Genomic DNA, 138945 nt, shown 5'->3' with positions numbered 1-138945 from the left:
GGCCAGCGGGCTTCCGTAGTTGCAGCACGCGGGCTCAGTAGTTGTGGTGCACAGTCTTAGATGCTCTGCAGCATGTGGGATCTTCCCAGACCAGGGCTTGAACCCATGTCCCCTGCATTGACAGGTGGATTCTTAACCACTGCACCACCATGGAAGTCCCTGCCCATTTTTGAAACTGACTTATTTGTTTTCTTATTATTGAGCTGTGCAAGTTCTTCATAAATTCTGGATTTAAGTCCCTTATCAAATATGTGTTTGGCATGTATTTTCTCTGCATTGTGGCTTGCCTTCTCATAATCTTAACAGTCTTTCAAAGAACAGAAACTTTTCATTTTGAGGAAGTCAAATTGACCAATTTTTCTTGTAAGGTTCAGGATTTTTGTGTCCCCTTTAAGAAATCTTGGGCTAACTGTTAGGTCAGAAAGATTTTACATTAACTCTATGATTCATTTTGAATTAATTTTTGTACATGGTGCAAGTTTAAGCTAAAGGTCCTTTTTTTTTTTTTTTTGAAAAGATGATGTAGAAACCATTGAATTACCTTAGCAATTTTGTTGAAGAATAATTGACTATATATGAATCAGTGTGTTTCTCAGCTCTGTTTTGTTGCATTGATCTATATGTCTATGTGATCTATATGTGCGCCAGTTCCACACTGTCTGGATCATTGTAGCTTTATAGAAAGTTAGGAAACCAGGTAATGCGAGTTCGTTAACTTATTCTTCCTTTTCAGATGGGTTAGCTATGACAGATTCATTGTTTTTCCATATGCATTTTAGAATCAGCTTGTCAATTTAAAAAAGCCTCCTGGATTATTGATTGGGATTGTACTAAGACTATACATCAATTTGAGGGAATTGAATCTTAGTAATGAGTCTTCTAATTTATGAACATGGCATATCTTTCTGTTTATTTAAGTCCTCTTTAATCTCTCTCATACAAAGCTTGCACATACTTTAAACACTTTATCCCTATGTATTTTATGATTTTTATGCTCTTATAAATGGCACCATTTAAAAATTTTCAATGTATAATTAATCATTAATAGTATGTAAAAATACAATTGATTTTTATATTATGACTGTGTTTTCTGATTTCACTTATCTCAGTTAATAGTCTTAATAGATTTTTTGTTGATTCTTTGGAATTTTTTTACCTAGATGATCATGTCGTTGGCAAATAAAGACAGTTTTGTTTCTTTCTTTCCTATTTAAATGCCTTTCGCTTTTGTTTCTTGCCTTATTGCTCTTGCTAGGATTTCCAGTATGATGTTGGTAGGAGTGATGAGAGTGAACATTCTTTATTTTTTTTTTTCCCAGCCCAAAGTAACAAATTTATTCTTTATTTTTTATTGAGAGTGAACATTCTTGTTCCCATTCTTGGGGGAAAGCCTTCAATCTTTACCAAGGGGTATGAGTTTAGCTGTAGGTTTTTAATAGATACTCTTTCTCAGGTTGAGAAATTTCCCTTTGTCCTCTTCTAATTCTTAATTTGCTGAGAGTTTTTATCCTAAATGAAAAGCAAATTTTCAAATGCTTTTTTTGCATCTATTAAGATGATCACATAGTTTTCTTTTTAGCCTGTTGACATTATGAATTATATTGATTGACTTTTGAATGTTCAGCCAATCTTGCATTCCTGGGATAAACCACATTTGGTCATGATGTAGTCTCTTCTTTAATAGACTGTTGGATTAAATTTGCTAAAATTTTAAAGGAATGTTTATATCTATGTTCCTATTGGTCTGTGGTTTTCTTTTCTTGCCATGTCTTGAGCTTTGGTATCAGGGTGATGCTGGCCTCATAGAATAAGTTGGGAAGTGTTCTCTTCTATTTCCTGGAAGAGTTCATGTAGAATTATAGTATAGAGTTATAATAGCTGCTTTAAAATCCTTACATGCTCATTTGAACATCTGAGTTATCTCAAGGTGGTCTTTTTTAATTTTCTTTTTTTCTTCATGATGGGCTAAATTTTCCTGATCTTCGTATTTCAAATAAATTTGAATTGTATCCCCAACATTGTGCATCTTATTTTGTAGAAACTCAAGATTCTGGTTTGTATATTTATTCATTCGTTTCTTAGCAGGCGATTACCTTTGTTGGCTTCCGACTGCAAATTCTCTTTAGTAGCAGCTCAAATCTCACTTCATTTCTTTTCTCTTAATGAGGCTGTTCACAGTCTGCCCTGGGCATGCACGGGTCAGTGGTTCCGGCGATGTGAGTGGAGCTTTTGCGCTGAATTTGGGACTTCCTCTCTCTGGCTCTCTCCTTTACAGGATCCGCCTTCACTTTTCAGTGGCTACAGTTGCCCTGAACTCTGTCTTCTTTTTTAGGCCAAAAAGTGCAGGTTTTCTAGCAGAGGTTTACCGACCTTGTGTGGAGCTAACTTAGGCTTACTTTAAGTCTAAAACCCATAAATATGAGTAACTCACCCTGTGCCATTCATTTTTTTCCAAGTATAGACTCGTCCCCAGACTCTGCCTGCTTTGGTTCATTCTTCAATGTCTTCAGATTTTTTTTTTTTTCTTTTTGGTACATTTATCCAAAGTTTTCATTGTTTTCTCTGGGAGGATCAGGTCCTTCGGCCATATTGGCAGTGGAAATATCCTTTACCTTTGTTTTGTCTATATCATGTTCCTTTTAAATTTATTTTAAGCTTTTTAAACATATGTCTGACAAAATATTGTCCAATATAAAATGGACTTTCATTTTGCCAAATTCTAACAGCCATGACGTCAACAAAAACGTAAGATTATTAAAAGGAAGCCTGTTGACAACCCTTCAAGCTCTCCACAAGAAAGTGTTCATTCTTGTGTGTTCTAACAGCACTGGGGGAAGCCCTTTGAGGATGCTTTTCTGTGATGAAGGCAAAGTCCTTAGCTCATACTATGGGGGTAGGAAGGGCAGGAGAGGGGCCGTGCTGGATAAACAATGCCACACTTCCACAAGGGGAGATACCCCCCAGCTCTGTAGGTGATTCATTTACTCATTAAATATTTACAGAGCACCTACTATGTGTCAGATAAGGTGCCGGATGACAGGAATATGATTATCAGCGATTTACTAAGGGAGCCAGGCACGAAACGACCCACAGGTATAGCATTTGAAACTGTGACTCATGCCCTGCATTAAAAGCATAGATGTTACAAGAGTGAATAACGGGGAGCTTGGTCCAGCCTGAGAGGTCAGGGAAGGCCTCCTTAGGAGTGAGAAATCATGGGAAAGAGGAGTAAAAGTTAAGTGTGTGTGCTAGTGGGGGTAATTCCAGGCAGAAGGAAAAGCATGTGTAAAGACTCAGAGATGGGGCTTCCCTGGTGGCGCAGTGGTTGAGAATCTGCCTGCCAATGCAGGGGACATGGGTTCGAGCCCTGGTCTGGGAAGATCCCACATGCCGCGGAGCAACTAGGCCCGTGAGCCACAACTACTGAGCCTGCGCGTCTGCAGCCTGTGCTCCACAATAAGAGAGGCCATGATAGTGAGAGGCCCGTGCACCGCGATGAAGAGTGGCCCCCACTTGCCGCAACTAGAGAAAGCCCTCGCACAGAAACGAAGACCCAACACAGCCATAAATAAATAAATAAATAAAATTTTTAAAAGAAAAGAAAAGAAAAGAAAATTGTCCTTTAAAAAAAAAAAAAAGACTCAGAGATGGGAGGGGGGATTGGAAATGTGCAGAAGGGAGAGACACAGGCGAGCCAGAGTGTGGAGGACCGGGAGGGCCCAGAGCACAATATGAAGCCTTTCAGCATCACAAAAGTGCCTGATCACTCGAACTTTGTGGTCCAGTTTAGGAGTTTGTTTTTCCTTCTCCTCCCCTTCTCCACCCTCCTTCCGCTCTTATCCCTTTGTTAAATTGTTATGAAAATGACTCTGGGTTATAGTCAAAGAAAATTCAGTGCCCTCCCCATCCCTGCCCCATGCTATAGAGATAACCATTGTCAAGTTTTCTCATATGTGCTTTCAGAGTGATTTCACACACACACACACACACACACACACGTAATATATAGCTTTTTCTAAGAAACAGCTGGTGTGTGAGGGGAAGGGGGATGGAGTTCTACTTGCAGTGTTTCATACCTTCATTTGTTCCTCTTGACAACACACGCAGAGACTTTTCCACATTAGCGCTGTTGGATATACATCAGTTTTTTCCAAGGGCTGCACGGTACCCCAATGCACGGATGTGCCATTATGTATTTACTCAATCTCTGATTGATGGATACTTTAAGTTCTTACTATTTTTTATTGTTACAAACAATGTGGCCAGGAACACTCTTATAAAGACATTTTTGGGCACATGTGTGAATATACGTGTAGGATAAATTCACTTCAGTGGAATTTCTTGGTGAAAAGTGTGCACCTTTATAATTTTGAGAGGCATTACCTAATTGTCCTCTGAAGATGTTTGTCCAGGGCCCTTTTACCATTAAAATGTTCTATAGGCATAGTTTAGCATCAGGGGCCTAGGAAAACGTCTGGGCACTGAACAGTATGGATTAGCTTCCTGACACAAAGGGAAACTGCAAATTCGAGATCAATAAATATTTAATTAAATATCTCTACAACGTATTACTTGTAATGCTGTTATTCATACAAAGTTCATTATATCTGAAAACAATTTGTAGGTTATATATTTTGTTGATTTTGCAAGAATTCACAAGTATGTATAATGACTGTTGAGAAATAGGCTGTTATAAATTCAATAGCTCATCATAAGAATTACTTACAGCCAAGTAACTTCAGAAGCAAAATTATTAGAACCCTTTCAATATCAGCAAAAATTGTACTTAATATCGGATATACATGTATTGTAGTGTATGATGTAGGGCATGGCTTCTGACAGTAAGAGTGCCTGAAATCTGTAAAGGTCTTAAAATGGCCTTGATTATACAAACCATGTAGGGAATTGCCTGAACCCTTATACCTTCATCAACATTTTGTATTTTCAAAACTTTCAATCTATGCCAAGCTGATAGGCAACTTTTTTGTTTGTTTCTTAGTTTCATATTTATTTAGCTATGAGGGCAGTTGGGCACATTTTTTCTGTATTTCTATGCTATTTTTCTCTTTATTGTGAACTAAATTGTTGTGTTCTAGATCCATCTGGCTATTAGAAGTTGATCCTTTTCTTGTTGATTCGTGAGGTCTTTTATATAAAGGAGGAATATAGCTCTTTGTTACTCAAATATTTGTTGCAAATATTTCCCTCCAATTTATTTGTTTTTAGCCTGCTTTATGATAATTTATATGTATTCTTTTTTGCCTCAGAGAGTTTGATACACTTTTCCTAGTTAAATTTAAAGTTTTCCTTTATGGCTTCCTGCAGGAAGTCCAAGAACAAAAGGAAGCCTCGAATTGTTTTTCAGCGGGAAAGTTGATACGATCTTATTTGTGTTCTAAACGTGGCTGCTGCCCAAGGAACTGGAGACCGACTCTCAGGAGGGAGAGATGAAATCCAAAGAGAGTGGTTAGAAGGTGAGAGGTGATGGTGGCTTGGCTTGAAGGGGACAAATGGGAGAGCGATCAGGAGGCAAAACCAATGCAAATTATGATGGAGAATCTCCCAGATTTCTCGTTCTGATACTGAAATGCAACAGGGCAGCCACTCTCCGATATAGCAAACACTAAAGGAGGGCTAGGGATAATAGATATATTTATTGTTTGTTTATTTCGGTGGGGGGCTGGGGCTCAGGTTGGTGAGAACGTGAATCAGGATTAGGACATGTTGAGCTGAAGTACCACTGAGATATCCAGGGGGGAAGTAGAAGAAGCAGTTGCATCCATGGCGATGGAGTGTAGAGGTGAGACATTTAGCAGGTGTGTTTCCAATTTATGAGTCTTGGTTTCCACATTGAGCATCAAAGTTCAACAAACACCTTTGTGGGTTTTTTAAATTTAATTAAATTTAATTTATTTATTTTTGGCTGCGTTGGGTCTTCATTGCTGTGCACGGGCTTTCTCTAGTTGCGGCGAGCAGGGGCTACTCTGCGTTGCGGTGCGCGGGCTTCTCATTGCAGTGGCTTCTCTTGTTGTGGAACATAGGCTCTAGGTGCGCAGGCTTCGTAGTTGTGGCACGTGGGCTCTAGAGCGCAGGCTCAGTAGGTGTGGCGCACGGGGTTAGTTGCTCCACGGCATGTGGGATCTTCCCGGACCAGGGCTCGAACCCGTGTCTCCTGAATTGGCAGGTGGATTCTCAACCACTGCACCACCAGGGAAGTCCCCCCTTTGTGGTATTGACTCACCAGGTTTCACTCAAAAAGTTCAACTTGGGTCTAGAGGTTGGCATAGATTTAAGGAATTGCTAAATGTTTTTCCTGCTGAAAAAAAAAGAGCTTTTGGTTTAAGCAAAAATACACACACATTTTAACCATGAATTGATGGCCCTAATTTTTTTTTACATTTAAAATTAATATCAAACATACAGAAAAGCTGCAAGAACAGCACAAAGAATGCCCTTGTAAAAAATCAATCTACCTAGTGCTAGTTATCTATTTTTGTGTAAAAAAAAAGTCCCCAAACGTAATGGCTTAAAACAACAACCATTATAGGATGTATCATGATTTTGAGTCCAGAATTTGGGCAGAGCTCAGGTGAGTGATCTCTGTTCCATGTGGTGTTGACAAAGGTCATGGAATGCTCTTCAGCTAGGGGATAGAATGATCTGGAGAATCCAGGAGAGCTTCACTCGCAAGTCCGGCACCTTGGTGAAGATGGCTGCAACGCTGAGCTAAGCTGGGAGTGTCGACAGGAGCACCTATGCAGGGCCTCTTCAGTACGGTGGTCTCAGGGAGCTGGATGTCTTATAGCAGCTCAAGGCCCCTGGAGAAAGCTTTCGAAGTAGCCCAGATCGAAAGGTCAAAGCTTCTCATGACGTAATCAAGGAAGTCCCAGAGCATCACTTCCCCCACAATCTAGTGGTCTAACAAGTCACTAAGACCAGCTCAGATTTAAAGACAGGAATTAGTCTGTCTCCCAATCAGAAGAGTCACAATAAGTTTGTGACCATCTCTACCGTACCACAATTCACCAATTGTTATCTTGCCATATTTGTGTCATCATTCTTCTCTCTGAACTAGTTGAGAGTAAGTTGCATACATCACGCTCCTTTACCCCTAAATATTTCTTTATATATTTCCTAAAAACAAAGAATTCTTTGACATATCCACAGTACAGTAGGGATTTTAACATTGAAAACCTCTATTATCTAATCTATAGTCCATATTGTAATAGTCCAAATAGTATAATTTTTTTAAAAAATATTAATTAATTAATTTATTTATTTTGGCTGTATTGGGTCTTCGTTTCTGTGCGAGGGCTTTCTCTAGTTGCGGCAAGTGGGGGCCACTCTTCATCGCGGTGCGCGGGCCTCTCACTATCGCGGCCTCTCGTTGCGGAGCACAGGCTCCAGACACGCAGGCTCAGTAATTGTGGCTCATGGGCCTAGTTGCTCCGCGGCATGTGGGATCTTCCCAGACCAGGGCTCGAACCCGTGTCGCCTGCATTGGCAGGCAGATTCTCAACCACTGCGCCACCAGGGAAGCCCCAAATAATATAATTTATAGCAAATTTTTTTTTCTGGTCCAGGATCCAATCCAGGGTCATATATTACATTTAGTTATCAGGTCTCTTTAGCCTTCTTTAATCTGGAAGGATTCCTCATCCTTTTTTTTTCTTTTATAACTTTGACATTTTTAAGAGTCATGCCAATTGTTTTGTAGAATGTCCCTTAATTTAGGTTTGTCTGATATTTCCTTGTTATTAGTTTTAGGTTATGTATTATACTTTGGGCCCAGAACACCACAGAAGTGATGTAGTGTTCTTCTCAGTGCAACATATCAGGAGGCAGTGATGTTGATTTGTCCCATTATTGGTGGTATTAACTTTTTAAAAAATTTTATAAATTTATTTATTTATTTATTTTTGACTGTGTTGGGTCTTTGTTGCTGTGCGTGGGCTTTCTTTTGTTTTTTGGTTGTGGCGAGCAGGGGCTACACTGCGTTGTGGTGCGCAGGCCTCTCATTAAGGTGGCTTCTCTTGTTGCAGAGCACGGGCTCTAGGTGTGCGGGCTTCAGTAGTTGTGGCTCATGGGCTCAGTAGTTGTGGCTCGAGGGCTCAGTAGTTGTGGCTCGAGGGCTCTAGAGCACAGGCTCAGTAGCTGTGGCTCACGGGCTTAGTTGCTCTGCGGCATGTGGGATCTTCCCGGACCAGGGCTTGAACCCGTGTCCCCTGCATTGGCAGGCGGACTCTCAACCATTGCGCCACCAGGGAAGCCCGGTGGTATTAACTTTGATCATTTTGTTAAAATGGTGCCTTCCAAGTTCCTATTTTTCCTTTTCTAATTAATAATTACTTTTGTGGAGAGATTCGTTGAGACTGTAAATATCTTGTTCTTCAGTAGACTTTCAACCACATGTTTTAGCATCCCTTGATGATTTTTACCTGTCTCTTTTACTAGGATGGTAGCAAAATGGTGGTTTTCTAATACCGTCGTTTCTTCTGCATTTATTAGTTGGCATTCTACAGTAAGGAAGAGCTGTCCTTTAGGTATGTGTGTACAGACTTGGATGAACTTATGGATTCTTATTATATTCAATTGGTTATAACCCATAACTGTCATATATTCGGATGTTTACTGCCTTTGGGTGTCTCCTTGTACTTTTGATCTATTCCTATTATTTCTTATTTTCTGTCACAGTCTGATGTTCCAGACTCATCTTGTACTTGCCCTGCCCCAGTCCTTGAATCAGCCATTTCTTCAGGGATCTCTGGTTCCTTTTAACAAAGAATGCTTTTTAGAAACAAAAAACTGTGTGCTGTACTGTGCTCAGTGCCAGTCATGTCAACGCTTCTAGGCCCTTTCACTGGACAAAGCTAGAAATACTGATATCTCTAATTCCCATCGAACTATGTAGGGATTTGCTTGCTTTGCCCTGTTTCAGGGTTGTGTCACCTTTCTTGCACAGTGAGAACTCTGATTCCCGACAACATTAGTATATTCATTTATTTGTTCAGATCTCAAAATATAGAAAATAGTTTCAGAATTCTTGTACTCATACTACTACAGAAAACCAAATCTATTAAGTAAAATACAAGACTTATTTATTTATGTATGTAGTTGCCAAGAATGGCTGAAACCCATCGAGATTCATCCCTGAGGCTGGATATATTGCTACTGGATTAAAACTATTGTTCTGGTAATGTAAAAGGTATAGGGGAGCCTTTTCAGTGGCAACCAATAATAATTGCCACAATCACTCTGGGTGTTATTTGGAGACCACTAGGAAGTGAGATGGGAGAGAGGAGTCTAAACTGCCAAGATCCAGGGGAGAGATGATAAAGGCCTGAACCAGGGAAGTCTACCAGGGGCACACTGCCCGTGAAATCAGCTGAGCCCTTCTGGAATCTTCACACTCTAGTCTGTACCAAGTCCCTGGATAATACATTTCAAATGTGCATCCTCCAGTGTCAGGAGAATACTAGCTGTGTGACCTTGGACGAGTTATTAACCTCTCTGAGCCTCACACCGGTCACGTCACGCTGGCTCTACCAGAAAGGGTGTGGGCTTGTCCATGATGTTGCACCGAGAATTTTTCCAAATTTACTTCTAATCAATGGTTTGGGCCAATAGCACACTTTTCTTTAATCGGCAATTACATATTCCTTTTAACGCTGCAGGAATCCCAGGTCCTTTTAATAGATGGCGCTGTAATTGCAGTTTTCATCTTAAACCACTTTATTTTCAGAGGGAATGAGAGACTATGTCAAGAACATAATGAGATAATTCAGTGAAAACAATGAAATGCTTGACTACCACACAGGTAATAGCTGATAAAAAAAAGTCTCCAGTGACAATAGATCAGGTAGCGTGGAGCGGGTAACTTTCAGTTGTGTGGGTGGAATGTATTCTGAGTTATTAATTCCCCATTTGCTCAAGACCGGCCATCCTCAGTGATGGCTTGACCAGGCTTCCTCTCAACAGAGGGTGTGCTATCCGTGTCAGTAGTGGGGTGTAGAGGCAGCAGTCGGGGCTTTGGAGTCAGCCAGACCTGTATTCAGATTCCAGCTCTGTTATTTATTGCTGTCTGATACTGGGGTGTTAAATGGGGTTAAGAAACATGACCCTATAAGATATTATGTGCCTTTGCTGAGATAATAAATGATGAAAGCCCAGTAGAGAGACACATTGTAAGTGTGAGTTCTCTTCTACTGTACCTCTGCAACTTCATGGATTTACTTCTGTACCCTGACAGAGCCCTCTTATCTATACATCCTCTCAGCCACACAATGGCCTCAGCCAGCTCTGAGGATTAGACCACCAAGGAATGCGAGCAGACAGGAGCAATACTTCCTGCTACACCACACCCGGTATTTCTTCCAGGACTCAAGGAGCATTAAGTCACCTGCTTCTCTCTTTATAAAGACATTTAATAACGTTTTTAAATACTTAACCAGTGCTCAGTCTCTGTATTGGATTTTTGCGGATGATACGAAGAAGTATAAGAAGTAGTCCTTCTTTTCCAGGAACATAAAATCCCACTAAGGACCCAAAATAATTACAATGCAAAGCACACAGACCTGGGTTCAAATCCCAGCTCTGCCACTTACTAGCTATGTGACCTTGAACAGTCACTTAACCTCTCTGTACCTCTATTTCCTCACCTGTGAAACAGAGCCACCAATACCTACCTGGTCAGGTCATCACGAGGTTTAGAATAGCTGCTACGTGTAAGGGACCTGGCACAAAGTAGGCCCTGAGAAAATCCGAGTTCCTTTGTCTTCAAACCATGTGGTGGTTAAATAATGTAACAGGAGACCTGTTACAAAATTGCCTGTAAGTAACTGGCAAGTGAGATGCCCTGAAATAAAGGCTCTTGGAGTTCGGTGGAGGAGAGAACCATTCAGGCGGAGGTGGGTGGAGTAGATTCTTACTCTAGAAGAATCTAGAAGAAGAAGGGAAATGACTGGCATCCTCCACGGATGGGCTGATTTTCTCAGGTGCATCATGGGAGCCTTGTTTCCTGCACCAATGATAATGAATAAAGACTTGGATGCCTAAGATAGGAGTGGCACACTGAAGACTGAGGAAAGCCATTAAGTTATCCACCCAATGCCCAGACCACTGATACTGTTTGTCCTTGAATTGCCAGTTCTCACCATCCATCTGTCTCAGTGGCCTTTGGGCCCACTGTGAATGAATCGTTCCAACTCCTGCAGTCATCAGAGTCCTCTGGGCAATAACAAACCAAGTGGAGGACAGATATATACCCCAGATAAAGGAAATGCTAATGGACAGAGATGTGTTCACCCCAATACTCTTTACAAAGTATAGCTTTGAACAAAAACATACAGGGAAACTTACTTGCAGAAGATGTTAATAACAATCACCAGCTGTTGTAAATTATGTTTTGTTCCCAATTATCAGCTCCCTCTTCTGTAAGAGAATCATACAACCTTTCTCTGCCAGGACTCTCTGAGGATGGAGTATAGGGGTCTCCCATTGATTTTCAGGATGGCCGATGGAATATGAGAGCATGCAACAGGCACCACATCAAAGCAAAAACATTAAATGCATTTCAGTGATTTATTTGGCCTCATTCTCTTGTCTTCTCAGATGATCCTACTGTCAATCTGGGTCCCAGAATGAGAAAGCCTGGTGCTCAAGGTGAGCTAAGCACAGCTGAGTCATGACAGATAAAGACCAATAAACCAGAACACCCATGAGCTAGAGGTGTTTGTTATTGTAAGTCACTGAGGTGTGGAGGTTGTTTGTTGCCACAGCAAAGGCTAACAAGTACATCAACATTAACTGAACACTTGTTCCGTGCTGGCGTTGTCCTGAGCAATTATATGTGTTCTCTCATTTAATCTTCACATTAATCTTGCAAGGTAGAGTTTCACCCAGTGTTCTCCATTGTAAACATCAGAAAATTACTCTGCCTGTGTACAAAGGGAAGTACAAAAGGAAGGCTTCTGCTTCCAGCCAAGATAGAAAAACACAGGCTGGATGTGCCCTCCCACCTGAAAGAACTAAAAAGTCAGTGAAATATATAAAACAATGTTGTTGTTGTTTTTTTTAAACAATCGTTTTTAAGATGTTGTATAATGGGCAGTGAAGGACAGTAAGCTCTGAGATATGGGAGTTTGCAAAAAATGGGGAAGACTGGCAGAGCTTGGTATTCTCCTTGGTTTGGGAATATGGAGCTGAGAGCAAGGAGGCCAAGGCAACTAAAATTTGCAGGGCAGAATGCTGGAAAGGAGAAAGCTACACAGAGAGAGGACCATGGAGATTTGCAAAGGTTCGCCCTAGAAGATTCAGCTGAGCACAGATCAGGGCATGCACAAGAGGAAACTATCCAAGGCATGGAAAGTAACTACCAGTAAAACTAGAGGGAACAATCTCTGGAGCTCACCTAGGACTAGCAATAGCATCTCTCCCTACCAGCCAGAGTGGACATCAGGCAAAATAAGAAAAGGGTCTTGCTCCACAGTGGGAAAAAATTACCAGGCATGCAAAAAAGCAGGTACATGCAACCCAATGTGAGGAGAAAAATCAATCCATTGAAACTAACCCAGATAATAGAATTAGTGGACAATGACATTTTATTTTTTTAAAAATTATTTATTTATTTTTGGTTGCATTGGGTCTTCACTGCTGCACGCAGGCTTTCTCTAGTTGCATTGAGTAGGGGCTACTCTTCATTGTGGTGTGCAGTCTTCTCATCGCGGTGACTTCTCTTGTTGTGGAGCACAGGCTCTAGGCACGCAGGCTTCAGTAGTTGTGGCACACGGGCTTAGTTGCTCCGTGGCATGTGGGATCTTCCCAGACCAGGGAATCGAACCCATGTCCCCTGCATTGGCAGGCAGATTCTTAACCACTGCACCACCAAGGAAGTCCCAAGGACATTTTAAAAAGTACTATGACTGTATCCCATACATTTGAGATACTATTTGAGATACCAAATCTGTTAAATAAAGACATGGGAGATATAGAAAAAAAAGGCCCAAGTTGAATTTCTAGAAACAAGTCTACAGTGTTTGAGATGAAATCCCACTGGGTGGGATTAATCACAGATTAGACATGGTAGAAGGAACAGTGAAATTGAGGACATAAAAATATAGAAACTGTTGAAAATGAAACACACAGAGGAAACAGATGAAAAACATGAACAGAATAACAGCAAGCTGTGTGACAACTTCAGGCAGCCTGGGCATGTGGAGTAGGGGTCCTTGAAGGAAATGGAGCAGAAAAATATTTGAAGAAATAATAGCACCCAAATTTCCCAATATGAAGAAAACTCTAAACCCACAGATCCAAAACGCTTAAAGAAACTCAAACACAAGACACATAAAGAAAATGACACTGAGGCACATCATAATTGAATTGATTAAAACCACTCATAAAGAAAAAATGTTGAAAGTAGCTAGAGGAAAGGAGGAAACACATTACATACAGAGGAACAAAGAGGATGACAGCAAATTTTTTGTCAGAAACAATTTAAGCTAAAAGACCATGAAGCAATATCTTTAAAGCAATGAAAGAAAAACAATCCATCAACCTAGAATTCTTTACCAAGAGGAAAAGCTTTCAAAAGTGAGAGCCAACAAGGCTTTTTCAGATATACAAAAGCTTCAAGAACTCATTACCATCAGACCTGCTCTATAAGACCCACATAGTTTAAAAGTAAAAGGATGGAAAAGATGCATTGTGCTAATACTAATTTTAAAAAGAAGTGAGAGCAGATATAGCAATATCAAACAAAACAGATTTCAGGGCAGTGAGTATTAGCAGGCACAAAGAGAGTCATTTCATAAAGGGATATAACAACCCAAAGGTATATGCACCTAAAACAAAGCTTCAAAACACATGAAACAAAAAGTGATAGAACTGCAAGAAGCAGATAGATCCACAGGTATAGTCATACATCCTTCTCTTAACGACTGACAGAACAGATAGGTAGAAAATCAGTAGGAATAGAGAAGACTTGAATAACACAACCAACCTGACCTCATTGGTATTTCCAGAACACTCCACCCAACAACAGCAGAATACACGTTCTTTTCAAGTGCACCCAAAACATTTAGAAAGTTCAACTATATTCTGAGCCATGAAATGTTTCAGTAAATTTAAAACTATTTAAGTTATACAAAGAATGTTCTCTGACCACAATAGAAATAAATTAGAAATCAATACTGGAATGATGTCTGGAAAATCTTCAAATATTTGGAAACAAAATAACACAATTCTAAGTAAGCTACGCATCAAAAAGAAAACAAAATTACGTTACAAAGTATTTTGAACTGAATGTAAGTGAAAATGCTACGTTGCAAAATTTGTGAGATGTGGTACTTGGAAAACAATTTATGGCACTAAAGGCCTATATTAGCCAAGAAAAATGGTCTAAAATCAATGATCTCAGCTTCCACCTTAAGAAACTAGTGAAAGAGCAAATGGATGCCAAAAGTAAGCAGAAGAAAGGAAATAGAGCCAAAAAATAAACAAACAAAAACAAACAAAAAAAATAGAGAAAATAAATGAAACCAAAAGCTGATTATTTGAGACCATCAATAAAACTGATAAACTGCTAGCCAGACTGAACAGGCAAAAAAAAGGAGAGAAAAGACCCAGGTTACCAGTATCAGAAACAAGAGAGGTGATATCACTACAGATTTTTCATGTAATAAAAGGACGATAAGGAAAAATTATTAACAACTTAATGTCAATATATACAATAATTAGATGAAATGACAAATGTCTTGAAAGATATAAACTACTATAGTTCATTCAAAAAGAAACAGATAAACAGAATGGCTCTATATCTATTTTAAAGTAATTGAATTTCTATTTAAAACTCTCCCCATAAAGAAAACTCCGGGAATTTCCCTGGTGGTCCAGTGGTAGAGAATCTGCCTTCTAATGCCGGGGACAGGGGTTCGATCCCTGGTCAGGGAACTAAGATCCCACAGGCTGCAGGGCAACTAAGCCCGTGCACCACAACTACTGAGCCCATGCACCTTGGAGCCCACGCGCCACAACTAGAGAGAGAACCTGCACGCCACAACTAGAGAGAAGCCCGGGCACCACAACAAAGACTCAATGCAGGCAAAAAAATAATAATAATAAAAGAAAAAAGAAAAAAAGAAAAGGAACACTCCAGGGCCAGATTACTTCACTGGTGAATTCTATGAAACATTTAAGGAGGAAATAATACAAATTCTATATAAACTCTTCTTTTTTCTTAGAAGAAAAAGGAACATTGTTAACTCATTCTTGAAAGCCAGCATTAGTTTGGTGCCAAAGCCAGGCAAAATATATTACAAGCAAAGAAAAGCACAGACTGTATTCCTCATGAACATATATGCTAATGGGATCCAACAATGTATTAAAAGGATAATATACCGTGGCCAAGTGGGATTTATTCCAGGAATGCAAAGCTAGTTCCACATTCAAAACTCAATCACTGTAATTCACTGTATGACTAGATTTAAAAAGAAAGGAAATTGGGAAATCACAGAATGCCTGGGAAGGCTGGAGAGAAAGATCCAGAAAAAAAACAGGCAGGAGAAACAACAACAACAATAAAATCAACAACAAATGCAGGGCAGGAGAAATACAGCTGGAATCACGCCCCAAACCCAAACTACCGAGCTTCCATTCTCAGCACTGATCACTGGACACGGGAGTGGGTACCACTGCTAATGGCATCCCTGGGATCTGGATGTTGCTGCTACCAATGCCTCCATCAGAATGAATTCTCCACCATTTTTGCTTTTTTGGAATAGCTGATTCCAGCTTTGAAAACCCAGGAGGGAGGTTCTGATTGGCCAAGCTGTCAGGAAGACTGGAAAAGGGAGGGCAACAGAAGGGGTTCTTAGTTGCCAACAATAGAATCCACTCCACCTACTTCATGCAGGTGGGACTTAGTAAAACAGATTAAATAGCTTATGGAATCATTCAGATTGCTGAAAATTAGGCTCTGGACCGAGCTTTCTGGAAAATACTTCTGTCTACACTGCAGAACAGGCCTGGTAAGGGAGATTCTGCCACAACTGAGATGAGGAAGCTGCCACTCTTACCCTGATCCCAGAAAAGAGCTGCCTCTACTTCCCCAGAAGTACCAGCCAGAACTAACGCCGTAGTCCTAGAGAATTTCCTGAAGTAGCGAACTTCTGAATCTGACTGGTGTATTTGTCTGGTAGAATCCAGATCACACCCCCATCCAGGGAAAGGGAGGCTAGGACATGAAGGGGTTTTTGTTTTTATAAATTTATTTATTTATTTTTGGCTGCGTTGGGTCTTTGCTGCCGTGTGCGTGCTTTCTCTAGTTGTGGCGAGCGGGGGCTACTCTTCATTGCGATGCATGGGCTCTAGGCTCACAGGCTTCAGTAGTTGTGGCACGTGGGCTCATTAGTTATGTCTTGCAGGCTCTAGAGCACAGGCTCAGTAGCTGTGGCGCACGGGCTTAGTTGCTTCGCGGCATGTGGGATCTTCCCGGACCAGGGCTCGAACCCGTGTCCCCTGCATTGGCAGGAGGATTTCTAACCACTGCCCCACCAGGGAAGTCCCATGAAGGGGGTTTATTTGTTTGATTTTACCAAAAATAAAATGCAAAGAGGGTTTGCAAGAGATTTGAGAGCCATGACTGGGCGCTGGGCTTTTTGTCCATCAGCAGGAAGCGACTCTGCTTCCTACCTGGATGCATGCGGAGGGGAACTCCCCAGGCTTAGAAAGGTGGTTCAGCCACTCAGTGTCCCAATGTGACAAATGCCACTAGAGAAAGGTACATTTATTAGTTCACAGATTGGAAACTGAGCTTCCCAGACATTTGGTAACTTGTGCAAGATCACAATTTGAAGAACAAACATTGGCCAAGCCCTTATAGACATCACCTCCTCTAATCCCTACAACTCTATGTGGTAGATAGTATCTCTCCCATTTTATATAAGAGAAAAATGAGGACTATAGAAATCCATTAAAGGCTAAATATTCTGTGGTGTGACCCTGCCGTGTTCTGCCCTCCATCCCGCCACCTCATCCCACTGTACCAAGGTGTTTTATGACCACAGAACTCCCCAGGACTCTGGGTGTAGGCGTGTGTGTGTGTATCCTTAATATCTTGTCCTGCATCAAGTTCAGTGTTCACTGGATGAATTTGGGGGTCTCTGTCACTGAGTCTCACCTGTCTTCTTTCTTACTACAGGCTAACTCGGGTGTATTCCAGAGTCCTCCTGGGGTGCTCAGAACTCAGGGCCCCAGTAGCTCTGCTCATCTAGGAAGTAAAGGGCAACAGGAAGGGGAATGGAATAACCTGGGATCTGTAGCTATGTTGGTATGTAAATCATTTGTATGCAAATGATTCCAAGGAAATAGTGTTGGGGATCCCTGGGTCAATCATTTTTGTGTCCTGTGAATGATGCAAATTATTTTTGGTGCCTTTAACCCTCCATGTTTCGTAGCTGGACTGAAACAGTTTTTTAAAAAAAAAAAATAGACTTCATTTTTAGAGTAGTTTTAGGGACACAGCAAAACTGAGTGGAAGGTACAGAGAGTTCCCATACACCCACTGCTCTGACACATGCACAGCCTCCCCCATAATCAGCATCCCCCACCAGAGTGATACATTTGTTACAATTGATGAACCTGCACTGACACATCATTAGCACTCAAAGTCCATAGTTTGTCTTAGGGTCGCTCTTGGTGTACATGCTGCGGGTTTCGACAAATGTCTAATGACCTGTATCCACCATTATAGCATCACACAGAGTAGTTTCACTGCTCTAAAAATCTGCGCTCCACCTATTCATCCCTTCCTCCCTCCTAACCCTTGGCAACCAATGATCTTCTTACTGTCTCCATACTTTTTCGCCTTTTCCAGAGTGTCATATAGTTGGAATCATACTATAAGTAGCCTTTTTAGATTGGCTTCTTTCACTTAGTAAGAAACATACATTTAAGTTTCCTCCGTGTCTTCTCATGGCTTGAGAGTTCATTTCTTTTTAGTCCTGAATAATATTGTATGGATGTACACAGTTTATTTATCCATTCACCTACAAAGGACATCTTGGTTGCTTCCAAATTTGGGCAGTTATGAATAAAGCTGCTATAAACATCCATGTGCAGGTTTTTGTGTAAACATAGGTTTTCAACTCCTCTAGGAGTCTGCCAAACTGTCTTCCAAAGTGGCTGCACAATTTTGCATTCCCACCAGCAATGTATGAGAGTTCCTGTTGCTCCACATCCTCGTCAGTGTCTGATGCTGTCAGTATTCTGGATTTTGCCCATTCTAACAGGTGCGTAGTGGTATCTCATTGTTTTGATTTGCATTTCCCTGATGACATTTGATGTGGAGGATCGAAACAGTTTTTAGCATATCTTTGGATAGGCTGACCCATGCTAGACAGTGAATCAACAAGTCCACTCCTACGAATAGGCACAAGAAAACATTAGCACAGATACAGTAGGGAACCTGTTCAAGAATGTTCATAGCAGCACTGTTCATAATAGCCCCAAACTAGAATCAATCCCAACACTCCTTGAAAGGACCATGGAAAAATAAATTGCTGGCAAAGACTCTTTCTTTTGACCAAACTTTAATGTTTCCTCTGCTCATCCAGGCCTGACCTTGGGCTTCCCTCTCTGTTCCCCTAGAATCCAGTTTGAGCAGGAATCCTGCTAAGTCAGTTTAGCAAAACTCTCCCACCCTTTGGTATCTGACCACCCTCTAACATCTGATCGAATCTCTCATCCCTCATGCTGGCCTGCCTTCAGCAAGGACCCTGATGAGTCAGTCTAGCAAGAACCCTCCTTACCCCTGTGTTTGCTCTTAGTAATTTTCCATCCCTTGACCCCCAACCTTGCTCCTTGGCTATAAATCCCCACTTGTCTTTGTTGTATTCAGAGTTGAACCTGATCGCTCTCCCCTGCACCTCCCCGCCCCGCCCCCATGGAAGAGTTTTCCTTACCATCTTTAACAAATGTCAGGAATAATTTTTTATCATTGTGTTTGTTCACCCAATAAGCTATTATAGCCATGAAAACGAATGAGCTACAGTTGCATGCGTTAATATGGATGAATCTTGTTGAGTCCAGAGAGCAAGTCCTAGAAAACTACATACAGTATAACATCTTTTAATAAAGTTCAAAAAACAAGTAAAACTAAATAAAATAATGTTTAAGCATATACATTATATATATATGTGTGTGTGTATATATATACACACATGCAAAAACACACACACACATACACACACAGTTGACCCTTGGGTTTGAGCCACACAAGTCTACTTACACATGGATGGTTTTCAATAAATATGTCCTACAGTTCTACACAATCTGTGGTTGGTTGAATCCCTGGATGTAGAACCTCAGATACAGAGGGTCAGAGGGCCAACTCTAAAGTTATACAAGGATTTTAAACTGCGTGGGGATTGGCACCCCTAATTCCTGGGGTTGTTCAAGGGTCAACTGTATAAATATTTGAAAAAAATAATCTAAGGAAATGATAAATCTTAACAATCAGGAGAGTGGTTTTATGTGATGGGGAGGCAAAAAGATGGGCTAGAAAAGGAGCACATGGGAGATGTAGGTGCCTTGGGTTGGATGGTCGACTCATAGGTATTTACTATATTATGAATAAATACATAACTATATAAGGGCCATACATAGGTTAATGATGACAGTGTGTCATGAACCAAGTACTATGATTAATCCAATTCTCAGCATTGATGTCAGAAGGAAGGGAGGGAGGGAGGGAGGGGGTAATGGAGATAGATTTTCTTCCTCCCAACCTTTGTCTTTCCTTCCTTCTGCCCTGCCTTCAATCATTTATTCCGTGACCTTTTATTGGCTGTCTACTGCGTACCTGGCCCTAGGCTGGGTGCCAGGAGCACTGAGGTGAAACAGACACAGTCGTGCCCTTAAGAGAGCTGCTGTCTGCTGTGGGTGTCTGAGAGTTCCCAAACGGTTTGCGAAGTGCTGTGACAGAGGTAAGACAACAAGCTGCTGTTGGGCTCCCTAACCCACCTGGGGCTGCTGGGGAGGGCTGTGGAGCTTAGAGAAATTAGTGAGTTGGAAATGGAGGTGGGAGTGCAAAAGCTGTAAAGAAGAAAAAGACAGCTCAGCCCTGGAAGTGCTCACATCTTGTGGGAGGGGAGGATGGCAAGAAAAGAGGCAGCAGCAACAGTGGAATTGGGGCCCTGAGAGAGGGCACAGGCCAGAGGGCACACACAGGAGGGGGTACACCGAGACTAGGCTTTCAGGAAGGCTTCCTGGAGGAGAGGGCATGCATACAGGCAGAGAATTGGAGTTACCTGGGCAAAGTCTGTGCCGGGGGAAAGGTCACTGTGTGTGAAAGCTGATGTCAGGGAGGAAGCTTGGTTCCCTGGAGTTGCTCAGAGGTGGCCTGGCCCAGAGCAAGGGTGCAGGAAAGTGAGACTAGCACGCAGGAGCCAGATTCAGCTAAGAAGTGGGAAAACCACCCTGTGGGCCATCCTCTGAAGGGGGCGGCAGGGGTGACTTTCACTTTGAGAAGCCAGCTCTAGCTGTGGAGCAGAAGTAAGGAGGTGCTGCAGCAGTTGGGGATAGAGATGCTGGTGAGTGAGCTGTAGAGAGGACCAGAGAGGAGGGCCCCTTATGGGCAACCCCACACTGTAGGCTGGGCTCAAATGGGGTTTCCTCTGAGGGAGGGCAGAAGATGTGCCGACAGCACACACCACCCTTCTCCTCCCTGGCATGCATCTCCTCGGAGCAAGCCTCAAGCGCCAGAATTTCTCAGTACTGACGGTTTTTCCTCACCTTCTATTAAACTACAGTTGATACTTTTGGAAGACTGAGAAGGAGACCAAGGTTGCTGAAACCTGGTAAGTAGATTCTAAGCCGCTTGGGAGAAGAGGCAAGCAAATGGTGGGTTTCACAGCTTTGCATTACAAACAGAGGTTCTGGACCCCTGACTGTAGCAGCCCCCCAGTGGACCTTCTGCTCTAGGCATGACTTTGCCTTAGCCCAAGAACTTCAAGAATGCTGCAGGTCTTCGCCTACTGCTCAGAAGTAGAAGAAAAAGACTTACTGAGCAGCTACTATGTATGTAACGTACTACAACACATAATCATACTCAGGAAATCCTTCTGTCCCCATTTTACAATGAGAAAGCTAAGACCCAAAGAGTCTGAATTGAAATTAAACCCAAAGGCTGCCTGGCCATACCCATGAAATATTGTGTTTTCTTTGGAGTGAGACTGGCTAGTTCTTTGAGGGTTTATTTTTTGAATCAACCTTGGACAGTTAAGAACATCTTGCATGAGTTATCTATTGCTGCACAAGAAATTACCCCCCAAATGAGCAGCTTAATACAATAAACATTTATTCTTTTACAGTTTCTGTGGTCAGGAATCTGGGCACAGTGTAGCTGAATGTCTCTGATTCAAGGTTTCTCATGAACTTGCAGTCAAGGTGTCAGACAAGGGCTGCAGTCTCATATGAAGGCTCAGCTGGGACTGGGGGGTGAGATCTGCTCCTAAGTTCGCTCACTTAGAAGTTGAAGTGAGTTGTTGGCAGGCCTCTGTCCCCACCACATGGGCCTCTCCACAAGGCTGCTTCAGCATATAGCAGCTGGCTTCTCCCAGAGAGCTAATTCAAAAGCAAGTGAGAGAGAGAGAGAGAGAGACAGAGAGAGACAGAGAGAGAGAGAATGCTCAAAGTAGAAGCCACAGTCTTTTTATAACCTAATCTTGGATGGGTCATCCATCACTTCCACATTATTCTCTTGGTGAGAAGCAAGTCCATGAGGCCAGCCCACACCTAAGAGGAGGGGTCACACAAGGGTGTGAAACCAAGAGGCAGAGACTGCTGGAGACATCTTAGAGGCTGCTTACCTCAATGTGAAGAGTTTTAATAGCCAGGTTATTCTGGCTTCTCCCAAAATGACAAATTGCTTCACCTGGTATCCAGGGGCTGGAGTATTTTAGGGCCTGCAGGGACACTTGGAGTGCTCTTGTGGCCACTCCTTTGGGCCTAAGGCATATTTGGAAGGGTCAGTACGGTGAACCTATCTGGAGCCCCCAAGGGAGCGGGAAGTTAGTTTCTCAAATTGTGGCTATTTCTCCTTCCGCGTCTTGTCCTTGAAGCTGTTGTCATGTTTCCAGCAAAGAGGGCAAGTGATGGGCATCCCCCTCCCCGACCCCGTCAGCCAGATTAGGTTCAGGTGGAGAAACCACTGAAAGTCTTCTTTCAATTCCCCTTTGCTTCTGTATCTTTTTTCCCCAGATTTTCTTTTCTTGTCCCTCACCTGTGTCCATAGCCCCCTCAGTAACTTGCAGAGTAGGTGCTCCAAGAGTTTCCTGATGGGGGTTAGAAAGGCCTGCTGTGGAGACCCCCCAAAATACAGTAAGTGTGAATGTACATCAGAACTGCCACTCGGGTCAGTTCAAATCACATTTACTCAATGTCTGTTCTGTGCTGGGTACAGGGAATCCAGAGATGTATAAAATGTATTCTTGCCCTTTGAGGGGGTTCACAGCCTTAGGAGGGAGACAGACATACAAACAGGCAATGACAAAACAATAGGATAAGTGCAACAAATACTTGATCAATACACCCTTTGGCCATCCCACCACGGCTACCCTGGTTTATGAGGCATCATCTTTTGCTTGGACTATTTCAGTAGCTTCCAAGCTGATTTCCTCCATCCACCCACTCTGCTACTGAGAGATCTTTATAGAATGCAAATCTGACAAAATATTACCCTGGTTAAAGGCCTCAACTAATCTTGGGGGAACGGTCAAACTCTTTGGATGGCTCCCAAGACCCTAGCCACTGTCCATCCCTCCAGCTACATCTTACCTTATTGTTTACATTCCAGTCATACCATAGGCTCTGTGCTGTGATAGGAACCTAGCCAGGTGACCATCCCGTCCCTCTGCCTCCAGGAGCTAATTGCAGACTGCCCTTCCCAGTCTGGGAAAGGAGCCCCAGAGCCGCCATCAAAACATTTCTCGCACTAGGTTGAATTGCCTTTACTTGCCTGTGTCCCAGATGAATGGGCGCTCTGCATCGAGGCTCTTTGGTACCTGGCACAGAGAGGGCTGGGGTCAGACCAAATGACTGTGGAATGAACTGAGGTCAACTCTGGGAGCAGAGATGAAGGCACCCAGACCAGTAACTTTCAATATCCCCAAGGAAGGACTGATGCTACAAGCACTCGCTTGGCCTCCGCTCTGGCCACGCCCTCTTCCTTATCTCTCTGCGCCTGCTGGCAAAGAGGCTGCCCACCTTCAGCGCTGGTAGCAGGCAGAGTAGAGAGACCCACCTACTTGCTCCTCGGGTGGGCGGGGAAGGCTCCGTGAAGCAGGTGCGGTATGAAATTGGACTTTAGAAGATGAGTTGGATCCTGATCTTAAAAAATAAAGTGTGGACACGTGTCTGAGGAAGAGGTTATTAAACCACGACCTTTCCCTGGCTGCAATTTCCCACATGCATTGGGTAAAGACAGCAAAGCTGCCGAGTGACTGTGTGTGTCCCCTCCAGCTCAGGGGTACCCACCCCGGCGCTCCCGGAGCTCTTGAATGAATAGGGAGGGGCGCGCATGAATGAGTGCGTGAGTGAGGGAGTGCGCGGGCTAGCGGGCTGGTGAATGGCGACCGCGCCGACTCCGCACGGGGACGCGGGCGCGGGCTCCACTTCCCTCTCCCGCCAGCTGGTGGCCTCGGGAAGGTGGCGGCGCCGGCAGCGGCCCGAGCTGGGACGGGCCGGGGCGCGGGATGGTGGGGGAAGGGGCGTTCCCGGCGGCCGCGCCTTCCGCGGCTATTGGATTAGTGGCCTTCAGGGATGAGCTCAGCCGGATCGGCTTTCAGCTGCAGCCTCCGGGCCGGCCGGGAAGGCGGGGAGCGGGCGGCGGCGGAGGAAGAGGGGGAGGCGGCGGCGGCTGCAGCATCCAGAGCTGGCCGCGGCGGCCGACGCGCCCCGCGCACAAAGGCGCCCAGCCCCTGGGGAGGGCGATGAGCGCACCGTAGCCCGGTCCCGGGCCCCAGCTCCAACCACCAATGCGTGCGCCCAGGGCGCGGGGGAAGTCGCAGGGCGCGCCAGGGGCCGGAGGCCGAGGCGCGGCCCGTGCGCCCTGAGCTCAGGACTCGCCGCCCTCCGGGGCTGGCGCGGAGCTTAGAAACCGCTGGAGCGCGGGCCTTGGCGCGCCCCCGGGATCCGCGCAGAAAGGCGCTTCCCCACTCCCACCCAGCCTCCTGCGCCCTCCCGCCGCGCCGGAGCGCCAACTTCCCAAGAAAGCTCCAACTCCAGGCCACCCTGCTGGGCAGAGGGGGCGCTGCTCCTGGGCACGGGCCGTGAGGACGCGCCCCTGGCCCGGGGGAGCCAGCCGGCATCTTCGGGGTCGCTCGGGCGCCCCTGAGTGGGCGGCAGCGGCTGCAGACGCCTCCCCCGGCAGTCCAGGACCTGCCAGCGCTGGCGATTCCTCCAGGGCAGGCGCTTGCCCTCTCTTTTATGGTGAGTATTCTCCATCTTCTGGTGAGGGGCGCGCGGGAGCCGAGATCTGGCCGCGCGTACCTCGTGCGGGCCGGCACTCGCCACAGCCGGCGCTCCTGGCGTGGGTCCCGTCCAGGTCCCCGGGAATTCCTCTCTGCGGGCTGTGGCAGGCCGACCTGGTTGGTTTGCGCACAGCCTTGGGGCGTTGAGGGCCGGCCCCTGGTGCCATAGGTTCGAAGCCCGCTGCTTTTCTGCGTAATGGAGACAGCACAAAAAACTACCCCCTCCCCCCAGTCACCCTGCCTGGGTTTGGGTCCATGATCTGTCATTCACTGGCTGGGTGACCTTGGGCAAGGCGCCAAACCTCGATTTCCTCATCCATAGGATGGGGATGATAATGGTACCCTTTTAATAGGGCTATTGGTAGGATCTGTGGGGTGGTCCTCGTAATGTACGTGGACCTGTGCCTGGCACATAGGAAATACTCGATCAAATGTTAGCCAGCATTATTATTAGCTGTGTGAGCCCAAGCGTGTTATCCAACTTTCCAGAGCTGCAGCAGCTCTCTCGTGTATGTATTGGGGACAGTAATTTCCAGGGGTCTGTTCATCTGGGTTGGTGGGGGGGGGGGTTCGGAGCGGTGGAAATCAAGCGCCCGGCACGCAGTGGGCGCTGGTGAAGTGGTGGCTGTTATCGTTTACTCTTGACGCTGGATAGTGAGGCTTGTCGCCCGGTCCGGTCGCTGCTTGGGGCCAGTTCCTGGCCTCGCTTGGAGACAAACTTGGCGATGCTTAGGAAGGGAGGGGGTCGCGTGCTGCGTGAGTCACGGGCAGGGGGTGGGGGTGGGGTCTGGGAAGGAGGGAGGAGGCCAGAGCTTGGAGCGCGGTAAATGTGTCCGCCCGGGTAGCGCAAGACGCGCCACGGGCTCGGAGCCAGGAGGGGACGCGAGCCCAGGACCTCTCCCTGGCGGGAGAAGCGGGGGGGAGTGGCTGCTCCCGCCTCCCGGATGGCGGAGCGTGGGCTGTTGCGGACTGGAAAGGAGAGGAGGGCACTTCTGGGCCGCCAGCGCTAGGAGGTGGGGAGCTCTCGGCTCTGGAGTAAGGCTTGAGTTCGAATTCCGCCTCCACCACCAGCCCACGGTGTGACCTTGGGCAAGTACTGTCATCTCTCCCAGCTCAGTTTCCTCGTCTGCCCCATCCTCCTCCTGGGGGAGTTTGGGGGGTGAAGGTAGGAGTTCTCTCCTCTCTAGGAATCTGAGCCTCCCTCCTCCATGCACCTTCTGTCCCCCTGCAATCGATGAGCATAAATCAGGAAGGCGTGCCTGAGCCTCAGAAAAACGCTATTAAAAGGAGAATCCAGGAGCTGCCCCTCCCCCCTTCCAGGAGGTCATCGCACCGAGGGAAGAAGCATCAGTGCACTACGTCTCTCCCCTCTCCCGTCTCTCCCTCTGTTTTCCCACCTTGGTGCCTCTATCCTCCAACAAAATCCTGCAGCCTCTGTCACTGAGGCTGATGGGGGAATCCCTCCTCATCTCCCACACCTTCATTTTTCAAAAAGTGCTACTGATTAATGGAGTTTGTAGAAAGACAGTGTCAGTAGCATGATATGAACATGCTTGACACAAGGGCATAATCCTCTTGAGATATATACCCTCTGATTCCATTTTTTAAACTTCCTTTAAAAGTACTAATAAAAGGAATTTAAGCCACTTTTGGCAAACAGGAAACAAAATTCAACTTGCTGGCCATTCCACTCAAATATCTCTCCAGTCTGTATTTCTATTTTATTTCAGAGACTGATAAACTCAATTATATAAAAAGAAAATCTACAGAGACATCACCAGAAACAGTTAAAGGACATATGACAAAAGACATATGACAAACTGGGGAGAGAATCGTCACTCCTGTCACAAAGGGCTCATCTCTTTAATGTGTAAAAATGTTCTCAAGTCAAGAAGAAAAAGAGCAAAAACAGACAAAGACCATTAACAGTTCACATGCACAAAATAAAATTGAAATAACAAACATAAGACAAGCTGCTCTACCTCACTCAGTAAGAAAAATGTAAGTTAAAACTGCAATAAGATACAATTTTTCACATATCAGATTAGCAAATAATAATAATTTATCAGAAACATCTTTTAAAAATATAAAATAGATCAAATCCCTCCCAGTCTTAGAAAGTCCTTGAGGTTGCCAGGGTGTAAAATCTAGGTGCCCCCAGGGCCCTCCGGGTCTGGTTACTGCTCCCTTCACCCCTTTCTCACTGTTTGCCTCTCTCATTACCCTCCACCCCCTGGCCTTTGTGGTTTTGCTCCAACACTCCAACGACTTTTTCCCATGGCTTTTTTAAGACTGGCTCCTTCTCCTCATTTAGACAGGCCTGTCCTTGGGAGGCTTTGCTTCTACTCCAGAAAGTGGCCAAACCTGGGCCAGTGCAGAGTTCCCCATCCCTCTGGGAAAAGACCTAGTACCATTCACCATATGGGGGCTCATTGATTCTCCCCGAGTTGCCTGACCTGTTGTAACATAGCCAGGTTCTTGAAAGGCCCCTTCTCTATTGCGACAGGAATGAAGGGTCCCAGGCAGCCCGGCAGGTAGAACAGACCACTCGGTGCAGAAGATCAGGGGGTGTGAAGGTACCTGGAGCAAAGCTACCAGAAGTCTCAGCCTGAGTCATTTAAAAAAATAAGTACATAAATACATGCACTTAACTTATGTGAACATAACCAAACATACTTGGCAAGAAAGATCAACAACAAAAAAATTAAATAAAACAGCAACACATTTTATTTTGTTTCTTGTTTTTTTTTTGGCCGTGTCGCGCGGCATGCGGGATCCCACGCCCCCTGCAGTGGAAGCACAGAGTCTTAACCACTGGACCATCAGGGAAGTCCCCATTTTAAATAAAATATTTTAAATAAAACGTGGTCCGTAAATAAGTCTCACTGGCTGTATCCGTTCTGAAGCTGGAGGAAAAAGAGTTGTCTGTGCTGAACCCTTTGGGAAAGAGGATGGCAGACCCAAATTGGGTATCATGAACCTACTTCAGAAGAACTTTCCAGGGCAGTGTTGATTGCATGTGATTTTTTGCTACACATATTGAGTTAACCCGCATTTAAAATGTTATGAAAGAAAAATGAAAGAAAAGTTACGAAAGAAAAATGTTTGTTGTTAAAAATGCAAACTATACAAGAGGTGTGGAGTGGAAGTTTCTTCTTCAGTCTGAGAAGTGCTTTCTAATGCAGACAGAGGTAGCAGGTGCCGGTACGGTGCTGGTAGGAGATAGAGGCTGGCTGGGTGCTGGCCTCGCCAGCAAGAAATGTAGCACGGGGTGCAGAAGACAGCTGTGGATGCAGGACGAGGCCGAAGGGGGATGGAGGGACGCCACAGAGGGTGCCCGGCCCCGCATGCGGGTGGGAGGAGAATGAATGACTGTCAGCCAGGCAAGGGAAGGTGGGAAGGCCCCCGGAGGCCAAGGTATGGGCAGGATGTGGTCTCTCAGGGCAGTCTGCTATGACTGGTCTGATGGGGGCCGTGCTGGGAGACTAGGCGTGGGAGAAGTAAGCAAGAATAGGTCTTAAGGACTCTTATATGCCAAGCTAAGGGGTGCGGCTTCTCCCTGGAGAAGCCACCTGGAGAGCTGAACAAAAGGTGTGTGTGTGCCTTGGTCAGATTTACCCTGTGGCAGCATGGAGGGTGGTTTGGGGGCCACAGACTGGAGTCAGGGAGCCCCACTGGGAGACCATTGTAGTAATCCAGGCAAGATCTGAATTGAGGGAGAGCTGAAAGCATTGAGGGAGACTGAGAGACAGGGGGATCCATGGCAGAAATGGGGACAAGAGAGGAACCTGGTTTGCCGGAGAGGGAAGAGGCTGCTTTCAGTCCTGGGTGTGTAGATTCTGAGGTGCCAGTGGCCCCCGAAACCCCATGTCTGATATCTAGAGTGGGTGGGCGTGTCCAAGGGGAAAGAGACCAGCTGGCTTTACAAGGTCGTTTGAAGGAGCCCCTCGTCTGGTGTGGCCAGAGGCCTTGGGATAGGTGGGTCTGGTGCTGAGGAGAGAAAGCGGGGCTGGAGACTCAGTTTGCGAGGATCCACAGAGGGCTGGAAGTGCCGGTCGTAAGAGAAGATGCATGCAGGGAGGGAGCAGCAGGCACTGAAGATGCGGCAGTGGGTGTGCCCCGTTTATGAGGCCAGCCAGGTGGACCTCAGAGCCGAGAGGTGGCAGGAGACTGCCCCGAGCTCTACACCTCCATGTGCTGGTGTGTGCAGAGGGAGAGGCCCAGAGCAGTTCCCAAGTACCCCACCTGGCTTTCAGTGCTGTGAAAAGTCACTTATGAGTGAGCCTGGAGCTCTGACTTCTCCAGAAACTAGTGGGGCTGAGTCCGCAGAGACCTCTCACCTGTCAGCCACATTCTGTGAGATGCGCAAGTCACACAGATTCCCGCAGGTCACACAGATTCCCGGGGCCAGAGTGGCTCTCTGCTCCCTGGGGCTCCCTCCCTCTCCTCTCTCTCTCTGGGTCTCCCTGTTTCCCCACTTCCTCTCCATCGCCTCTTCCTCTCCAACAACGCCCCCCCCGCCCCTCCCCCACCCCGGTATCTCAAAAATGCTCCCAGAGACAGCTGAAGCTTAACAGAGGGACCTTCAGAAATCCCAGCAGGTTCCTACTATGATCTCCTAGACCAAGCCTGAGTTTCCCTTTTCATTCAGGCATCCGGAGTTTTCAGGCAACCAGTTATACTAAGTGGGCAAAGTTCGGCTCATGAGATAAATGATGGGCCAGACATGAAGATCATTGTGTTTTCTTCAAAGAAGTTGATCCAAGAGGATCCCGTCATGCAGCACCCACCCTGGCCCCTTTCTCCTAGCTCTGCTCCAGCCTGAGCCATGCTGGGTCTCACAGAGGCCAGCTGTCCTGCAGAACTACCCACGTGTGCTTGGGGCACAGGGCACAGGGGCAGCTGGAGTGATGACCAGACCCGCCAGGAATGCACGTGGAAACAGGGCCTCTGGCCTTCCTGCCTTGGAGGTGTGCCTCTTTCAAATGACCTGGCAGAGCACGCTGGCTTGGTCACCGTCCGGCACACCTCCTTCATCCCATCCCCTGCGTTCCTTGCTGGCTGACAGCCTGAGCTTCCGCCCTGGGGGCTCCTGGCTCAGTCACGCGTGGGAAGATTCCCATGGAAACCCCACAAGAAGAAGAGGCACGGGGAAGCCTCATTGATTCACACTCCAGGAAGATGGGCGTGAGATGGTTCCACCTGGAGCTGGACAGATGGCTCTCCGGGGAAGAAAGGGCCTGCCCAGCCCAGTGTCGTGCGAGCTCCATGCATGTGTACAGAGAGAAAAGTTAATGGACGCCTGTGAATAAAAGCTTGGAGGTTCTTTAGCTCATTCACCATTGACAGGTTCATTCTGAATCAGCATCTTTTAGTAGAATAGCCTCTCTACTTAATATTTGCACTAAGAAAATCTTAGAAACATCCCAGCCGAACCAGGTCCAAGTGGGTACCGTTGGCACCATTGCACAGAGGTGAAAATTGAGGGCTGAAAATGTAAATGACTTGCCGGAGCTCAGGGAGCTCTGCTCTCCCAGTCATGCCTCGGTGGAGGTTCTTTCTAAAGTGGCAGGTTGCTTTTATTTCTTTGCTCGTGCTTGTGCATCCACCACTTTCTCTGAGCCAGAGCCCTGCAGAGTCCTGGGGACTCCGGTGAGGAGACCCAGCCCCTGATCTTGCATTGTCCCCCATCTGGTGGGAGGGAGGCAGCTGAGGAGACGTTAGGGCCCCTCATGATAAGTCTGTGATGGAGACAGGTGCAGGGGCTCTGAGGGCACGGGATGGGGAGCTCCCCAGGGGCACTGATACCCGAGTAGAATGAATTCCCCAGGTGTGTGTATGTGGAGGGGTGTGCAAGGGAGGGGGAAGGGGTGAAGGCAGCAGAGGGTCAGGACACGCAGGTTAGTGGGGATGCCGTGAAGGGCTTCACAGAGGGAGATGGGCCAGGGAAGCATCAGGGAGCATTTGGAGAGGGTTAGGGCTAGGAGTTTGTACTTTATCCTGAAAGCTGTGGAGAGCCTGTGGAGGATTTTAAGCAGGGAGCGTCATTAGATCAGCTTTGCATTTTTACAAGTGGTGTCGTATATATTTGAAACCAATATGCAGTCTATTATAGGAATTCAAGTGGTATCAAAGTGCACTGCTTTTTACAGTCCTTGTCATTATTCAGACCTGTCGCTGGGTCTGACCCCTTTGGCGTGAGCTCTCCCAGGAGGGAAGCGATCGGGTCTTACACTTTCCTGTAGCCTCAGATCCCCAGGGAGGCATCGTTACTGCTGGTTAAATGAAGGAATGAAATCCGCCCCCAACCCCTACCCCAGCAAGTCCAAAGCCACAGGCCGCATTGAGCGGAGGGCATTTCACCCAGTCATTATCAATCCTGCGGCAGTCCTGTCTCCTGGCAGACCCCGTGCCTGGCTGAGTCCAGCAGACAAGACTTCGAGAATGGGATTTTGGGTCCTGGGCCTCTGAAGACTGAGTGTCACACCTTGCAAACCGTTGAGGCTCCTTAAGAAGTGCGACATCCACGCTTCGTGTCTCCTCATTTCCCCTGTCAGGTTGCAATACCCACCAGCGTCCTGGGAAGGGCAATTGGCAATCTGAGCTTTTGTTTTCTTGCTCAGCCATCACTGAAGCCCTGGGGCGGATCCTTCCGGATAATGTCATTAAGCATCCCCATCCAAGCATGGCCTAAGAAATTAAGTTTGGTTTGAGGAAATGTGATGGAGGCATTGTTCAGTATGCTCTCTGCTTGCTGGGTTGAGAGACAATGTTATTCCTACCAGGAAGTTAGACTCTGTGGTATCTCCTCTGTGCCTGGCCCAGCACCACGAGCTATGGTGGAGACAGGAGGAGAAAGGTGACCAGTACCCGCTCCCTCTGTCTGGAGAGAGAGGGCAGGGTCTGAGCCTGACTTGGCCACGGCTGCGTGTCCCTAGCTCTCAGCCTCACAGAGCCTGGCACATGACAGCCATCCACCAAGTGTTTGTTGAAAGAATAAATGAGGCTGGGAGCAGGAAGGGTGCACAGCAGTGTATAACAAGGGGCAGACTGGATACAGCCCAGGGTCAGCGGCTCAGAGGCAGTGACTGTGTTAGTGGAGAACTGGGACCCGCTCTCATCTCCTGACTCCAGCCCCGGCCCTTTCCCTGCTGAATCCTCTAGAGAGAGCAGAACGTGAGAACTTGCTGAAGCCCAGAATCTCCTCTTCACACCCATACATGTATTCTGCCCTGTCTTCCAAAGCACCGTGCTTGTTTGTATATGTGCTAGGTGGGGTTGGGTGGGGGGTGGTGAAGAAGCCCAGGGGAGAGCTTCCTGTCTCCAGAGGAATGCCCCTCAAGGTAGAAAAACGCAGATCAGTGGACCAGAAAGTTGTGGCTGGCTCAGGGGTGACAGAAGTGTGGGGCAGGCACCTAGAGGCCCTGGGGGATCGGGGCGGGCTTCCTGGAGGAGGTGGGGCTCTCAGGCTGGATTGGGGAGGTGAGGAAGGAAGGACTGGGGGTCCCAACTGCCTGGACAAAGACATGAAGATTGACCTGTGACCCCGGTTTAGGGGCTGGGAATCTGCATTAGTAACTCCCTGTCTCCCAGCTCTGGCTTCTGATCCTGACCACTGCCTTTGACAGGTTCCATGGGGAGTAAAACCAAGTTGCTTAGCCCATCTTTTATTCACTTGTTAGTTCAGTCACAGTTGCAGGAGACCGGAGGAGCTGGAACGTCTCTGGGGCGAGGACTGCAGAGGCAACGTTCCAGCTGGGGGCAGGCAGAGTAGATCTGGCTGGAAGCTGGGGACCCCATGAAAAAGTTATAGCCTCCTATTGTGAGCATTTACATTGATCTCCACCTTTCGGTTCTATGAACCACGCTGCCCTTTGCTTCTGTAGCTGAATCCTAGTGCACGCCCTGGTGTTTCTTTAGGATGCATTCAGGTGCTGAAATGGCAATGTCGGAGGACATACACAGTTTAAAGGAGCACTTAACATTGACTTGGTGCCTCCCAGGTGCCCTGTGCCATTTCAGACTTTACAGATATCTCCCCTGATCCTTGCAAAGACAGGCAAGCTCTAACATAGTTAGAGCACTTTTCAGATGAGTCTCAGAGAGCGTAAGCCCTTGCCAGGGCCCAATGGACAGGAAGGGATTCAAACCCTGCCCTTCGTTATATTGTGCTGTCACTAATTTTCCTTAGTGGATGGCCATTAATGGACATGAGCACTCCACTCTGGGTCCTGTCTTGGGGGAGCAGCAAAGGGCTGCTGTGTGTCCACTCCACCATCGCCAGGGTGGGCAGCTTTTGAGGCCCCCGCCTGCCACTGATGGGGCAGAGGCCTCGAGGCCAGAAGGGAAAGCACCGTGCCCTCCACGACCCAGCATGGTCTCCTCTGGGGCTGCTGCTTGGCCGCTGCTTTCAAATATGTTACAGGTGTCTTTCAACAGCTCCAAAGTTGGCATGGTGTGCACAAGGATAAAGCAATTTCCCTAAGAAATGTCCCGTGTGGGCCACAGAGCTGCTTGCAGTCGGCACCGTGAGAGGCCCTGTTCTGTTTTTTGATTAGATCTTGTTTTTTGTTTTGAAGTCTATTAATTTATTGAGTAAAAAAATCATTGTCAGACATATTAAATTCAGTTTGGTTCAAATTTGGCTGATGTCCATTTGCAGCAGAGATGAATGGAGGAGAAGAGAAGACACAGTGATGCTGGTAAGGGGACACTGAAACAAAACCATCTTCTGTTAATTATAAAAGCGGGCATCACACAGCCAGCGTGAGTCAGTTAGCTAACGAGCAGGGATAAAACCAGAGTAAGCGAGAACTTTCAAGGAAAGAGAGGCCAGAGCTTTCAGAGGACAAGATGCAGCAGGGGCTCGCTGGAGAGCAGTGTTGGGTGCAGAGCTGCCGGCTCACTTAGGGAACACGGTGATCACATCGTAGCCCTCGGGTGGAGTGACCCGCAGAGATGCCGGCTCACTTAGGGAACACGGTGATCACATCGTAGCCCTCGGGTGGAGTGACCCGCTCCCGGGCGTGCTTTTCACAGTAGATCTGATCCTCCACAAAGAAATGGCCCTTTTGTTTCAGGTTGTTGCCACACTCGGTGCACACATAACACTCAGGGTGGCGGTGACGGTCCCGCCGCTTCACAAACATGCCGACAATGCCGGTACCACATTTGTCACACATGGGCAGCTTCTGGGCATTTCCAATCTATGCAGCCACTTTGGTGACTGGAGCCTTAACTCTTCTGAATCCTGAGGGCTTGTTGGGATCCCCTTTCTCCTCAGACTCCAGGATTTCCTGCAAAACCAGGAATGAAGTGGACTGTTTCGGAGGCTCATTTAACTCTTGTTTCTCCTGAGGCATCTTGTAAACGTCAGATTTTTATCAATGACGAGTCCGCTTGGAAGCTGAGAATGGTCTAATGCTCTGCCATTCGTCTCCTGCCCACTGGCTGCCGTCGTTGACTCCAAGGCACTGTTGAAGTTGGAGATGTTTTCAGAGGAGTAGAGGCCAGCTGGGTTGTTGTACTGGTTTGTGGTGACCCTGGGGGCAGAAGTGGAGGCAGGTGAGGCGGTAAGAGGCAGGGCGCTCTGGTTGTGGGCGCTTCCTATGTGTAGGACCTCTTGTGGTTCAGAGGCTAAATTCATCTTGTATGGATGATGTTTCCCTTCCTCTGTCACCAGAGGAGACCAGATTTTCTGTTCCGATCTGGTTACTGTGAGAGTCATGTTGTCTGTGCAGCCCTTGATTTTGTCCTGAGCTTCCAGGTGCGTCATGTTGCTGGTATTTTCCCCATCGATGGCTGTGATTACATCTCCAACACATAAATTAGCTATAGCAGCCTTGCTTCCGGGAGTGACCCGGGAGATGGTGAGAGGCTGCTCGAAGTCCTTCCCCCCCACAAGGCAGAAGCCCCACGGTCCCCGGCCCTGGAGGACTATTTGCTGGGTGGTCATGGCGCAGTCACGGCAGGCGGCGACTCCAGGGGACAGATGGGGCAGGACGCGGAGTGGCGTATTGGGCTCCCCGGCAGCTGTGCTGATTAGATCTTTCATTTTTCTATTTTATTATGCTTAATTTGTATATTTTCACTCTTTTTCATTTACTAATATAAGTACACCAGCCATGACTTCCTCTGAGCTCTACTTTAACGGGATCCCACAGGTTCCAATATATGGAATGTTTTTTGATATTCTTGTTTTCTAGATACTCTACAATTTCTATATAGGTCTCTTTTTTGATCCGAGTTGTTTAAAAAAGAGTTTTCAAAAATGTCCAAGTGATAGGATTTTGTGATCCATAATTTTGTGATTAATTTCTAGTTTTTCTTCTGTGTTACCAGGTTCTGTATTATGTCTGCTTTTTTGGTGAGGTTTTATTTGTGGCCTAATATATGGGCAATTTTTAGAAATACATATACATCAATTAAATGTCATTACTTATGCAATTTTGGTTTTTCTATGTCTTTACTTAATTCGGTCCATTGATCTGTCATGAGCTGAAAGAGGTGAATTAAAATCATCTGCCTCTACTGTGTATCTGTCTGACCTTTCCTGTATTTCCTGTAGCTTTTGCTTTGAATTTTGGTGCTGTTATTTGGTGTGTTCGATCTTCAATTGTGGATTATATTCTTTATTGTTATAAAGTGTTCTTTGTCTCACTTAATGTCGTTTGCCCTGAATTCAACCTTACTTGCCTCATATTAAGGTTACTGTACTGCTTAGTTTGATGTAGCCCTTACTTGATATGTATTTACCTTTCTTATTTTTTCAACATTGTTGAATTACTTTGCTTTGGGGATATCTCTTAAATATGCCATACGGTGGGAGTTTTGTCTTGTTCCCCAACCTTACAATCTTTTCTTTTTAGTAGTTCGCTATGGCCATTCATTAACATAGCTAGTATTTTGGTCATAGTTTTACTATCATACTTTATGTCTCTGTGTTTTTGTTTCTATTGCTTCTTTTTTTTTAATTTTTGAATTTTATTTTATCTATTTTTTTATACAACAGGTTCTTATTAGTCATCAATTTTATACACATCAGTGTATACATGTCAATCCCAATCGCCCAATTCATCACACCACCATCCCCACCCCTCCGCGGCTTTCCCCCCTTGGTGTCCATACGTTTGTTCTCTACATCTGTGTCTCAACTTCTGCCCTGCAAACCAGTTCATCTGTACCATTTTTCTAGGTTCCACATACATGCGTTAATATACGATATTTGTTTTTCTCTTTCTGACTTACTTCACTCTGTATGACAGTCTCTAGATCCATCCACGTCTCAACAAATGACCCAATTTCGTTCCTTTTTATGGCTGAGTTATATTCCACTGTATATATGTACCACATCTTCTTTATCCATTCACCTGTCAATGGGCATTTAGGTTGCTTCCATGACCTGGCTATTGTAAATAGAGCTGCTATGAACATTGGGATGCATGTGTCTTTTTTTTTTTTTTTTTTTTTGCAAGGGCTTTCTCTAGTTGTGGCAAGTGGGGGCCACTCTTCATCACGGTGCGCGGGCCTCTCACTATCGCAGCCTCTCTTGTTGCGGAGCACAGGCTCCAGACGCGCAGGCTCAGTAGTTGTGGCTCACAGGCCTAGTCGCTCCGCGGCATGTGGGATCTTCCCAGACCAGGGCTCGAACCCGTGTCCCCTGCATTGGCAGGCAGATTCTCAACCACTGCGCCACCAGGGAAGCCCTGCATGTGTCTTTTTGAATTATGGTTTTCTCTGGGTATATGCCCAGTAGTGGGATTGCTGGATCATATGGTAATTCTATTTTTAGATTTTTAAGGAACCTCCATACTGTTCTCCATAGTGGCTGTATCCATTTACATTCCCACCAACAGTGCAAGAGGGTTCCCTTTTCTCCACACCCTCTCCAGCATTTGTTGTTTGTAGATTTTCTGATGATGGCCATTCTGACCGGTGTGAGGTGATACCTCATTGTAGTTTTGATTTGCATTTCTCTAATAATTAGTGATGTTGAGCAGCTTTTCATGTGCTTCTTGGCCATCTGTATGTCTTCGTTGGAGAAATGTCTATTTAGGTCTTCTGCCCATTTTTGGATTGGGTTGTCTGTTTCTTTAATATTGAGCTGCATGAGCTGTTTATATATTTTGGAGATTAATCCTTTGTCCGTTGACTCGTTTGCAAATATTTTTTCCCATTCTGAGGGTTGTCTTTTCGTCTTGTTTACGGTCTCCTTTGCTATGCAAAAGCTTTGAAGTTTCATTAGGTCCCATTTGTTTATTTTTGTTTTTATTTCCATTCCTCTAGGAGGTGGATCAAAAAAGATCTTGCTGTGATTTATGTCAAAGAGGGTTCTTCCTAGGTTTTCCTCTAAGAGTTTTATAGTGTCTGGTCTTAAATTTAGGTCTTGAATCCATTTTGAGTTTATTTTTGTGTATGGTGTTAGGGAGTGTTCTAATTTCATTCTTTTACATATAGCTGTCCCGTTTTCCCAGCACCACTTATTGAAGAGACTGTCTTTTCTCCATTGTATATCCTTGCCTCCTTTGTCATAGATTAGTTGACCATAGGTGCTTGGGTTTATCTCTGGGCTTTCTATCTTGTTCCATTGATCTATGTTTCTGTTTTTGTGCCAGTACCATATTGTCTTGATTACTGCAGCTTTGTAGTGTAGTCTGAAGTCAGGGAGTCTGATTCCTCCCACTCTGTTTTTTTCCCTCAGGACTGCTTTGGCTATTCTGGATCTTTTGTGTCTCCATACAAATTTTAAGATTTTTTGTTCTAGTTCTGTAAAAAATGCCATTGGTAATTTGATAGGGATTGCACTGAATCTGTAGATTGCTTTGGGTAGTATAGTCATTTTCACAATATTGATTCTTCCAATCCAAGAACATGGTATATCTCTCCATCTGTTGGTATCATCTTTAATTTCTTTCATCAGTGTCTTATAGTTTTCTGCATACAGGTCTTTTGTCTCCCTAGGTAGGTTTATTCCTAGGTATTTTATTCTTTTCGTTGCAATGGTAAATGGGAGAGTTTCCTTAATTTCTCTTTCAGATTTTCATCATTAGTGTATAGGAATGTGAGAGATTTCTGTGCATTAATATTGTATCCTGCAACTTTACCAAATTCATTGATTAGCTCTAGTAGTTTTCTGATGGCATTTTTAGGATTCTCTATGTATAGTATCATGTCATCTGCAAACAGTGACAGTTTTACTTCTTCTTTTCTGATTTGGATTCCTTTTATTTCTTTTTCTTCTCTGATTGCCATGGCTAGGACTTCCAAAACTATGTTGAATAATAGTGGTGAGAGTGGACATCCTTGTCTTGTTCCTGATCTTAGAGGAAATGCTTTCCGTTTTTCACCATTGCGAATGATGTTTGCTGTGGGTTTGTCGTATATGGCCTTTATTATGTTGAGGTAGGTTCCCTCTATGCCCACTTTCGGAGAGTTTTTATCATAAATGGTGTTGAATTTTGTCCAAAGCCTTTTCTGCATCTATTGAGATGATCATATGGTTTGTACATGGTTTGTATTCTTCAATTTGTTAATATGGTGTATCACATTGATTGATTTGCATATAGTGAAGAATCCTTGCATCCCTGGGATAAATCCCACTTGATCATGGTGTATGATCCTTCTAATGTCTTGTTGCATTCTGTTTGCTAGTGTTTTGTTGAGGATTTTTTTTTTTTTCTTTTTCTTTTTTCACACACACTGTATTTTATTTTTACAAGAGATAAATAGACTGACACCGAGCATTGTACATGGATGACCACAACAAAAGCAACAATGATTGCAATTACCAAACATGAAACACACTCATACTATGTCATAATATTGACATTCAGTCCAGTAATCCTCCACTGCAACAGCTCCTTTACTTTGCAGTGAAAATTGATTTGTATATTCTTTGCCTCTGAGTTCTTGTGGGATTTTTTCTTTTTTTAAATTCAACCAGAAAGTCACAAAAATTATACTCATCCTCATCAGTTCACTCAGTCCCATGTAATTAATTTTTTTTTTTCATCTTGATCTTTTGTTAGCACTTTTATGAGCTCATCAGTTTTTCATTAGAGTTCTGAAAATGCTTATTCATTCAGTTCAGCAGTACAGTCAGGTACCAGAAACCTGTACTTGTCAGAGCCTTTTCCATGAATTTCCTGAAGATGAAACCCTTTTATAGGAACGTATTTACAAAAGCATCAGAGTACACCCAGAACTGTCTGTAAATGACAAAAGACTTAAAAATGACCACGGTTAAAGATTTGATGAAAGTTCATAATAATGCAGTTGACAAGAAAATTAGTTATTTCTGAGATATACATTTTAAAGTAATAACTAGGATTATGACTTATAACATTATACCAGAACATATAAGATTTTTAGAAATTTCATGTAATGTCTGAAACATTTATATTAACATATTTCCATACAAATAACCCAATGAAAGTTTAGTATTAGTTGTTTTGTTTGTTTGTTTATACTGCAGGTTCTTATTAGTCATCAATTTTATACACATCAGTGTATACATGTCAATCCCAATCGCCCAATTCAGCACACCACTATCCCCACCCCACCGCAGTTTTCCCCCCTTGGTGTCCATATGTCTGTTCTCTACATCTGTGTCTCAACTTCTGCCCTGCAAACCGGCTCATCTGTACCATTTTTCTAGGTTCCACATACATGCGTTAATATACAATATTTGTTTTTCTCTTTCTGACTTACTTCACTCTGTATGACAGTCTCTAGATTCATCCACGTCTCAACAAATGACTCAATTTCGTTCCTTTTTATGGCTGAGTAACATTCCATTGTATATATGTACCACAACTTCTTTATCCATTCGTCTGTTGATGGGCATTTAGGTTGCTTCCATGACCTGGCTATTGTAAATAGTGCTGCAATGAACATTCGGGTGCATGTGTCTTTTTGAATTACGGTTTTCTCTGGGTATATGCCCAGTAGTGGGATTGCTGGGTCATATGGTAATTCTATTTTTAGTTTTTTAAGGAACCTCCATATTGTTCTCCATAGTGGCTGTATCAATTTACATTCCCACCAACAGTGCAAGAGGGTTCCCTTTTCTCCACACCCTCTCCAGCATTTGTTGTTTGTAGATTTTCTGATGATGCCCATTCTAATTGGTGTGAGGTGATACCTCATTGTAGTTTTGATTTGCATTTCTCTAATAATTAGTGATGTTGAGCAGCTTTTCGTGTGCTTCTTGGCCATCTGTATGTCTTCTTTGGAGAAATGTCTATTTAGGTCTTCTGCCCATTTTTGGATTGGGGTGTTTGTTTCTTTAATATTGAGCTGAATGAGCTGTTTATATATTTTGGAGATTAATCCTTTGTCCGTTGATTCGTTTGCAAATATTTTCTCCCATTCTGAGGGTTGTCTTTTCGTCTTGTTTATGGTTTCCTTTGCTGTGCAAAAGCTTTGAAGTTTCATTAGGTCCCATTTGTTTATTTTTGTTTTTATTTCCATTACTCTAGGAGGTGGATCAAAAAAGATCTTGCTGTGATTTATGTCAAAGAGTGTTCTTCCTATGTTTTCCTCTAAGAGTTTTATAGTGTCCAGTCTTACATTTAGGTCTGTAATCCATTTTGAGTTTATTTTTGTGTATGGTGTTAGGGAGTATTCTAATTTCATTCTTTTACATGTAGCTGTCCAGTTTTCCCAGCACCACTTATTGAAGAGACTGTCTTTTCTCCATCATATATCTTTGCCTCCTTTGTCATAGATTAGTTGACCATAGGTGCGTGGGTTTATCTCTGGGCTTTCTATCTTGTTCCATTGATCTATGTTTCTGTTTTTGTGCCAGTACCATATTGTCTTGATTACTGTAGCTTTGTAGTATAGTCTGAAGTCAGGGAGTCTGATTCCTCCAGCTCCGTTTTTTTCCCTCAAGACTGCTTTGGCTATTCGGGGTCTTTTGTGTCTCCATACAAATTTTAAGATGATTTTTTCTAGCTCCATAAAAAATGCCATTGGTAATTTGATAGGGATTGCATTGAATCTGTAGATTGCTTTGGGTAGTATAGTCATTTTCACAATGTTGATTCTTCCAATCCAAGAACATGGTATATCTCTCCATCTGTTGGTATCATCTTTAATTTCTTTCATCAGTGTCTTATAGTTTTCTGCATACAGGTCTTTTGTCTCCCTAGGTAGGTTTATTCCTAGGTATTTTATTCTTTTTGTTGCAATGGTAAATGGGAGTGTTTCCATAATTTCTCTTTCAGATTTTTCATCATTAGTGTATAGGAATGCAAGAGATTTCTGTGCATTAATTTTGTATCCTGCAACTTTACCATATTCATTAATTAGCTCTAGCAGTTTTCTGGTGGCAGTTTTAGGATTCTCTATGTATAGTATCATGTCATCTGCAAACAGTGACAGTTTTACTTCTTCTTTTCCAATTTGTATTCCTTTTATTTCTTTTTCTTCTCTGATTGCCATGGCTAGGACTTCCAGAACTATGTTGAATAATAGTGGTGAGAGTGGACATCCTTGTCTCGTTCCTGATCTTAGAGGAAATGCTTTCAGTTTTTCACCATTGAGAATGATGTTTGCTGTGGGTTTGTCATATATGGCCTTTATTATGTTGAGGTAGGTTCCCTCTATGCCTACTTTCTGGAGAGTTTTTATCATAAATGGGTGTTGAATTTTGTCAAAAGCTTTTTCTGCATCTATTGAGATGATCATATGGTTTTTATTCTTCAATTTGTTAATATGGTGTATCACATTGATTGATTTGCGTATATTGAAGAATCCTTGCATCCCTGGGATAAATCCCACTTGATCGTGGTGTATGATCCTTTTAATGTGTTGTTGGATTCTGTTTGCTAGTATTTTGTTGAGGATTTTTGCATCTATATTCATCGGTGATATTGGTCTGTAATTTTCTTTTTTTGTAGTGTCTTTGTCTGGTTTTGGTATCAGGGTGATGGTGGCCTCATAGAATGAGTTTGGGAGTGTTCCTTCCTCTGCAATTTTTTGGAAGAGTTTGAGAAGGATAAGTGTTAGCTCTTCTCTAAATGTTTGATAGAATTCACCTGTGAAGCCATCTGGTCCTGGACTTTTGTTTGTTGGAAGATTTTTAATCACAGTTTCAATTTCATTACTTGTGATTGGTCTGTTCATATTTTCTGCTTCTTCCTGGTTCAGTCTTGGAAGATTATACCTTTCTAAGAATTTGTCCATTTCTTCCAGGTTGTCCATTTTATTGGCATAAAGTTGCTTGTAGTAGTCTCTTAGGATGCTTTGTATTTCTGCGGTGTCTGTTGTAACTTCTCCTTTTTCATTTCTGATTTTATTGATTTGAGTCCTCTCCCTCTTTTTCTTGATGAGTCTGGCTAATGGCTTATCAATTTTGTTTATCTTCTCAAAGAACCAGCTTTTAGTTTTATTGATCTTTGCTATTGTTTTCTTTGTTTCTATTTCATTTATTTCTGCTCTGATCTTTATGATTTCTTTCCTTCTGCTAACTTTGGGTTTTGTTTGTTCTTCTTTCTCTAGTTTCTTTAGGTGTAAGGTTAGATTGTTTACTTGAGATTTTTCTTGTTTCTTTAGGTAGGCTTGTATAGCTATAAACTTCCCTCTTAGAACTGCTTTTGCAGCATCCCATAGGTTTTGGGTTGTCGTGTTTTCATTGTCATTTGTCTCTAGGTATTTTTTGATTTCCTCTTTGATTTCTTCAGTAATCTCTTGGTTATTTAGTAACGTATTGTTTAGCCTCCATGTGTTTGTGTTTTTTATGCTTTTTCCCCTGTAATTCATTTCTAATCTCATAGCGTTGTGGTCAGAAAAGATGCTTGATATGATTTCAATTTTCTTAAATTTACTGAGGCTTGATTTGTGACCCAAGATGTGATCTATCCTGGAGAATGTTCCGTGCACACTTGAGAAGAATGTGTAATCTGCTGTTTTTGGATGGAATGTCCTATAAATATCAATTAAATCTATCTGGTCTATTGTGTCATTTAAAGCTTCTGTTTCCTTATTTATTTTCATTTTGGATGATCTGTCCATTGGTGTAAGTGAGGTGTTAAAGTCCCCCACTATTATTGTGTTACCATCAATTTCCTCTTTTATAGCTGTTAGCAATTGCCTTATGTAATGGGGTGCTCCTATGTTGGGTGCATATATATTTATAATTGTTATATCTTCTTCTTGGATTGATCCCTTGATCATTATGTAGTGTCCTTCCTTGTCTCTTGTAACATTCTTTATTTTAAAGTCTATTTTATCTGATATGAGTATAGCTACTCCAGCTTTCTTTTGATTTCCATTTGCATGGAATATCTTTTTCCATCCCCTCACTTTCAGTCTGTATGTGTCCCTAGGTCTAAAGTGGGTCTCTTGTAGACAGCATATATATGGGTCTTGTTTTTGTATCCATTCAGCAAGCCTGTGTCTTTTGGCTGGAGCATTTAATCCATTCACGTTTAAGGTAATTATCGATATGTATGTTCCTATGACCATTTTCTTAATTGTTTTGGGTTTGTTTTTGTAGGTCCTTTTCTTCTCTTGTGTTTCCCACTTAGAGAAGTTCCTTTAACATTTGTTGTAGAGCTGGTTTGGTGGTGCTGAATTCTCTTAGCTTTTGCTTGTCTGTAAAGCTTTTGATTTCTCCATCAAATCTAAATGAGATCCTTGCCGGGTAGAGTAATCTTGGTTGTAGGTTCTTCCCTTTCATCACTTGAAGTATATCATGCCACTCCCTTCTGGCTTGTAGAGTTTCTGCTGAGAAATCAGCTGTTAACCTTACGGGAGTTCCCTTGTATGTTATTTGTCGTTTTTCCCTTGCTGCTTTCAATAATTTTTCTTTGTCTTTAATTTTTGCCACTTTGATTACTATGTGTCTCGGCGTGCTTCTCCTTGGGTTTATCCTGTATGGGACTCTCTGCGCTTCCTGGACTTGGGTGGCTATTTCCTTTCCCATGTTAGGGAAGTTTTCGACTATAATCTCTTCAAATATTTTCTCTGGTCCTTTCTCTCTCTCTTCTCCTTCTGGGACCCCTATAATGCGAATGTTGTTGCGTTTAATGTTGTCCCAGAGGTCTCTTAGGCTGTCTTCATTTCTTTTCATTCTTTTTTCTTTAGTCTGTTCCGCAGCAGTGAATTCCACCATTCTGTCTTCCAGGTCACTTATCTGTTCTTCTGCCTCAGTTATTCTACTCTTGATTCCTTCTAGTGTAGTTTTCATTTCAGTTATTGTATTGGTCATCTCTGTTTGTTTGTTCTTTAATTCTTCTAGGTCTTTGTTAATCATTTCTTGCATCTTCTCAATCTTTGCCTCCATTCTTATTCCAAGGTCCTGTATCATCTTCACTATCATTATTCTGAATTCTTTTTCTGGAAGGTTGCCTATCTCCACTTCATTTAGTTGTTTTTCTGGGGTTTTTTCTTGTTCCTTCATCTGGTATATAGCCCTCTGCCTTTTCATCTTGTCTATCTTTCTGTAAATGTGGTTTCTGTTCCACAGGCTGCAGGAGTGTAGTTTTTCTTGCTTCTGCTGTCTGCCCTCTGGTGGTTGAGGCTATCTAAGAGGCTTGATGGGAGGCTCTGGAGGTGGGTAGAGCTGACTGTTGCTGTGGCGGTCAGAGCTCTGTAAAACTTTAATCCACTTGACTGTTGCTGGGTGGGGCTGGGTTCCCTCCCTGTTGGTTGTTTTGCCTGAGGCAACCCAACACTGGAGCCTACCCGGGCTCTTTGGTGGGGCTAATGGCAGACTCTGGGAGGGCTCACGCCAAGGAGTACTTCCCAGAACCTCCGCTGCCAGTGTCCTTGTCCCCACGGTGAAACAGAGCCAGCCCCCGCCTCTGCAGGAGACCCCCCAACACCAGCAGTTATGTCTGGTTCAGTCTCCCCCAGGGTCACTGCTCCTTCCCCTGGGTCCCGATGCACACACTATTTTGTGTACGCCCTCCAAGAGTGGGTTCTCTGTTTCCCCCAGTCCTGTCGAAGTCCTGCAATCAATTCCCACTAGGCTTCAAAGTCTGATTCTCTATGAATTCCTCCTCCCGTTGCCGGACCCCCAGTTTGGGAAGCCTGACGTGGGGCTCAGAACGTTCACTCCAGTGGGTGGACTTCTGTGGTATAAGTGCTCGCCAGTCTGTGAGTCACCCACCCAGCAGTTATGGGATTTGATTTTACTCTGATTGCGCCCCTCCTACCGTCTCACTGTGGCTTCTCCTCTGTCCTTGGACGTGGGGTATCCTCCTTGGTGAAGTCCAGTGTCTTCCTGTCGATGATTGTCCAGCAGCCAGTTGTGATTCTGGTGCTCTCGCAAGAGGGAGTGAGAGCACGTCCTTCTACTCCGCCATCTTGGTTAATCCCCCCTGTTGAGGATTTTTGCATCTATATTCATCAGTGATATTGGTCTGTAATTTTCTTTTTTTGTACTATCTTTGTCTGGTTTTGGTATCAGGGTGATGGTGGCATCATAGAATGAGTTTGGGAGTGTTCCTTCCTCTGCAATATTTTGGAAGAGTTTGAGAAAGATGGGTGTTAGCTCTTCTCTAAATGTTTGATAGAATTCACCTGTGAAGCCATCTGGTCCTGGACTTTTGTTTGTTGGAAGATTTTTAATCACAGTTTCAATTTCATTACTTGTGATTGGTCTGTTCATGTTTTCTATTTCTTCCTGGTTCAGTCTTGGAAGTTTATAGCTTTCTAAGAATTTGTCCATTTCTTCCAGGTTGTCCACTTTATTGGCATAGAGTTGCTTGTAGTAGTCTCTTACGATGCTTTGTATTTCTGCGGTGTCTGTTGTAACTTCTCCTTTTTCATTTCTAATTTTATTGATTTGAGTCCTCTCGCCCTTTTTCTTGATGAGTTGGGCTAATGGTTTATCAATTTTGTTTATCTTCTCAAAGAACCAGCTTTTAGTTTTATTGATCTTTGCTATTGTTTTCTTTCTTTCTATTTCATTTATTTCTGCTCTGATCTTTATGATTTCTTTTCTTCTGCTAACTTTGGGTTTTGTTTGTTCTTCCTTCTCTAGTTCCTTTAGGTGTAAGGTTAGATTGTTTACTTGAGATTTTTCTTGTTTCTGGAGGTAGGCTTGTATAGCTATAAACTTCCCTCTTAGAACTGCTTTTGCTGCATCCCATAGGTTTTGGATCATCGTGTTTTCATTGTCATTTGTCTCTAGGTATTTTTTGATTTCCTCTTTGATTTCTTCAGTGATCTCTTGGTTATTTAGTAACGTATTGTTTAGCCTCCATGTGTTTGTGATTTTTACGTTTTTTTCCCTGTAATTCATTTCTAATCTCATAGAGTTGTGGTCCAAAAAGATGCTTGATATCATTTCAATTTTCTTAAATTTACTGAGGCTTGATTTGTGACCCAAGATGTGATCTATCCTGGAGAATGTTCCGTGTGCACTTGAGAAGAACGTGTAATCTGCTGTTTTTGGATGGAATGTCCTATAAATATCAATTAAATCTATCTGGTCTATTGTGTCATTTAAAGCTTCTGTTTCCTTATTTATTTTCATTTTGGATGATCTGTCCATTGGTGTAAGTGAGGTGTTAAAGTCCCTCACTATTATTGTGTTACTGTCCATTTCCTCTTTTATAGCTGTTAGCAGTCACCTTATGTATTGAGGTGCTCCTATGTTGGGTGCATATATATTTATAATTGTTATATCCTCTTCTTGGATTGATCCCTTGATCATTATGTAGTGTCCTTCTTTGTCTCTTCTAACATTCTTTATTTTAAAGTCTATTTTATCTGATATGAATATTGCTACTCCACTTTTCTTTCTTTCTTTTTTTTTTTAAACATCTTTATTGGAGTATAATTGCTTTACAATGGTGTGTTAGTTTCTGCTTTATAACAAAGTGAATCAGTTATACATATACATATGTTCCCATATCTCTTCCCTCTTGCATCTCCCTCCCTCCCGCCCTCCCTATCCCACACCTCTGGGTGGTCACAAAGCACAGAGCTGATCTCCGTGTGCTATGCGGTTGCTTCCCACTAGCTATCTATTTTACGTTTGGTAGTGTATATATGTCCATGACACTCTCTCTCTTTGTCACATCTTACCCTTCCGCCTCCCCATATCCTCAAGTCCATTCTCTAGTAGGTCTGTGTCTTTATTCCCGTCTTGCCACTAGGTTCTTCATGACCTTTTTTTTTTTCCCCTTAGATGCCATATATATGTGTTAGCATACTGTATTTGTTTTTCTCTTTCTGACTTACTTCACTCTGTATGACGGACTCTAACTCCATCCAGCTCACTACAAATAACTCCATTTCGTTTCTTTTTATGGCTGAGTAATATTCCATTGTATATATGTGCCACATCTTCTTTATCCATTCATCTGATGATGGACACTTAGGTTGCTTCCATGTCCTGGCTATTGTAAACAGAGCTGCAATGAATATTTTGGTACATGACTCTTTCTGAATTATGGTTTTCTCAGGGTATATGCCCAGTAGTGGGATTGCTGGGTCATATGGTAGTTCTATTTGTAGTTTTTTAAGGAACCTCCATACTGTTCTCCATAGTGGCTGTATCAATTTACATTCCCACCAACAGTGCAAGAGTGTTCCCTTTTCTCCACACCCTCTCCAGCATTTATTGTTTCTAGATTTTTTGATGATGGCCATTCTGACCGGTGTGAGATGATACCTCATTGTAGTTTTGATTTGCATTTCTCTAATGATTAATGATGTTGAGCATTCTTTCATGTGTCTGTTGGCAATCTGTATCTCTTCTTTGGAGAAATGTCTATTTAGGTCTTCTGCCCATTTTTGGATTGGGTTGTTTGTTTTTTTGTTATTGAGCTGCATGAGCTGCTTGTAAATCTTGGAGATTAACCCTTTGTCAGTTGCTTCATTTGCAAATATTTTCTCCCATTCTGAGGGTTGTCTTTTGGTCTTGTTCATGGTTTCCTTTGCTGTGCAAAAGCTTTTAAGTTTCATTAGGTCCCATTTGTTTATTTGTGTTTTAATTTCCATTACTCTAGGAGCTGGGTCAAAAAGGATCTTGCTGTGATTTATGTCATAGAGTGTTCTGCCTATGTTTTCCTCTAAGAGTTTGATAGTGTCTGGCCTTACATTTAGGTCTTTAATCCATTTTGAGTTTATTTTTGTGTATGGTGTTAGGGAGTGTTCTAATTTCATTCTTTTACATATAGCTGTCCCGTTTTCCCAGCACCACTTATTGAACAGGCTGTCTTTTCTCCACTGTATATGCTTGTCTCCTTTATCAAAGATAAGGTGACCATATGTGCGTGGCTTTATCTCTGGGCTTTCTATCCTGTTCCATTGATCTATGTTTCTGTTTTTGTGCCAGTACCAAACAGTCTTGATTACTGTAGCTTTGTAGTATAGTCTGAAGTCAGGGAGCCTGATTCCTCCAGCTCCATTTTTCGTTCTCAAGATTGCTTTGGCTTTTCGGGGTCTTTTGTGTTTCCATACAAATTGTGAAATTTTTTGTTCAAGTTCTGTGAAAAATGCCAATGGTAGTTTGATAGGGATTGCATTGAATCTGTAGATTGCTTTGGGTAGTAGAGTCATTTTCACAATGTTGATTCTTCCAATCCAAGAACTTGGTATATCTCTCCATCTATTTGTATCATCTTTAATTTCTTTCATCAGTGTCTTATAATTTTTTGCATACAGGTCTTTTGTCTCCTTAGGTAGGTTTATTCCTAGATATTTTATTCTTTTTGTTGCAATGGTAAACGGGAGTGTTTTCTTAATTTCACTTTCAGATTTTTCATCATTAGTGTATAGGAATGCAAGAGATTTCTGTGCATTAATTTTGTATCCTGCTACTTTCCCAAATTCATTGATTAGCTCTAGTAGTTTTCTGGTAGCATCTTTAGGATTCTCTACGTATAGTATCATGTCATCTGCAAACAGTGACAGCTTTACTTCTTCTTTTCCGATTTGGATTCTTTTTATTTCTTTTTCTTCTCTGACTGCTGTGGCTAACAATTCCAAAACTATGTTGAATAATAGTGGTGAGAGTGGACATCCTTGTCTTGTTCCTGATCTTAGTGGAAATGGTTTCAGTTTTTCACCATTGAGGACAATGTTGGCTGTGGGTTTGTCATATATGGCCTTTATTATGTTGAGGAAAGTTCCCTCTATGCCCACTTTCTGCAGGGCTTTTATCATAAATGGGTGTTGAATTTTGTCGAAAGCTTTCTCTGCGTCTATTGAGATGATCATATGGTTTTTCTCCTTCAATTTGTTAATATGGTGTATCATGTTGATTGATTTGCGTATATTGAAGAATCCTTGCATTCCTGGAATAAACCCCACTTGATCATGGTGTATGATCCTTTTAATGTGCTGTTGGATTCTGTTTGCTAGGATTTTGTTGAGGATTTTTGCATCTATGTTCATCAGTGATATTGGCCTGTAGTTTTCTTTCTTTGTGACATCTTTGTCTGGTTTTGGTATCAGGGTGATGGTGGCCTCGTAGAATGAGTTGGGGAGTGTTCCTCCCTCTGCAATATTTTGGAAGAGTTTGAGAAGGATAGGTGTTAGCTCTTCTCTAAATGTTTGATAGAATTCGCCTGTGAAGCCATCTGGTCCTGGACTTTTGTTTGTTGGAAGATTTTTAATCACAGTTTCAATTTCAGTGCTTGTGATTGGTCTGTTCATATTTTCTACTTCTTCCTGGTTCAGTCTCGGCAGGTTGTGCATTTCTGAGAATTTGTCCATTTCTTCCAGGTTGTCCATTTTATTGGCATAGAGTTGCTTGTAGTAATCTCTCATGATCGTTTGTATTTCTGCAGTGTCAGTTGTTACTTCTCCTTTTTCATTTCTAATTCTATTGATTTGAGTCTTCTCCCTTTTTTTCTTGATGAGTCTGGCTAATGTTTTATCAATTTTGTTTAACTTCTCAAAGAACAAGCTTTTAGTTTTATTGATCTTTGCTATTGTTTCCTTCATTTCTTATTTCTTTTTTTTTTAAACATCTTTATTGAAGTATAATTGCTTTACAATGGTGTGTTAGTTTCTGCTTTATAACAAAGTGAATCAGTTATACATATACATATGTTCCCATATCTCTTCCCTCTTGCATCTCCCTCCCTCCCACCCTCCCTATCCCACCCCTCTAGGTGGTCACATAGCACTGAGCTGATCTCCCTGTGCTATGTGGCTGCTTCCCACTAGCTATCTATTTTACATTTGGTAGTGTATATATGTCCATGACACTCTCTCACCCTGTCACATCTCACCTCTCCCCCTCCCCATATCCTCACGTCCATTCTCTAGTAGGTCTGTGTCTTTATTCCTGTCTTGCCACTAGGTTCTTCGTGACCTTTTTTTTTTTTCCCCTTAGATTCCATATATATGTGTTAGCATACTGTATTTGTTTTTCTCTTTCTGACTTACTTCACTCTGTATGACAGACTCTAACTCCATCCACCTCATTACAAATACCTCCATTTCATTTCTTTTTATGGCTGAGTAGTATTCCATTGTATATATGTGCCACATCTTCTTTATCCATTCATCCGATGATGGACACTTAGGTTGCTTCCATGTCCTGGCTATTGTAAATAGAGCTGCAATGAACATTTTGGTACATGACTCTTTCTGAATTATGGTTTTCTCAGGGTATATGCCCAGTAGTGGGATTGCTGGGTCATATGGTAGTTCTATTTGTAGTTTTTTAAGGAACCTCCATACTGTTCTCCATAGTGGCTGTATCAATTTACATTCCCACCAACAGTGCAAGAGTGTTCCCTTTTCTCCACACCCTCTCCAGCATTTATTGTTTCTAGATTTTTTGATGATGGCCATTGTGACCGGTGTGAGATGATATGTCATTGTAGTTTTGATTTGCATTTCTCTAATGATTAATGATGTTGAGCATTCTTTCATGTGTCTGTTGGCAATCTGTATCTCTTCTTTGGAGAAATGTCTATTTAGGTCTTCTGCCCATTTTTGGATTGGGTTGTTTGTTTTTTTGTTATTGAGCTGCATGAGCTGCTTGTGAATCTTGGAGATTAATCCTTTGTCAGTTGCTTCATTTGCAAATATTTTCTCCCATTCTGAGGGTTGTCTTTTGGTCTTGTTCATGGTTTCCTTTGCTGTGCAAAAGCTTTTAAGTTTCATTAGGTCCCATTTGTTTATTTGTGTTTTTAATTCCATTTCTCTAGGAGCTGGGTCAAAAAGGATCTTGCTGTGATTTATGTCATAGAGTGTTCTGCCTATGTTTTCCTCTAAGAGTTTGATAGTGTCTGGCCTTACACTTAGGTCTTTAATCCATTTTGAGTTTATTTTTGTGTATGGTGTCAGGGAGTGTTCTAATTTCATACTTTTACATGTAGCTGTCCAATTTTCCCAGCACCACTTATTGAACAGGCTGTCTTTTCTCCACTGTATATGCTTGCCTCCTTTATCAAAGATAAGGTGACCATATGTGCATGGGTTTATCTCTGGGCTTTCTATCCTGTTCCATTGATCTATATTTCTGTTTTTGTGCCAGTACCAAGCTGTCTTGATTACTGTAGCTTTGTAATATAGTCTGAAGTCAGGGAGCCTGATTCCTCCAGCTCCATTTTTCGTTCTCAAGATTGCTTTGGCTATTCGGGGTCCTTTGTGTTTCCATACAAATTGTGAAATTTTTTGTTCTAATTCTGTGAAAAATGCCAGTGGTAGTTTGATAGGGATTGCATTGAATCTGTAGATTGCTTTGGGTAGTAGAGTTATATTCACAATGTTGATTCTTCCAATCCAAGAACATGGTACATCTCTCCATCTATTTGTATCATCTTTAATTTCTTTCATCAGTGTCCTATAATTTTCTGCATACAGGTCTTTTGTCTCCTTAGGTAGGTTTATTCCTAGATATTTTATTCTTTTTGTTGCAATGGTAAACGGGAGTGTTTTCTTAATTTCACTTTCAGATTTTTCATCATTAATGTATAGGAATGCAAGAGATTTCTGCATTAATTTTGTATCCTGCTACTTTCCCAAATTCATTGATTAGCTCTAGTAGTTTTCTGGTAGCATCTTTAGGATTAAACATCCTTAGTGTATAGGAATGCAAGAGATTTCTGCATTAACTTTGTATCCTGCTACTTTCCCAAATTCATTGGTTAGCTCTAGTAGTTTTCTGGTAGCATCTTTAGGATTTTCTATGTATAGTATCATGTCATCTGCAAACAGTGACAGCTTTACTTCTTCTTTTCCGATTTGGATTCCTTTTATTTCTTTTCCTTCTCTGATTGCTGTGGCTAACACTTCCAAAACTATGTTGAATAATAGTGGTGAGAGTGGGCAACCTTGTCTTGTTCCTGATCTTAGTGGAAATGGTTTCAGTTTTTCACCATTGAGAACGATGTTGGCTGTGGGTTTGTCATATATGGCCTTTATTATGTTGAGGGAAGTTCTCTCTATGCCTACTTTCTGCAGGGTTTTTTTTTTTTTTAATAAATTTATTTATTTATTTATTTATTTTTGGCTGTGTTGGGTCTTCGTTTCTGTGCGAGGGCTTTCTCTAGTTGCGGCAAGCGGGGTCCACTCTTCATCGCGGTGCGCGGGCCTTTCACTGTCGCGGCCTCTCTTGTTGCGGAGCACAGGTTCCAGATGCGCTGGCTCAGTAGTTGTGGCTCACGGGCCTAGTTGCTCCGCGGCATGTGGGATCTTCCCAGACCAGGGCTCGAACCCGTGTCCCCTGCATTGGCAGGCAGATTCTCAACCACTGCACCACCAGGGAAGCCCTCTGCAGGGTTTTTATCATAAATGGGTTTTGAATTTTGTCAAAAGCTTTCTCTGCATCTATTGAGATGATCATATGGTTTTTCTCTTCAATTTGTTAATATGATGTATCACGTTGATTGATTTGCCTATATTGAAGAATCCTTGCATTCCTGGAATAAACCCCACTTGATCATGGTGTATAATCCTTTTAATGTGCTGTTGGATTCTGTTTGCTAGTATTTTGTTGAGGATTTTTGCATCTATGTTCATCAGTGATATTGGCCTGTAGTTTTCTTTCTTTGTGACATCTTTGTCTGGTTTTGGTATCAGGGTGATGGTGGCCTCGTAGAATGAGTTGGGGAGTGTTCCTCCCTCTGCAATATTTTGGAAGAGTTTGAGAAGGATAGGTGTTAGCTCTTCTCTAAATGTTTGATAGAATTTGCCTGTGAAGCCATCTGGTCCTGAGCTTTTGTGTGTTGGAAGATTTTGAATCACAGTTTCAATTTCAGTGCTTGTGATTGGTCTGTTCATATTTTCTATTTCTTCCTGGTTCAGTCTCGGCAGGTTGTGCATTTCTAAGAATCTGTCCATTTCTTCCAGGTTGTCCATTTTATTGGCATAGAGTTGCTTGTAGTAATCTCTCATGATCGTTTGTATTTCTGCAGTGTCAGTTGTTACTTCTCCTTTTTCATTTCTAATTCTATTGATTTGAGTCTTCTCCCTTTTTTTCTTGATGAGTCTGGCTAATGTTTTATCAATTTTGTTTAACTTCTCAAGGAACCAGCTGTTAGTTTTATTGATCTTTGCTATTGTTTCCTTCATTTCTTTTTCATTTATTTCTGAACTGATCTTTATGATTTCTTTCCTTCTGCTAGCTTTGGGGTATTTTTGTTCTTCTTTCTCTAATTGCTTTAGGTGCAAGGTTAGGTTGTTTATTCGAGATGTTTCCTGTTTCTTGAGGTAGGCTTGTATTGCTATAAACTTCCCTCTGAGAACTGCTTTTGCTGCATCCCATAGGTTTTGGGTCGTCATGTCTCCATTGTTATTTGTTTCTAGGTATTTTTTGATTTCCCCTTTGATTTCTTCAGTGATCACTTCGTTATTAAGTAGTGTATTGTGTAGCCTCCATGTGTTTATATTTTTTACAGATGTTTTCCTGTAATTGATATCTAGTCTCATAGCATTGTGGTCGGAAAAGATACTTGGTATGATTTCAATTTTCTTAAATTTACCAAGGCTTGATTTGTGACCGAAGATATGATCTATCCTGGATAATGTTCCATGAGCACTTGAGAAAAATGTGTATTCTGTTGTTTTAGGATGGAATGTTCTATAAATATCAATTAAGTCCATCTTGTTTAATTTATCATTTAATGCTTGTGTTTCCTTATTTATTTTCATTTTGGATGATCTGTCCATTGGTGTACGTGGGGTGTTAAAGTCCCCTACTATGATTGTGTTACTGTCGATTTCCCCTTTTACGGGTGTTAGTATTTGCCTTATGTATTGAGGTGCTCCTATGTTGGGTGCATAAATATTTACAATTGTTATATCGTCTTCTTGGATCGATCCCTTGATCATTATATAGTGTCCTTCCTTGTCTCTTGTAATAGTCTTTATTTTAAAGTCTATTTTGTCTGATATGAGAATTGCTACTCCAGCTTTCTTTTGATTTCCATTTGCATGGAATATCTTTTTCCAACCCCTCACCTTCAGTCTGTATGTGTCCCTAGGTCTGAATTGGGTCTCTTGTAGACAGCGTATATATGGGTCTTGTTTTTGTATCCATTCAGCAAGCCTGTGTCTTTTGGCTGGAGCATTTAATCCATTCACATTTAAGGTAATTATCGATATGTATGTTCCTATGACCATTTTCTTAATTGTTTTGGGTTTGCTTTTGTAGGTCTTTTTCTTTTCTTGTGTTTCCCACTTAGAGAAGTTCCTTTAGCGTTTGCTGTAGAGCTGGTTTGGTGGTGCTGAATTCTCTTAGTTTTTGCTTGTCTGTAAAGCTTTTGATTTCTCCATCAAATCTGAATGAGATCCTTGCCGGGTAGAGTAATCTTGGTTGTAGGTTCTTCCCTGTCATCACTTTAAGTATATCATGCCACTCCCTTCTGGCTTGTAGAGTTTCTGCTGAGAAATCTGCTGTTGACCTTATGGGTGTTCCTTTGTATGTTATTTGTCGTTTTTCCCTTGCTGCTTTCAATAATTTTTCTTTGTCTTTAATTTTTGCCAATTTGATTACTATGTGTCTCGGCATGTTCCTCCTTGGGTTTATCCTGTATGGGACTCGCTGCGCTTCCTGGACTTGGGTGGCTATTTCCTTTCCCATGTTAGGGAAGTTTTCGACTATAATCTCTTCAAATATTTTCTCTGGTCCTTTCTCTCTCTCTTCTCCTTCTGGGACCCCTATAATGGGAATGTTGTTGCGTTTAATGTTGCCCCAGAGGTCTCTTAGGCTGTCTTCATTTCTTTTCATTCTTTTTTCTTTATTCTGTTCCGCAGCCGTGAATTCCACCATTCTGTCTTCCAGGTCACTTATCCGTTCTTCTGCCTCAGTTGTTCTGCTATTGATTCCTTCTAGTGTAGTTTTCATTTCAGTTATTGTATTGTTCATCTCTGTTTGTCCTTTAATTCTTCTAGGTCTTTGTTAAACATTTCTTGCATCTTCTTGATCTTTGCCTCCATTCTTTTTCCGAGGTCCTGGATCACCTTCACTATCATTATTCTGAATTCTTTTTCTGGAAGGTTGCCTATCTCCACTTCATTTAGTTGTTTTTCTGGGGTTTTAGCTTGTTGCTTCATCTGGTACATAGCCCTCTGCCTTTTCATCTTGTCTCTCTTTCTGTGAATGTGGTTTTTGTTCCACAGGCTGCAGGATTGTATTTCTTTTTGCTTCTGCTGTCTGCACTCTGGTGGATGAAGCTATCTAAGAGGCTTGTGTAAGTTTCCTGATGGGAGGCTCTGGTGGTGCGTAGAGCTGACTGTTGCTCTGGTGGGCAGAGCTCAGTAAAACTTTAATCTGCTTGACTGCTGATGGGTGGGGCTGGGTTCCCTCCCTGTTGGTTGTTTGGTCTGCGGCAATCCAACACTGGAGCCTACCTGGGCTCTTTGGTGGGGCTAATGGTGGACTCTGGGAGGGCTCACGCCAAGGAGTACTTCCCAGAACTTCTGCTGCCAGTGTTCTTGTCCCCACAGTGAGCCACAGCCATCCCCCGCCTCTGCAGGAGACCCTCCAACACTAGCAGGTAGGTCTGGTTCAGTCTCCCCTGGGGTCACTGCTCCTTCCCCTGGGTCCTGATGCGCACACTACTTTGTGTGTGCCCTCCAAGAGTGGAATCTCTGTTTCCCTCAGTCCTGTCGAAGTCCTGCAATCAAATCCCGCTAGCCTTCAAAGTCTGATTCTCTAGGAATTCCTCCTCTTGTTGCCGGACCCGCAGGTTGGGAAGCCTGACGTGGGGCTGAGAACCTTCACTCCAGTGGGTGGACTTCTGTGGTATAAGTGTTCTCCAGTCTGTGAGTCACCCACCCAGCAGTTATAGGATTTGATTTTACTGTGATTGCGCCCCTCCTACCGTCTCACTGTGGCTTCTCCTTTGTCTTTGGATGTGGGGTATCTTTTTTGGTGAGTTCCAGTGTCTTCCTGTCGATGATTGTCCAGCAGCTACTTGTGATTCTGGTGTTCTTGCAAGAGGGAGTGAGAGCACATCCTTCTACTCTGCCATCTTGGTTCCTAGTCTCTATTGCTTCTTAAAGCAAAATCTTTCAGTATGGTCTGTTTTATTTTGTGTTCTTTTTGACAATTTGGAAGATCTGTATTTTATTCTTCTGGAGTTCTTCTGGAGGTTGCCTTTGTAACTATGTAAAAATGTATTTAATCCTTTTTTTTTTTTTTTTTTTAGGCTGTACTAGTTGTCTCCCTTCTGAAATAAGTGATCACAAAACTAGTTTACAAATTTGCTCACAATTTTTATCTGCTTTGTGACAGCTTTTTCTTCTGGTGAGTTTTCTTGGCTTACCATATTTTTTCCTGTTCTGTTCCTCCTCTATTTCTTTTCCAGCATCTTTGACTACATCATGTGCTGGTTCCTAGTTGGAAGAGGCAGACCTTCCTGGATCAGCATTTTGCAGGGGATGCGTGTAGAGGAGATGCCAGGAGGTGTTTTAGGAGAGCAGGATTGCTCCCTGGTTCCTGGGAACTCTGTGCACAGGACCGTGGCAGTGATTTCTTTTAGCTTCTACCCAGTCAGCAGAGATCTGCAGCCCTGGGCTCCCCCCAGTTCAGGCCCTTCTCCCATTCTGCCTCAGCAGCACACTGCTTCCTGTGAAGATGGCAGACCTGTAAAGTTTTCTCTATTAGCTCTGCCCTCCTCTTTCCCCACAGTGTCAGAGGCAGCTCCCACTACTAGACCGCATACCCTGTTCCCATTGTTCCTGATTAGGAATCATTGGTTTTCTCCTTCAGGGAGTGCCAGCTGCTGGCTGGCTCTGCCATCTTCAACTGAGATCTGCAGCCACAGGTGTCTTCTGTAGGTGTTTTCTCACACCTCGTTTGATCTTCACTGGTTTCGGCAGCCCTTGACCATTTTTTTGGCAGCCTTTCTTTATAAGTTGTGATTGGCTTACAAATGTGTTCTAGTTTTGCTGAAGACAAAATTTGCATTCCTCTTTCTCTTTCTCCTTTATTTTGGGTGATTTTGGATATGAAAAGGAGTAACTATTCTGCTATTTTAGAACTGTCTAGTGTTGTAAATTTTTACATATTCTGGTATTTCCTTAAACATTAGCCAGAACTCTCTGGATAGGGTCAGCATGAGCTGAAGCTGGGGTCTGACAGTAGAAAGGAAAGAAAATGGGAGTTGAGAATAAAATTGGAGGGTTAAAAGAGCAGTGCATACTATTGCTGCCTGTGCTGTATGGCACTTTGGCTGGGATTGTGCCACTATTTGGGTGGGAGGTCATGGCCAGGCAGAGCGGGGCATGAAAAACATCTATCTCAGGGAAAGCCTAGGAGCTCTCAGACCAGGGAGGGGAGGACGCACACCTCTGCTCTGGACAGGTTGCAGGGCTCAGCTCTCCATCTCTCCCCACACCCGGGGCCCATCCAAACAGCCCAAGCACCCTGGATTCTGGCTAGTCTCTTAGTGATGGTGGCCAAGTCCTGAAAACCAGGATCTTGTCTCAGAGGAGGTTGCCCAGGGTCAATGCTGTTAACTATGTTTATATGCCTAAAGAAAGAGCTAGCCCATCCAAAGGGAAGGTGTATATGCAGGATGCCCAGAAGATAGAGCCAGAGAGGAAAACCTGCCCGCAGAATCTCAGGCTTGACTTTTGATATTGTCTCTTAGCTTCCCACACCACCTGGAGGGAGCATTTTATCCCCATTTAACAAATGAGGAAACTGGGGTCTTAGGTAAGAGACCTTCCTATGGACACACAGCTATGAGATGGTGAGAGGGATTTGCATATACTTCTCGCTGGCTCCAGAGTCTGGACATCAACTCTCTCATCCCCCTGCCTCCAACTCACCTTCCCATGGAGACCCCACCCCATCCTCAGATGGTTATCTTATGTCCATGTCCACGTCCCTGGGTGACCTTGGTGGATCTTTGCTCAGTGTCTGGCTTCTCAAGCCTGGCTGCACTTTAAATGCTGTTTAAGCTCCCCAGGGCAGCCAGGGATGGGAACCAATGGGCCACACCCTAAACATCTTTGACCCCCTGTCTTGGGCACTCTGTCCCCCCAACCTTGGCACAGGGCTTGTTTCTTGGGACCAAATGCATTGGGGTTCTCTATGTTCTGTGATCTTGAGCAAATCACAACTTCTCTGGGCTCAGTCCTTATTTCTAAAATAAAATTGCCTGTTCCTGCTCTAAGAGCCGAGCATGGACTCTGAAGCCAGATGGCCTCAGTGTGAATCTGGGCTCAGCCTCTTCTTAACCATGGGACGTTGGTTAATTACTTATCTCCTCTATGCTCTTTACTTTTCTCATCTATAAAATGGGAATAATAATGAATGTCTTAGAGGGAGGTCTTAAGGATTAAATGAGCTAATAAATATGAATCACTTAAAACAGTGTCTGGCATATGGCAAGTTCTAGATAAGTGCCAGATATCATTCGATTCATTAGTTATTATTATTAATGCATGCCCAGGGCCCAGCCAAGGCATGGGCATAAGTGGCTGTCGAGGCTGCTGTAATAACCCACGTCCTTTGCTTCCTTCCAGGAGCTTGGGCCCCTGCCCCAGCCCCGTAGAGGCTGTGGACGTGTACGGTCCGGAAGCCTGGTTTCCAGCCCCGTGGCCCATCCCTGGCTGCGGGGAGCGGAAGCTCGCACGAGGTAGCGGTGGCCCGCAGCGGCCCCGTCCCGGGAGCGAGCCATGGGCCAGAAGCTCTCGGGGAGCCTCAAGTCGGTGGATGTGCGAGAGCCGGCGCTGCGGCCGGCCAAGCGCGAGCTGCGGGGAGCGGAGCCGGGGCGGCCGGCGCGGCTGGACCAGCTGCTGGACATGCCGGCGGCGGGCCTGGCGGTGCAGCTGCGCCACGCGTGGAACCCCGAGGACCGCTCGCTCAACGTCTTCGTCAAGGATGACGATCGGCTCACCTTCCACCGGCACCCGGTGGCGCAGAGCACGGACGGCATCCGCGGCAAGGTGGGCCACGCCCGCGGCCTGCATGCCTGGCAGATCCACTGGCCGGCGCGGCAGCGGGGCACACACGCTGTAGTCGGCGTGGCCACGGCGCGGGCCCCGCTGCACTCGGTGGGCTACACGGCGCTGGTGGGCAGCGACGCCGAGTCGTGGGGCTGGGACCTGGGCCGCAGCCGCCTCTACCACGACGGCAAGAACCGACCCGGCGTGGCCTACCCCGCCTTCCTGGGGCCCGAGGAGGCCTTCGCGCTGCCCGACTCGCTGCTTGTGGTGCTGGACATGGACGAGGGCACACTCAGCTTCGTCGTGGACGGCCAGTACCTGGGCGTGGCCTTCCGTGGCCTCAAGGGCAAGAAGCTTTACCCGGTGGTGAGTGCCGTGTGGGGCCACTGTGAAGTCACCATGCGCTACATCAATGGCCTTGACCGTAAGTGCAGCCTGCTGAGGGGGGAAGGGGTGGGCAGGGGTGGGTCCGGAGGCTGCCTGTCCCAGGCAGAACTGCGGGGGGAGGCGGGGGAAAGCATCCTCCTGAGGCCCCATCCTCCATCAGCACTTGGGATAATCCTGCGATGTGAACTCGTGGTGAGGACGTGGACTCTGAGGCCAGGCTCCTGGGTTTGGACCTTGACTCTTTTTTGCTCGCTGGGTGATCTTGGCGTGTGCCTCAGTTTCCCTTTCTGCAAAAGGGGCTCAATGATAGTAATCTAGCTCCGGGTTGTTGTGAGAAATCAAATAAGATAATAATATATGTGAAGCACTTAGGACAGTGCTTAGAACTGGCGCCTAATAAGTGATTTGGGTGTTGATGCTAATTACGAATGTTTCAGTCTCTGTAAGGGTTGTGCAAAACGATGTCTCCTGTGTTCTTGGCTTCAAGTTCACAGTGGGAGGAGAGTGACAAGTAGAAGACACAGTCCCTGCACTTGAATCCCATGCACTCGAGTTACTGATAAATAATAAGTAGTGATAACTATCATTTATTGAACACCTACTGTATGCAGGGGCTGAACACTCAAATCTAGGTCTTCCTGCTGAACTCTCTGTTAAAGGCGGCATCTAGCTGATTATTGCCTCATGGGAATGAGAGCCACGAGTTGTGGAATCTTCTGATTTCTTTCACGAGGAGCCAGAAATCTAGATCTTGTGTGAACTATTCCAATTTTTAACGTAGGCAGCTGCTTAAGACACCGTGTGGACACACAAAACGCCCTCGCAGGTTGCACATAAGCCCACAGGCTGCTGTGTTTGACTGCTGACAACTCTAAGGCCTCCTCTCATTTAATATACACAACCATCCTGTGAGGCAGCTTAAAAATCCTAGTAATGAAAATAGTTATTGGTTTTAGGAGGGAGTCACTTAGGGAGGCAGGGTGGCCTCTGGACCACAGGTGCATGTGGCCACCTGTCCCGTGTTGAATCCCAGCCGAGTGGGGCCCGGAGTCAGTCACCTGTGAGCTTGCACACACCTCATCCAAACAGACCTCCTGCCACACCCCTGACGAAGCTCCCAGAGGTGGGCGCTTAAAGCCAGAATTCCAGCGTATTCATTTTAAATGAGAGATATAATTGCCCCCCTTCAGAGGAGAGAAACTGAAGAGCAGAGCTACGGAGAACCAGAACCTGGACCTCCCCAGGTCTGTCAGCCTCCGAAGCCCACTCTTTTCCCATGCTCCCGCCTTTAGCTGAGGGGCTGAGAGTGACACTCCAGAAAAGAGGTCAAGAACAAGATTTTACTCAAGTAAAAATTGACATTGACTCAGGTTAGCGTGGGTTGACCATTTTCAAGGGTGACAGACCACCAGAAAGTGGCTGGTGTGCTCCACTCTGTGGTATCATTGGCAACACTTTTGCTCATATTTCATTTCCATGGTTGTTAGACTCAGGTGGCCATTGAATGGCAAAGTGGCCTGTTTTCTCTGATTAACTGGTTACGTAAAGAGAGGTGAGTGTGTCCTGAATCGGGCTAGCTTAGTCGCCACAGTGCCTTGTGGAGAATGTTGAGAACCCTCAAAGACATGGCGACCAGGCAAACCCCAGTGCTTAGAAAACCAACAGCAACAACAAACGCTCTTTTTAAATGGAATTGGAAAATCTACTTGCCAGAACTGATCACTGGACTACAAGGATGGCCTTGGTGTACCAAGGCTCTGGGGTCTGACATGCCTCATTTCCCACTGCATCCCCAATGCTCAGTGGTTTTGTGTCTTTGGTGAGTCACTCTAATGCTTTAGGGCTCATTTTACTCATCTGTAAAATGGGACAGTATCAGGTCCCTTTCATAGCTGCTGTGAGATCTTGTGTGACGGCACCAATAATATGGTAGCTGGGATTAAAGGCTAGCACTGATACCCAGAGGAATTACCTGCGCCAACCATTGGGCCCCCAAGGTGGGCTTCCTCTTGGGTATTGATTCACACTTGGATTATTGTCTGTTGCTTGGTTTACTGGCACAAAACTAAGGTGCTAACAAGGTTGCAGCCAGTGGCTCCCCCACGAAGGATGGGATCAAGAGCATTCAAGCCATGGTGTTCTGCTTGGTGTGCTGTTGAGGGTAGAGGCTGGGTGGGAGAGGACAGTCGTGATCAGAGCATTTTGAGCTCTTGGATCCTTCAGGTGGCTGGAGATGCTTGGTGAGACTGAAACTTGGAACATTCTATCCTCCCTGTTGTCAGTGATTTTTTCAGGTTGGCTGAGGCTAGAAAGCCCATCCAGGAGGCAAGGGGAGGCAAGGCCAGGATGTCATATGATGCGAGCCTGTGGCATCTCCTGTTGGGTGACAGGATTGGCTTGAGTGCTATGGTGCTGGCCCCCTCTCCAGATAGGAGTGATGTTCTCTATCTTGGGCAGGGTGTGATTGCAGAAAGGGGGAGCTCAGCTTTTTTGAACAAGCCCTGACTACAGGGTGAGCCACCAAAGAACAGGCTGAGGGGAGTCTGACGGGCTGGTTGGGAAGGGACTGTGTGATGCCTGTAGCTAGTGACCTGGGCTGAAGTCCAGTGGATCCCTGGACACCGAGAAGGGTTTGGCCCTAGGGAGTCCCTGGGCAGGTAGGGTGACCCAAGGTGGAATTCTGTGCATGAAAAGAATTCTGAGCCAACACTGGTTGTGGACACGAAGGTGGGTCCCCAAATTCAGACCCAACAAGGGGGTTAGGGGACCAAATTTAGAGACAGGCTCTAGAGCAGAAAGGCAGCGCCGCTCTCTGGGGTTGCTTCCCCACAAGGCCATGGGGGGTAGAACAGATGGGATTAGAATTTGGTCCCAGGACTCACCAGGAGGCCCTGGACGATGATTACCTCCTCGCTCTGGACCTTAGTGTTCTCCTTTGTAAAACAGTCATGATAAAGCTCGCCAGCACAGAGCAGGCCCACAGCGACTGGTGCTCGCTGCTTTGACTAACTAGGTGAGCTGGGCCAGGTCCGGGGCTTCACCTATGGATAAAAACAAAAGTGGCCTCAATGAGAGGCTTCCCTTCTAATGTGTAGGAAGGAAGTTAATGGGCATGGTTTTCTCAATTTTTGATTTTTATGACTATGAAAGCAAGACTTAGAAAGAGCTAACTGCCTGTAACTCTGAAGTATGTGTTTGTGGAGGTTAATGGGCATGATTTTCTCCATTTTTGATTTTTATGACTATGAAAGCAAGACTTAGAAAGAGCTAACTGCCTGTAACTCTGACGTATGTGTTTGTGGAGGACAAGAGCTCCTGGAAGTGCATTTTCCTATTACAAATGTGCTCTTCGGCTACACCATGGAACGAAACAGCTCAGAATCTTGGGGGGTTTACAGTAAAGAGCTGCAGGACGCCCAGGGGCTCTGCCATCTGAGTGAGCTGGGAAGTGCAGAACCGAGGCCAGGCAAACAGGCCAGCTGGCTCCGGATGACTGGGTCCCGGGTCAGATAATAACAGCACCACACTAACGAACACTTCTCTGATACTTAGTCTGTGCTGGGCTAGATTCTAAGCACTTTACAAATGTTAATTCATTTAATCCTTGTAACAACTCTTTGAGCTAATACCTTTATTAGCATCTTCATTTTCCGATGAAGAAATTGAAGCCCAGAGAGCTTGAGTAATTTGCTCAAGGTCACACAGCTAATAACTGGATCAAACTGAGGCACACTGGCTTAGTGGGTCCCTTGTGGAGATGTTTATAGACCAGGCAGGAAGAGAAGGAATAGGAGAGGCTGCTCCACCGGGCTGGGTGGCCACTCAGCAAAGGACTGGACCCTTTCCTTCAGCGGTGAGTTTGGAGGAAGCCCTGAGATGCTGTTCCTCCCCCCGGTTTCACCTCCAGCCCTCAAAGCTCTTGGCTGAGCACAGCACTCCGCGGGGCGTTCTGAAAAGCTAGTTGAGTAAAGACAGTCCCAGCGGGGGCTGTGAATCAGGCATCCTTTGGTCGCTAACAGGAGAATGTCACTGAAAATGTCCCAACTGCTGTGAGGGTGGCCCGTGGGGTGGGCCAGGCCTTTGGAATCTGCTCCGGTCTGGTTTCCGGAATTGCCCCCCAGCCCCTGGCTCCTCCTTCCACATGCTGACGGCCAGGAGGGCTGACAGAAAGGCTTTGTCTCCTGTCTTGGAGTTCTTGTGGTAGTGAGTCGTACGCGAGTGACACAGGAAGAGGAGAGGGGACCCCGGACGGAGCAGCTTTGATTTGAGGGTCATAATAATTATACGTTTGGGGGAATCCACCCAAGTTCTGTGCCCTGGGCCAAGTGTTGTACTCATTTTCTTTTTTTTTCAGCCCACGCAATAAACCTTGAGGCAATGTAATTGTTATTAAACCCATCTTATAGACGAGGAAACTGACTCTTGGAGAGGTGAAGAGTTAGCCCAAGGCCGCACGGCTAGCCAGTGGCAGAGCTCCCCTGAAACCCAGGTCGTCGTGACCACTCCCGTGCCTCCTGCTACCTGGGCCGGCCCTCCCCGCCGATTCCAAGGAGCAGGTGTCCGAGCCCAGGGCTGACTCAGCGGGGGTTAGGGAGCGGGACCCCAGGATCTCAGGCCCAGTGGGCAGGGAAGCCTTCTCCACCTGCTTCGAGCCAGGGAAACTGTCGTTCCAGACGTCATTCCTAGATGGTTTAATTGATCTGCCAACAAGCATTTATTGGCGCATCAGCTCAGCAGAGGAGGCTGGCGTCCAGCCAAGGCTTCTGGTACTGCTGAAGGCCAGAGAGAGTTTTCTACCGGGATGGCTGCAAGCACACCGTCCCCTTGCCAGAGCTGTCTGCACTGCACCCACGACCTTCCTGCCCAGCTCCCCTGTGTCTCCTGGGTGGCACCATCCTCTGGACTCTGCTCCTCCTCCCTCCTGAGCCAGGTCCAGGCCTGGTCTCCCCTTTGCCCCGCACCCTATCATTCTGCCCTGACTCCGGCTCACCACAGCCCTCAGCCCAGGGCTCTGTCCCCTGCACCCCCAGTTCAAGGCTGAGTCCGCCTCCCATCCCCCCCCAATCCCCGCTTTGCCCCAGTCACTCACTTTTCCACATGTGTATGCCTTCTTTCCCCAGCTGGGTGTGCAGTTCCCCAGGGCACAGATGGTCAGCCAGGAGGCATGTGTGGGGAAGCGGGCAGACTGGGGACTTTAAAATACTTTTGAAAGGTAAATGATGCATGTGGCAACAAATTTCAACGCTACAAAAGCGTGCCTGGTGAAATACCTCCACCCCGAAGCTCCCCAGCCTCTCTTCCTGCTGGTAACCCCCATTATCACTTTCTCCTATGTCCTTCCAGAATTTTATGACAGAGAAGTTTCAGGCAAATGTGATCATACTGTGAACATTGCTCTGCATCTCATTTTCCCCCTTAATAGATCTTGGTGATCATTTCATATGATTAACGTAGAGCTGCCTCATTCCTTATTAACAGCTGCATGGGTTTCCATGGTATGGTTGTATCATAATTGGATCATCCAGACCCTTATTTTTGGACATTTAGGCAGTTTCCAGTCTTTGAGAATAAACTTTTGATCCTGATTTGAATTTTATTTCTGCCCCCTGCTGGCTAATTGACATCCTCAAGCCTTTGTTTTGCCATCTGTGCAGTGGGAATAATTATACGTACCTTGCGGAGTTGGTGAGTATTAAGATTGATGCAGAAACGCAGCGTGGTCCAGCATGTGGCTCACGTTAAGTGCGGGGTGGAGGGGAGCTGTTGATATCACACACTTAGCCTGCATTACTGATTGTGCTGTGCCCACTGCTGAGCTCGTCTTGGGCACCCGATGAATGCTTGTGAAAGATTTGGTTTCTGATTTAAAATACGGCACAGTCACATTAATTTGCAATTAAGACGGCTTCAGACTCATTGTTGGACTACGGTCATTTGAGATATATAATTCAGTCAGTCCTTACATGGGGTGTATGTCAGCACAGTGAGACCCCTGAACCCCTTACTTGCACAGAGCAGGTTCATAAGAGGTGTGTTTTGCTGTTTTGTTATTGCTGCTGCTGCTACTGCTGAGGGTGGCAGTTCTTTGAGGCGGGACTGCATCCTAGCCTCCTCAGCCACCCTCATAGCAGAGTACATAGTAGGTGCTCAATAAGTGCATGTTTTCTCCATCGCAGCGGGACTGGAGTCATAGTTGCCTGGAACGAAGTGAGGCTGGCTCTGAGCTGTCACCCCCTTGAAGCCTGACCCCGGAGTGATCCACTTCCACCCCTCATTGTGCACCGTGCACAGCACATCTGTCCCCACACCCGGGCCAAGCAGAGGCTGCATGATGGCCCAGCAATTCAATTCAGGATCTCAGCATTCAGAAACTGGCCCCTACCCTTTGTTTCCCACTAAAAAGGAACAGACTTGCAGCTGAAAAAAGGTTTCACTCAGACGCTGTGGCCCTGCTTTGAGGGTTTTTTCCCACATTTAACAGAGTCACGAGTAGGTTCAGTCCAGGAAGTCCTGCCTGCAGAAGGGAGCTTTGAAACGCAGGCCCGTTTGGGACAGGTGTCACCATGGGCCACCGCAGAGCTGCTGCCATCTTTCTCAGAGGGTCACAGCCTGGTGTCATGGGAAGAACTGCGGCTCAGGGGTCTCCCAGCCCCGGGCTCAGTCCCGACTTGGCTGCTAGTTAGCTGTGACCTTGAGCGAGTCACTTCACCCCTGAGCCGGTTTCCTCATCTGTAATAGTAATAGAAATTTACTTTGCCACGAGCCATCAGGATTGTGGGTCATATATAGAAAGTGACTAGGCTGGTGCCTGGCACATAGAAGGTACTGAAAAAGGTAGGTTTAAAAATTGCCGGTTGTAACTATTACAGCTCCCGTAGGTTGTTAAAGTTACTTAGTGTTATTAGATGTGGAAATAATTATTGTTATTAAATTTGGGTCCACATTGTGAACTCTGAGGGATTCCACACAAGGGAATACATTGGTTTGGGGAGGTTTTTGACTCTTTCCTCTTTAGGATACGTGAAGGAAATGCCACCTGAGGTTCAGAGGCCACTGTGAGTTTGTCACAAATGAGCTGGGAGTGCTCAGCCTTCCCTGTGAGCAGTTTTAAAGGCTTCCAGCTAAAGGTCTGGCTCAAGCACCCTGTAGCTCCCGGTGGTGGCTTGCCTGGTGAGCATGTGTTCAGCACGGATGTCCAAACAAGTGGTGTCCTCGCCAGCTGTGCCCACATGTGTGTTCAGCAGGGATGGGCTGGGAGGTGGTGGGCCTGAGGAACAGCATCTGCCTCTGAACAGATGGTTGCTAGGCCTGGCTGCAGGCTGGCCGCTACTGGACCTTGGAGGAAAGGGAGTGAGGAAGAGACGGCCGGTCTCCACCTTTCTGGGACTAGCAGGGGTTGAAGGCAGGCCCCAGGCTTTAGGGCTGGAACGTGCCATTCAGCAGCCTGTGCAAGACCCACATTTTACAGGTGGGCGCTGAATGGACTAGACAGCCGGGAGGACTTGCCCAAGGTCACCCGCTAATTAGCGGCAGAACCAGACTAAAGCCCAGGCCTCCAATCCCTCCTTGATAGTGCACCTTGCCAGAAACAAGAGAGTAAGAATTCAGTGCAGTTTATGAGTCCATATTGAAAAGCCCGACATAGGTGAAGGAGGACGTAGGAGTTCAGGAGGAGAATGATGGGTGAGGGTGGAAGGGCCTTTGGAGCTTGGGTGGAATTTAGAATAGGTGCTCCCCACTCCCACATCCACACATAGGAAGACCTTCCATGGCCTCTCAGTGCCTCCCATGTGTCAGATACCCCCCTCCTGCTCAGACCACAGAACTAGGGGGGTTCAGCGCTGTCAGGACCAGACATAACTGATCTCCCCATTTACTACCTGGATGACCTGGGCATAGGTTTCCTAACTTCTCCGTCCTATACAGTGGGTGTGATGCTGGGACTTCCCCATAGACTTGCTGTCGGCTGCGCACCTCAGACTTTCATGTGCCACTCACGTCAGCTGGGGATCTTGTTAAAAGCAGGTTCTGACTTATCAGGTCTGGGTAGGGCCCCAGACTGCGTTTCTGACCAGCTCCTGATGATGCTAATGATGCAGCCTGTTGAGGCATCAGGCAGTCTGTTTAGCCGAAGGGTTTCCCGAAGCTGGTGTTGGCACTGCCACTGCATGGAAACGCCCTTAAATACAGCACAGCCAGACCATTCGTTCTCACCCCTGCCGATGGGCGTCGGTGGGACTGGCGGGGGTGCCGCTGGGAGGGGGCATAGGGCAAGGCCTCCACGGCAGCTCGTCGCCCACTCCCCACCATCCCCCTGCCTAGCCCCACTCTGATCCTGCAGCCCAGCTGATCTGCCTGGGCCTGTGCCGACCTCTTTATTGTAAATGGCCTGCTTCCCGCCACCTCCCCCCCCACCCCGCCCCAGCAAGGCCCAGGGTGGCCTAGCCTGGCTCTGCCCTCCGCCCCTCCCACCTGGCTGATGGGAGGGCAAGTCCTGTCCCTCAGCAGCCCAGCTGTGCCTTCTACATCCCCTCCCTTTCCCATCCAGCCCCACTTCCCTCATGTTCTCATCTTTCCCAACCACCCCTGGACTCAGTTTATGGGACCCAAGTTCTCACATTTGTTGGCGAGGGGTACCCAAGTGAATCCATACTGTTATCCATGAATTTCCCGCGAGGGCGACTTCATTTGGGAAGGGATTACTGCAAATAGAAACAGCTCTGTGTGAAACAGTCATCGCGTGAGCACATAACAAGAGGCCAGGCGCTGCTCAGCACGGCGCGTGCGCCGTCTGATTTAAACTGCCGCAGCCCCATGCAAACGCCAGTGAGCGTTCTGTGCATGTTATCTCGTTCCATCCACGGATGACAATGCACTGCTCTCCCACTTCACTCGTGAGGAGACTGAGGCTGAGGGGGGATGAAGAGCCCGCTCATGGCAGGAGCTTGGCAGGCAACCATCCGGCAACCTTGAACCCACGCCTTTCACCTCCGTGCCGCTCGGGGTCACGTGAGTCTGCCGTGGCTCTGTGGGTGGTCCCAGGCCTCGGCTTTCCTGTGCTCCGCAGAAGGGCTTCCCGACGCTGGCGCCGGCAGCTCCCACTGCCACAGCCTGTGAACACCCTTAAATACCGCACAGCCGGATCATCCGTCCTCACCCCTGCCCGTGGGAGTGGGTGCTGCTGGGAAGGCAATGCACGGAGCAAAACACATTTGCGGGAGGGTGTTTAAACCGCTGGGAGAGCAGACAGCCTGCTGGGCTATGCCTGCGGCCAGGGAGCCGGCTGATTCTCCCCGTCTCCTCACTTGGTTAAGGCCAGGGGGCGGTTAGCATGAGTTATGGCCTAACCCAGACACTAATAAGGCTGCTTGTCTGAGGCCTTCCATAATTCAAGTTAAGGCTGTGCCGTTTAATGGCCCTTCTTCATCAGATCTTCCAGGACTTGGTGCCTCCTTAATGATTTATTTGCTTGGGATGAAATTAAGCCGAGACAGCATGAGCTTGGAAAACACTGCCGAGCCGGTTCTCCCCAGTTCTTCATCCCCCGCAGCAGCTGCTTTCTATAAATAGAGCTGCGAGCCCCGCTTCGTGACCTGCCTGCTGGGAACCCCAACGGGTACAGGCTCCCCCATCCTGGGGCCCTGGGGCACCACTTGACGAGGCACCTGAGGCCCCCATCTCTCACACCTCCAAGGCCCATGACCTCACCAGGGAGCACTGAGGGCCAGAGCTGCCAGCAGAGACATGGTCGTCTGGCTTTGGAGTCATTTAAGTAGAAGCGTTGACCCATTTGGATCCATTTGAGTCAATCCATTTGGAGCCGCAGCGGCATTCCAGATCTTGTCCCATTTGTTGAGGTTTCTCCCTCAAAATGCATCCACGATGGTGTCCCAGGGTGAGGGCAGTTTTGCCCTAGTGTTTACTGAGGTGGACAGCTCTCTGCTTGTTGTCTGGGCCCTGCTGGGGGTGCCATGTGGGATCCCGGTCTTCTCCCTGAGGGTGGCTACCTCTGGGGTGAGGGGCCAGAGTCACAGCCCAGGGCCACTCACAAAGCTCACCCAGGGGCTAAGCATCGAGAAGAGGGGAGGGACGTTTAGTTGAGGCTCCCTTGGAAATCCAGACCCCAGGAGATCCAATTTGCCTGAGGGAAGGGGTGAGCGTAAGGTTGCATGTGTAGTGGGTGGGTCCAGGAATGGGATGCTCTCAGGCACCCCACTACTGCCTCCACTGCACGTCTGCCCCAGACCCCCTCCCATCCACCTGTGCCCCACCTCTCCTATGTCATCTCTGTTCCCTCATAATTTGGGTATCCCTTGGGGTTAGCTCACCAGGGCCCTGACCCCTCCTTGATCCCTGACCGCTTCTGCCTTGCTGTTAGCTGGCATGTTGTTTTCCCAGGTCTTGGTTTAAAGTCCTGAGCGTCTCTGATGGGTCAGCGCTTCTCAGGTGCAGACAGAGTTTCCCACCTGCCCTCTGATTGGTGCCTCTGGGTCGGGTCCCACCTGCTGGTTCCCTTAGTTGTGGGGAATCCTGGAGCTGGTCACTTGGCACACTTGCCTGGACCTCAGCGACCCTCAGGGAGAGTGGGAGAAACACAGATTCTGGCTGTCTCTGAATCCATGGGCCCTGGATTCAGAGTGTGTGTGTGTGTATTATAAGCTTCCCAGTTGATGATGCCATCAACCCAGCACTGGCTGGAAGTCAGCTCCTTGAGATGCCTGGCTGGAAGGAGGCTGCTGGGGTGAGTAGGGGTGCAGGGTCATGTAGTGAGGGGTTGCTGGTGGCTAAGCAGAGATGTCCCAGGTTTACAAGTACTAGTTGTCGAGAGGTGCTTGGAAAAGGTGGGGGGGACAGGTCCTTGAAGGAGCACTGTACTAGGAGCCAGGAAACGTGGCTGGGCCCCTCCAGCTTGGCAACTGGCTGTGTGACCTTGGGCGAATCACCTCGCCTCTCTGTGCCTCTGTTTCTCCATCACAGGAAGGAAGGGATTAGACAAGATGGCCTGGAAGAGTCCATTATTCATTGGTATCTAATATCCAGAGGCTGTCTGCACGTCTGATTTTTTGGATGACAAACTTTATACAGCTGTGCTGTGGAATACAGTAGCCACTAGCCACGTGTGGCTATTTACATTTAAGTTTAATGCAAATAAAGTTAAAAATCCAGCTTTTCAGTTGCGGTAGCCACATTCAAGTACTCCGTAGCCACGTGTGGCTGGTGGCTACCATATCGGACAGTGCAGATGTAGAACATTTCCATCATTGCCCGAAACTCTAGTGGACAGTGCTGCTTCAGAGCCACTGGGAGGACTGGGGAGCCTCACGGAGAGGGCGTCAGCCACTGTTTCCGTCATGGGGCTCTTTCCATCTGGGGCTGCAAGGAGGTTCAGCTGTCCCATGAGTTAGTTATTCTAGGGCCCAGCTCAAGGATGGTGGGTCAGGAAGAAGATTCAGCACAGACGCCTGTGCAAGGAGAGTTGGGCAGCACACTACCAGGAATACTTGGAGAACGTTGAAGGTCCTGGGTGGGGAGAGCCAGGAGGGGGGCAACACAGGAGGTATGCCAGGAATGCGAGGAGGAGGGCCTGGGGGACAGCAGCGGTCAGGAGCCCTGGTGGGGGGGAGGGGCAGCTGCACCAGAGAAGCAAGAGCCCAGGTACACCCAGCCGCAGGTTGGGGAAGCAGCAGAACCCCCTCGCTGGTCTGTGTCCTTGGGAGCATCCCTGAGCCCGCGGAGCCTCCACCTCCTCGTGGGTGAAAGGGGAGGGATGAGAAAGAGGCTTGTTACAGAGATGAAATAAAACCAGACCCTTGAGAGCCCTTCGTAAATGGTGGCCCAGATCGCGGTAGAGACTGCTTCACAAGGTACGGTTGAGTGTTCGTTTTGACTTGTGATCGTAGCTGCCCTCAGTGGTGATTTTAAGGTTCTGGGGTGTCTGTCCTGTCTGTCCATCTGGGCAGTAGGCTCTTTGGAGAAGGGGTGGGTGTGTTCTTCCCATGTCCCTGCAGCCCTGAGCACGCAGGCGGCTTCCGTCCATTCTGTCCCACTGCAGCTGAACAGAACGGCACTGGTGGCCACCATGCGGGGGCCGCTGGCTCTTCCTCCTTCCTCCTGACCTGGTGGCCCTTCGCCGGCGCATACTCATGCCCTGGGAGTTGTCCAACACTTTCCTTGTCCCTGACACATGTGTGTGTCTGCCTGGGTCTGGTTGTCATTTTCTGACCCCAGCCCCGCCGTGTATAAACAAACCAAGGGCAGAGGTCAAAGGCCAGGGCGGGGCTTTGCTGGCATCTCACAAGGGGTGCACTTGGCAGGAAGTAGCCTGGTGTCTAGTTTCATGATGAAATGGGCTTTCATCTGCATTCCTCGCTGGGAGGTGACTTGACTGGCTGACTGTGGATGATGGATTGCCTGCTGCACCCCAGCTCTGGATGGGTTCATGGCTCAGGTCTGGCTCTGGCTTTTCATGAAGTCCCTACCAGGACATGCAGAACATAGAAAGGGGAGTTGAACCCCACCAGAGCCACCTGTCCCGCCATATGGTTGGTGGGCTTCCCCACAGAAGTGGCTGTGAAGATAAGTCAAAGGAACCGTTTGCTAAACACTTCCCTGCCCCAAACTAAGTGCTTTATATATATGCAATTCCATTAAATCCTTTTTGGTGAGTCATGTTAACATCCCCATTTCATGGATAGGGAAACTGAGGCTGTGAGAGGCAAAATGGTCACAGGGTCAGAACTGGAATGTGGACCCTAGTCTCTCTGATTCCCAGGTTCAAATGTCCTGAAAGTCTCCTTCTTGCCTCTGGTATCTTCCATCTGATCACACTGAGGTTTTTCAACACCTGAAATGCTCCCTGCTCTCATTGTTTAGCCTCAGCGTGATGATCTGAACTTCTCTAGGTGTGGGCTTAGGGCCAGGTTTTGCAGAGCTGTGTGACCTGGGCCAGCCACAGAACCCCTCTGAACCCCAGGTGCCCTCACTAGACAGTGGGTGCACCTCACATATCCAAGAAACTGGAGTGGTGGGGTGCCAGGTACATGGAGGGGCCCAGGGGGACTGTGCTCCGTGGTTTCTGAGGAGACAGTCACTGCTGTCCCCATGCTACCCACCCTCACCACCCCCGGTAGGACCCTGGTGGTGCCTCTCTTGATCCCAGGACGTGTCCAGCAGAGGACATGGGAAAGGCATCAGCCCCACATGGACCCCATGTTCTCAGCCTTCTGAGAGCACAGCTGACTCTGCCCTGGGAAGTGAGGGCTCTTAGTTGCACCCCTTTCTCGGGGCAGACCCAAGGAGATGGACCTTGTATGTGGCCTCCCTCACCAGAGCTGGCTTCTTAGCACCTCTGTCACAAGAGTGGGCCCCCAGTGCTCAGGCCAGCTTTCACATCTCACCAGGCAGATTTCACCTCTGCTTTTGCCTGTGTTGTGCCTCCTGCCTGGATGCCGTCTTCTCCATCTCCATCTGCCCAGAGCTTTCCTTTCTCAAGGCTCAGAGAGATGCCAACTTCGTTTGTAAAGCGCTCCCTAATGACCTCAGTCCATACTGACAGCTCTGCTCTGTGCTGCTGGAGCGCACTTGGGTGGATGGAGGGTGTGCGGGGCTTTACAACTCAGAAAAGTTGAAGGCACGACCACATTCTTAGTGACCAGCCCTCCGACGCCTCTCTCCGTGGCTCCTCTTCCTTAGACTCTGGCCCCCCTGCTTACCTCTCCTCCTCTGAACTCCGGAATCCTCTGGGGTCCCTGCAGAGTAGAGGGAAAGGCTCTGAAGTCAGGCAGAAAGCCCGGGTTTGAATCCTAGCTCCGCCATTCCGGGCTGCGGCCTCTCTGTGCTTCCCTTTTGGTGTCATCACCTGCAAAGGGCGGCTAACGATGGCCGTGCTGGAGGGTGGCAGAGGGAGGGCAGGGAACCTGTCAGCTTGGCAAGCCCAGCTCAGCGCTGGAGGGGGGCTGCCCTGGTTTGCGCTCAGGTGGATTCCCTTCCTCTCCCAGATAGGAACAGCCTGAGATACAGCCCTGAGTAGACAGTGGGCACACAATAAAGACTTCTTGGCTCTTCCAATACTTTCTTTTGCGATGTTTCTCTGTTAAAAGCACCCTGAGGTGCTCGAGGCTGAGAGCAGAAGCACGGTGCTCGCTCAGCCTCTGAGGGGGCCCCTGCCTGGCCCTTCCCTCCTCCTCCCCACACACCCCTGCCCTGGCCTCCCTGTGCCCTCCCTCCATGCCGCCCGGGCGGCTGCACCGGCCTATAAATCAAACCTGTCCCTGGAGACCTCTGACCCAAACCAGATGGCTGTACAACGCCAGCACAGAGTAGGCTCAGCTTCCATCAATGCCTGACCCCTCCCCTGCCTGACCTGGGGCCTTGGAGATTCTTTAGGCAGCTGCCCTGTCAATCACTACCAATTGGTGATCCAGGCCTGGCAGCAGCTGGGGGCCATGACCTCACAGAGACGCTTAAGAGACTGTCTTGGAGACATTCCATTAAGCCGTATATAAAGATCTCTTGAGGGTTTGTGGTGTCTACTTTCTGTGCTACAGGCAGTAGCCTGGCCCAATAGCCTGAGCTGGTATGCTCTGTGCCACTCTCTGCCTCCTCCTCCAAGAAGTCTTCCCTGGCTAGAGCCACTGCTGGAGCTTCTGTAGCAGAGCCTGTCTGACCCTCCAGGCACTCATTCAGACACTGTTCATTCTGTCTACGGCCTTTCACTGTGCTTCCTTGCCTGGGCCCATGGGGATGCTTGGACATTGCCTTGCTACCAGGAGCCCCCCGAGACAGCTATAGATAATTACAGGACAGGGTGAGCAGGGGACCCAGAGCACCATAAGAACTCAGAAGGTGGATGCACTATAGCCTGGGAATCCAGGACAGCTTCTCTAGGAGGAGCACTTGAGCTGTCTTGAAGGATGAGTTGGAGTTTGCCAACTAGAGGAGGGGGAGAGTGTATTTCAGACAGAAGAATGGCATGCGACAGGTACTGGCTCGGGGTGCAAAGCAGCTTGATAGATTCAGGGGCCTGCAAATTGGAGAGCATGCCAGAAGTACACCTGGAGGATGATTGGGGGTTAGAGGTATATCAGTATGAATTAGGTTTGATTGTGTGCAACCCCAAATCCCTAATAATAGGCTTAAACACGAGTAGAGGTTCATTTCTCTCTCACTTAAGACAAGTCTGGAAACAGGCAATCCAAGGATATTGTGGGGCTCCAGGGGGTGATCAGTGCCTCAGGCTCCACCTGCCTGCTGCTCTAGCTTCCCGGCTTGTGATTTTCGTTCTCTAAGTTACCTCATGGTCTCAAATGGCTGCCAGACCTCCAGCCTTGGCACCTACATTCCAGGAAGTAGGATGGAGAAAAAGCTGGAGGGCACACTGTCTCTCTTTAAAAGGATGTCTCAGAAATACCCTACTATGCTTCTGCTTATAGCTCAGTGGTTAAAACATCACATACCACTCTTAGCTGCAAGGAAGCTGAGAAATGTAGTTCTGACCAATAGGTGCTAACTAGAACATTGTTCTGCAAAGGATCCAGAGGCCCTGCCTTGCCTCTGTGGGAAAGAGCACTGCTCGATTAATGATGTCTGCCTTCATTGCGGGCATGGAGCCAACAAGATGCAGCCCAGTGTTTGTCTTGCTGGTCTGCCGCCAGAAGCTCCTCTCCCCAGGGATTCCCAAGGTGTTTGGTGCAATTCCTGCAAACAGAGCCAGCCACATGGCCAGCCACTCTCCAAAGCCCCAGAGCTGAGCAGAATTCTGGGTGAAGGGTTTCTTGGTGCTTTGCAGTCTGGTTTTGTGTCTGATCTACAGCGTTCTTAAGGCCTCCATTGCGCTTCAGCAAGCCTAGAGTCTGCAGAATGGGCCGTGCCGTTAGAGCATGACTTGGAGGACAAGAAAGGAATACGGTGTCACTAAGGTAACTGCAGCCTCATCCCCCAGTGAGAGCTTTTCCAGAAGGTAATAATAGAGAAAGAATTTGAGGAAAGTTCTGAGCCGTTTTATTTCACAGCTGGAAATGCATTGTCTCCTGGTTTAATTTCACACCTGCTGTGTGTCAGAGCCCCAGTTTCCTTAGCTGTGAAATGGGGTTAATACTACCTGTCTTCAGGGGTTGCTGGAAGGATCACATGTAACAAAGGAAGGCAAAGCAGGGAAGAGACACAGAGGGTAGCAGTTAGGAGCACAGGCTCTGGCCTCCAACTGCCTGGGTTCCAATTCTGGCCTTGCTGCTGGTATATGTTACTTAACCTTGTGTAACCTTGTGTATGATAACTTAACCTCTCAGTTCCTTTGTCTCCTTATCTGTGAAATGGCGATGATGACAATAATAGTACCTACCTTGAAGGGCTGTTGTAAGGCCCATACGTGTCATAATATACACATAAAGGGCTTACACATCCGGCACACGGTATGTGCGTGGAAGAGGTAACGGCTCTGAAGAGCACAGTCTTTGTGACCAGGCAGGTGTGGGCTAGGATTCTGGGTAAATTACTCCTCTGGGTCTTAGTTTCCTCATTTGTGAAACAAGGCTAATAGGACCTGCCTTGTAGAGTGAGGATTAGTGACAGAATAGCTGTAAAGTGACACATAGGACACACTCAACAAGTCAGCACTATGGTGACAATTATAATAATGAGACCGTGTCCCAGGCTCTGTTATCAGCATCTTTTCCTCCTAAGAACACTAGACAGCTAGGTTGCTAGTGACATTTCTCCTGGGGAAAGTGAGGCCTAGGGACTTGCCCAGGGTCACACAGCTGGTGAAAAATGAAGCTGAGCTTTGACCTCCCGGGTCAGCTGACCCGCAGCCCGTGCTGTCTTACGTGGCAACGTTGGTCCTGAAGAGGAGCAGGCCTTGGGTTTAAGGGGGGGAAGGGCTGGGCGTGGAGGTTGCCCAGAGCTTCAGGGACAGCTGCCCCAGAGGTGCCATGTGACACAGGGGACCAGGGCTTCTGAGCCCTTGTAGTCAAATGCGCCTGCAGGACCCTGACCCTTGCTCGGAGCACGAGCTCTCTGGGCCCGTCTCGAAGAAGGGCTGTCCTCGTGGGACTCCCGTGGCAGGCAGTGTGGACGGCGGTGGGGCAGCAGGCGTGCGGCTCGCTCCCTCAGAGTTGAGATCCGCAGGTAGACAGTGGGAGGCGAGGGAGGGGCTGGAGGAGCATGTGAAAGCCAGGTGTCCAGAGGATTCTGCTTTAGCGGGGTAGGGGGGAGTATTGTGGACGGGGGGCAGACAGGATGCCAGCAGATGGTGGAGGGAGGTAGGCCACGTAGGGAGGTGGGCCCAGGGGAGGAACCCAGCAGGAGGCGAAAAGTCCCGGGTGTGCTCTCGGGGCCCCCAGTTTTGGGGTCCCAACAGTGTCAGGCACCGTGGCAGCTGCTTCACATCCATGTCCTTGTTTGATCCCCAAATTGTCCTGGGGAGCAGGTGTCACGTACCCATTTTCCAGGTAAGGAAGCAGAGGCTCCAGAGGCGAAGGGGTTTGCCTGGGGTGGCCGGGGGCAGCAGAGCTGGACCTGGGCCCAGAGCCGAGTGCCAAGCACACCTGCCGAGGCTGGGGGGGGGCGCGGCAGGGGGGGACGGGGGGGAGGGGGGGAGGAGAGGGATGGTGAGTGTCCCCAGCCACCTCCTTGAGGAGTCCCTGCCTTGTCTGTGGCAGGGACCCGGGTGCTGGGATACTTCTGCGCTTACAACCTTAAAGGATAGACTTTTCTTTAGGGAGCCAAAGTTCGGTCGTGCTCAGTGAGCAGGAAAATGGAAGTGACCCCAGGGCAGAGATTTAAGGCCCTGTTGGCCCCTTGGGCAGCACCGTGTTTAATAGCTGGGACGGAGGCGGCGGTGTCAGTGATAAATCCGCTCTGTGCCGTAGGGTGGGGGGCCGCCCTCCCCTCTGAGTTCCATCTGGACCTCAAACTCACTCCCAAGCCTGGCTTGGAAGTGGGCCGGCGGCCGGCCATCCCCCTGCCCTGGACAGCTGAGCTGCTAGCACCAGCTCCAAGGGGAGGCGTCCCCCGTGCTACATGGGGACACACAAAGAGGGCACAAAGTTACAGGGACCGCATTGACACACACTATAAAAAATAATGCTGGAAGGCTGTGCTCCAAGCAGGTTATCTAGGTGGCGGGAGAAGGGGTGAATTTCCTGCTTCTTTGTGCTTAATGTCCTTTCCAAATCAACACTTACAAAAGGATAGAACTGTGGAAAGTCTAACACTTTCTCACCGTCCCCATTTCCTATTTGATTCCTGGGGTGATCACCCCCCATCCCTTCCACCCCACAGTGGCGGGCAGTCCCAGGCCTGGTACTTCCTGCAGGGCAGCATCCATCCGCTGTGCTCTCCCCTGAGCTGCAGGTGGCCACGCAGCTGGGTACAGGTACAACCTTGAGGGCTCCCCTCAACCACTGGGAGCACAGGGGTCAGTGGATAAGTGTCCCTGGCTCCCCAGCCTCCAGTGGGGCAGCTCTGAGGCGCATTCTACACAGCTGCTCAGAGGGTCCGAGCACGAGCCCCCGGCTATGTCCACTCATTAACACACCCTCTCTAGTCTTCCTCCCTTTCCTGTTTCACTCTCCCCTCTCCCTCATTTTTATTTCCTGAGATTGCCTCCCCCCAAAACTACCGGCACCCAAAGCCTCGTCTCAGGGGAACCCCAACTAAGACAGGCCCACTCTGACCACTTTCTTGTAGAGCATCTCAGATGTGTTCTGGGCATACACAAGTGCATCTGTATCCGTATCCAAATACTGATTTCCAGATTCCTGTCTTGTTCTCTTTATGCTTATTCCATCTACTCAATAAATTTACTGAATAAACTAAAAAAAAAAAAAAAAAATCCACAAATGGGACCATTCTGCAACGTGCTTCCTTTGTGACTGGATGAGACACTCAGGAGGATTTCAGGTGCCAGTCGGTGCACCTAGGAGCCCTTCCTGGCAAACTCGATCTTGTTTATGGGGGCACCCACATCCCCCAAGAGTGGGACCAACCCCAGCTAGAGGTTACTGGTCCTCAAGGAAAGGGAGTGTGGGACAAATCCTCCTCTTCGTCCAGCTGGTCAGTATGCACTGTCCAGATACTGGCTGAGCCTTCTCTACCTCCCCCATCAGGCCAGACCTGGGCAGCTGCAAAGATGGGCTGATATGGTCCAGTCCGTATGTCCAGCAAGAGTAGAACAGTCTCGTAGGAGCCCCAGGTTCCCACAGTCCTCAGACAGGGACAGAGGGCACACAGGGGACGCAGATATCCAATCAGGGAGGGCTCTGCAGAGGAAGGGACTTCTGCCAGGTTGGGTAGAGCCTGAAGGAGCAAGGCAGGCCATGGGGGCTGCTGGAGCGAAGGTGTGGAGGTGTGAAAGATGGGGTGGGGGGAGGGAGGGAGAGTAAGACGGTGAGCACATGGGGTGTTTCTAACAACTGACCCTGTCATTTTCCTCGACTGCAATGACTTCTTTACGCAGACTTTCACAAGCAGGTCTGTGTGTGCCAGCGGCCTCAGGGTCAGGAACCAGATGAGATGATGAATGCACTTGGACAGAAGCCCTTACCTTATTCTGTAGGGAATTTGCCAAAAGCCAGTTGTCTTTGAAAAACCAATTTTCAGGGATTTCACGGAAATCTTTTCAGAATTTGTGGATGTTGACAGCTCTGCCACTAATCAGCTGGGTGACCTGGGGAAAGTCACTTTAGAGCCTGCTTTGGAACTGCGCTTTTTGTTTCTTCAAAGCAGCAAGTGAGATGTAGGTATATCTACTGTGGGAGGGACGGGGGCATTCATGAACACCAGTCTTGGGTGATGCTGGCCACCCACCCCTTTTTTCTGCTCCTGCTGCCCTTCTAGACTGTTTATAAATTGAGGGGAGTACTAAGCAGAACACTTTCTCTCTCTCTCTTTCTCTCTCTCTCTCCCTCCCCCTCCACTGCCTCCCAGATTGGGAATATACATACGGTCAGCCCAGAATTTAGACCCCAGTTCTACTACCATGGGACCCTGGGCAAGTAATTTTTTAAAAATTCATTCTGCACATATTAATTGAGCACCTCCTACTATCCCATGCACTGGGGTTACAGAACTGCAGGGACAAAACAGACAAAAATCCCTGTCTTTATGAAGCGTATATTTTAGTAGGTGGAGATAGACAATCAGCCAATAAGTGAATCGTAAACTGTTAGCTGGTGATATGTGCTATGGAGAAAAATAAAGCAGGGACGGGGCTAGAGTGTGTTGGGGGAAGTTGGAGTTTGCGATTTTTAAATAAGGTGGCTGAGGAAGGCCTTGTTGAGAAAGTGACATTTGAGCAAAGAACTTGAAAGGGGAGCAGAAATGAGCCATGTGGCTGTATCTGGGAAGAGCTCTCCAGGCAGAAGTAACAGCAGGTGCAAAGGCCCCGAGTCATATGGTCACATGTGCTGGAACTGAAAGGTGACGGGAAGAGGCACAGGGGGTGAGGCCAGAGAGGAACCAGGCGGTGGGGGGAGGCAGACCAAGTATGACCTTCAGTTTTCTCTCTGAACGAGATGGGGAGTCACTACAGAGTTTGGGGAAGAGGAGTGACCTGATTTGCCTTAGGTTTCAACCATCACTTTAATTGCAGTCTTGGGAATAAATTTTTTGTGGGGGTGAGGGTAAAAGCAGGGAGGCCAGTTAGGAGGCTGTTTCAATACAAATGAGAGATGCTAGTGGCTTGGATCAGGATGGTAATGGTGGTGATGAAAGGTAGCTGATGCTGGATGTATTCTGAAAGTGGGACCAACACTTTCTCTTTTCGAGAGAAAGAGAAAAGTCAAAGAGTCAAGGATGATCCCCAGGCTTGGGGCCCAGGCAACTAGAAGGATGAAGGTGCCTTTATCCAAGATGGGCAAGACTGCAGGTTGGGGGTGGTCGTCAGGAGCTGGACTTGGGACATGTAAGGGTTGAGATGCCCATCGGGCATCCAAGAAGAGGTGCAGTTGGATATGGAGTGCAGGGGAGAGGTCCAGCATATAGATGGCTTTTGTAACCATGACACAGTGTGAAATCCCTGGGGAAATGGATGTAGCTACTAAAGAGAAGAGGTATCAGGACCAAGCCCTGGGGCACCGTAATGCTTAGAAACCACGCCTCAATTTCTCCTTCTGTAAAACAGGGATGAAAACCATAACTACCTCCTAGGGGCTGTTGTGGAGATTATGTGAGATGGTGCATGTCAAGTCTCTAATAATAAATGGCATAGAGTAAGAGTACCATAAACAAGCGTTGTTATTAATGATAGAAATTATTGTCTCAGCAAGCATAATGCCTCTTATAGGTGCTTTTCAACTTTTAAATCCACTTTCAATGGTTTTTGACCCTCCAAAGTGTCCTGAGCAATAAGACAGGACATACTTAGCCCCATCTGGCAAGCGAGAAGCCTGGGGTTCAGAGAGTTTTAAGGGAGGTGCTCAGCTCTCCCCTGCATGTTAGTGACAGAGCCAGGGCTCGAGTGCAGACCCCAGTCTCCTGCTTCTCTGATCTTTCTGCCACAGCCTGTTAATGCTGACAAACAACTTAATTAAGCAGAGCAGGTGCTGCTTGCCCTCGAGAATGTGGACGCCAGCTCTGCTTGGGACAAGCTCCCATGGCAGTGCCCACCGCAGGTAGTGCCAGGGGCCCAGGTTCATGCTGAAAGGCCAGGGGACACAGGCTGAAACCTACAGCGATAGTGACAGGGCAGGACAACCTCCTTTTGTTGGAGAACTTCCTTTTTAAAAGCAGCTGCCGAGGTAGGGCTCATTCACATCCTAGCTAGTTCAGCAAAACTGGCATTCACTGGAGCCGGCCCACCCAGCTGCTGCTTGTCTCAGTGGTCAGTGTGTCGTCCGACCCAGCAGGAAACAAACTTTGCAAGAAGCCATGAACCCAGAGTTAGCAGTGTGGGGTCGAGGAGCCTGGGGTGGCTTTGAGTCAAGCTGAGCTGGGTTCACATCTCAGCTTCCTTTGTCCCCAGCTGGGAGCCCTGGTGCAGGGTATTTCACCTCTTTGAGCTTCAGCTTCTTTTTCTGCAAGGTGGGGCAGGGGGCTTGATTCTTAGCACCATTCATGAACTGGAAGTAAAGTATGTGGTGCAAAACAGGACTGGATGACTAATAGATGACGTCATTATGGGCAAACAAAAGGAAGACTTCCAGGGTGAAGTCAACCTGTGCCCAACCAAGCCCTGCGCCCTCACTAACCACATCTTCCGTTCTCGACCATCACGGAGGGGTGATTAGGACATACTGCCCTGAAGGCCTTCATCACCGTTACAGTTAGCACCTCTGCGGGCCCCTGTGCACCAGGAGTGAGGCTTGAGGCTGGGATGCAGCAAGACTCTGCTGGAGCAGCCCAGGCAGCTGCTGGCTTTGCCATGCATTGCCCATGAGTTGGTCCTCTGGAGGAATGGCTGGCAAGGGGGCTCAGTCCCCTGCTGTGGGGTTCGCAGCATCTCCAGTGGCCTCCCAAGCTTGCTGACTGCTTGGGGTGATTGTTCAGCCCTCAGCTCCCTGGAACAGGAAGACCAGGGAGGAAAACAGGCTGGGTGAGCAGCCCGGCGCTGACCCAAGGCAGGGAGAGAGAGGAGGCATTGCCCCCTCCACCCGGAGGGAGCCCCTCCCTGTGCCAGCATACACTGGCTGTCTTATCAACTCCTTCACCCCTGCTCCACTGCAGGGAGGGGCTGCTCTCCCTTATTAAGAGGCTCAGAGAGGTAAAGCAACTTGCCTGGGCTGTTTCCAGGACAGTCTGATGCTCGGGCTTGGGCTCCTCCTCCTCCGTCTCCCTCCCTCAGCCCTGCTCCGCAGGGGCTGTGGGCCGCACTGTGGCTCTGAGCAGAGGGGTGGCGTGGGGTGCTGAGCCTGACCTGCCTGGAAATGAAAGGTGCCAGGACCCCCACTCAGAGGCGGGAGAGGAGGTCAGGAGGCTGGGCAGCCCCGCGGATGCGGGAACATTTGCAGAGGTCACGCAGGGAGATGAAGCGGTTCCTTTTCATAATAGAGTCTGTAGGGAGAAATCAAGGCTTCTTGGAACTTAAAGCTAAAAATGCCAGCCGGACATAATGACAACAACAACAATAATAAAATATGTAGTCATGCCATATATTGTGGTAAGCACTTTTCATAGTGTAAATCTTCCCAGCAATCTGCTGAGCGGATGTTACTTCCTTTTCTACTTTGTAAATGAGGTAATTGGGCTCAGAGAGGTCACTTAACTCGCCCAAGGTCACCCAGCCAATAAGTGGCGGAGCCAGGATCCAAACCAGAGTCTCTCTCATGCCCAAAACATGCTTATTCTGCTACACTAACTGAGGTGTAATTTAATTCATCAGAAGGTTCCGCCTTAGGTGACAAAGAGGAGGCCCAGAGAGGTTAACCTGCGCGCGAGGCCCCAGTGGATTAGTCACAGCTGGGGAAGCTTCCGGATCTCCAGAGCCACCTTGCCGCCCTGCGGTGCTGGAGGAGAGCTGTGTGCCAGCTGCCAGGCCCAGCTGCGCCCTCCCCTCCCCCCTCCTCCCACACACATCGATCACACACATACACATTTTCATGAAACAGCTCAACCTCTGCAAGAGGGCCCAGACAGGAAGCCAAGGGTCCTTCTTACCAGCTGGGTATGAAGAGCCATGTGCCTACTTCCTCGGCCATCCAGAGCCTGAGCCACGCCTTGCTGAACTCGGGCCAAACAGCCCCTTCCCCTAATACCACATAACCCTCCTGTGTGACCTTGGGGAGTCTTGGCCATGTTCTGGGCCTCAGTTTCCTCTTCTGGGAAGTGGGGGGTAGCGGCACCTCCCCCCTGGGATGTCGGGGGGCTTTAGTGTGGTGGTGTCTATAAAAAAAGGCAGCCAAGTGTCCGGCATGCCGTGGACGTTGAACAAATGCCACCCGGCCTGGCCTGGTTCCCTTTAGTTACTGGTGGCTGGGCATGCTCGCGCTGTTTCTAGAGCAGAGTGTTTGCAGCAGCCTGGCTGCCCGGGGCCCGGTGGAGTCCAGTGGTCACCCCCTGCAGCTGACACAGCTCGTGCCCATCTTCCTCCTCCTCCTGTGGCTCCCACCGGCAGCCCCTGTTGTCCCGCCCGGGCGTCCCCACGCTGACTGGGTGCTGTCCACCCCTCTCTCCACCGCGGCGCTGCACACAGTAGGTTCTTGGGAACTTGGTGAATCACGGAATTTGTGCTCTGGCCCCGGGCAGGTCTGTGCTGGCTCCCACAGGGCATCCCGAGGAGCGACTCTGCCGGCCCTCACCAGGCCAACGTGGCCGACGGGGCAGTGGGGCCGCCCAGCTGCTTCCTGGTCCTGCCTCATCTTGTGAGGGTCCCTCTGCCCACAGTGCCAGAGCAGATGTGGCACTATTAGAGATCTTGAGTTCAAACCGGTGGGCAGCCAGGAGACCCTTGCAAGCAAGTCTGGGCTGAGTCTGTGCCTGGATTCGGGGAGCCTCCTCGGAGGCGGTGGAGCTGCACAGCTGCTCCTTGCACACACTCTGTGCCCTGAGCCCAGGGAAGGGCGAGCAGAGCAGGGCAGGCTTCTCAGAGGAGGCAATTTTTGAATCGGCCTGAGGAGAACACGGGTTGGATCTTGCGCTTGCTCCTGACCTTTTGTTTAGCCCACCCCAAAAGTCCTGCAACAAACAAGTGGAAACCACTCGCCTGGTAGGGCTGAGACTGGAGGAGGCCCCATCACTCTCGGCCGACCCTCCGGGCCCCGTGGCCTGACCTCTGCACCTGCCCCAGCGCTGAAACCTTCCTCTGGCCGTGGGCCCCGGCTGGGCCACCCACTGCCCTGGAGCAGCTGCAGTCACTCTCTAGAGGGGGGTTGTGAACGCCCCAGTTCCCTCGCCCCTCAGGTGGGGTCACCCTGAGTGGGGCTATGCCCCCGGCGCTCACGGCAGTAGCTGCAGTAAGGGCACTCCCCTCCTGGTGTCACCTCCACCCTCCTGCCCGTGACTCTCTTGTCCCCGACCCGACACTTCTTCTCTGCAGCTGCACTTTCCTTCTCAGAGAACAGGGGGGATCTAGCAGCGTCCTCACAGGGCACCAGGGAAGCATTTTATGAGAAAGTGTGTCAGATAAAGCCTTGACTATCTAACTATATATTCTTGCTGCCCGACAGGGCGTGACCAGCCTGTCTCCAGTTGAAGAGCGCTCCCGGCCCCTGTCTTGGGCCTGCCTGGACGTGGCAGTGGGGACGGGAGGCCCGGGCAGGCAGGGACCGCTGCCCGGAGTGATGCTAGGTGTGAGGGCGATGCTGCAGCCCCTGCAGTGCCCCAGGAGGGACCTGCTCCACAGCGGACTGCAGAGGGCATGTTCAGGAAGGGATTTCCGGGCTACTCTGAGGCGGAAAATTTGAGACTGTAAGCTCCTCAACAGCTGTGTCCTCTGTATTGTTTGGGCCGCTGCCTGGAGCACCATGGCTACAGGATGAATACAAATGCATAATGGAAGGGGCTGTCCTGGGGCTCAGAACAGACTTTTTCATTCCTCGCTCCCCCAGCTGCTCCCTTCCCGGCTCCCCTGAGACTGTGCTGGGACTTGATGTTGTCAAAACTCATATAAATCCTAATGTCATCTGGCTCTGCTGACTGCAAGGCCCCAGACATCAGGAGGAAGGAGGGAATTTTCACTTTTCTCTGTGAGGGGAGTGACTGGGGAGGGCCCATGCTACCCAGACTTCCTGGGAAGCAGCTGGGACCTGGCATGCTGGAATGGCACGGAACCCTCGGTGCCCTGTCCCCCTGGAACATTTTAGGTAATCTGCCCCAGTGCTTTCGGCTTAGAAGGCTGGGCGGGGCCGGGGGTGGGGGTGCGTAACCCAGGGCTGGCACTGTGGACAGAGAGACTCTCACAGGATGGGGAAGGACCAGGGAGCAGATGTGGCACTATTAGAGATCTTGAGTTCAGACTGGTGGGCAGCCAGGAGACCCTTGCAAGCAAGTCTGGGCTGAGTCTGTGCCTGGATTCAGGAATCTGTAAGAAGAGCATCGATGGGGTAGAAATAACACCCGAGGCAGAAGAACTGGAGGCATCTTCTGCCTCAGTCAGAAGCTTCTTATATGCTTTCCTCTGGAAGAGGAAAACCTAGGATGTGATGACCACCCAGGGCCAGAGGTGGAAGCAGCTAAGTAGGTTAATAAGACAGCAAGTGAGTTTAGTGACCAAAGGAGGTAGATGGTATGATGCATAGTCAGGGCCTCTCCAACCCAAGTTATAGTGGGACCTCGCCTCCTTTCATTTGGACCTCATGCTTCTTTTGATGTGGCGTCTGTTAGTCTTAGCTAACTGAGCGGGCGGCGCTCATTGTCCAGTCTCAGGGAGCTTGTGACTCTCTTTTGCAGAATATTATGTCACAGAATAATATTGTCACAGAATATTATTGTCACAGAATAATATGTCCTGCCAGCCAGATTTACTTCCAAGGGCTAAAAGCAGGACTTTATAGGAATCCCTGATGGGTTCCATCCTATGGCACTATGCCAGATAGTTTCCTAGACTGCGGAGGGCATTTGGGTTTCTAATTCCCTGCTCGGTATTATCTATCATTTCCAGCTTGTGCTCCTTACACAGGTGGTAACATCATCATAACAAACATGTTAAAAATGCACAACATCCTACATTAAATATAATGAAGGTGTAACTGTCAGCTGAGTTGCACTTCTTGACACAATGCTTTTTTTTTGGGTAAATATTTAATTAACATGTATTAATTTTAATTTTGCAACTTTCTTTCAGTAGCTTTTGAATCAATACATTCACCCTAGTTCTCAAACATTTTTTAAGGCCCTTGAAAAATTTGTGGTCCAGAGCCTTGTGCCTGACGTGCCCCATGGTTGAAACAGGCCCATTGTCTTCTCCCCTCTCTCCTGGTCAGCTGCATCAGTGTCCTGGCTGACCTTCCTGTCTCTGGGTCCCCTGTCCTCAACCTGGTGTCTTTGGTACATGGCTTCCAGCTTATCACCCTGAAATACCATTTCTTTTTGTTCCATTCTTTCTTGAAAGTCTGTGTTGGTGGCCAGAACGAGGCCAGACCACTCAGCCTGCAGGGGGGACTCTCCATCACTAGCTCCCAGCCCCTGTGTGACCCAGTGACCCTCTGCCCTAACGTAGGCCATCCTTGAAGTCAGGCCAGGGCCTTCGTTGACTCCTGGGCCCACAATGCCGATTCCTCCATCTCCTCCACTGCTGCTCTCACCCACCCTGAGAAGGGGAAGAGCTTCAATGATACCATCCTGGGCCCACGACCAAGGCTTTTAAACAAGAGAGACTGTGTTTCCGAGGCTGACCACCATCTCTCGGAAGACTCACATTTCCCAAAGTCTTGATCCTTTCTTGGGAGCATCTCTTAAGGTCTCTTCACTTGGACTTTCTGCTTGTCTCCCATGAAGGACGTGGACTGGCCTCTCTCTGTTAGGCGAGGAGGGATGGGTCGGGGATCTGCAGGCAGCTCTATTAGGGAGGGAGGACCAGATGGGGAGCTGGGGTGTGGTTGGTGCCACAGAACACAAGGCCAGGGGGCCTCTGATTGGGTGGCAGAGTGGTAATATTCAATAGTTAAATTAATTTTACTTTCTTTTTTGGCTGCATTGGGTCTTCGTTGCTGCGCATGGGCTTTCTCTAGTTGCGGCGAGCAGGGGCTATTCTTCGTTGCGGTGCACGGGCTTCTCATTGCGGTGGCTTCTCTTGTTGCGGAGCACAGGCTCTAGGCACGTGGGCTTCAGTAGTTGCAGCACACAGGCTCAGTAGTTGCAGCACGTGGGCTCTAGGGTGCACGGGCTTCAGTAGTTGTGGTGCACAGGCTCAGTAGTTGTGGCTCACGGGCTTAGTTGCTCCGCGGCATGTGGGATCTTCCCGGACCAGGGCTCGAACCCGTGTCTCCTGCATTGGCAGGCGGATTCTTAACCACTGCGCCACCAGGGAAGTCCTAAATTAATTTTAAAATAAAAATAATATTGATAATAAATTATTGTTAGTAATAGTGACCTTTCAGTGAGTACATTTGAGACCCTGTTCTGAGCACTTTACATACATAACCTTCTTAAGTTCTCACGGTACTCACATGAAACAAAAACAGGCTCAGAACAGAAGCCACAGGCGTCCAAGGCCACACAGGCTGGGAGGACAGCCCAGGTCTGTCTGGCTCTCAAATCCATGCCCTTCCTTCTCCACCAGACCACTTTCTTACAAGCAGCAGCTTTTTGCCGATTCTTGGAGAAATGCAGCATTCCATTGATCCATCCGTCTAGGCCTTCACCAGGACCACATGGTTTTAATTACTGTAGCGCTATGATTAAAAATCTTTTAATAGCCCGTAGGACTGCTCCTGCCTCATTATTCTTTATTTTAGTGTTTTTCTGTTTCTTCTTTTGTGTTTACTTTTCCAGACAAACCTTAGTTAATCATTTTGGTAAGGTCCCCCAAAACCTGAAGGTATTTTAATTGAGATCATACTGCATTTATAGATTATTTTAGGGGATAATTGGCGTTTTTGAGTTATTGAGTACTCCTCTGCAAACATAAAATGCCTTTCCATTTATTCAAGTTTTCTGTCATGTCCTTTAGTCTGATTTAAATTTTTATTCTTACAAGTCTTACACATATCTTGTTATGTTTAGCCCTAGGTATTTCATTTTTTTTTGTAGTTATTATGGAAGGAATCCTATCTTCCGTTATATTTCCTAGCTGGTTCTGTGTCTAGTGGGAAGCTGCTGATTTTTGATTACCAGTGATTTTCTGCTTCACTGAATTCATATTTCTCTAGTAGGTTCCCTTCTGATTCTCTTGGGTATTCTAGGTATACAAGCATATTGTCTGCAGATAATGACACTTTTTCTTTCTTTCTCTTACTAATTATTTGGCCAGTACTTCTAGAAGACTGCTAAGTAGTGGTGGTGTTGGTGGGATAATTTAATTGTTAATGAGTAAATAATATGTCACCATTTGGTTATATCATCATGTAATTAACCATCCTCACTTCTGTACATTTAGGTTGTTTCCAATTTTTCCCTTTTGCACATAATGTTTCAGTGAATGCTTCTGCTTATAATTGCTGTCCTTTTTATTTCGATCAGCATGGTAGATTGTTAGGAGTAAAAATTTATTTCTATCAGCATGGTAGATTGTTAGGAGTAAAAATAATGGCTCATGGTAGATTGTTAGGAGTAAAAATAATGGCTCATGGTAGATTGTTAGGAGTAAAAATAATGGCTCGTTTTTGAGATTGCTGATACTGAGTGCCAACTGATTTTCCAGGAAAGGATTCTCTAATTAATTAAACTAACATGTATATTTTGAAGCTTCAAACTTTTCGTTAGTGCCTCTCAGAGTCTCAGGACCCGGGCCAGGGGTTGGGGGGTGGGCACCATTTCCTTAGAGGGAATTTATGTCAAGTGAGCTTGGTTGTTAGTCCTGTCGGGAAGGCATTTTATTGTGAACTCAGATTTAGTTAAGAACAAGAGATTGGGGCATCAGAATAGGCTGGTGCTGAGGTTGTCCGGCCTCTTGGGGCCCCCTGACCTAAAGTCCAACATGGCTTATGTTTACCTTCTGAGAATCCCCTCTGTTCGGGGCTGTCGTAGACTGTGCAGCCCTCAGACGTGTGCTGCGGCGTTGTCTTGACTGGTCTTGCCCTGGCCTGACTGGGCAGCCACGGGTCTGCGGCAGTGGTTGTTATGGCCCCGCGGCGGCCACGTGGCCCCCTGCTCTGGCTGCCATGGCTCTGCCCACCCTGTGCTGCCTTCTGCACAAAGTCTCACTTTCTTTCGTGGCTCTCCAGTGGTGTTCTGGGGGCTCTTGTCAACCCAGCTACGCTATAGTCAGCTGCTGGGCTGCATCATTCTTCCCTATCACCCTGGTCTCCCTTGGCATAAAGTAAACAGAGTGTTATGGGTTGAACTGTGTCCCCCTAAAATTCATATGTTGAAGTCCTAACTCCCAGTACCTCAGAAGGGGACCTCACTTGGAAATAAGATGTAATAAGTTAAGATGGGGTCATGAGAGTGGGCCCTAATCTAATACGACCGGTGTCCTTATAAAAAGGGGAAATTTAGACACAGAGACACAGCTGCTGGGAGAATGCCACGTGAACATGAAGGCGGCGATCAGTGTGATGTGTCTACAAGCCAAGGACCACCAGCGATAGCCGGCACGCCACTAGAAGCTAGGGGAGAGGCCTGGAACAGACTCGCTCTATCAGCCTCCGAAGGAACCAACCCTGCCGACACCTGGATCTTGGCCTTCCTGCCTCCGGAACTGTGAGACAATACATTCCTGTGGCACTTGGCAGCGACAGTCCTAGCTAACTAGTACAGAGGGTAAAGTCTCATCTGCTCAACACAGGTCTCCGTCTGCTCAGGAATGATGCCTCAAGATGGCTTGAACAGGTGGAGAGGGACGGAGGGGACTAGAGCCTGTATAGGGGACACCCTGCCTCCCAGGACTTGGCTGCCCTGGGCTTGAGCCTGGAGCCTAGAGAGAGAAGGCAAGGGTGCCCTCGGTGCACAGAGCGTTAACCACACAGTAGCTCTCTGGGGAAAGCTTCTTGCATGCACCTGACAAGGAGTTCCTGTGAACGGCTCAGAGGCCCCCCCCTTTCCAGGGCCCAAGCCAACTAGCTGCTCCTCTGGTGGTGGAGATACATGGTGACCACGCAGGGATGTAACTTCCAGGAGGCCGAGGACGGGCCTTATGGGACCTGCAGCTCTGCAGTTACGGAAGGACAGGTGGGAGGTGAATGGGGCTGCCCTTAACTGTGCCCCCCAGACTGTCCAAGGCCGGCAATGGAGGAGCTCCCTGTGGAGAAGGACAGGGACCTTAGAGCCTGACTGCCGTCCCCTTGGAAACGGCCACCACCACCCCACCACAGGCTGGCCCCATGTGCCCTAGTGGCCTGGCCCGCGTGGTCTGAGGGCTGCCCTTCCCCTCCTCCCTGGCCACTGCAGACCCCCAGGCTGGGAGGCTGGGGGAGACCTGGTTAAAGACTCGGGAAGCAGACCTGGCAGGGCCGGAAGCTGGGAACCTTGTTTCCATGGCAGCACTTCACCTTCAGCTTGGGGGACGCCTGCCCGGAGACCCCTGACCAGCAGCTCGCTCTGTAGCCGGGGCAGAGACTTAGGAGTCCAGCTGCTTGGGGTAAAGCCCACCTCTGCTGCAGCGAGTTCTGTGACCTTGGCCGAGCTACTCAACCTCTCCGAACCCCTGTCTTCTCATCTGCAACATGGACATAACTCCCGCCTTTCAAAGTTCTCTCGAGGATTCAATAATATAAGGCATACAAACTGCCCAGCACAGTGCTGGCATGCTGACGTGATCACTGCCAGGTAGCTCTTATTACTACCTGCATAATGTTCTCCAGATGACGGACACCTAGGTTCTTTCCACTGTATGAATGTTTTCCCCTTCCTTAAGCTGAACAACAGACAGCACACGAAGTTCAAGATGCACTGATGACGCATGCCCATCTCAAATTCATCATAGTACGTTCCGCACTATTCATTTCCACTCACCAGCCCTTGCTCACCAGAGACTTTTTAGGATTTCCCAAAAACATTTTAGAAGGATGCTTGTGCATTCATTGAGCTTTGTTGTGGGCAGTACTCCCACTCAAGGGCCTTTTCCTCTGTGAATACTTCTCTTGCCACACATTTGGTGCCTTTTCAGTTGTGCAGTGGAGGGCCTCAGAGAATTATAAATTCTCTGACATTCTGATAGTTTGTTTATTGGTTCATGCTTTCATTGATTTATTCATTCCTTCATCAAAGAGCAGGAATTACTTAGGCAAGAAAGGTATATCCAGGCAGAAAGAGCAAGAAATTAGAGTTATGAGAGGGCTTGGGGTCTGGGGGCAGCTCGGCATGGCTTGAGTTGGAGTGAAGGGTGTGGGCATTGATTAATAGCAAGTATTTACTGGCTGTGAACTATGTGCCAGGCCCTGTGCTAGGTGCTGGAGATAAGGCCATGAGCAAGCAGCCGGGGACCCCACCCCATGGAACTTATAAGTCCACAGGGAGACATGTCACAGCCAAGTACAGAGATTATCCTGTGGTTCCTATTGTGTTAGGCGTCACACTGGGGAAGCAGAGGGTGCTGAGAGAGTGTGTGAGGGGCCTGGTCTGTCTTGGGCATCAGAGAAGACCAATCTAGGGACCCTGTAAGCTCAGAGGAAAAATGAACAAACTAGTAAAGTGTCTGCTATGGGGTGAGAGTGAAGAAAAGGGTGTTCCAGGCAGAAGGAGCCGCATGTGCAAAGGCCCTGAGGCGGGAAGGAGCCTGGTACAGTTTAGGAATGGAGATGGCAGGTGGCACACATGGAGCATGGCAGGAAACAAAGCTGGCGGTGGAGGGGGCAGGGTCTCATAAAGGTTAAAGGAAGTTGGACTTCCCTGGCGGTCCAGTGGTTAAGAATCCATGCTTCCACTACAGGGGGCGCGGGTTCAATCCCTGGTCGGGGCACTAAGATCCTGCATGCTGGGCAGTGCAGCCAAAAAAAAAAAAAAATGGTCAAAGGAAGCAAGCAGGAAGTAAAGCTTTGTGTATATAAGAATTCTGAGTGAGGATAATTTGGGGTACGGGCGAGATTACAAGCTCACTAACAGCGCCCAAGGCCAGGTGGCCAAGTGGTACCTTAGAGATGCCTCGTGGTCAAAGTAGCCGCTCGAGGAAAGCAACATCGCCAGGGAGGAACACACTGCCCGGCAGAGCTCATCAACCTCAGGGCAGCAGAGCCACCCTACCTAGAGGAGAGAGGCCACATCTCTGGCTCCACACCCGACCTGGTCTCCAGGGCCCTCCTAGGCCCTTTCTTCCCCCGTCCCTGGACCCTGACAGTGCAGTGTAGTCACTGCACCCAGCTTGCACTTTGTCCAGCCCCTCTGTTCCCAGGGCTTAAAAGAGGATTTACTGCAGCCCGAACCAGCTGTGGTAACTTACAAGAAACCAGATGGTTCCTAAGTGGCCATACCTGTCTTGTGTGCTGCATAAAGTTGTTGGACATCTCTGTTTTCCCAAGAACCACAGATCAGATGCAGCGATTGTTTGCAACAAGGCTTTAGAAATCTTTACCCGTCCCAAAGCCATATCTTTTGGAGACGGCAGCTGCCAGCGACCTGAAGCCACGGCCCCTGGGAGCCCGTGATGAGGCTGAGCCAGCTCCACCTGCAGGCCCAGCTGCCCTTTTAGGATGCAGTTGATTCTAAAGTAAGAGCTGATGATGGAGCTCTGGGATGAGCCACATCCAGGTCACACATCCCAAAGCAAGTCAGCTGGGTCCTGTCTCTGAGCTACCCTGGGTCAGGCTCTGTATGGGCACAGGGGACCCCACTCATCACCCCACGGATGCATCAGCATAGGAACAATGCCCTTATGTGGCACCCTTAGCTCTATACAACCCCAACCCTGAGAGCGAACGGGAAGACTCACTTGGGGCCTTGAAAGGAACTCTTCTCAGATACTGTTTGCTGTTCATCTACATCCTACTGGCATTGCCACACGCTTTGTTATCTGCGTCCCCCTCCCTTCACAGAATAGAAACAGCAGATGGGAGCGTAGGGGGTAGGTGAGGCCAGAGGCAAGCACACCAACTGCATCCCCCGCAGCATGGACCACCTACCCACGTGGAGGGACACAGAACAGCGACAGCAAGCGTGAGCTCCCAAAGCATAGCCATCTGGGGCCAGTCAGCAAAGGGGCACACAGCCCCCAGCTCGGGAGCCGAACAGAGCAAGGTCACAGTACCAGAAGTGACATTTTCTTTTCTAATTCTGCATCCTCAAAAATGGATTCCATTCCATCCAGGGATAATTCATTTAAGAGGAGGACATAATACCCTTTTGCAGCATATGCATATATCAAATTATTGTGGTACACCTTCAACTTATACAGTGTCATGTATCAATTATATCTCAGTAAAACGGAAAACATAAAATTAAAAAAAAATGAAGGCATAATGCATTTTAGAAAAATTCCCACCCAAAGAGATCAAGCTGAAAGTAAGTTGGTGCTTACAAGGATAATTTATCAGAAAAATTCACTGATGTTGACAAAGCTCTTTCCCTAAGTTTCAAATAAATGAGGTGTCAGTGAAATAAATAATCCCAGCATTAAGTAATAAGAGGCACCCCAAGAAGGGTGTGATTCATTATCTCATGAGAGGCACAGGCAGTGAGTGCTGTCAGCTTGTGCAAAGGAACAGTCCCTGTGGGCCCAGAGTGACAGAGGCACTGGGCTGAGAGGGGGATGCTGGGCAGGGCTGGGAAGGCGTGGGTGGAGAGGACAGGGAGAGGTGGTCCAGGCAGGGGGGATGGTGGGAGCAAAGGCAGGGAGGCTGGGAAGCACGAGGGTGGATTCCTTGAGGGGAGCCCTCCTGGGGCCAGACCATGACCCAGACACACTGCAGACCTCTCCTGGGTGGCTGCCACTGACCAGTCCACAGAAGCTTCTTTGAGGGCCTCCCTGCCCCCCGAGGATCCCCCTTGCAGGGCCAATGGCTGGTGTTGTTTTTGGCAGCTCAGGGTCTGGAAGGGTGTGGGAGGAGATGGCCTGGCGGGGCTGAGAGGCTGCCAGGCCTCATGGCCTGCACGCAGGTGGCCGGTGTCGAGTGGGCAGTGGTTGGCTGCGGACCTCGCTGCCCAGACCTGGGCAGGGCCACCCATCACAAGTGAGCCTTTGTGGCCCCGGCTTACAAAACCAGCCAAATATTTTCCTGGTCACTTTATGAGGTGCTAGCTCTGCCCGTTCAACCTGGGAAAAATAAGGTGTCACATAATTTGCTCCTTTAGAGTTGAGAAGGTTTGAAGTTAAGCGAATTCTGTGCCCCTGGGATGGCCAGTCAGCCCGAGGGGGAGGGGTGTTCCCTCTGGAGGGGACGTGGGCACCAGCCAAGCCAGCTGCAGGTTTTGCAGAGGGAGAGAATGAGGCCCTGAGCCTGGGAAGTCAGCCCTCGAGCCGGTGTTAGATGAGGAGACCCTGTTCCCCGAGAATCTTCTTTAACACCATGCTTTGGGGACCGTTAGCCCCCTGCCCACAGGTGAGGCCAGGGAGCTCACGGAGAGAGTTGAATGGGAATTGTCCTGCAGACGCTCCTCACGAGGCAGAGAGGATTCTAGAAGGGTTTCAGAGCCGAGGTGCATGGTGAGGGGGGATGATGTGCGCTGAGGTTGAAAAGCATCAACCTTATGCAGTAAGCTCGTGGGCAGCCACGGACACACTGTGATTTCTGGCCTCCGGTGAGTTCTCACATCCCCTACAAACCCCCCTCCCTTTTTGTTTTTTAACTGCCCATGGCCTGTAATTTCACTGGTAGACCTGCTTCCCTTCTGCCTCTGATAGAAGTGTCATTTATAGAGTACTTGCTGTATTATGCCAAACACTTCAGTAGGTGCGGCATTCATTGCTTCAACTGAGACCTAATCAGCACCTGCTGTATGCTAGCCCTGGGGATGCAACAAGGAAGCTCTCCTTCACGGCAGCCCTGTCCAGAGTAGTAGTGAACCCATTGTTACAGATGGACGGACATGTGGAGCTCAAAGAGGAGTGACTTTCGAAGACATACAGCTAAGACCTACAGCTAAGACACAGCTAAGCAGAGCTGGGTTTCACAGCCAGGCCAGTCTGAGTTCAAAGCCTGGCTTCTCTCCACTCCCCCCTCAGCAGGGTTAGAAAGAGGCAAGTAATTAGTAAAGAAGAGACAATGTGTGTAACCCTATTATAATCTTCTGGTTTGTCCTCGAGGTTTTATTCAAATTAATCATAGCTTTATATGCCAATTATCTTTTGAGCTGAATAAAGATACATTTTTATGTAAAAGGAAATCTATGAGGTCCACTGAATTCCACACCGAATGCGGTAACTCCATATTGCCACCTGGTGGCAGAATCTTTGCATACATAGCAGGGGAGAGATTTAAAAGAGAAGAGCAAAGACTTAACCAGGGTAAGCTGGGACGAAGTGAGAGAGTGGCATGGACATATATACACTACCAAACGTAAAATAGAAAGCTAGTGGGAAGCAGCCGCATAGCACAGGGAGATCAGCTCGGTGCTTTGTGACCACCTAGGGGGGTAGGATAGGGAGGGTGGGAGGGAGATGCAAGAGGGAAGAGATATGGGGACATATGTATATGTATAACTGATTCACTTTGTTATAAAGCAGAAACTAACACACCATTGTAACACAATTACACTCCAATAAAGATGTTTAAAAAAAAAAGACTTAACCAGACAGCAGCTGTGGCCAGTGGGAGGGACTCTGTGTTGGAAGTGAGAACCCAGGGGCTCCAGTCTGTGCCCTGCCCTAGACCCACCCCGCTGGCCCTGAGTCAGCCACTTCAGCTCTCTGGACAGCAGGTCCTTGATTGTGCAGCTCTGGCATGGATTGGTATTCTTCCTGGAGATCCCTTCTAACAGACATTCCCTGACTCTTCGTTGTCTCTCTTATGTTGCATTGAACTTGGGAAAATTGTGCAGGTAGATTTTGAGGCACCACAGGGGGAAGTGGGGTTGGGCAAGTAGGGCTTTCCGGAGCCCTCAGGCCACTGTGTGAAGCACCTTGTAGTAGCACCTTCACTTGAAGTAGCACCTTCTCCTGCATGTGGGCGGCTTGGCCCACTGTGGGTTCTCACTCTCTCTCTGGGATACTCTCAGACCCCAGGCGCTTAAGGTCAGTTCTCGCCCCCTGCCTTTCTTCAGGGGACCAGAGATCCTCTTCCACTCACTAGGGTGTTTCCACCAGGAATGACCTCTGATCGTAGCCCAAGAACTTGTTCAGGTAGCCCAAGAACTTGTTCAGGATCTAGCGAAGACTTAGCACAGTGGGGGAGGTTATTAGTTCTATTCACTTGTAAGGAACCGGAAACCTGACCCGAACTGCCTTACGTTGCTAAGGGGAATGTATGTGCCTTAAGTTGATAAAGGGAATGTATGTGCTTTTTAGTTCTGGGGTAAATCTGGCTTCCACTTCACCTGTATCCAGGGTTCAGACACCATTGCCAGGATCTAGATCTGGTTTCTCTCTATTTCTCAGCCCTTCTTCCTTCAAGCCTAGTGGTGCCTTAGGGGTGTCTTATGGGGCTTTAGGTCCTCATACTCTCAACCTACATGAAAAGACACAATCTAAGTAAAGACAGTGATTCCACACTGATCTCTAGATCTCCCATCCCACAGAGCACCATCCCTAAGCGCCTCCAACACACACACATTCTGGATGGAGGCCCCATGGTTGGGGTCTTCTTCTTTCTAGGGTCCCAAAATGAATGCAGGAGCCCCTGGGGGCACCCCTTCCCTCCTTATCCAGCAGGAGCCAGCATACTTGCACCAGCTTTGCCTAGCACAGGTCCTGGAATGCATTCTGATTGGTCCCATTTGGGGCACATTTCCCACCCCCCACCCCACCCCCCCAACCAATCACCGTGGCCACTGGATTGGAATGTGCTGACTGGCTCAGCCCCTGTCACAGGCTCCACCCCTGAAGGTGGGAGGGGGCAAAGTCTCGAAACAAACACCTTCCACAAGGGAATCCAAAGATGTTTTACTAAAAAAGGAAACAGAGGATGCTGGAGGCAAAACCATCAGGAATCCATTAGTAACTAACATAAGGGTTAGTAGAATGGAAGTTTATAAATGATTGATCTTTCAGTTAAATCAGGGTGATAAGGCCATCCTTCTGATAGCGTCACTTCATTGCCCCTGGGAAGTTTCATTTGGTAGCAACCGTATCCTGTCCTCCCATGCTACCATCCACAGAGGACAGTCACGCTGAGGACACATTTCAATGGTGACTTCCATTCAGAGACCTGAAAGAAGAGAGGTATTTCCTTAGGGTTCGGGGTTTACACATGGGCGTGTGCCTTGCATGTGACTATCTTCCTGTAACTATTGGGGCTTCCTTACATCCCCTCCTCTTGTCTCTGATGTTCAATGGGAGATTTTACTTATTTATCTAGAGTGGGCTTCTCTCACTGTTCTGCCCTGCTTGGCTGATGTTTAAAATTCCAGATAGAGTTCCAAATAGGGAGGGCTTTAGGCCCCTGGTCCAAGCCCCCTCCAAGGTATAGATGGGGACCAGAGAGGGTCAGAGGGACCCTGGTCCAAGCCCCCCAGGCAGTGGATGGGACGAGTGAGGGTCAGGGCCTTGCTGAGTTCCTCCAGCCAGTTAAATTGCAGAGCCAAGACACTCTGCCTGGCAGCCCCTTCTCCAGGGGTGCCTCGTTACCATGGATTCCTGAGCTGGCAGGCAGGAAGGCAGCCGAGGTGAAGGCCCAGACGACAACTTTGCCATGAATAATCCACAAAATCAGTTATCCCCAGTCAGGCAGTAGGCAGGCCCCTCACTGTGGCATTGCTGGCACCTCTATTGCAAGTACTTGTTGCTACAGGGCATCCCTTCCTAATTGTATTTTGCTCAGGCCAATGTTACAAATTAACTTTCCTGGCACATTCAGATGAGGCCAAGGGAGGAGGTGGTGTGAGAGCAGAGACTTGATTTTCTGCAGATAAACCACAAGGGGATCATCGGTAATGAATGCTCTGTGTGTGTGCGTGAGTCCTCAGAGACCCAGAGTGTTGTACTGAGTGGCACTCTGTGCCAGGTCCCAGTATACACCCTAGAATCAGACCTGGACCCTGCTGAGAAAGGCATTTCAGGGGTGGGCACAGCATGTGCAAAGGCACAGAGGCTTAAAACACCCAGCCAAGTTGAGGAGCACATAAGGCAGAGAGTAGCAGCGAAGAGACTAGTTCATGGAGAGAGACCCCACTGGTCTAGTTAGTCATTTATTCATTCGTTAAAACCTGGGCCTTCTGAAGTCCCGTATTTTTTAATTTTAGATTTTATTTACACTAAATACATTCATAAGGTTTGTTTAAGATAACAGTTATAAGTTCCCTGCCTACCCCTGTTTCCAGCCACCCTCCCCAGAAGCAACCAGTGCTGTCAGATTCTCCCATTTTCTTCTAAGATACCTTTCGAAAATACACAAACAGCAGTATTCCCCTCCCTGCTGACATGCACCTTTCTTTCTTCTTTTTTTAAAAATTAATTAATTAATTAATTTTTGGCTCTCTTGGGTCTTCGTTGCTGCGCGCGGGCTTTCTCTAGCTGCGGCGAGCAGGGGCTACTCTTCATTACGGTGCGTGGGCTTCTCATTGCGGTGGCTTCTCTCGTTGCGGAGCATGGGCTCTAGGCGCGTGGGCTTCAGTAGTTGTGGCACATGGGCTCAGTAGTTGTGGTTCGCGGGCTCTAGAGCGCAGGCTCAGTAGTTGTGGCTCACAGGCTTAGTTGCTCTGCGGCATGTGGGATCCTCCCGGACCAGGGCTCGAACCCATGTCCCCTGCATTGGCAGGTGGATTCTTAACCACTGCACCACCAGGAAGTCCCACACCCTTCTTTCTCCACTTCATGGACCTTAGAGGTTACTCAGCATACGATGGGCTTCTTCCTTCTTCTTGACGTTGGTGGGAGTTCCGAGGTAGCGCCCCAGGCTGAGCATATAGAGTTTAGAGACCTCTCATGCCGCCCTCGTTTTGCAGGGGAAAAGACCAGAGACCCAGGGAAAGTGGGGAGCCCCCCACCCAGGTCTCCCAGCTGTCCAGTGACTGAGCCAGGACCGAAACGCTAGTCTTCTGCCCTCACATCTACCCAGGGCCAACCAGGCCCACTTTCCTGCCTTGGTGGTTCTCATTTGTCAGACCAGCGGTTGGAAAAGGTGAGGGGTGAGGCTGCCGTTTTGGGTGGTCATTGCAGGCCGTCAGCTGATGTAGCACCACCTCTTGTGGTGTGGCTCCAGACTTCCACAGTCACCTTCAGACGTGTGCCCTCCCCTCCCCTTTCTCTCTCCTCCTCCTCCTTCCCACCTTTGCGGCAGCAGCCCTGTGTCCAGCCTCTGCCCCATCCCTAGCCCAGCAGCTGGTCCCTATGACAACACGGGCCTTCCATCCAAAAGTGGCATCCCAGGTATTTTATTATGAGCCCCAATTAAGCAGGGCAGGCTGCTGGCTGGGAGCGATGCAGGGAAGTATGTTTTATGGCCTGTGAAAGAGCTCAGGTGCTATTTATAGCTCCTTAATCGGTGTTGCTAAATGGGGTCTTAATGCAAGTCCCCTGGCAACTGCACATTCTCATCACGGAGAATATCCTCCACGCAGCCTCGCTCCCTGCATCTGGCGCCCCTCTCAGAGGAAGTGGTGCCTCCCCCGTGCTCAGCAGCTGTCAGCAGGCTGCCTGGCCCTCCTAACCTCCTCCTGACACAAGCGGGCCCTTTGCAGTCCCGCCTTTGGGGATATTTGGTCCACAGCTGTCACTTCCATCAGGAACCTGAAGTCCTTGGGCAGCTGTTTCTCTCAGGGCTGACATTCTGTCCCCAACCTCCCTCCACCTCCACCCAGCCTCTCCGTCAACGCCAGGGTGGGATGAGGGACACATATGACTCAATACATTGGTAAACATCCACAAAATCCTTTCCATGAATACCTCACGGGTTAACAGTAGTTTCAGTTATTTAAACGGAGCAAGGTAACTATTACCGCCTTCCTCCACTCTCCCTCCCCCACCCTTCTTTACAGCTGGGGAATTCAGGCTGAGCATGGGAAAGGGAATCAACTAATGTCATTGGCCGGGCACTCTCCTGGAACTTTACATGTGCCACTTAATTCAGTCTTCACACCAGTTACTTTATAGAGAAGGAGCCTGTATCAGTCAGGATGGGCCAGGTCTTGCTGCAGTAATAGACAAGCCCCAAGTCACACTGACTTCAAACAACCAAGATTTGCCTTTGCCCTTGGTGCATGCTCATCACTAGTCCCCTGGAGGCTCTATTCTGCAAGGTTTGTGTCCTCACTTCAGGTCCGGGTCGCTAGGATCAGCCCCTAATGGTCACTAATGGAAAAGAGAAGGCAGCAATGCCCTGACCAGCTAGCTGCTAAAGCTTCCAGTTGGAAGTGACACACAGCACTTTCACTCATTGGCCAAGGCAAGACTTATGGCCGCACCTAACTTCGGTGAGTAGGAAAGGGCAAGGTGATTCTGTGCCCGGAGGGTGAGAGCTGGAATATTTGAGAATAGTCCTAACAACCTCCACAGAAGCCGAGGGTCCCAGGGTGAAGCCAGATCCCAGAGCTCCAAAGTGGCAGAGCAGGGATTCGAACACTCTGTTGTTTCTCCCAGATGTCTGTGCTCTTTTCCCATGTTTAGACATGGGCTCTCAAGTCAGACTTCCGGCTTGAATCCTACCTCCAGTACCCACCTGTTGCGTCACCCTCACTAGGCAAGCCACTCCACCTCTTAGAGCCTCATTTCTCCGTCAGATGAAGATGTTAGCACAAGACTATGTTCTGAAAAACAAAACTTCATTCCTAAGTTTGGGGCAAACTCCTTTGGCAGCCAGATCAACCTGAACTGGTGTGAGGCTATTTTGAGCCGTTTACTTATTTCACTCAGTGTGAATATTCATAGGTTTCGCTATAGAAATATCAACGTGTGTGATTGCAGACGCTGCCCCAGACCCCTGGGATGTTAGGCAACACGTGGCATATGCAACCTAATTACTAAACTCTGGAACTCTGAATTCCCAAACAGCCAGCGCCAGGGTTTTGGATAAGGGACCACAGATCTGTCTCACCTCCCTCAAGGGGTTGTAGTGAGGATGAAGGGAGATGACGTGTCAGAAGTTCTGAGCACGTGGGCTTCCCTGGTGGCACAGTGGTTAAGAATCCACCTGCCAATGCAGGGGACATGGGTTCTAGCCCTGGCCCGGGAAGATCCCACATGCCTCGGAGCAACTAAGCCCGTGTGCCACAACTACTGAGCCTGCGCTCTAGCACCCTCGAGCCACAACTGCTGAGCCCACGTGGCACAACTACTGAAGCCCGCGTGCCTAGAGCCCGTGCTCCACGACGAGAAGCCACCGCAATGAGAAGCCCACACACTGCAACGAAGAGTAGCCCCCACTCGCTGCAACTAGAGAAAAGCAACGAAGCAGCAACAAAGACCCAACGCAGCCAGAAACAATAAATAAATATAATAAAATAATAAAATAAATAAATTTATTTAAAAAAAAAAAAGAAGTTCTGAGCACAGGCCCAGCACATAGTAAGTGCACAGACATTGGTGGTGATTCTGGGTCCCTAGGTTGGACGGACAAGGCAGGAAAAAGGCCCCACAAGAGCTGAAACGAAAGCAGGAAAACAGTGGGGCTGCTCCAATTGGCACGTGATTGAAATCAGCGCATCTCCCTCGTTCCTGAGTACTGTATCCTAGTCAATAGAGGTTCTTTAGGACCTCATAAATCCTTGAATGTGTTTTGGAATGGTTCACTCTGAAAGCAAATAGGATGTTTGTGCAGGTCCTTGGAAAAGACAACATGCTTTGTAAATCTAAGGTATTGTTCTCACACATTAAATTTAAAAGCAGAAGGGTGTGCCCTTGCCTGCCATTGGGCAAGAGTCTGAGATTTTGTCTTCTCACTCACTTCTCAGTATCTCACTCAGAATTGTGGAATTTGCAAGAGGGTTCCAAAACCCTCTTCCTCCGAAGTCCCCAAGGCCCCACCTTAAGGTGGGAAACTGGGACCCCATCCTTCCAGCAGCTTCCCTTCTATCTGCTAAATAGACTGGGGTTGTATGTAAAATTTCATCTGGCAAAGGGGTTCTCCTGCTTTGGCAAAGAGACCTGCCCTTCCTCATCACACAGGCTGAGAACTGTTGCCATGTGTGCCTCTTAGACCTGGGTTAAGACTGCCTGGGTTGGAATCCCAGATCACTAGCTGTGTGACCTTGGCCAATTATGACCCCCCCCCCACCCCGTGACTCACTTTCCTCATCTGTAAAGAAAGATGTTGATGGTTGTGGGGATTAAATAAGTTAATTTATGGAAGTTCTTAAAACAGTGCCTGGTGCAGTAAACTCACTAGAAATGCCAACTGTCATTATTAATCAATATATATATGTTATTATGTTATTACTATCACAATGAATTTGTGGCAGAGCCAGACCTGTGTCTTCTGGCTCTCACTTCAAGAATCTTATCCAACTAAAGTCAAGTGTTTGAAAATAAGAAATGGTGAGGGTATGGACAAATTGCTGGTGGGAATGTACAATGATGCAGCTGCTGTGGAAATCTGTCTGGCAGGTTCCTCAAAAAATTAAACATGGAATCGACATGACCCAGCAATTCCACTCCTAGGTGTATACCCGAGAGAAATGAAAACAGGTTCTCAAACAGATACTTATACACTAATATTCCTAGAAGCACTAATCACAATAGCCAAAAGGGGAATACACCCCAAAATGCCCATCGGTGGCTGAAAGGGTAAACAAAATGTGGTATATCAATACAATGGAGTATTACTTAGCCATTAAAAGAAATGAAATTCTGATACATGCTACAGCACAGATGAACCTCGAAGACATGCTGAATGAAGAAGGCCAGATACAAAGGTCATGTATTGTATGATCCCATTTATATGGAATATCCAGAATAGATCAGTTCATAGAGATAGAAAGCAGGTTAGCAGTTTCTGAAGGAATGGGGAGGAACTGCTGAATGGATACAGGGTTTCCTCTGTGGGTGATGAGAATGGTTTGGAACTTGACAGAGGTGATGGTTGCCCAACACTGTGAATGTGCCAAATGCCACTGAATCACGCATTTTAAAACAGTCCCTTTTATGTTATGCAAACTTCACCTCAATTAAAAAATAAAATTCAGTGCAAGGAAGTTGTCACCAGACTTCAATCAACAGGGCAACTATGTGCATGCAGGAAATACCCGAGGGGTGAACTTAGTCACTCTGAGCATGGCACGGGGGGGAAGCACCCTTCACCTCCCAGGCCCCTCAGGAAGCTGTGTGCTTCTCAAATTGAGGGTGTCTGACTTTTGTGATTCCCCAGTGCCTGGCCTGGCACACAGCGGATCCTCAAGAAATATGGGACTCCTGGTGGTAAAAACATAGCGAATACACATTGGGTCTGCCCACCCCGCACCCTCTATGTAGTATTGTGCCAGTAGCTCAGTCTCGATCCTTGATTCCCTCACTGCGAAATAACACGGGACATGGTGCTGTGTCTACACTCACTGTGCTGGCCCAGTGAGATGATGCATCTAAGCCCCCCTGTGGCCGGGCCAGTCTTGGCCTAGAGGCAGGGCTCAGCAGAGGGCGGCTGCTACTTGCCTTAGGTTATTAGTATTGTTATTTCAATTGGGAAATAAGCCTTTTATTTCTGCAGCTTTATTGAGATACAGTTGACATATAACCTTGTGTAAGTTTAAGGGACAAAACGTGTTGATCTGATACACTTATATATCACAAAATGATTGCCACCGTAGTGTCAGCCGACACCTCTGTCATCTCACATAATTACCATTTCTTATTTGTGGTGGGAACATTTAAGATCTACTCTCCTAGCAACTTGCAAGTATATAATACAGTATTAGTCGGTTATTATTACTGTTATCCAAGGTCAAGGGGATTCTCAAGCTACGTTCCTTTAGGAAACTGGTTTTGCCATAACCTGAACTAAGGGATTTTTCTGCATTTTCTCAACTCCCACGATCAAAAAAGTTGATTTTGTCTGTCGTTTTTCTCTGCTAATATGTTTTTGTCCGTAAATCTCTACCACCCGCCACCCCTTGTCCAGAGTAAAATAAGAAATAAGAAGATAACTGATTTTATGGGAAGACAGATGTTATAGGCATCTTACACCAAATACAGAAATGTTCTGGGCGTTGAGGGGTGTCTTGTGAGGAACACAGACTCTGGAGCCCACGGCTGTGCCATTTCTTGGAAGCCCCTCTCTGTGCCTGAGCCCCCTTGTCTCTAAAGTGAGGGCACACGGGGCCTGCGCAGAGGCGCAGAGGACTGACCAGCTGCCCAAGGGCAGTGCTCACACAGCACCTGCCCAGGCGAACTCCGTATTTGCCGCAGTGGTGGTGGTACCACTACCATCCCCCTGTGGGGATCTCTGCGGTGCCCTCTCCTCCCAGTGTTCTCACCCCTGCACACTCACGGAGAACTGGTGGGGAGAAAGAGTGGGTGTGTTTGGTGACCGGGCGAGTGACATTTGCTCAATCTGGACTCTCAGAATCCACGCAGAGACCAAAGGGAGAAAATGGGTTTTCGTGAAGCTCTGGTTTTCACATGTAGTTGTGGATATTATGGCTGTGGAAGGACGGGGAGCCAACTCGTGGATCCCTTGGAGTTTGTGCCTCTGTGGTTGGATCAGACCTTCTGGCAGTTCATGGGGGATGGGCTGCCCCCTGGGTGGGGTGGGCAGGTTCCGACTTCCCATTAAGGTGGTAGATAAGCTTCACTCTGAGCAGAGATGACACTGTCAGTCCAGGGCTGTGTCTGGGCCTAGAAATGTCAATATTTTGTTTGGCCATACTAAATTAAAGTAACTCAGAAATGTCACATAAAAAAATCTGGATTCTTGGCTTTTTTGGAAAGGGCAGGGAATCTGGTAACAGGGGCCCACGTTCCTGCTTGGAGCTGAGGCCAGAGCTGAGTGATGACCCCCGACGTGTGTCTCCGGTGTCCGTGGACCCCACCGCTCTCCCCCTGCCCGTTGCTTTCATCTGTTCCGCGCTGGTCACTTAGGGTACCTGCCTGGCCCCTAGGCATTGGAGTTTGCAGCCTCTGGTCTAAAACCCAAACATACTTGTGATACCAGAAGTGGTTTCATTCATGCACTGATCATTAACGTTTTGAAAAGTTATTTTAAAACAAGAAATCATTTGCCTTGAAACTAGAAGTGAAAATAGAGCAGTCATTGCTAAATATACTAGCGATTATCCTTTATCAGGGCTCTTGACACACTGAAAATATTTATCTGCAGACCTCATCATTTACCACTTCTTAGTAGACACAGTTTTCCTCTTCCAGAGCTATCCCATAAACATGGGTTCCTCTTGAGTCTAATTGGATCTTGTAACTGAGGGAGGCGGGGAGCCAGGGTGAGAAAACTCAGCAGACTCCATCCAAGAATTCAGTTTACTCATCAGTTTTCCTTAGCTTAAGAAAAACAAGCTTCTGCCATCCTCCTCTGGGCCTGTTTCTGGGCTCACACTGGGAAAGGTCAAATAAACACAATAAATCCATTAGAAGGCCTTCATATTAAATCCCTGGGGCTGGTGCTGTTTAGCAAGAGGCTAAAGTGATGCCGTTTCCCAAGTGGAAGTTGGCCTGACCTTGGCAATTTGCTAGAAAACAAGAGTCAACTGTGCCAGTTGGCCTTAGTGGTTGCAAGGAGCACAGCCCCAGGGCTGCTTCGGGAAGGGATGGGTGATTCTGGTGGTTGGCCCTGGAGAGGAGAAGACCCCTCACGTGGTCTGCACCTGCTTCCTTCTCCTCTCCAATGTCTTCAGGCCAAATCCCAGACAGAACCAGGTGGATTGAACAACCCGTTAGGAGCTATCCCCATAGGCAGGGTCCTTCATCGAGGCTACCTCATCGCTTACCTGCCAGCCAGGGCTGGGCTTTGTTGGGTCAGGGGCCCACCTCCAGTCCAGTCAGGGGCCTCTAGTGCACAGACAGTGATCTAGCGCCACCACATGGCGCTGGGTTGGGGTCCGGGGCACGGGGGCACTGTCACTGAGTGACAGAATCAGCAGGGCTGCATTTCCTTTGCAGTGACTGTCACCCTACCTTCCCAGGAGACTTTGGCAACAGAATGCGCCCCAAACCACACTGCCTGAATTCCAGTCCCATTTTTCACTACTTAACTGTGGCTTTCGGTGAGTTACTCTGTGCCTTGGTTTCCTTAGTCTATACATGGGCTTTCATGATAGTAACTACCTCGTTGGGTCATAGTGAAGTATAAGTACAGTAAGACATAAACTGCTTAGAACATCTCACGACATAGGAAGTGCTAGGTAAGTCCTTGCTGTGACTATTCACATCATTATCATTATTATCGCCAGCAATCCAGCCAAAGAGCCCAGAACACCAAGATGGGCTTTGAAAATCTACCAGCACCCATGAGTGTGCCCATGCTCCTGCTTCCGATGAAAGATTGGAAGGAACATCCCCCAAAGTAGAAGAGGCTGAGGGATAGGGCTGGATCAGGGTCCCACAGGGCCGGGGCTGGACCCCGGCTCCTGGCCTGCTCAGACCTCTGGTCGGAATTATCTGTGGTTGTCGACATGCAGGCATCCCACACAGGGCGTCAGGTCCTCCGCTCACCACACCAGCTGCCTCTTTTTTTTGCACTTTGTCCTAAAGGACTACCTGCTCTGAAAACAAAATAGCTGTCATGTGACGATGGCCCACATGTGCCAGGGCCTACGCCGGGTACCTATCCTCCGTCCCCGTCTCGTCCTGCCCCTGCTCCCCATGAGGCGGGGCTTGTCCCCCTGCTACAGAGGAAGCAGCTTCCCTGCGAGACCAGAACTGGCTCTATGGCTTCTCACCCCAGGCCTGTGCTTCTCCTTCCCAGTGACGCCTTCCCCGCAGCTATGCTAAGTTCTCAACAGACAAGAGCGTTATTATCCATTAACTAGAATTTAACTGTAATTCATCTTCTAGCCAAGCTCTCATTTGAGCCAGATTAAGGCCAACTCATGACTCTTCTCATTCGCTTTTGCCCTTTCTCTTTCTTTGTTTCTTTAATTAATTAATTTATTTATATTTATTTTTGGCTGTGTTGGGTCTTCGTTTCTGTGCGAGGGCTTTCTCTAGTTGCGGCGAGCAGGGGCCACTCTTCATCGCGGTGCACGGGCCTCTCACCGTCGCGGCCTCTCCCGTTGCGGAGCACAGGCTCCAGACGCGCAGGCTCAGTAGTTGTGGCTCACGGGCTTAGTCGCTCCGTGGCATGTGGGATCCTCCCAGACCAGGGCTCGAACCCGTGTCCCCTGCATTGGCAGGCAGACTCTTAACCACTGCGCCACCAGGGAAGCCCTCTTTTTTTGTTTTTAACTGATACACAGAATTGGATTAAACAGAATCTTTGGTCGTAATACACTGTCATCATTGGTCCCGTGCATAGCCCTCTTTTATTCTGCTTTGCTGATTCCTATATTTATTTCTTACTAATTTAATGCCACCATGAATCCGTCATCCAACCCAAGGACTAGAAAATTGACAAGCTGGCGCTTCTGTGCCTCCATGGTCTAGCCTTGCCCACCGCCATCCCCTCTGCCTCAAGGCAACCACTCCTCTGAATTCTGTGTTTCCTGTTCCTTGCAGACTTTTTAGACAACTATAGTATGTGTCTAAATAATGCCTTGCTTAGTTTAGTTCTCGAACTTTCGAGTTTGCCTCTTCCTTTCCCAATACTACACTGTGTTCATCACCATGGCTTTAAGTAAGTCCTGCTCTCCAGCTGGCAAGTTCTGCTATCCCCACGCTCATTTTTCTCCTTTAGAAGGGGACACACCATGAGGAATGGGGGTCCCATCCCTGAGGGCCCCAACCTTGCCCTGGATGGGATGAGTACCAACTGTCTCTGAAGGACCCTGCTCCCCTCCCTGGTCTCCCTATGTTGGACGTGCTTCTTTCGGTGTCTGTAGGGGCCGCCAGGTTGTTCCCATGGCTGCAGCAGCAGAGATAACTTCTAGGGGTGTTGGGATGATCCGTGGTGCAGGGTACACTCCAGCCAGGCCCTCCCCCACTGAGGCTCTCCCCATGTGACCAGAGGCTGTCCTCGGCCAGGGCCAGGGTGTCCAGCCATTGTGCAGCTCCCTGGGGCGAGCTCCAAATCGAAAACAGTCAGATTTTCTGGGAGATTTTTCAGCTGAGTCAGGAGCATCCCTCCAGCAGACCCGCGGAGCCGGCGGTGTGTTGCTAATTCTGTCAGCCTGCAGGAACCTTGCTGGAGGGTTCTTTAGCTGACTTAGGGCAGTAGGAAAGGGCTACTTTTAAAATTCATTCCCTGCACCAGAAGAGCTGGGCCATAGTTTGCTTTGTAGAGATGAAGGCTCATTGCAGCTGTCTCCCCTCCCCCAGATACCCTCCCACTGGCCCAACACCCACGATGTCCAAAGCAGAGCCACGGGGCTGGGCAGCGAGGACAAGAGCCAGTCCCTGCCTGTGGGAGCCCACAGTCTGCAGGGGCGAAGACGACATCACCACTACGTCAGGTGATGCACGGGTGTCACATGGTGTGGGTCCATCCCCCAAATGCTCCCAGTCGCCCACACGGGCACTTGGCTGAGACACCTAGGGTACAGCCTCTGTTCCCAATGAGGTAAGGACACTGACTTTTTTTTTTTTTAACAGACTAGACTCTCTCCAACAATTGCTTATTGTTTCCTCAAAGTGCCTTCTGGGAAAACTGTGAACTTTTCCCAATGTTACACGAAAGAGATTTCTTTGAACGCATCTTAGAGATATGCCTTCAGAGCCAACAGACATCCTTCTCAGCCCTCAGCAGAGATAACTCTTATTCATCCTCTAAAACTTCTCTTAGCTGCAGTCTCCTCCAGGAAGCCATCCTGGACACCCCCCGGCAGGGTTAGGTGCCCCTCTTCCTGGCTCCCTCAGCTCCCCCTCCAATTCTTTCTCTTAAGCACAGACCCCTCTGTGCTTATTTCAGTCTCCCTGTCCTGTCTGTAGCCCCGTGAGCCTCTGTGTGTCTGGCTGTCTACTCAGGACCTGCAAAGCACGTTTGTAAGTAGAAGTCTGATGAATACATGCATGTGTGGTGAGTGTCACAAGTTGGACAAGACTTCATCCCCAGAGTCCACAAAACGACATTAGAACTCTGACATCCCTCCAAACCCTTCTTCAGAAGCCTTTAACTAAAACAGTGATGTTCTTTGTGCCTTGATTTTTCCATCTGCAGAATGTACCAGTGAAGACATCTTACATGGTTCAAGTTTGCTGCTGAAACAGACTGGCCTTGGCCTTGTACTAGGGTGGAGGCTGAGCTCGGGGTCCTATCCAGCACAGCTCCCTACACCCCAGCCAGGCTCTCAGAGGCTGGGCAGGTGATGGGACCCTCTTCCCTCTGCCCACTCCTTCCCAACCCAAGTACACAGAGGTTTCTCCAGGCTGCATCTGCTTGGAGGTTGAGAAGGCCCAGTAGGGGCCAAGGCCACAAACCACCCCAGGAGGGGAGTCCCCAGTGCCCACCTGGAGCCATTCATTCAGCCTCAGAGCTGGGAGAGGGCAACAGCTAACACCCCGCTGGCTTCAGCAGGGCCAGGCGTGGCTGCAAGGTGGGCGGACAGGCAGCTCCAACCCTGCCGAGATCTTGGCCAGCGGGGTAGAGAGTACTGGTGGATGGAAGGCCCTCGGACAGGGGATTCAGGTCACCGGATCCCTCGTCCTTCTGACAATGCTGTGGCTAAAATGAGCCTCACCTGATAAAGCTGAGGACAGCCTTTGAGCAGCCAGCCTTGCTTTTGATATAATAGCAGATTGTAACCAGCTAGCCCCCTGCACCTGGCTCAGCACCGCCTCCCCCAGGAAGCCTGCCTGGCTTGTGCCAGCAGCTTGGGAGCCATGGCCCTGGATTACCATGGCTCATCTAACATGTATTTCACAGGCATCCCTGGCCTTGCCATTCACTTTTTCTTGTGTGTTGAAGCCTGATTTGATTGGGTGCAGTCAGAGTCCTTCCACTGCCAGGATTAAACGTGACGTCTGTTCTGTCAAGTGTCAGCTGGTAGAAAGGACCCCCAGCTTTCTTGCCAAGCCACTTGCTGTACTGGTAGAGGCTGAGGCCCCAAGGAGGATGGGGAGGCCGCTCTGCCAGACGGTGGCCGAGGCCGGCCAGAGCCCAGGGCTGCCAGCTGCTTAGCCACTGCCCAGTCAGCTGGGAGGCCGGGTCGGGGAGAAGAAGCTCTGAAGTGACACTGAACACAGATGACCTGAATGCCAGAGGCTTCTTGTCCCCAGTTCATTGTCCAGCCCCCAACCTGGTGTCCCCACAGCTACTCACCGCCCGCCCCCCCACCGCCGTCCTGCCTGCCTTGCCCCCGTACGCTTTCTCCCTGAGAATAGCGAACTGGTCAGCTGGGTGAGGAGGGAGGTGAAGAAAGGCAATGCTGATGGGCTGAGCAAAAGGGAGCGGGAAGTAATGGTCACAGTGGGGGTGGCTGATTCAGGTGACCCTGGGGTCCTGGAAGGGGCATTTAGGAGCGATGCTGCAGTCCGTGGTGTGGCCCAGGATGTGGGTAGCTGGGTGGGGGAGCGTGGCCCTGAGGAGGAGGCAGTCCAGACCCAGGAGGCTGCGTGATGAGAGGGTCGTGCCTGTGGAGGATTCTGTCATCGGGGAGGTGGCAGGTATGGGTTGAGAAGGGACCGGGGAGGCCAAGCCAGAGCCCTGACAGGGACCAGAAGAGGACCCGGCCAAGTGGTGTGAGCCACAGAGGAGCTGGGACTTCTCCTAGCAGATGGAGGCTGCAGAGCTTTGTATGTGGCAAAGGAGCGAGGGGTCCTGCCCACCTCCTGGCCCTGAGACACCAACAGCGCCCAGGGAAGGCTGAAGGGCAGTGGTGTCCTGGGAGAGGAAGCTGGGTTCAGTTAGGGCGGGAGGTGGAGGGAGCTCTCAGAAGAGAAGTTGGGTTGCAGTTTTCTGTGTGGAGTGGCACTTCCAGAGGGCACAGTGGGAGCTCTGAGGGTGGCGAAGCCAAGGGCTGGGGTCAGAGGTCAGGAGGCACGGAGCTTTGTGAGTGTGGCACTTTAGAGACACGACGGCCCCTGGAAGGAGGCTCTTCCAAGCATCACAATCTAATGGACCTTCGTATCACTCATTCTACCTTCCTTTGCTTCTGTGTTCCATTTACTCCCCCCCTTTCCTGGAAGCTTGTGCCATCCTGTTTCTTGGATTCCTTTTTCATTTTTGCTGGAATAACTCCTTAAGTAACTTTCAGGCTGGGTGGGTAGAGGCTCTTCTTTTAGAGCCACTGAACACATCTAAAAATGCAGCTGCTGTTCACTCCACAGCCATGTAGCTCCCCTTTGCCTGGGAGCACCGCAGAGTCTTTAGGTGAGAATATTTTGCTGTCTAGTACTGTGTCGGGGAGCTGGTGGACAGGCCAGCCCCTCGGGCACGTCCTCCGGTGGAAGTGTCTGTGCCCATGATGCTTGCTGGCACCAAGTTCATCTGAAGATGCTGCTTTTGTCCCGGCTGTAGTCATACCCTTTTTGTTGGGGAAACAGTGAAGCTTGCTACGAGAAACCTCCAGATTCCAGGGGCTTTCTAGATGTGAGCTGAGGTCTCTGTTGGCCATGATAGGGCCAATTGGTAGAGGTATGGCGTATTTTAGAAGTGAGCAGGTAATGACACATTTGTCCATTTGTGTAGTTAGCTAAGTGGGTTGACACTTGACAGGTGCAGACCCAGAAGGTGGGGGAGCCATGTCATTGAGGAGGAGGTGACACTTGGTTTGCATCCTGAAAGAGGAGACCGGCTTCTGGCAGGCAGTACAGGGGAGGGTGTTCTAGCTGAAGGAATAGCAGGAGGGGAGGCCCAGAGGCACGCAGACAATCCTCTGAGCCTTTGGACACCAAAACCATGGTCTGCAGAAAGTGATTAGCACAGTGTCTGACACGTAGAGTGTGTGTGCTTGTCCACATGTGTGTCTTCTCCTTTTTTTTCCCCGAAAACAATGTCTACTTAAGTTCAGATTTCAGGGCTGTCACTGAAAGCTTCCCCCATCTGCTGACCATTGTCTAAACTGTTCCAAAAGAATTTCACCTCTTGACCTTAAAAATGTTGATCTTCTGTTTTTTTCAAAATATAAATGCAGGAATGGGGGTAGGGTGATGACTCACATCTTGGCATCTCCTCACCATTAGCAGAGGAGACTTAAAGGGGCCCAGAGAAGAAGCTTAAGGCACAAAGTGCCTAGCTCTCCACTGTTTCATCATAGACATAGACCATCAAAACCAGATGAGCTAACACCCCCATTTTATTGACAGCAAAACAGAGTCCCTGGGCAGTTCTGTGGCTTACTGAGGGTCACGTAGGGGGTGAGTGGTGGAGAATTATGGAAAATTCAGCTCCCTGGAGAACTTTGGAAATGATTGCCTTGCGATATTTTTAGCACAGAACAAGACATCCAGCCCTGGCTCCAGTAAGTCTTCATCAAGAGCAGAGCATTGTTGTCAATTAGGATGATGTACCAGGGCATTTTTAGGACCACAATAAGTAAATTATTACTATTTTTTAAAGGTACCTCTTGGGCTGATGGCCTGGAATAAGACATATTGTAGAGAGAACGCCTTTGGAACAAGGAGCATGTTGTGTCATACCATTGTCACAAGGCATGGATGGAGGTGTTGCTGCCCCCATTTTACAGATGAGAAAAATGTGGCTCTGTGAAGGTGAGCCAGCTGTCTGGCCCGCTGGTGGTGGGAGCAGAAGCTGGATAGTTTTCTTTTAATAAATGTTTACTGCATTCTTTTTTCTTTTGGCCTTGCCACACGGCATGCAGGATCTTAGTTCCCCCACCAGGGATCAAACCCGGGCCCCCTGCAGTGGAAGCATGGAGTCTTAACCACTGGACCACCAGGGAATTCCCTGGGAGCAGAAGCTGGGATTCCAAACTAGTCCCTTCCCCCCACTTTGCCTGTTGGGACAGGTGGGAAGGTGCCTGGCTTGTGTCATATCCACACCTACCCACCAGGGAGCCAGGGCACTCCTAACTCAGTCAGTGACTGATTTTTTTTTAATGTAAACTTGTTTTTGAAGTATAACATATATGCTGAAAGTGTACAAGTCTCAGGTGATTAAGCCTGATGATTTTTACAAACTGACCACACTGGTATTGCCAGAGCTCAAATCAAGGAGCAGAACAATACCCACCCCCCAATCACTGCTCCCCACTAATGTCACCACTACCCTAACTTCATCATCCTGCTACTGAACTCTATACAGATGAGGTTACACAAAATGTACTTCTTTCACTCAAAATTATGTTTGAGTGATTCATCCATGTTTTTTTTTGCATGTAATTGTGGTTCCTTCATTCTCACGGATGATTAGTATTCTACTGTAAGAAGAGACACAGTTTGTGTGTGCATTCCACTGATGGCGGAGAGTAGAATTCTTGTTTCCAGTTTGGCACTTCTGTAAGCATCCGTGTATGTGCATTTTGGTGAGCATGTGTAGAGCAGGGGGAGACTGTGGGCCCTAGGTTCAGTCTTAGTAGATGCTCCCAGTTTTCCAAAATGGTTGTGCCAGTTTACACGCCCACCCGAAGCCATATGAGAGTTCCAGTTGCTCCACATCCTCACCAGCACTTGCTACTGTCTTATTTTCATTTTAGCCATTCTTGTTGGCATATAGCAGAGTCACATTATGGTGTTAATTTGCATTTTTCTGATGGTTCTTGAAGATGAGCACTTTTTCATATATTTATTGGTTATTTGGATATTCACTTTTGCAAAAATGATTCCTTTTCAAGTTTATCTTTGTCAGAAAATATTTCTAAGAATGGCTTCCAGGCTGAAAGATGCTGTGTTTCTCTTGCCACCTGGTTGATCATTTCTAAACCTTGACACTTGGCAGTTCTAAAGCCAAAGGGAGTTAGAAAGAGGAGTTGGGGGATGGCCCAGGCCACACGGGGCATCCTTGGAGCTCTGGAAGTTACTTTCTCTGTGCGCTTTGGGGTTACTGTGAAGTCGTCAGTTAAAGTTCCCTCAGAAATTAAGAGAGTTTTTTTTTTTTTTAAACAATTGCAAGATCTTTTTTTTAAAATTAATTTATTTATTTGTTTATTTTTGGCTGCGTTGGGTCTTCGTTGCGGTGCGTGGGCTTCTCATGGCGGCGGCTTCTCTTGTTGCACTGGCTCTAGGCGCGCGGGCTTCAGTAGTTGTGGCACGTGGGCTTAGTAGTTGTGTCTCGCGGGCTCTAGAACGCAGGCTCAGTAGTTGTGGCACACAGGCTTAGTTGCTCCGCGGCATGTGGGATCTTCCCGGACCAGGGATCATACCCGTGTCCCCTGCATTGGCAGGCGGATTCTTAACCACTGTGCCACCAGGGAAGCCCCGGGAGAGATGGTTTATATTTCACATTTAGAGCTAAAGGTGTGCTCTGAACTCCAGCCCCTCCCCCCTCCCTTGCTTCCTTTGGAGTTTGGGCTCTGGAGTGATTTCAGTGACTGCAGAGGAATGAATGGAAACAGAGCTCTTTCCTTCTCTTCAGCACCTACCTGGGCAGGGAACATACAGGGAATTGAGTTTGCTGACCAGGCTTAGCATTTTGGACATTGAGGACCTAGTATGTGCCTAGAGCTTTAAAGTGATTACAAAAGTTCTTAAGCCCTGGCAATGATTCTCAAACATTAACAGCTCAAAATTTTCCCGATGCAGAATGCGAGCCCATCTCCCGACATTTAGAGAAAGAACTGCTGGCCTCCTAGCAGACCCCACCTCATGAACAGCCCTGCCCAAGCTCATCCTCACCAAGGGTGACCAAACAAATGCCTGGATGGGGACGAGATAGCTAGAAGTGCTGAATGTCGGACACCTACTATGTGCTGGTCACTGTGCCAAGTGCTTTCTACTCTCTAACTCGTTTAACTCTCACCACAAGCCTCCTGTCAATTAAGACCTGCCCTGTTCTCAGGGGGTTTACAGGAGAGTGGGAACTCAGACAGCAACCTTGTCAGGTAAGAGCAATTTATTTCAATAGCTTGAAACAACTGTAGAAGACACGCCCCAAAGAAGCAAGTCAATTCGTTCATTTAACAGATGGTTTCTGGGCCATCCCCCTGTGACAGGCCCAGGCTGGGGATTGTTGGTCCATTTTACAAATGAAGAAACAAGTGCTCAGAGTACCCTTCACAAAGGCACAAACTTGCAGTTGGCAGAGCTGGAGCTGGAAATCAGGGACTCCAAATTTCTGAAGATCCCTGGGATGTGCCAGAGGAGAGGGGTCTGATGGCCGTGAAGAAAGGGAAAGTGGCTGACCGGGTCCACGTTGAAATGGGTGGGCATGAGAGCAGAAAAGGCATCTTGGTGGCAGGGCGACCCATTTAGGTGGGTGCAGACCTCACGGCAGGAGAGGTGGGCACCGGTGAACTGGAAAGTGGTCGGAGCCAGAGTAAGAGCCTGTGGACTGCGTGAGCCTGAGAGACAGGTGACCCTCTCCTTCGCTTCATACCTTACAGCGATCTTCCATTATTGCATGGTGTTTAAGGGAGGCACCGTGAAGCTCCACCTGTAGGCTTTTGGGCTATGTGATTCTGGACAAGCCCCTTCACCTCTGAGCCTCAGTTTCCTTTTCTCTGAAGTAGGCATCTCTAAATGAGATACAGTAAGTCCCCTACACACAGTCATCTCTAAATGAGATACAGTAAGTCCCCTACATACGAACCTTCAAGTTGCGAACTTTCAAAGATGCGAACATTCATTTGCATGTCCAGTCACGTAAGTTAGTCCCCGTGTCTGGCGTACATTGTCACGTGCGTGCATCCTCTACAAGTGGTTGTGCTTTTGTGTACAGTACTGTATAGAGTACAGTAGTACAGTATCTTTATTTCAAGCCCAGGATGTCCGGAAGCAAGCGTAAAAGTGGCGGTGTTGTAGCTGGTACTGCTAAGAAGTGCCAAGCGATAATGATGGAAACAAAAGTGAAAATAATTGAGAGAGTGGAGTGAGGCAAAAAGATGGTTAGACGTCGCTCGTTCTTATAACATGAATGGTTCAACCATCGGCACGATTCTAAAGAACAAGTACAAGATCATGGAGCGTGTGAAGTCCACTGTGCTGATGACGTCGACAGTGATATTGAAGAAGCATGGAAAAGTGATGGAGGAAATGAGAAACTTCTCAGCGTGTGGTTGCAGCATCAGCGTCAGCGTTGAGTCCTGCTCAGCTTAATGCTGATTCAGGAGAAAGCTAAAAGCTTTTATGAAGACGTGAAGAAGAAACACGGCGAAGAATCAGAGGGCACATCTTTTAATGCCAGCCATGACTGGTTTCATCGGTTCAAGGCTAGAGACAAACTTCACAAGGTAAAAGTAAGTGGCAAGGCAGCGAGTGCAGATATGGTAGCTGCCCGGGAATTTCTTGAATTCTCTTCGTCCCAGAGAAAGGACTAAGAGAGACAAGAAGAAGAAAAAGTAACTGAAGAACCGAAGAGATTCACGATGCAGGAAATGGCAAGGGGATTTTCTTTATTTGAAGAGGCACTGTTAGTCTCTGAGGCACAGACCCGGATGTAGAAAGCTACACAGAGGTTGCAGCAGCCATGCAGAATGCAATCCAGTGCTACTGTGTCATCTATGACGAGAAAAAAAGAGCCACTACCCAGATATCACTGGACCATTTTTTCAAGAGGGTAGATAGAATTGAATCCAGCAAGGAACCAGAACCTGTGCCATCACCGTCAGACGTGAGTGAAATTGCAGCTTGCCCTCTGTCTCCTATTGCTGACAACCCTTCATCTCTACCATCTCCCACCTCCTCTCCCTCCTCCAGTCAGTAACTCTTCTTGCCTGTTCACTCGATGCCAGCCCCTGTATGCCAGCTGTTGTACTGTACTACTGTACTGTTCTGTACTGTACTGTACTGTACTGTAAGATGAAAAATGTTTGCTCATTTATTTTTTCTTTTTTATGTATTATTTGTGTGAAAAGTATTATAAACCTATTACAGTACAGTACTATATAGCTGATTGTGTTAGTTCGGTACCTAGGCTGACTTTGTTGGACTTAACGATCAAATTGGACTTATGAACGCACTCTCGGAATGAAACTTGTTCATATGTAGGGGACTTAACTGTAAACCTAACGTAGCAAAGAGACAGAACAGATGCTCAATAAATGTGGCTAAAAATAAGACAGTTTCCAGTTTCCAGCTTCCTGGGTCCAACTCCCAGCTTTGCCATTTACCAGCTGTGTGTCCTTGGGCAAGTGACTTACCCACTCTGTGTTTCTGTTTCTTCCTCCTTAAAATGGGGATAATAATAATAGTTCCTACCCTAAGAGGTAATTTTTTTTTTACTGTATTACCTTTTTATTTTTATATTTTTTTACATCTTTATTGGAGTATAATTGCTTTACAATGTTGTGTTAGTTTCTGCTATACAACAAAGTGAATCAGCTATATGTATATATATATCCCCCTATCCCCTCCCTCTTGAGTCTCCCTCCTACCCTCCCTATCCCATCCCTCTAGGTCGTCACAAGGCATCGAGCTGATCTCCCTGTGCTATGCAGCAGCTTCCCACTAGCTATCTGTTTTACATTTGGTAGTATATATATGTCAACGTTACTCTCTCACTTCATCCCAGCTTCCCCTCCCCCCCACCGTGTCCTCAAGTCGGTTCTCTACGTCTGCATCTTTATTCCTGCCCTGCCACTAGGTTCATCAGTACCGTTTTTTTAGATTCCATATATATGCATTAGCATACGGTACTTGTTTTTCTCTTTCTGACTTACTTCACGCTGTATGACAGACTCTAGGTCCATCCACCCCTAAGAGGTAACTGTGATATGAGTTTGATACATACATTCACGTGAGTTGGTACAGATAAAGAGCTTAGCACAGCACCTGGCCACATAATATGTCTTCAAAAAACAGTAGCTACAATTATATTTCATCTCTCATGTTGCCTGGTAAATAAGTAGCCATTGATCATTAAATAAGGCTTTTAAGGTTTTTTTCTCCCCAACGTCCAGTGGCACAGGCAGCAAGCATTGGTGCTATAGGAACTAAAAGGAGATCACGGGAACTTGCAGTGGGCAGGTCAAGATGTCAAGGATGGGAAGATTCGGGTGGGGAGGCAGGGAAAGGGGTTCACAGAGGCATAATCTGGGGGACTGTGCGAAGCTTGGATGAGAACCAGGTGGGAGACAGTGAGAGGAGAGCTGGGTGCAGGGGCATTGCTAGGGGAGAGATGGGGACACCTCGAGGGGGGTGTCAGGTGTTGGCCTAGGCATGGTGACCATGTGACCGCAAGACTTGGGGTGAGTAGTCTGCTTTCTAGGCCTGGGAAAGAGGGGATGCCCAGGCCTCCCTAGCTAACTTCAAGGGTTTGTATGAGGATCAAAAGAGGATACGGAGGTGGGTGTGTTTAAAACCACCAACACTCCACGAGAATATGCAGCCTCGCCCCATGTGAAGGAGGGCTGGGTACGCTCTTGTGCGTGGCTTCCAACACACCAGCCAAGTCTGGGTTTGATTTTAATGACTCTCCTCATTAACTCTGCATCTCCAGTAAATGAAAATTCCTATAAAATGCACTCTCAACAACCTTCCCATTCCTTCCATTCCCTTGTGATATTATTCCTCTCACAACTCTTGTGTTAGTGTTTACCACTTACAGTTTTATTGTATTTTAGCACGTTATAGAATGCTTTTAAAACATCACTTGTTCTGTTGACAAAAAAACAAGTGCTAAGATGCAGCATCAGGCCTCTAGCATGTTCCTGTGGGTTTGGGGAAACTAGGGCTGCAGAAGCCGCATGAAGCAGCATGTGACCACCACCCTCTTCATTCCAGAGCCAGCTGATCAGCACCATTCCTCTCCCTCCAGACCTCCCAGCCTGTCTTGTCTTATGCCTCCATGCTTTTACCTGTTCTCTCTGCCTAGAACACCCTCCCCAACCTCACATCACATGAAACTCCTATTCACCCTTCAAAACCCCTTTCCGGTATCCTCTCTTGGAAGCTTTCAAACGACTCTTCCGTATAGGAACTGCTCAGTTTATGTCCTTGTGCATTTAAGAATTATTGCTTATGTTACACTCTGCTACAATTATTCACATATTTAAACTTCCAGACCTCGAGCCTTCCTTCACACCCAGGGCTGCCATTGGCCTTGGCTTAATTATCTCTGTATCCCCGGGGTCCAATTAGAGGGCCCGGAAGAGAATAAGAGCTTCATAAGTATGTCTGCAATAAACCTAACTAAACCTCGGTCCTATGTCCAGAGGTTCCAGGGCTTATGAATCTAATTCATGAATTTTTTCTAGAATGGGACATTTGAATAAAATGCATTCCTCCACTCACCATCAAAAGAGGCTAGAGGAGAAGTTTGAGGGTTCGAGGGCATTTCAAACAGCCCCCGCCACCTCACTTGTTTCTAAGAGGAAGCCCCCTGCAGATCCACCCTAGGTCAGCGTCTCTCATTTTATCACGACCTGCAGTGAAAAGTATTTTTTACATTGAGACACACGGAACACTTACATCAGAGGCAGAGCTTTCGTGGAGCAGTATTCACCCCTTGCTGTGGGCATTGCTCTCTGTTTCTTCTTTCTTTTCTTTTCTTTTTTTCTTTTTTGTAAATCGCTGGTCACCACCTAATGAATTGATTCCATGTGTCTTTAGTCGGGTTGGTTGCATCCCACAATTCGAAAGACACTGCTCTAAGCCTTCAGCTACTATAACCAGAGAAGGCTTCTCTGAGGAACCTGGGGCCCTGAAGGGCAGCTCAGGAGCAGGCGGGCAGGGGGTGAGCAGGGGGTGGGTAGGGGTGAGAGGAGTAGGGACGGCTCTGGTGAGACTCTAACTCTCTTCCCTCTCGTTGTAGCCGAGCCCCTGCCGTTGATGGACCTGTGCCGGAGATGCATCCGCCTGGCCCTGGGCCGCCAGCGCCTACAGGACATCAGCTCCCTGCCCCTGCCTCAGTCTCTCAAAAACTATCTGCAGTACCAGTGAGCCGGGGACGGAGGGGCAGCGGAGGGCACCCACAGCCCCAGGCCTGTCGCTTCACGGTCACACTGCTGTACATCAGGAAGGAGTCTCCCTCCTCACCCTGGTTTCCCAGGACATTCACTTCTTTGAAAGGCCAGGACATCTTCCCAACTTTGAAAATGAAATGTCTGTTGCCAACAGTATTTGCTGCCTTGGAAGCAGCCTTCCCAAGTCAGACACCTCCTTGGAAGCCGGGAAGAGCCCGAAGCCTGCGCTGGGTGGAGATCCTGCCCGCTGAGCAGGACACAGCAGCCAAGCAGCCACCGGTATTGATCCGAGAGCCTGTTTCCTTATCCAAGAGAATGAATAAAACATTTGGGCAGGAGACTTTCTGTTGTGTGCCCCGCTGCAGACAGGGCCAGGGGAAAACTGGCCAGCTCCGGGAGAACATTGCCTGTGAATAATGCATGGTGAAAGCAGCTTGATGCCCGTGCCCCTCTGGGTCCCCACCCTTCCCAGGGCAGCAGGATTGTCATGACACTTTAGGACTTTGTGCCCCTTTGAGAGACTGTTACCTAGGGATGCCCAGCTGTGGAATTGGCAAGTGGACAAAGCAGTGTTGAGACACCTCCCAGCTTACCTCTCTGAACGTTGTTTACTTCCCCTCTCTCTCACCGTCCTTCCCCACCCGGACCCCCAGTCTCTGGATGCCCAGGGCACCTCTATTCAGGGAAGCTAAGTCTGACAAATTCACCCCAGGGAATGAGTGTATCCTTTATTATTATCGTTTTAAGTAGCGTTGCATTTTGAAAGAGTGTGTTGAGGGCAGTACTTAGTCCAAAGGTGCTAATGGGGGAATTGGGGGCCTTGTGACACCCACGGGGGTGATGTCCTCGGGCTGGGGAGCCTTCCTTGGGGGCTGAGGGTCTCCAGGCAACCGTCCATTCAGGATGCAGCCTGGCCGCCACAAAGTTTTATTTGAGCGAATTATTTTTTCACTTGAGGAGACTTGTACGAGTTTGTTTTTGTTTCACGTGTGTGTGTGTGTGTGTGTGTGTGTGTGATGTGCTGCTTATTTATCAGCTTGGGGCCATGGGGGCAGCTTTGTAACTGGAAGGGTGGATGTGAGGCATCTTCTCCACCCGCCCCAGCCTGTCGTCCCCCGGGAACAGTGCTGTTGCCGCCGCTGCCACCACCAGGCATCTCTCGCGTTTCCAACACTCTCTGCCCAGACTGATTTTTAACTGGAAATTGTCACAGCAGCGGGACACCAGAGCCCCAGATGGCACTGCCCCCTGCCACTTTAATGTGAACTCGATGAATGAAGAACGTTTCTAATAAAGTTTGGCATTCAGTCCTTCAGTTTATTCAGTGCTCTTTGGGAAGGGACTGGGAGGGTGTCTTCTATCAACCCGGCTGCCAAACCTTCAGAAGGCAGGACTGTGCATCCCTCTCCAGGCACTCCCCGTCTCTTCTGTCTGGTTGTCCCCATGTAATCCCAGACTCTAGTCATTTTACAAAGGCCTGCTCTGGCGGAGAGAATGGGCCTGGGGCTTGGAGCCATATAATGCTAGCTTCCATGGTGGAAAAACAGGCCAAATTATTGATGCCAGGGCCGTGATGTCCACAGGGTGTCTCTGTAGGGGGCAGAGGGTCAAGCAGGGTAAACCCTAAGGGCCAGCAAAGTGACCCAGAGGTGGGGCTGGTTGCAACTTTGGAAGTGCATGGTGTCACCAAGGAGCAGTGCAAGTTGCTGAAGGGTGAGTGTGTGAGGTCAGGAGCCAGTTCAGGCTGGGGTCTAGGTCAGGACTAGTGCAGTATCCACTCAGTAGTACAAGCCACCGACACACATTGTGCCAACCTCTGAGGACCCAGAGCTCAAGCAGATCTATCCCATCCCCAGCGGAGACGTTTACAGCACAGCCTAATAAAGTGAGAGGGAGCTCACGAAGGGGTTGGAGAAGATAGGGCCTGAAGGGGGGGCTTCCTGGAGGAAGAAGCACTCTTCACACCCGCTTTTTAAGGGAAGACAACCTTGGTGAGAACAGACCAAAAGAACCAGACATGCTGCACCTGCCCCCAGGGGCTGTGTCCTCCACCACTCTGACCTCTGACCTGGGCTCAGCCTCAGGCAGGTTTGGGCTGTGGAAGGGCAGCTTCCTGCATAGGCGCGGGCTCAGGCTTCAGGGTCAGGAGGCCTGGGTTTGAGTCCCAGCTTTATATATGCTGTGACCTTGGATAAGTCACCTCCTCCTCTACACAGTGTAGGGGCTGAACCAGGTGGCCAGTGGATGAGGACCCTTCCTCTCCCAACTCATCGCGTCCCAGTTTCAGCACCAGCTTTCCAGCTTGGCTGCATCCGCCTTGCTTATGCAATTGCCTCCCCCCAGCAGTGCCCTCCCGGTCCTCACTCCACCCTCCTCCAGGAAGCCCTCCCTCACCACCCACCAAACTCTGCCCACTCTGAGAGCCAGCTCCACGCCTCCTGGGCTGATGACACCTCTACAGGCACCCAGGACCCTCGCCCAAACACTTGGAATGGAGCCCCTCTCTGCCCTGTGGCCTCATCTGCTCAGTAGGCTGTGAGCCTTGGGACATTAGGACCTGTGCCCATTCTTCCCACACAGCCCTGGGGCCAGACACATGGACTCAGCGAAGGCCTGGCGGCGGCGGGGAATGAGAAGATACCCCCTTTATAGCTGGGGTGCCCATGAAACCTGCAAGGAAAATCCTGGGGGCAGAGAGGAATTCTTGCTGGATCCTCCAGGGCACCACGCCTCTGACTCCCTGGCCATTCCACGGGTATTGTTGGGCATTTGCACGTGCCCAGCGCTGCCTGGGGACAAGAGGGAGATGTGGCCCTGCCCTTCTGGAGCTCACGTTCTAAGGGGGAGACGATGACGCAGAAGAAAAGCAACTGTGAGATGACGTCAGAGGGAAGAGATGAGCTGGGCCGCGGGCTAAGAACAGGGAGCAGAGGGGCCCCATTACTGAGGGTGATCAAGGAAGGCCTCTGGGGAGATGCTGAGTTCTGAAAAAACAAGAGGGAGTGGAACACGTGAGAGGCAGTGGTGGAGGGCTCTCTCAGTAGGGGGAATTTCCGGCTGTCCCATCCTGCTCAAAGCGGGGAGTTCTGTGCCCCGATGAGCTGAGCTGAGGTCAGAAGCCCTGCGCTGCCCTCTGCCCAGGCTCCTGTTCAGTTTGCCTGTGTATGTACAATGTATGTTCAGGGTTCCTTGTGTATCAGTACCCTCACACACACACACACACACTGATGGCCTTTCCATGGCGGACATCCTGGACACTTCATGACCCTCCAGGGCCAGTGCCCATCATCACCCAGCCCCAGACCCTCCCATCCCTGGCATCTTCTCTGAGGTTCCTGACAGCGGCACCTGCTGAAACAGTCCTGCTAATCGCTTTTTAATGGTCTGCAGAAGAGCATACGGTGAGCCCGGTCCCCCACAGATCTGAGCCCTGCTGAGTCCCCCCGTTCACACTTTACCCCAATGTCACATTCCCACTTTCTGGATCAAAGCCGTCCCTCTTTCCCTGGCTTCCTCCTCATCATCACTCATGCCATGCCGCTGGCTACTTTAGGGGGCTGTCTTTCACCAAGAAACAGATTTCATCACCACGCGATGTTACAGCCAAAAGGGCAGCAGGTGGCAAGTAGCACAGTTACGTGGCGATTGATCTGTGCCAGGACAGCTGTGCCTGCTCCCCGGGACCTGGCTGCAACAGAAGGCACATCTGTGCCTCGGCAAACGGACAGGAGACTCTGCGGCATTGCTCTTCAGGTCCTTGACAAGGAGTGGAAATCTCCACTTTTAGTCCAAAACACGAGGAGTTGGTCTGCTGTCCCCTCTAGTTCTGGGGCCCTGGGTCCCATCCCAGCCTGCAGATGTGTTTTGTTGTCCTACTTAGAGTGTGTGTGTGTGTGTGTGTGTGTGTGTGGTTTAATAAAATTGAGCTCAACTCAGAAAAGTCAAGTAATTGAACAGAAAATCCAGATTTCTGACTCCTCTTGAAAATGAGGGAGGTGTGGTAAGACCAAGCACACATTCCTTGATGGTGATGCTGGCAGAGGCTGAGCAGTGACAGCCCCTTGAGAAGGGGCCTCTGTTCTGTGATCCACCCTTGGGTCCCCCCCTCCCAAGTCACATCAGGCGTTAACTGTCTGGGCGTTAACTGTCTGGGTCTGGATCAAGACTTCTGCATTCGCCTCTCTGGACTATTACCAGGACATACATCAGCTGGTAAACACACACACACACGCACACGTACACGCATACCCCAACCAAGCGAGGCTTCAGGAGGGGAGTCTGAGAGTTCTGGACTTGACTTTGAAATATCTCACATGCTCAGCCACTGATGTCCAAGGAGCTCACAGACACCCAGGATCTCTGCCCAGACACCAAAGATGACCTGTGGTTATACGGTGAACTCGAGCACGAAGACAAGAATTCTTGGGTCCTCCTGTTAATGACCTGGATGATATGATTAGGCAAGCCTGGCTGCACATTAGAATCCCTTTGAGGAACTTTGTAAAACGTCCCAGGGCCCAGGTCCTTCCCCAGACCAATTGAATCAAGACCTCTGGGGGTTGGGGTCCCTGCTTTGATAGTGTTTAAAGCTCTCCAGGTGAGTCCAATGTGCAGCCAGGGTTGAGCTCCCCTAGATAAGGTGCTGAATTACGTCATCTCAGTGAAGACATGGTTGATGTTAGAAGGTACGGCCATCCCTTGGTATTCACGAGGGATTGGTTCCAGGATGCCCCAGGGATACCAGAATCCTCAGATGCTCAAGTTCCTTATAGTATAAAATGGCATAGTGCGGTTGGCCCTCGGTATCCACAGGTTCCACATCCGCGGATTCAACCAACCGCAGATCGATCTGGTTGGTTGTATCGGAGGATGCGGAGGTAGTGAATACGAAGGGCCAACTGTATATCATAGACTAGAGAAAGCTGTCCCAGCCCACCCAGAATTCTCAAAGAGGAGAAGACTTTGAATGGCGCTTGTCGCCAATGTGATTAAGTCCAAAGGCAGGGAGTCCTTCCCAATCCTCTTCCTTCCTTTAGTGATGTTGACCTGGTTGCTCTCCAGAACCGGGGAGGAAGGACCAGCCACTTCTGCCGTGATGCTGAACAATTCATGATAGATTGATTCTAGCCCCACCCGCTCCTGTCCTGTGGGGCTGGAGGTGTGTGGAGAATTTCTCAGAGAGCATTGCCATGGTCCATCAGAATAACTGTAGAATAAAAGGTATGGGACAGACTGAAGATGATTTGGTTTTGAATAGAAGAATTTGAGACAGTGAGACTTGGCTGTAAGAGTGGTTTGGTTCCTAATATTTCCAAACTTTGCTTCCTTAAGCAAGATGATGATACATTTGGCCAATAATAATGATGCCGCCTCCACTTTCTTGATGGGTTTTGGGAGAAAATAAGCCAGTGACAAGCCAACTCTGGCTTGGCGACCGTGTCCTTACCTGCTTTGCCTATGAAACAAATAAGACTCTTTTCCTGAGGATCCCTGGCATTGGTTGAGCGCCCAGCCCACCAGCCTGTGCGGGAGAATCAGGGTCAGTGCCGTTTCTTCCAACTGGCACAGAGGCCTCAGTTATACTGTCCCCGTGTCTGGGGATTTTTCCATCCAGCGGAGATAATATGCTAATGATTTGCTGCACGGGGTTGGCATTTGAAGGAAAAAGTTGCCATTCAGTCATCACTTTGAGTCAACAACTGACTGTGTGCCAGGCTTTGTGCCAGCCCCAAGGTGTGTCTTGCTTCTGCCGCCAGGGGCACCCCACACCCCAGCAGAGGGACTGACACACAAACTGGTGGGTACAAAGCCCAGTGCTTGCTGACGGTGTGAGCAAGGGGCCCAGAGGAGAGAAGGCCCAGGAGAAGCAATGCGTGGAGGTGGGAAAGGGCTCAGAGTGTGGTAGGGAACGCCCAGGTGATGGAAGACGAGCCGTGTGGAGGCAGGGCGCAGTGATGCAGAATGAGGGCTTGTAAGTCACACTCAGGGATAAGGGCTTGGAAGGGGTCGGGGTTCCAGGACACAGCCAGCACACTCAAAAGGGAGGCTGAGGAGAGTTAATAAAAGGGCTGCACACACAGGCGTGGGCAGGGCTCGGGGAATCCAACCATTGAGAGTGAAGCACCCTGCATCAGTGGGAGGGGAAAGTTGTTACGTCACTAGGTTCAGAGGGCTAAAGGAGGGGAACGGTAACTGGAAAAAGGGGACCTGCAGCTGGAAGAGAGCTATGGCCTTAGATAGAGGGACACAGCCTGTGCCAACCACAGTCTGGCAAGGAGGGAGCCGGGGCATAAATACTCTGACCCATCTCTTGTCCCTCCTCCCATCTCCATCCATGCCTCCCCATTGGTTGAAACCCCAGGGAGCACAGCAGGCAAGGGAACCTGATTGGTGTTGTCCTTAGAAGTCCTACAGAGCAGGGCAGAGAAGGAAGAATGTGGATCTATGGGTGTCAAGAGAACAGTCCATAGACTTTATCCTAGAGATCTGCGAAATTCTTTTTTCAAACACAGTTGCAAAGATCCAAAACTTTAGTGAAATAGATAAAAGCCAGTGTGTTCCAGATGTGTGTGTTGGGGGTGCTTTTGAAGCCCACCCCTCTGCCTCTCCCACCTGAACATCAGATGACAAACAGCTGAAGCATCTCCAAGGAGCCTTAGGCTACCGTCAAAATGATATCCTTCTGAGTAACGAGAAGCAGCAGGGGCAGGGCCGGAATAGATTTCTTAAATGCTGTTGCAGGAATCACAGCAGGCTTGAGGCAGGAATGATGAGGGGTAGTCTGTGTCTTTGTACAGCCTTCCTGGAGGGTCTGTGGAAGGGACTTAGCACGCAGGTGAAAGTAGAGGTGGGGAAATCGAGGGCAAGGCTGTTGGTCCCAGGGACCCTTGGGAGTAGGGGCTGGGGAAGAGAGAGCCAGTGCAGAAGGCCCACATCCTTGGGGCCTGATGACTGGGCGCCTGCAGGAGTTAGGCAGGGGTAGATGGGAGGACACTCGCCATCCATTCATTCACTCATCCATTCGTTCATTCATTCAACAGCTGTGTATCGAGGCCTGCGGGTGGTGCTAAGGATACTATAGTGAAGAAAACAAACAAAACTCTCCCCTCTCATGGAATTTATCTTCTAGTAGGAAAAGTACAAAACCAAGTAAGCTGGTAAATATAGAGTACGCTGGATGTTGCCAAACAGGGAAAAGACGTAGGGAGCAGATGGGGAAGTTGCTACAGTGGTGGGCTTGCAAAAGTTTAACAACCAGCTCTCTGGGGAAAAATGAAAAACCCTGATTTGTAGTGTTTGCTGTTTTCCATAGTGTAGATACTCCCACCACGGCTGATTTCAAGCTCCAACGTGATGTCACTAAATACAGAGTTGGGAAAAGATGATCAGTGGCCAATCCTTTGTAGTATTTCCACAATATACATACAATAAATGTAATTACCCATAGGACAGAGATGATAGCAATATAATTAAAAGTGATGAGTTTAGGGTATTTATTACCTTTTAAAAATATGACTTACTTAATTGCAAGTTTATATAATTTATTTTTAATAATTGTTGTAATCAATAGCCATCTTTCAAAATTCCTGAAATTTTAACCACCAGCTGTTGCAAGCCACTATGAGCCAGCTCCAGGATGCCACCGGACTGCTGGGATTGGAATTACCCCAGTGCCATTCTGATCCACCAAATGTGAGCACATTTTGACTGGCCTAAGATTAAAATGGTCTTTTTCCTGAAGTGCCCCTTGCAGAGTGATGAGGTTAGAGTAGACAGGAGTGAGGTTTAGAGTAGACAGGAGTGGTTTAGAGTAGACAGGAGTGAGGAAACCACGCCTGGATGAAGGCCTTCCAGCAATGACCCAGAGTCTGATCCAGGCACAATCAGAAGTTTATGCCACTCTTGAGCACCCACGATGCACGTAACATTTCCAGATACTACTCAAAATAGAAATGGAAGATCTTAAAGAAAATGCAAAGCAAATCCAGGGGTATATAAAAAGGTTTATCATGATGAAAGTCAGTTTGTTTCACGAGTTGATTTAAAAATCAAAAAGTGATGCAATTCATCATAGTGACCAAGTAAAAGAGAAAAAACATTATCATCTCAGATGTAGTAAAAGCATTTGCTAAAATGCAATACTTGTTTATGATTAAAAAAAAAAACTTTCAGAAAACTAGGAAGAGGGGAACATTCTTAATCTAGTAAAGGAAATCTACAAAACACCTGTAGCTAATATCACATTTAATGATAAATTATTGAATGCTTTCCTCTTAGCTGACAAACAAGAAAGATTGCCCACTCTCACTATTTCTATGCAACATTATATTGGAAATCTAGGCAGTTCAATGAGAAAAGAACAAGAAATTACAAGGTATTAAAAATTGGAGGAGAAGAAATGAAACCCACATTATTTGCAGATGACATCATTGTATACATAGAAATGAATCTACAGAAGATTTGAGAACTAATAAAAGAATTTAGAAAGGTCATTGGATGCAAGGTCAATTTTTAAAAATTGTATGTCTACATACTAGCAACAATTAGAAAATGAAGTATAAAACAGTGTCATTTATAGTAACAAAAATAAGAAAATCTAATGAAGGATGTGCAGGGCCTCTACACTGAAAACTACAAAACCTTGTCAAGAGACACTGAAGAAGGTCTAAATAAATGGAGAGATATACCATGTCCATTGAAAGGTTCAATATTGTTAAGATGTCAATTCTTCCCCAAATATCTATAGAGTCAATACAATAACAATAAAATTTTTCTGAGTTGTGTTGTGGAAATTGACAAGGTGATTCTAAATTCATTTGGAAACATAAAGGACTTAAAATAATTATAAACAATCTAAAAAAAGAAAAGCAAAGTAGGAGAACTTATTATTACCAGATACTGAGACTTACTATAAAGATATAATAATTATGATAGTTTGATTTGCATAAGGATAAACAAATAGACCAATGAACAGACTAGACTAGACTAGACTAGACTAGACTAGACTAGACTAATAGAATAGAATAGACCATGCTTACATCGTCGAATTGTGTTACTGGAATTCAGTGGGAGAAAGATGGTCTTTTCAACGAGTATTGCTCTGTCAATTGTATATCCAGGTGGAAAAATACAAGTTTTCCCCCTATCTCATGTCACAGACAAAAATTAAATTGAAAGTGATTATAGACCTAAACACGAAATGTAAAACAACAACAACAACAAAATCTTCTAGAAGAAAACATAGGAAAAAATCTTCATGTCCTTGGGGTAAGCAAGGCTTCTTTAGCAGCGCACACAATGCAGTAACCATAAAGAAAAAGCTAAATATATTGAACTTCATTAAAATTAATAACTTCTTCATCAAAAGACACATTAGAAAGTGAAAAGGCAAGGGCATAGTCTGGGAAGATGGTTACCATACACATAACTGACCAGGGTGTGCATTACTATTCCTAACAGGCCCAAACTGGAAACAACCCAAATATCCATCAACAGGAGAATAGATAAATACATTGGGGCAATATTCATACAATGGAATAGTACATAATAATTTTTTTTTGAAGAGGAATGAACTACTGCTACACACAGTATGGATGAATCTCATGACAATGTTGACTAAAAGAAGTTAGACATAAGAGAATACATAACTCCATTTAGGTGAGTTCAAGAACAGACAAAACCAAGCTCTGATTGTAGAAGTCAGAAGAGTGTTACTTTGGAGGGGGCAGGGGGTGTGTTATTGATCTTGGGAATATACATGAGGAAGCTTGCTGGGGTCCTAGAAAAGTTCCACATTTGTATCCAGGTGATGGTTACATGAATACATACATATGTAAAAATCTGTCAAGCTATGTGCTAAGGATTCGTGTACTTCTTTTATGAATAACATATCTAAATGCAAAAAAAAAAGGGAAGAAGCTGTATCCCTAATATTTCTGTTTTCAAAGTTATTTCCTTCCCACTAGAAATACTTTGGACTCAATGCAGTATTTCCCTTGGCAGCAACTAGTAGAGCTATTGCATCTGAGAAGGGAGATGGTTCCACAGCAGAAAAAAAAAAAAGAGAAAAAGAAAAAGAAAAAAGAAAAGGGGGCTGAGAGATTTGAAGGTTTTGAAGAACAAAGAATCTCATTGTCTTGTGAAATCATCTCCAGGGAGCTGATGTCTCAGAAGAACTCACAGGAGCACAACATCTGTTCGGTGATTTCCCATATCAAGTAGCCTCCTGTAAAGCACGTGTGGATGCCCTTAGAAGCCTCATTGCCCACAGGGAATATGCTCTAGAATTTCACATTTCCATCTAAAAATGCACATTGCTTTCCTGGATAACGGTCACATTACACAACAGCTCCTGGGATTTTCACATAGAGTCTAATAAGATATCACTGCCTGCTAGCTACAGAAAAGGCAACTTCTTCTTTTTTTTGTAAACAGAGAAGATAAATCTTTTATTTTAAAATTTTCTTAAGAAAAATCTTTGGCTTCCCTGGTGGCGCAGTGGTTAAGAATCCTCCTGCCAATGCAGGGGACACGGGTTCGAGCCCTGGTCTGGGAAGATCCCACATGCCGCGGAGCAACTAAGCCCGTGTGCCACAACTACTGAGCCTGTGCTCTAGAGCCCGCGAGCCACAACTACTGAAGCCCGCACGCCTAGAACCCATGCTCCACAACAAGAGAAGCGCTGCAATGAGAAGCCCGCACACCGCAACGAAGAGTAACCCCTGTTCGATGCAACTAAAGAAAGCCTGCACTCAGCAACGAAGACCCAACGCAGCCATAAATAAATAAATAAATAAATAAATAAATAAATAAATAAATAAATAAATAAAAATACATAAATAAATTTATTAAAAAAAAAATCTCTTGGCAGGTTAGTCAATGTGATCAATATTCATCCCCATCCCCTCCAAGATTTTCAGATGAAGTTGCCAGCACTCGTTCTGAATTACTAGAAATCTGAAACAGAGACTGAAAATAATCCTCTTCTTGTAGGAACACAAACAAATATTTCCAGATGAAATAGCATGATGTTCGGGGCTGCAGGCACAGGGGGTGGGTGGGGACACATAGATGAAACAAGATAGGTGATGAGTTGAAAATTTTTGAAGCTGAGTAATGGGAACCTGAGAGTTTATTATACTGTTCATTCTGTTCATTGTTTAAAATTGTCCGTAATAATAAAAAGAACGGATTCTCTGCAGGTGAACTGATTTGGAAGGATGGACATTTACATCTGATCACATAAGTTAATAATCAGGGAGATTCTGATTGTTGAAATCAACTTGCCATTTCTCATCAACATTTGAAAATGAAAATAAAATCCCCTCATTTGATCTCCAGGTCACTAATCATTTCCTATCATTAATGTCTTCTTCACTGACTGGAGTCTAAACTTGGAGGTTAATAGCTTGTTATTTTCATTGTTTGATCACTAATGAACATATTTGATTTTTATGTGCTCTTTTTTTTGTAATCTAGGTTCTTTCATTTAGGATAATTATTTTATGAAACGTCCATATCTTTATGTGCTGCCGTAGTTCATTCCTTTTCACTGCTGAGTAGCGTTCCATTGGATAGATACACCACAATTTGTTTATCCATTCACCACTGATGGACATTTGAGTCGCTTATAGATTGGGGTTATTACAAATAAAGCTGCTATGAATATTCATGTGTGGGCATGTGCTTTCTTTTCTCTTGGGTAAATACCTAGGAGTAGAATGCTGGATCATATGGTAGGTGTATGTTAAACTTTTTAAGAAATTGCCATATTGTTTCCAAAGTTGTGTCATTTTACTTTCCCGGTATGTCAGAGTTCTAGTTCCTTCACATCCTTGCCAACATTTGATAGGATCAGCTTTTTTATAAGTTTAGGTGTGAAGTGGTATTTCACTGAGGTTTTAATTTCCAGATCCTAATGACTAATGCTGTTAAGTATCTTTTCATATGCTTATTTACCACCAATATATCTTCTTTGCTAAAATATCTGTTAAATCTTTTGTCCATTTTTAAGTGGCTTGTTTTATATTATTAAATTTTGAGAGTTCTTTACATATTCTGCATCTGATATCCTTTTTCGGATGTATGCTTTATTTTCTCCCAGTGTGTAGCTTGTCTTTTCATTCTCTTAGCAGGGTCCTTTAAGAGCAGGTATCTTTAATTTCAGTGAAGTCCAAATCATTCATTTGTTCTGTTATAGACTGTGCTTTTGGTGTCTTATTAAAGAAATCTTTGCTTTACCCAAGCTCACAAAGATTTTCTCCTATGTTTTCTTCCAGAAGTTTTATAGTTTTAGGTTTTACTTTGAGATTTTGATCCACTTTGAGTTAATTTTTGTGTTTTCTGTAAGACATTGATGAAAGTCATGCTATTGCATAGAGATACCCAAATGTCCCAGCACCGTTTATTGAAAAGACTAACATTTCTCCACCTAATTGCTTTTGCACGTTTGTAAAAACTCAGTTGTCTATATATGTGTGGACTTTTTCTGGACTCTTTATTCTGTTCTATTGATCTATTTGTCTGTCCTGATGCCAATAATACACAGTCTTGAATACTGCAGCTTTATAATAAGTCATGAAATCAGTTAGCATTAGTCATCCAACTTTGTCCTTTATGAAATTTATTTTGGCTATCCTCAGTCTTCTGTACTTCCACATACCTTTTAGAATCAGCTTGTCAATTTCTCTCCAAAAGAAACTTTGCTTGGATTTCAATAGGGATTGCATTGAATCTATAGATCAATTTGGGAAGAATTGATATCTTAACAATATTAAGTCTTCCAACTTGTGTAAAACATGTATTTCTCTATTTACTTAGGTCTTCTTTAATTTCTCTCAGAAGTGATTAGTAGTTTGTTTTTTTTTTAATCAGTCATCAATTTTAGTGATTAGTAGTTTTAGTGGATAAGTCTTGCACAAATTTTGTGAGATTCACCTCTAAGTATTATCTGTTGTTGCTGTTGTACATTTTAAAAAATATTTCCTACTTTGGACCATTGGTTGCTAGTATATAGAAATACAATTGATTTGTGTATGTGTGTGTGTTCTTGTATCCTGCAACATTGCTACACTCATTTATTAGTTCCAGTGTCTTTTTTGCAGATTTCATCAGATTTTTTACATAATAGATCATGCTGCCTGCAAATAAGGATGGCTCTTCTTCTTTTTTTTTTTTTAATTTTTTTTAATTTTTTAAACATCTTTATTGAAGTATAATTGCTTTACAATGGTGTGTTAGTTTCTGCTTTATAACAAAGTGAATCAGTTATACATATACATATGTTCCCATATCTCTTCCCTCTTGCATCTCCCTCCCTCCCACCCTCCCTATCCCACCCCTCTAGGTGGTCACAAAGCACCGAGCTGATCTCCCTGTGCTATGCGGCTGCTTCCCACTAGCTATCTATTTTACATTTGGTAGTGTATATATGTCCATGCCACTCTCTCACCCTGTCACATCTCACCCCTCCCCCTCCCCATATCCTCAAGTCCATTCTCTAGTAGGTCTGTGTCTTTATTCCCATCTTGCCACTAGGTTCTTCATGACCTTTTCTTTTTTTTCCCCTTAGATTCCATATATATGTGTTAGCATACTGTATTTCTTTTTCTCTTTCTGACTTACTTCACTCTGTATGACAGACTCTAACTCCATCCACCTCATTACAAATACCTCCATTTCATTTCTTTTTATGGCTGAGTAATATTCCATTGTATATATGTGCCACATCTTCTTTATCCATTCATCCGATGATGGACACTTAGGTTGCTTCCATGTCCTGGCTATTGTAAACAGAGCTGCAATGAATATTTTGGTACATGACTCTTTCTGAATTATGGTTTTCTCAGGGTATATGCCCAGTAGTGGGATTGCTGGGTCGTATGGTAGTTCTATTTGTAGTTTTTTAAGGAACCTCCATACTGTTCTCCATAGTGGTTGTATCAATTTACATTCCCACCAACAGTGCAAGAGTGTTCCCTTTTCTCCACACCCTCTCCAGCATTTATTGTTTCTAGATTTTTTGATGATGGCCATTCTGACCGGTGTGAGATGATACCTCATTGTAGTTTTGATTCGCATTTCTCTAATGATTAATGATGTTGAGCATTCTTTCATGTGTCTGTTGGCAATCTGTATATCTTCTTTGGAGAAATGTCTATTTAGGTCTTCTGCTCATTTTTGGATTGGGTTGTTTGTTTTTTTGTTATTGAGCTGCATGAGCTGCTTGTAAATCTTGGAGATTAACCCTTTGTCAGTTGCTTCATTTGCAAATATTTTCTCCCATTCTGAGGGTTGTCTTTTGGTCTTGTTTATGGTTTCCTTTGCTGTGCAAAAGCTTCTAAGTTTCATTAGGTCCCATTTGTTTATTTTTGTTTTTATTTCCATTTCTCTAGGAGCTGGGTCAAAAAGGATCTTGCTATGATTTATGTCATAGAGTGTTCTGCCTATGTTTTCCTCTAAGAGTTTGATAGTGTCTGGCCTTACACTTAGGTCTTTAATCCATTTTGAGTTTATTTTTGTGTATGGTGTCAGGGAGTGTTCTAATTTCATACTTTTACATGTACCTGTTTTCCAATTTTCCCAGCACCACTTATTGAAGAGGCTGTCTTTTCTCCACTGTGTATGTTTGCCTCCTTTATCAAAGATAAGGTGACCGTATGTGCGTGGACTTATCTCTGGGCTTTCTATCCTGTTCCATTGATCTATATTTCTGTTTTTGTGCCAGTACCAAACTGTCTTGATTACTGTAGCTTTGTAATATAGTCTGAAGTCAGGGAGCCTGATTCCTCCAGCTCCATTTTTCGTTCTCAAGATTGCTTTGGCTATTCGGGGTCTTTTGTGTTTCCATACAAATTGTGAAATTTTTTGTTCTAGTTCTGTGAAAAATGCCAGTGGTAGTTTGATAGGGATTGCATTGAATCTGTAGATTGCTTTGGGTAGCAGAGTCATTTTCACAATGTTGATTCTTCCAATCCAAGAACATGGTAGATCTCTCCATCTATTTGTATCATCTTTAATTTCTTTCATCAGTGTCCTATAATTTTCTGCATACAGGTCTTTTGTCTCCTTAGGTAGGTTTATTCCTAGATATTTTATTCTTTTTGTTGCAATGGTAAACGGGAGTGTTTTCTTAATTTCACTTTCAGATTTTTCATCATTAGTATATAGGAATGCAAGAGATTTCTGTGCATTAATTTTGTATCCTGCTACTTTCCCAAATTCATTGATTAGCTCTAGTAGTTTTCTGGTAGCATCTTTAGGATTCTTTATGTATAGTATCATGTCATCTGCAAACAGTGACAGCTTTACTTCTTCTTTTCTGATTTGGATTCCTTTTATTTCTTTTTCTTCTCTGATTGCTGTGGCTAACACTTCCAAAACTATGTCGAATAATAGTGGCGAGAGTGGGCAACCTTGTCTTGTTCCTGATCTTAGTGGAAATGGTTTCAGTTTTTCACCATTGAGGACAATGTTGGCTGTGGGTTTGTCATATATGGCCTTTATTATGTTGAGGAGAGTTCCCTCTATGCCTACTTTCTGCAGGGCTTTTATCATAAATGGGTGTTGAATTTTGTCGAAAGCTTTCTCTGCATCTATTGAGATGATCATATGGTTTTTCTCCTTCAATTTGTTAATATGGTGTATCACGTTGATTGATTTGCCTATATTGAAGAATCCTTGCATTCCTGGAATAAACCCCACTTGATCATGGTGTATGATCCTTTTAATGTGCTCTTGGATTCTGTTTGCTAGTATTTTGTTGAGGATTTTTGCATCTATGTTCATCAGTGATATTGGCCTGTAGTTTTCTTTCTTTGTGACATCTTTGTCTGGTTTTGGTATCAGGGTGATGGTGGCCTCGTAGAATGAGTTGGGGAGTGTTCCTCCCTCTGCAATATTTTGGAAGAGTTTGAGAAGGATAGGTTTTAGCTCTTCTCTAAATGTTTGATAGAATTCGCCTGTGAAGCCATCTGGTCCTGGGCTTTTGTGTGTTGGAAGATTTTTAATCACAGTTTCAATTTCAGTGCTTGTGATTGGTCTGTTCATATTTTCTATTTCTTCCTGGTTCAGTCTCGGCAGGTTGTGCATTTCTAAGAATCTGTCCATTTCTTCCAGGTTGTCCATTTTATTGGCATAGAGTTGCTTGTAGTAATCTCTCATGATCGTTTGTATTTCTGCAGTGTCAGTGGTTACTTCTCCTTTTTCATTTCTAATTCTATTGATTTGAGTCTTCTCCCTTTTTCTCTTGATGAGTCTGGCTAATGGTTTATCAATTTTGTTTATCTTCTCAAAGAACCAGCTTTTAGTTTCATTGATTTTTGCTATTGTTTCCTTCATTTCTTTGTCATTTATTTCTGATCTGATCTTTATGATTTCTTTCCTTCTGCTGGCTTTGGGGGTTTTTTGTTCTTCTTTCTCTAATTGCTTTAGGTGCAAGGTTAGGTTGTTTATTCGAGATGTTTCCTGTTTCTTGAGGTAGGCTTGTATTGCTATAAACTTCCCTCTTAGAACTGCTTTTGCTGCATCCCATAGGTTTTGGGTCGTCGTGTCTCCATTGTCACTTGTTTCTAGGTATTTTTTGATTTCCCCTTTGATTTCTTCAGTGATCACTTCGTTATTAAGTAGTGTATTGTGTAGCCTCCATGTGTTTGTATTTTTTACAGATCTTTTCCTGTAATTGATATCTAGTCTCATAGCGTTGTGGTCGGAAAAGATACTTAATACGATTTCAATTTTTTTAAATTTACCAAGGCTTGATTTGTGACCCAAGATATGATCTATCCTGGAGAATGTTCCATGAGCACTTGAGAAAAATGTGTATTCTGTTGTTTTTGGGTGGAATGTCCTATAAATATCAATTAAGTCCATCTTGTTTAATGTATCATTTAAAGCTTGTGTTTCCTTATTTATTTTCATTTTGGATGATCTGTCCATTGGTGAAAGTGGGGTGTTAAAGTCCCCTACTATGATTGTGTTACTGTCGATTTCCCCTTTTATGGCTGTTAGTATTTGCCTTATGTATTGAGGTGCTCCTATGTTGGGTGCATAAATATTTACAATTGTTATACCTTCCTCTTGGATCGATCCCTTGATCATTATATAGTGTCCTTCTTTGTCTCTTGTAATAGTCTTTATTTTAAAGTCTATTTTGTCTGATATGAGAATTGCTACTCCAGCTTTCTTTTGATTTCCATTTGCATGGAATATCTTTTTCCATCCCCTCACTTTCAGTCTGTATGTGTCTCTAGGTCTGAAGTGGGTCTCTTGTAGACAGCATATATATGGGTCTTGTTTTTGTATCCATTCAGCCAGTCTGTGTCTTTTGGTGGGAGCATTTAATCCACTTACATTTAAGGTAATTATCGATATGTATTTTCCTATTCCCATTTTCTTAAATGTTTTGGGTTTGTTATTGTAGGTGTTTTCCTTCTCTTGTGTTTCTTGCCTAGAGAAGTTCCTTTAGCATTTGTTGTAAAGCTGGTTTGGTGGTGCTGAACTCTCTCAGCTTTTGCTTGTCTGTAAAGGTTTTAATTTCTCCATCAAATCTGAATGAGATCCTTGCTGGGTAGAGTAACCTTGGTTGTAGGTTTTTCTCCTTCATCACTTTATGTATATCCTGCCACTCCCTTCTGGCTTGCAGAGTTTCTGCTGAAAGATCAGCTGTTAACCTTATGGGGATGCCCTTGTGTGTTATCTGTTGTTTTTCCCTTGCTGCTTTTAATATGTTTTCTTTATATTTAATTTTTGATAGTTTGATTAATATGTGTCTTGGTGTGTTTCTCCTTGGATTTATCCTGTATGGGACTCTCTGTGCTTCCAGGGCTTGATTAACTATTTCCTTTCCCATATTAGGGAAGTTTTCAACTATAATCTCTTCAAATATTTTCTCAGTCCCTTTCTTTTTCTCTTCTTCTTCTGGGACCCCTACGATCCGAATGTTGGTGCGTTTAATGTTGTCCCAGAGGTCTCTGAGACTGTCCTCAGTTCTTTTCATTCTTTTATCTTTATTCTGGTCTGCAGTAGTTATTTCCACTATTTTATCTTCCAGGTCACTTATCCGTTCTTCTGCCTCAGTTATTCTGCTATTGATCCCGTCTAGAGTATTTTTAATTTCATTTATTGTGTTTTTCATCGTTGCTTGGTTCCTCTTTAGTTCTTCTACGTCCTTGTTAAATGTTTCTTGCATTTTGTCTATTCTATTTCCAAGATTTTGGATCATCTTTACTATCATTATTCTGATTTCTTTTTCAGGTAGACTGCCTATTTCCTCTTCATTTGTTAGGTCTGGTGTGTTTTGACCCTGCTCCTTCACCTGCTGTGTGTTTTTCTGTCTTCTCGTTTTGCTTATCTTACTGTGTTTGGGGTCTCCTTTTCACAGGCTGCAGGTTCGTAGTTCCCGTTGTTTTTGGTATCTGTCCCCAGTGGCTAAGGTTGGTTCAGTGGGTTGTATAGGTTTCCTGGTGGAGGGGACTAGTGCCTGTGTTCTGGTGGATGAGGTTGGATCTTGTCTTTCTGGTGGGCACATCCACGTCTGGTGGTGTGTTTTGGGGTGTCTGTGGCCTTATTATGATTTTAGGCAGCCTCTCCGTTAATGGTTGGGGCTGTGTTCCTGTCTTGCTAGTTGTTTGGCATAGGGTGTCCAGCACTGTAGCTTGCTGGTCGTTGAGTGAAGCTGGGTCTTGATGTTGAGATGGAGATCTCTGAGAGATTTTCGCCATTTGGTATTACGTGGAGCTGGGAGGTCTCTTGTGGACCAGTGTCCTGAAGTTGGCTCTCCCACCTCAGAGGCACAGCCCTGATGCCTGGCTGGAGCACCAAGAGCCTTTCATCCACACGGCTCAGAATAAAAGGGAGAAGAAATAGAAAGAAAGAAAGAAAGAGGATAAAATAAAATAAAATAAAGCTATTATAATAAAAAATAAGAAAAAAATTATTAAGAATAAATTTATTAAGAAAAGAAAAATTTTTTTAATTTTTAAAAATAGATTTATCAATTTTTTATAATAAAAAATAAGAAAAAAATTATTAAGAAAAAAATTTATTAAGAAAAAATTTTTTTAATTTTTTAAAATAAAAAATATGAAAAAACTTATTAAAAAATTTTTTTAAATTTTTTAAAAATAGAAAATAAGGAAAAAATTATTAAGAAAACATTTATTAG

The 138945-nt window shown here is 46.9% G+C and overlaps 1 protein-coding gene and 1 pseudogene across 1 annotated transcript; one reads left to right on the top strand and one right to left on the bottom strand.

Moving 5' to 3' along the window:
• Window positions 1–23879: 23879 nt before the first annotated feature.
• SPSB4 (splA/ryanodine receptor domain and SOCS box containing 4) lies at window positions 23880–121098 on the top strand. Its single transcript, XM_061193624.1, has 3 exons — window positions 23880–24486; window positions 58431–59277; window positions 119633–121098. Exons 2-3 carry the CDS (start codon window positions 58584–58586, stop codon window positions 119758–119760), a joined length of 822 nt encoding a protein of 273 aa, XP_061049607.1. The 5' UTR covers window positions 23880–24486; window positions 58431–58583; the 3' UTR covers window positions 119761–121098.
• Window positions 33494–34482, bottom strand: LOC133093673 (PDZ and LIM domain protein 1-like; annotated as a pseudogene).
• Window positions 121099–138945: the final 17847 nt, after the last annotated feature.

The sequence above is a fragment of the Eubalaena glacialis genome, chromosome 6 (assembly GCF_028564815.1).
Source record: "Eubalaena glacialis isolate mEubGla1 chromosome 6, mEubGla1.1.hap2.+ XY, whole genome shotgun sequence".
NCBI classification, from domain to species: domain Eukaryota; kingdom Metazoa; phylum Chordata; class Mammalia; order Artiodactyla; family Balaenidae; genus Eubalaena; species Eubalaena glacialis.
The sequence above is the reverse complement of the archived record's forward strand: the minus strand, read 5'-3'. Positions and strand labels throughout refer to the sequence as shown.

Bases quoted from the DNA above. Each gene is read 5' to 3' on its own strand.
- SPSB4 (XM_061193624.1), top strand. From the start codon at position 58,584: ATGGGCCAGAAGCTCTCGGGGAGCCTCAAGTCGGTGGATGTGCGAGAG. The intron at 59,278-119,632 runs GTAAGTGCAGCC...CTCTCGTTGTAG, and splicing joins CTACATCAATGGCCTTGACC to CCGAGCCCCTGCCGTTGATG.